The sequence below is a fragment of the Zingiber officinale genome, chromosome 3A, assembly GCF_018446385.1.
Source record: "Zingiber officinale cultivar Zhangliang chromosome 3A, Zo_v1.1, whole genome shotgun sequence".
NCBI lineage: Eukaryota > Viridiplantae > Streptophyta > Magnoliopsida > Zingiberales > Zingiberaceae > Zingiber > Zingiber officinale.
Genome location: NC_055990.1, coordinates 116876217 through 117020395, shown reverse-complemented (window position 1 = coordinate 117020395; position 144179 = coordinate 116876217). Strand labels below are relative to the sequence as shown.

The window sequence follows — 144179 nt, the reverse complement described above, 5'->3', positions numbered from 1 at the left end:
AACTCATGTGTAAATCAATCCTTATATTTGAGTTTAAATTGAAGATAAAATTAACCATCTAAAAAAACAAATAAGGTTCCCTGATTGATAATCTAAAAAAAGGGTGAGATGGATTTAAGTTTAAAGTTAGTTAATTAAATCTTAAATCTAACTTAATCAATGAAAATATAATTCAAATTAATCAAACTTAACCTACAATTTGATTAACCTACACTTAATCAAGGTTAAATAAACCGAATCAAAATCTTAATTAATTTTCAAATTTTAATTAAGTTCAAAATCTTAATAATTTTCAAATTTTCAAATTATAATTATTTTCAAATGTTAATTAATTTTTAAATCATATTTAATTTTCAAAATTTAAATTTCAAAATCTTAATCATTGTTCAAATTTTAATTTTCAAATCTCAACTATTTTCAAATCTGAAGTTTCAAAATTCAAAACTTTAAAATTCAAACTTAAATATTTTTCAATATTTAAACTCAAATATTTTTCAATATTTAAACTCAAATATTTTTAAAATTTAAATATAAATATTTTTCAAAGTTAGAGATAATATTCTCAACTTCAAAATTAACTTAACTCTATCTCACACAAACTCATAAACTTAACATGTTTGACAACTTAAAAAGGGTGAAATGAAAAATTAGGAAAATAAATAATTATTTTAACTATGCTCTTAATTTTTTATGCTTGGACTCTAGGATTCCCAAACTTAAATAAGTTACCTAAATTTTTTTAAGTACTCAAACTAAGTTTTGTCAAAATCTTTTTAAGCTAAGTACTTAAAGTGTTTATAAAAATATTTTAAAGCTAAGTACTTAACTAAAGTTTTTATCAAAATCTTTTGAAAGCTAAGTACTTAACTAAGTTTATATAAGAAATCTTTTTTGAAAGCTGAGTACTTAACTAAGTTTATGTATGAAATTTTTCTAAAACTAAGTACATGACAAAGTGTTTTTCAAATCTAAGAATTTAGCTAAGTTTTTTAAGAAAAAATCAAAAGCCTTTAAGTATACTTTCAAAGATACTAAATCTTTAAAAAGATATCTTTCAAAAATGAAGTATTTTCAAAAGTCAAGTTCCTCTTCAAGACTTTTTACTTTCAAATCATAATCTATTTGAAATTATTTTTACCTCTCCCTTGTCAAAAATTTTCAAAACAAAAATTATACTATCTCAAAAAGAAGTGTTTTGTTCCAAAGTATTTTTTTAAAGATAAAATATTTTTCAAAGTACTTGGAAAGCTAAAATATTAGATTTTGAAATTATATATTTTTTCTCCCTAAATTATTTGATATATGTCAAAGGGGGAGAGAATATTCAAAAGTTAAGGAGGAGAGAAAGTTAAGGGATAAAGGGGGCTAACAAGTTAACTCTTTTCTTTTAATGAATGAATCTCTTAATTTTTTGGTGCACTTTTGCTATATGTTGCTATATGTTTTACTTAATTTTTGAATCAAGTTGCCATAATTAGAAAGGGGGAGATTGATGGTGCAGGAAGTACCAAATGATTGAACCTGAGTTTTGATAATGACAAAGAGTTCAAAAGTTAAGATATCTTGTTGTTTAACAAGTGTGATTGATCTTGCAGGAAAGTCCTAAGTATTTTTAGGCAAAAGTCCTAGTGGATTTTAGACAGGTGGAAAACCCTAGGGGGAAGTAACCCTAAGTCCTGGGGGGAGGTAACCCTAGGTTATGGAAAGTCCTAACTGTGGTTAGGCAATGAAGTCCTAGTCCGAGGGACGGGGGGAAGTTTTGGCGGGTTGAGGATGTTGGGCGAAATCCTAGTGTCGAGGACATTAGGTGAAAATCCTAGGGGTCGCGGGCACCAGGTGGAAGACCGGACAAGTCGGGGGTCAGATGTTTAGCATGAAGTCCTGACGTCTCGGACGCTGAGCAAAAGTCTAGACGGTTTGGAGGACCCGATTTGACAAAAGATAATTTCTCTTGAGAGGAGTAGGTGAGGACGCGTTCCTTGTTGAGGGAACAGTAGGCGTCGGTCTGACATAGAGTTTTAGTGAAACTTAGGAGGTGCTTGGTTGGATGGAATAAGAGTGGGGCATGAGAAAAGGATTAAAAGTTAGTGTTTGGTTTGGGGGATTGGTGGTGGGTTTCATGGATTCAATCCCCCAAATATGGGAATGGGCCGTTACCAAGTAAAATGGGGGGAATGGAAAAAAACACTGTTCGGATTGAAACCCCTCCATTCCCATTCTCCACCTCTATCAATCTCATTCTCATTCCCATTTCCTTCCGTGAACCAAGTGCCTCCTCAAAGTTAGGACCAGACAGTCCAAAGATTGTCAAATCTTATCATTCGTTACCTATTATTTGCTTGAACTAACTTTGTTTTGCAAGAAAATAAGTTAGCAGAAATGGTGGTATGGGCGCCCAGAGGGAGTATGGGCACCCGAAGCTGTTCCAGGCGCCTGAGAAGCATTCGCTTGGGCGAGGTGCCTAGCCAGGCGCCCTCGTGGTCTGGGCTCCCGGAGTTGCTCCAAGCGTTCGGACGGCCGAAAGTCTATCTTTGCAGCGAACTAGAACAAGATGATTGGCGGATCTACATCACGGTCCTACCGTCCGGGGGTGGTTCGGGCACCTTGAATGGGTTATAAAAAGAGGCTTCGACCAGTGGCTTAAAAACATCATTCCAAGCAACTTTTACTTCTTCGTGCTACTGTGAAAATGCCTCGACACTCAAAAGCTGCCCCGACAATGACTACGCTAAAAATTTAAAATTATACTTGTAATCTTTTGTTTGATTAGTGATTGCCCATCGAAAGTACTCTCACGTGCAAGCCTTGGAGTAGGAGTCGTCACAGGCTTCAAACCAAGTAAATCTTGATGTGTTTTCGATTGCTTGTGTTTTTACCTTTCGTTTATCTTTATTTCCGCTGTGTTTTACTCCGATTATTTTTAAACGAACGTGAAAGCCACGAGCGTTATTCACCCCCCTCTAGCCCATATCGATCCTATAGATCATGCCCCGTCTAGCTGCAGCTAAGCACTTATAAACTAGGTTGTGACTCTAGGCATGACCGTTCTTTTCTCCATCGCAAGCAACAGGGTCCAACCATGCCCCTTGGCATGACCGTGCCTTTCCATTCCGCTCCCAACACTCCCCGACAATGTGTTTCATCCCAAAGATGGGCATGGCCTGGTCATGCCCTGTGGTATGGTTGTGTCTAACCCTCGTCTGCACCCCTTGGTGTGACATGGCCCGGCTATGCCTCCCAAGCACGGTCATGGCACGACAATTTGCCTTGACTGTTGGGTTATTTCCAACTATTTTTCATGGTTGAAGGGCTATTTTTGACCCTCCCATGAAGCCAATAGACACATGGAAGAGGGTTTTCCATACCACAAGGAACCCTAGGGCTATCGTCTAAGCACCGTTGAAGTGATCCATCCACCTTTGGAGCTTGGAGAATCCATCCGAAGACATTGACATTAATTGACTAAGCTTACTCTTCTCTCTTCTTTTAGTTTTGAGATTGTAGATGCTTAATTCCATGTCTTTTGGTTATAACTCTATCTCTATAGAGTAGTTCTCTAGATTATACAACAAGGGAGTTAACCAATGCAATTGTTGACATGGTTTTATGAATCTATTTATCTTTTCCTATTGCATGGTATCTTTGTTTCATGATCTGACTTTATTGTGCATACCCATTTGTGGCACTAACTGTGGACCTTCATTTCTCACGAGAGACCAGGAAGGATCGAAAGTTGAATTCAATTCTCTAACTCATAAAGAATCGAGACTTAAAAGGTTGACCATGAAAGTAGGTCAAAAGCTCATAAGGTTACCATTGGCTATCACAGAGCTTAATGGGTTTGCCCCTACTCAGTGTCACAAAGTAGTAGATGACACCTAGGGGACCATGGGGCATTATGACAGGAGTCTCCCTTAGAAATTGGTCACTCTAGTATGGTTACCTTGAAAGTTATAAATGCCGAGTTTAAGTACACACGCTGGTATAATTTCAAAAGTCTATATTAGTATCTTTGGATAAGCACCTACATGCTAACAAACATAGAGATAGGAAAGTAAATAGAACTTAGGGTGTCAACAATCATTATAGCAAAACCAAAATCCGAGAGAACTATGTCTCAATCCAATACGCTTTAATTTTTCATTGTAAATATTGTTATATGCCCCTAATAGTGTAGCCTCACTGTCACAATATATAACAACTAGAGGCATTGTTTTGATCCATAAAGGACTTCCATTAACTGGTTCCTCAATCATTCTACTTCCTTAGCATAAGAAAAAAGACATATAAACTCGGCTTCCATTATGGAGTCAACAATACAATTTTGCATTTTAGAACTCTAAGTTATGGCCCTTCCACCAATACTGAATATCCATCCACTTGTAGATGCATGATCTTCTAAATCAGATAACCAACAAGCATTTGTATATTCTTCTAGAACTTGAGGATATCCAAGATAATGTATACTATAATCCATAGTGTGTCTTAAGACTTCAATACTCGATAAATTACATTTCAATGAAATTGACTAGGATTGCTGGTATACTGACTCAATTTTTCAACTACAAATGCAATATCAAGTCTATTTGAGATCATTGCATATATCAGGGAGCCGATAACCCCTAGCATATTCTAGTTGGTTAACTACCCTTCCTTTTTTAGGATACGGTTGATATTAGAATCGAAAGGTGTTGTAACTATTTTACAATCAAAATGATCAAACTTCCTCAATACTCGTTTAATGTAATGAGATTATGAAAGAACAAGACTCGAGGTCTTTATACCCAAGATAGACCTAACCCCGGGCCAATTCTGGCCCGGACTTGGCTTGGGCCTATAACTGGGTCAACGGATCAGTTTCTCATTGACCCAAGTCACCGAGGTGAACCAGAACTGGCTCAGCATCCTGTCGGGCCGATTCTGGTTTTAGGCCCCCAAAATCGGTAGACCTCCGGTTAACCACCAATTTCATTTTTTTTTTTTTGTTTTGTGGTCGTTAGAACTAGTAGTTCCTACCTATTGAGGGGTGGTGGATGATTTTTTGGTATTTTTTTCAATGGTTGAGATTATTTAACTATTTTTAATCAATGACTATGATTTAGTATTTGTTACTATCCAAACTGTATAAATAGAAAGTTCATTTTATCATTTTCACACACATCTTCTCTACTCTCATTTTTAATTGCACATTCTCTACACGTTTTTAACTCCAAGTCTCCATTTCTACTCACTTTCATTTCTAATTTTCAACTACAATGGAAGGAGGTCGTAAAGGTTCATCATCTCGATCTTAGAGGGGAAAGAAAATAGTGAATCCGCATGAGGACCCAGCATTCAATCCACCGATGATGAGATGAGCACCTTCCAGTTTTGACATCCAAAATATAAGGAAGTACCGATACAATTACTTCTAAGGTTAGGAAAATTCCTCCTCTAAATTTTTCTATTTTTACTAAATATTTTGAGAATGTCACTCTTTCATTGGGAGAATTAAGTGCAAAATGTAAGTACTGCAATCCTTCCTACAAATTCCAAGCCAGTGTCAACTATGGCTCATTGAAACGACATGTAGAAACAAAGCACCCGATGGAATATGGACTTGATCGCTCTCAAACATAATTATCTAGATTTTCTTCAACTAGCGGTAGTATTGATTCTAGTTTATTTTTATATTTTGATAATAAATTAAGAGAATCATTAGCTAAATTTATTTTTATAGAATATCTTTCTTTTAGTTTTTGATCTAAATGCACGTTTGAAAATTTTTGTAAAAAATCTCTTAATCCATATGCTAAACGTGTTCCTAGGACTACACTTACTGGGGCGTGACAAATTTTGGTATCAGAGCTCAGTTTTACGATGCTTGTTATTTTGTATTTTGGATTTTCGAATTAATCTGATACCAATATCTTTTGGTATCAGAGCTAGGCTCCAATTTCGAATTTTTGTGTTCTAGAGTTTGTGAGTGTGTCTGGGTATTTTCGGATTGTACGGATTTCCGTCGATTTTTTGATTCGAAATTCTGAGGTATATTTTGACGAGGTTCTATTTGGGGGATTAAGCAGCGACAGGACATCTCCAGATGGTAAATAGGTAAATTAGGTAATTTTATAGTTCTCATACTTGTAGTGATATCTGGGTAACATTGTTTACAGATATGACACATACACGTGTTCTAGTACCGAGACGTGGTCGACCACGTAAGAGGACGATAGATTCTTCGGAGACAGAGTCTCCAGAGAGATCTGCTGGGGTCGAGCCTGTCCTTCAAGGACATACTCCTCAAGGTATTGTGAGCACGTCGGGTTATCAGATCCCGGCGGTTCCGACTTCAGAGGTACCTACCTCGATAGTACTGTTGGACCCCGTGGAAGTTTTGATGTGATCAACTAAGTTGGTTAGGTCCTGCTGTCTTTGATCCCTGTGTCTGAGTGTGCAGGAGCTTAGGAGCACAGGAAGTCGAGCGGAAGATGCAGCTAGCGAGAAGGACGGCACGGGAAGGAGGCTGATGGGCTCGGTGCGTCCGAAGGACGAGAGAGCTGCGGAAGAGTACTCCGGTGGGCGTGAAGAGCGTGCGCGGTGTTCGAGGGACGTTAAGCTGGGACGGAAGGATGCTCGAGGAGAAGGTCGGGAATTGGGTTCGCGTGAGCCCTATTCCGGTTGGTCGCAATCACCCAAAAGAACGGAGCTTCGGAAGCCAAAGCGAAGAAGAAAAGGAGTCAAAAGAGGCCGGAAATTACTGTAGCAGGAAGTTACTGTAGCAGAAGTTACTGTAGCTTGAAGGCGCCTTAAACAAGCATTGAAGGCGCCTTGAACATTGAAGGCGCCTTCATTGCTTGTTGAAGGCGCCTTGAGCCAGGTCAGAATGATCGTTCGAGCACCGGATAGAATTCTATCCACTCACCGAGCTGGAGGCGCCTTGGACCTTGTTGGAGGCGCCTTGGACCCTCGGGATAGAATTTCTAGGAGCTATAAAAAGGCCCCTGGAGCTAGGAATTCAACAACAACTCAAGCAATCATTGTGTAGCCATTCCTAGCAATAGTTCTGAGCTTCCAAAGTGTAAAAGGCTTCTCCGCCTTCAGAGAAGGAGAATTTTTCTACTGAGCTTTTTATCGCCCTGGATTAACAACCGTCTTGGTTGTAACCAGGTTAAATCCCGGTCTTCTCTGTCTTTCTGTATTTAGTTTTTATTGCTTTACTATTTTATCACTATTGCACTAATTGAGTTGAAAGTACGAGGACGGTAGTTTTATTTTTGATTTCAGCAATTCACCCCCTCTTGCCGGCCTCCGCTGCACCTACAATTGGTATCAGAGCCAGACCGCTCAGAAGGACTAACCGCCGACTGACGTACAACGATCAAAACGATGGCCGGAGACAGTGACTACCCACCTGCATTCGAGGGGGAGTTTGCTTCATGGAAGCAAAAGATGGAGGTATACCTTAACTCTGATTTTTCTATTTATTTAATAATGAAATCTAGTTATGAAGCACCAAAGAAAGCAAACAGAGAAGTGCTTGAGAAATACCTCTAGAACGAGAAGCAACATGACGAGTTTATGGCAAATGCACGGGCTGAATTTCATCTTCTAACCATAATACCAAATGAAGATCTCGACAAAGTCGGAGAGTACAATAGCGCAAAAGAACTTTGGGAAAAGTTCTTAAAACTCCATGAAGAACAAATTGAAGTTGAATCCGACTCCTCGATGGACACTGATCAGACGTCAGAAGAGTCCGAAATTGAGGTAAGTGCCGAGACAGAACCAGTAATCGAACTCCATCTTGAAGACCTAGAATGCTCATCACAAATGAGCATCGATGAAGGGGGAGAAACATCAGAAGACGAAAACAACTCAACAAGGGGAGAATCAACCACCGACAAGGTAAGTCAGGTATGGTCTCCACCTCTTGGCAAACTAATTGTTTCAATTAAAATATTACCGAAAGGTTTTCGTGAATTACAAAGTATTTCGTCGAAAGAATATTTTAAATTAAAAACTAAAAAACTATTAAAGAATATTGAGTTAAAAGATACAATTTGTCAATTAAAAGATTTTGACAAACTAACAATAGAAAATGTATAATTTTTTGCATGCTCAATATTTTTTGCCATAATTCTAAAAAACTGTGAATTAAGAACTTATGAGAAGTTAAAATGGAAATTTAAAAATCATAATATTTTATCTTAGTTGAAATGTTAGACTTAGCGCTTTCAGAGAAGAAAATTAAACAGTAAATTTCTTTATAAAGTTTTGTCAAGGAAGTGGTTGTTGCTCCAATAACCAAGAAGGCCTAGTGCCTCGCCATGACTTGGAAACTGAAATACTGAAATGAAAGGTTTAATTAACTTTCTGAAAAAATATTTAAAAATTAGAATTAAATAATCCTTTGAAAGTTTAATCAAACATTTTTGAAAATTTATTTATAAATTCATTTCTAGAAATATTTTTTCCTGGAAATATTCTAAAGACTTAATTTGCTTTTTGACTTGAATTTTTTTTTAAAATCCTTAGAATTTTTGAAATTTCAAAAAATCTTTTAACTTAGAATTTTATTTTAAAAGTTCCCTCTAATTAGGACTCCATTTTTGCTGTGATCAAAGGGGGAGAGAAAAGTACAAGTTGAGGGGGAGTTAGGAAAATTAAAATTTTTTTGTTACAATTTTATTTTTTTGCAAAACTTATGCTTAACTTGTTAGTTTAGTAATTTTTCTTTAAAATTACTTTTTAATGTTTATTTTAACCCTAACTTGAACTTGGGTTGATGCACATCAAAAAGGGAGAGATTATTGGACCCCATGGTAGTTTTGATGTGATCAACCAAGTTGGTTAGGTCCTGCTGTGTTTGATCCCTGTGTCTGAGTGTGCAGGAGCTTAGGAGCACAGGAAGTCGAGCGGAAGACGCAGCTAGCGAGAAGGACGACACGGGAAGGGAGCCGACGGGCTCGGTGCGTCCGAAGGACGAGAGAGCTGCGGAAGAGTACTCCGGTGGGCGTGAAGAGCGTGCGCGGCGTTCGAGGGACGTTAAGCTGGGACGGAAGGCTGCTCGAGGAGAAGGCCGGGAATTGGATTCGAGTGAGCCCTATTCCGATTGGCCGCAATCACCCAAAAGAACGGAGCTTCTGAAGCCAAAGCGAAGAAGAAAAGGAGTCAAAAGAGGCTGGAAATTACTGTAGCAGGAAGTTACTGTAGCAGAAGTTACTGTAGCTTGAAGGCGCCTTAAACAAGCATTGAAGGCGCCTTGAACATTGAAGGCGCCTTGAGCCAGGTCAGAATGATCGTTCGAGCACCGGATAGAATTCTATCCACTCACCGAGTTGGAGGCGCCTTGGACCTTGTTGGAGGCGCCTTGGACCCTCGGGATAGAATTTCTAGGAGCTATAAAAAGGCCCTTGGAGCTAGGAATTCAACAACAACTCAAGCAATCATTGTGTAGCCATTCCTAGCAATAGTTCTGAGCTTCCAAAGTGTAAAAGGCTTCTCCGCCTTCAGAGAAGGAGAATTTTTCTACTGAGCTTTTCATCGCCCTGGATTAACAACCATCTTGGTTGTAATCAAGTTAAATCCCGGTCTTTTCTGTCTTTCTGTATTTAGTTTTTATTGCTTTACTATTTTATCACTATTGCACTAATTGAGTTGAAAGTACGAGGAGGGTAGTTTTATTTTTGATTTCAGCAATTCACCCCCCTCTTGTCGGCCTCCGCTGCACCTACAAGTACCACCAGTGGTACCACCGTCGGTATATCCGGCGCCTCCCCCATCAGTAGTATCTGCGGCATACCCGACACCCCCTCTAGCCATGTCTGCTACTGCGTACTCGGTACCACAGATACCTGTGTCTGTTACTACATACTCGACACCCGCAGCAGCAGTACCAATTGTTTCTTACCAGGTACCGCCCACTGTACCTACAGTCCCCCCTACTTATGTTTACTCTGTAGTGCCACCAGTGGTACCTACCCCGGTTCATGCGACGACACCAGTGGTATTTCTTCCGACCTATCCAGCAGTACCACCCATAGGATCAGCTCCAGTGGTTCTGCCCAGTTCCGTAGCGATCCCTACTGATATAGTTGCGGCACAAGCATGGATCCCAACCTTGGCAGAGTGGTGAAAAGTCGATTCACATTGTTCCATGGGGAGACTAATCCGAGCATAGCTCAGTCCTGGATAGAGACTATGGAGCGGACATTATTTTATGTGACTTGCTCCGAGGGGGAGAAGGCTGAGCTGGCTGCTTTCCACCTACTAGATGGGGCAGAGATCTGGTGGGACACACAACGCTCGATTATCGACGAGCAGCATATTACATGGGCGAGATTTAGGGAGGCATTCGACAGTCAGTATTTTCCCTGAGCATATCAGATGACAAGTCGGTAGGATTTTCTGAGTCTTCGGCAGAATAACCACTCAGTTATGGAATATAATGCCGAATTTAATCGGTTGGCCAAATTCTGTCCAGAGTTGGTTGCTGAAGACAGATCTCGTATACTCTAGTTTGTCCAGGGACTGAACGGGCATCTTCAGGTGAAGATTGCCGATTTTGGTACTTCATCATACACAGAGGCACTGGACAGAACTCTTATGATTGAGTCTGCTAAGCAGAGAGTGAATGCAGACAAGAAGAGGAAGCAGCCTGATCAGACTTTTAGACAGATTCAGCAGCCACAAACCAAAGGACAGCAGCAGAGTAGTCGTACTCAGTCGGGTTAGGGTACTTCTAGGTCATCTGGCCGACCCCAGAAGTTAGGATGATCTTCATTTGGGCATTCCCAGTTTGCTCAGCAGAACCGGAAACAGTCCACCGATGACTCTCACTGCACCCAATGTGGATCTTGAGATCACATCACCTCTGCATGCACCCTGGGATAGTCAATTTGCTATTATTGCAAACTGCCTGAGCACTTGAGCCGAGACTGTTCGCTGAAGGCTCAGCATGTAGCCTCCGGGGTTTCTGCTTTTGGAGGACAGTTTGGTCAGTCCGGGACTCAGCGAGGAGGGCCAAAAGCCCAATCTTCGCATCGTCAGCAGAGGACAGCTCCCCTTGTAGCGGTTGCATATGACATGCATGGTCAGGAGCATTCCGGTGTCCTTATAGAGTCCCAGAGTTCTATTTCGAGACCTCAGTATCTAACATAGGGGTAGTATCAATTGCAGCCTCAGCCGCTGGTGCAGTATCAGTTGCAGCCTCAGCCATTGGTACAGTATCAGTTGCAGCCTCATCCACCGGTTCAGTACCTACTGCAGCCCACATGCCCATCCCTAGCTCAGTATTCAGTACCGACTTAGTGGCAGGCTCAGGCTCAGATGCAGTAGCCTTTGGCAGTTCTACCACCTTTACCACCGTCAAATACTAGACGAGTTCACGCGGTCACCAGAGAGGAGGCATAGCGGGCCGACGGATCCATCTTCCACGGTACGGTTTTACTTTATACATTTTCTGCTGATATGCTAATTGATACAGGTAGTTCACATTCCTTTATATCTTGTGCATTTATGAGGGAGATTGGTAGACTACCTACTCATACACTGCGGCGACTGACTGTCTACTTATCGTCTGGTGATACTTTGGATGTCACATAGGAGGTCAGAGGTTGCCCGTTAGACTTTGGCAACATTATACTCATAGTAGATTTATTAGTGCTGGAAATGGTCGAGTTCGACATTATCCTTGGCATGGATTGACAATCAACATACCATGCTACGGTTGATTGCCAGACGAGGGTGGCCACCTTCCGACCTCCGAACCAACCCTATGGGATTTCACTGGCATATGAGACGATGGGATATCGACCATTTCTACGATACAGGTTCAAAAATTGTTGTCACATGGATGCCAGGGATTTCTATTATCATTGATTAGTGATGACAACAACAGTAGTCCTTAGCTCTCAGATGTTCGAGTGGTCCGAGAGTATACTGACGTATTCCCAGATGAGCTACCAGGTTTGCCTCCCAGAAGGCAAGTGGAGTTTGCTATCGAGCTAATTCTGGGAACTGCGCCAACATCGAAAGCTCCTTATCGTATGCCACCGAAAGAGTTGGACGAACTAAAGGGTCAACTCCAGGAGTTATTAGATAGGGGATTTATTCGCCCTAGTGTTTCTCCGTAGGATTCTCCGGTATTATTCGTAAAGAAGAAGGATGGTACTCTGAGGTTGTGCATCAATTATAAGCAGCTAAATGCAGTGACTATCAGGAATAAGTACCCATTGCCATGGATTGAGGATTTATTTGATCAGATCAGAGATACATCAGTGTATTCTAAGATTGATCTGCGGATCAAATATCATTAGCTGAGAGTCAAAGATTCTGATATTCAGAAGACAGCATTTCATACTAGATACGGACATTACGAGTTTTTGGTAATGCCATTTGGGCTTACCAATGCTCCCACAGTGTTTATGGATTTGATGAACCGTATTTTTTTGGAGTATCTAAATCAGTTTGTTATTGTGTTTATTGATGACATATTGATCTATTCGCGTTCTGAAGAGGAACATGCATAGCATCTTCGCATAGTCTTGGAGACTCTTTGACGGCATCATCTGTATGTGAAGTTCAGCAAGTGTGCTTTTTGGCTATCCTCAGTTGGTTTTCTGGGACACGTGGTGTCAAGCCGAGGTATTTCGGTAGATCCTCAGAAGATCGAGGCTATCACGAGCTGGGAGCAGCCAAAGTCAGTCCAGGAGATCCGTAGTTTCTTAGGATTGGCTGGATATTACAGACTATTTGTTGAGGGTTTTTCCAGCATTGCTATGCCGTTGACATGTCTGACCAGGAAAGGCGTAAAGTTCACTTGGTCAGATGCCTGCGAGACTAGCTTTCAGGAGCTGAAGCGGAGATTAGTGTCGGCTCTGATTTTGGTTTTACCCTCCGGAGAGGACGGATTTGTGCTCTACACCAACGCATCTCTTCAGGGTTTGGGCGCTATCCTGATGCAGCACGACAGGGTAGTCTCCTATGCTTCTCATCAGTTAAAGGAGCATGAGAAGAACTACCCAGTACATGATTTGGAGCTAGCCGCCATCATCTTTTCTTTGATGATTTGGCGGCATCATCTGTACAACATTACCTTTGAGATTCTTACGGATCATAAGAGTCTCAAATATATTTTCACCCAGAAGGAACTTAATCTCCGACAGAGGAGATGGATGGGGTTTTTGAAGGATTACGATTGTACCATTAGCTACCACCCGGGTAAAGCTAATGTGGTTGCCGATGCACTTAGCAGGAAGTCCAGAGGGACTTTAGTTTGCCACCGAGTTATAGTCACGGACTTGATTCAGGGTTTCTCCGAGTTGGGCCTTGAGGAGCAGGGATGGACAGAGCAGGGTATTCTTTTCACCATGGTTGCTCAGTCGTCGATTAGGATGAGGATTCGAGAGGCCCAGGCCGGAGATCAGTATTTACAGTTCATTGACAACCAGATAGCTTCCGGGCAGCAGACCGAGTTTACACGAGATGACAAGGGTATTGTTTATTTTCGAGGCAGATTATGTGTGCCTCAGTCTCATCCGGTCATGGAGGAGTTATTTCAGGAGGCTCATCGCTCTAGATTTTCTATCCACCTAGGTGGAACCCGTATGTATCGCGATTTGAGGCGTTCCTATTGGTGGAACGCCATGAACAAAGACATCGCGGAGGTTGTAGCTAGATGTCTTGTTTGTCACCAGGTGAAGGGTGAGCACCAGAGACATGCTGGATTACTTCAGGGGATCCCTATTCCAGAGTGGAAATGGGAGCACATTACTATGAATTTTGTAGTAGGATTGCCTAGTACTCACGAGGCCATGACGCGATTTGGATAATCGTTGATTGATTAACCAAATCCGCACACTTTTTAGTGATTCGGAAGACTGATTCTCTAGATTGATTAGCAGAGCTATATTGTCGAGAGGTTATCAGATTGCATGGTCTTTCTTTGAGCATTATATCGGATAGATACCTACGGTTCACGTCCCAATTTTGGCAGAATCTGCAGCAAGCCTTGGGCACACAGCTCCGTTTCAGTACAACATTCTATCCACGGACAGATGGACAGTCAGAGCGGACCATTCAGACTTTGGAGGACTTGCTGAGGTTTTGCGTTATGGATTTCGGAGGCAGTTGGGAGAATCACGTGCCATTGGTGGAGTTCGCCTACAACAATAGCTATCATTCGGCTATCCAGATGACATTGTTTGAGGCGTTGTATGGTATACCTTGTTGGACATCCATCCTCTGGGAGGAGGTTGGGGAGGCCCAGCTGCTAGGACCTCAGAGAGCTCAGCAGGAGGCAGAGTTGGTTCGTACTATCAGACGGAGGATGTCAGAGGCGCAGGACCGTTAGAAGAGTTATGCTGACCGGAGACGGAGACCCCTGGAGTTCTCTATTGGTGATCATGTATTTCTAAGAGTTTCACCCATGAAAGGGGTGAAAAGATTTGGTCTTCGAGGTAAGTTAGCTCCACGATATATTGGGTCATTCCAGATCTTAGAGAGGATTGGAGCAGTAGCTTACCGTCTGGCGCTACTACCATCTCTAGCTGGCATTCACAATGTATTTCATGTATCTATGCTGAGGAGATACGTATCCGACCCATCACATGTTCTGTCAGATATATCAGTTCTTATTTAGCCTGACGTTACTTACCAGGAGGTTTCGATACGGATTCTGGACCACAGAGAGCGTCAATTGCGGAACAAGACTGTTCGACTGGTTAAAGTCGGATGGAAGTATCATTCTAACAAGGAGGCTACTTGGGAGCTGGAGGATACGATTCGAGTTCGATACCCCCATCTTTACTTGAGGTATGTGGATTAGAGTTCCTTTTAGCATTTATACTGTTTGGTTATATTCTAGTGCTTGCTGTTGGTTATAGCAAAATTTGAGGACCAAATTTTTATTAGTAGGGGAGAATGTAAGATATCTAAAAATTTAAATAATAAGGTTATTTGAGAAATAGCCTTATAGAATTTTTCCAAAATTTTTAGAAATTTTTCTAGGAATTTTTTGGAGCTTGTACGACGGGTTTTGAGGGGATGAATCGACGGGTTCGGATAAAATCTGTTTGGGATACCCGTTTAAGTGAGGAAATATTTTATTATTTAAATTCCTTTTTCTTTTCATTTCCTCCCTAAATCACCGTTTCCCCCAAACCACCGCGACCCGAACTCCTTCCCCTCTTCTTCCCCTGACGCTCGCTGCTCTCTCTTTCACGGACGAGGACGCCTACGGGGGCGAGGCTGCAGCTCCAGCGATCCTTCTTGGCCGGCATCGACACCCATTGAGCTCAGATCCGGCCAGCGCTTTTCCTCTCCGGGTCGCAGAACCGACGCCATTAGATCGATCCAGATCCGCTCGATCGCCGGCATAGGTAAGCTAGTTTTAACCGAATCTTCTTCTTCTATGGATTTGTCCAATTCATGCCCTAGCACAGCCGGTGATTCTTCTTCTATTCTTGATTCTCTCCGAACCGTGCCATAGGTCCGTCGCTGGTGCTTTGCCCTTCGGATCGTTGCTTCGTGTGAGCAGATCTTCGATCAAGAAGGGGGATCCTAGCCCTAGCTTCGGGCCTTACCCTTCGATTCTTCCTACTTACATCGCTGGATCAGATCTTGGATTTTTCCTTCCTTGTTGAGATTTAAGTCTCGGTTGAAGGTAAGATTTGGTTTCCGGAATTAGGATGTTAATGGAATTAATGATCTCAATTATTGATCCGATCTATGATCTTCCTGTTGATCTCATCTTGATCCGTTGAGTAGGTAGGATTCCAGTTGTGAGGGTATGCTCTGTAGTTCCTTTTGATTCAGCAACTCATCTTGTTGCTAGCATCAACAATCCCTACTGTGGATCAACAAATCAGGGGGTTGTGAGGTAGAGGTATTCTGTTGCTGTGATGCTGGAATTGTGATCATTGAGGTGGTATCCAGCAGCTTTCCCTAACCGGCAGCAACATCTTTGGTTGTTATCTCCTGGTGATCACCTTGGATTTGGGTAAGTTGTTGGAGGTCAATTGTTACTTTGTTTAATGATATGAATTAGGTTTATGTGTAGATTTAGGTATGATTTGATTACATGATCATGTGTAGATTGGTTAGGTTTATGTATTGAATTGAATGTTGATTTTGTGAAATTTATGTAGATTTGGATTTCTAATCTAATGGATGATTAGGGATTAGGTAACTAATCCTAATTAATCGTTGGATTAGTTTAGGTAGGATAAGGGTGATGTGATTAGGGTTTCACCCTAATTTAGTCTTAGGGATTTTATTTAGCTATTCATATGAATTTAGCCAAATAAAATATATATATGTTGTTTAACGCAGGACTCTGATTCGAGATGGGTGCCTCAACTTCGGATTGGATTGATACTACCTTCTATTTGAGGCGGGTACCCTTTGACTTATCTTTATGATATTGTCTTATGATATGTGTAGTATATACATAACTAGTATTAATCGGTAGATTTAGCACTTCCCTGGTCTTAGCTTATTTGATACCTGATACATGCTTCTTCTGTTATCTGCTTTACATTAGTTTGGTATGTGTTTTGTCTTGCCATGTGTATCTGTGTTCATAGAGATAGATGTATTTATAGTGCTTCTTTATACTAGAATAGTTGCTAGAGATTCTTGTTATGTGTTCTTGGATTTATGTTTCTTATATCATTGTTATATATGTGGATATCTTTCTGGCACATATATCTCGGCGAGGATATGTTCAGATATAACATACCGTAGCATCATGCACCATTCCGCATGATTGCATGCTGGGTGATTGACACCTCCATTATTGTTGAGCTTGTCGTCCGGCTACATGGGCATGTACACAACATGACCACTCTATGGTTAGTGGCACAACACCCAAGGTGTGTATGACAGTTGCTCTGTAATGCTCCGCTGGTTTGCTCATGGGTAGTGTGGCTGCAGCATGGTAGCAGGCAGGGATTCCTCCCCGTCATCACGTACCGAGAGATGAGAGCATTGCGCTCCCTCGCTATGTTTGAGGTATGAGGATAGGTGTACTTCGACAGCATCCCGTCCACTCGGTCACTCTTCAGGGGTAGTGAGGGCAGAGTGCACGGTGTCACAGCCCTACCCACTCGGTCTCACCGTCGCGTGTGAGATGGATGATTGACGTCAGGGGTGACCATGTCATATTGCATCATATGCATAGATTGCATTTTATTATTATTGTTGCATATTGGATTATGCATTTTGGTGACCGCATATGATTGACAAGCATACAGGATACATGCTTATTTGCTCTGACTATTTTTATCTGTGTATGTTCACAATCATTTGCTCAAGCCTAGCAGGTGAGTACAGTTTATTTCAGTATTGCATATCTTACTATTCTTGCAGTAGACTGTATTACATGCCTATTGTTGATTACTATAGTTTATTCAGTTATGCATACTTGTTATATTGTTTAGGAGACTATACTATAGGTTATTGCTGGTAGTTATATGTTACTGTACATATCTATTGGTTACCTGCTGAGTTCTTTGGACTCACACCGTTACATTACTACTTTTCAGGTTGAGGCCATCGGGAGATTCCAGTCGCTAGCCCCCTTGTCGCGAGTATTTTTGGTTCTAAACTTTCGTATTTGATTTTATGTCTTTAGACACTTATGATGTGGGTTCTTGTATTATGGGCTTTATATCGACTATTTGGGTTTGCTACTTTTGTTTTTCCACTCCAGGTGTTTTCATTACTTCATGGATTTCATTTCTTCGTTGTAGTGGAGTAGTATTTACATATATCTGTGATGATTCCTTTATCGTCTTTTCTTTTAGTCATTTCTGTTGTCAGCCGGAGGCTGTATATTAAACTGCGTGGATTGTCTATATAAACTGCATGGATTGGTTATATAATTGTGTGGATTGTTTGTTATTTGTATTGTATTATTCCGGCCATGTGGGCCGAGGAGTGATATATGTATTCTTGGATTCATATTGTCACCCGTATAGAGGAGATACTGTCGAAATTTCTTCTGACAGAGACTACTTGGGGCGTGACAATATCTTTCTTTTAGTTTTTTATCTAAATGCACGTTTTAAAATTTTTGTAAAGAATCTCTTAATCCATGTGCTAAACGTGTTCCTAGGACTACACTTACTCATACAAATAAAAAATTAGTAAAATAAGGAAAAAAAATTAATTGATGAATTTAGTAAATTAAATAATAAAGTTTTTTTATATTTCGATATTTGAAGTGATCATTGGCAAACACATTCGTATATGGGTGTGACTTGCGATTGGATCGATAACTCTTGGAACCTCCAAAAAAAAAATTGTTAGCTTATAGAATTTTTAATAAATCATATACTACTCATAACATCGCACAATTATAATGTCTAATTTTAGAAGCATATGAATTAATTCACAAAATATTTTCAATATCATTAGATAATACAAGTTCCAATATCGCTTGTATAGAAGAACAAAAATTTATTTGTCAACCTATTATTGGTGGTTTATTTCTGTCATATTCATTGTGTATGTCATGTTTTAAATTTATGTGTTTAAGATGGAGTAAAAATTTTAGAAAAAAAAAACACATTAAACCAATTAGAACTGTAATTTCTTATTTATAGTCACATTCATCTATAATGAAACAATGTGGTAAGTTTTGTAAAACTAATGGAATGCGACTTAAAAAATTTTCACATGATGTACCAACATGTTAATTATTACAAAATTCATTTAAATATAAAGAATTATTATGTTTATTTTTTGCACAAAATACTAATACTAATATATATTTATTTTCACAATAATAAAATATTTGTAGTAATATTTGAAAATTTTTAAAAGTATTAAACAATGCAACGGAACAATTTTTCGATGTTTATTATCTCACTACTCATTTAATTTTAGCAAATTTTTCTTACTAGTTTTAAATAAACATATTAATAATGAATTTTTATCTTCTTGTATATTATCTATGAAAACTAAATGAAAAAAATATTTTTATGTTATTCCTGAAATTTATTTAATTGCATTTGCTTTAGATCCTAAATTTAAATTAGAAGTTTTACAAGAAATGTCAACTTTGTATTATGACGTTTAACTCCAATTAAAAATTCTTCTTCTCCTGATTCAATTAATATTACATATAATGTTAGAGTTTATATGATATTTATATTCAATATTATGTAAAATATGAAATACAACCTAATATTTTGAAATACAACAAACTATTAAAAGAATGGACGAAATTTTCACGAGAATTCTTAAGTTCCACACAAGAACTTGAGAATTATTTTATGACTTCTTTTGATTTTAATGAAATAGATAGTAAAAATTTTGATATCGTAAAGTGGTAGTCACAGAAAGCTGAAAGTTTTCCCATACTTTTCGTGATCATCAAAAAAAGTTTAGCTATCCAATGTGAACTATTGCTATAGAGCAGACATTCAATATCGACAGCAACATATTAGATGAACAACAATTAACTTTGTCTCCCAAGTCGACAATTGGATCAGAGCCGAGAAAATAATCTAAAGAATGCAACTCTGTGATGATGAAGTCGAAGATTTTGATATCGAAGGAACGAATACAATGGGAATTCAAGAAATAGAAGTGAGTAACAACGCCACTTCCTAATGTAAAAGTGTACAAATGTAAAATAACTACGTGAACTTTAATTCCCCTATATCCTGAGGGAATATGTAGGCAACTTAAATAAGTACAAGCCTTTTTTTTAATAAATTTTAATTTTTTTAATATAATAATCTTGAACTATGATGAACTATGAACCGAACCATGAACTGACAATTCTGAACCATGAATTGTAACTGTCATGGATGATTAAGGTTAAGGGTCGACCTATCAGGAATTGTCGAACAAGTGGTTTCAAACCGTGGAACTATTGGTTCCGAACCGTGGTCAGGTCCAGCTCAATATCATTTCTTCTTGAGCGCAATCTTTCATATCGAAGCAGAATGCCAACAATGATTTAGTGTCATTTACACTAATTATATTGGTTCCAAAGATCAACATGTCCTCCCGATAAATACAAATAATACCACCTTTATTATTATTAAACTTACTATACACACATTTGTTGCATTCATGGATTTTAAATCCATTAACAACTATCATGTGATCAAAATTTTCATGTTATTGTTTAGGAGATTGTTTAAGTCTAGCTAATAACTTAACCAATTTACATACTTTATGCTTTTGTCTAGGCTTAATGAACCCTTCCGGTTGTTCCATATAGATCTCCTCATCTAGTTTTTCATTAAGAAAAGTTATTTTTACATCCATTTGATGTATCTCAAGATGATAAATTGATGCTAATGCAATCAATGTTCTAATAGTAGCAAATCTAGCAATGGGTGTATAAGTATCAAAATAGTCTAGGCCTTCTTTTTGTTTAAAGACCTTTGCTACTAACCTTGCCTTGAACTTGTCTATAGTTCCATCAACTTTTATCTTCCTTTTAGATATCCATTTACAATCGATTGGTTTTGAGCCATGTGGAAGATCAACCAATCTTCATGTTTTATTACTCATAATAGACTTCATCTATTCATTAATTGTTTCTTTCCAGAATGCAACATCCCTAGACTTCATTACTTCTTCATATGTTTTGGGATCGGATCTCAATGAATCAGATATGGTTATCTGCTTCACATTTGAATCCCTAATTCCCCCTAAAAGATACATGACGAAGTCAAATTCAAAGGATTTCTCCTTTCTATCCCTTTTACTTCTCCTTAATTCAAGAGGATCAATATTAATATTTGAATGAATAGTTACATCATTACTAACTAACGATGCACTAGCCGTAGAATCATAAGGAACTTCAAAATTTAAGGCTTTAGGTATAGTAGGAAATCAATTTTCATAAAATACAACATCACGTGATTCAATATGACATTAACAAAAATAGAATTATTATGTTCAATAATAATGAACCTATACGCTCTGCTTTGCTCAGTATAGCTCATGAAGATGCATTCAATGCCCTACTCTCCTAACTTCATCACTTTTGGTTCAAGTAGTTTAACAATAGCTTGGCATCCCCAAACTCATACGTAAGATAAATTAGGCTTGCATTTCTTCCATAATTCATATGAGATGGCTTTATTTCCTTTAGAAAGAATACAATTTAGAATGTGGCATGCATTTATTATCACTTCACCCCACCTTACTTAGTTGTGAATCAGTCAACATAGTATTCATCATTTTAATAAGAGTTCTATTTTCCCTTTTTGTCATTCTATTTTGTCTTCACAATATTTAGGACAGTGATATTCATCTCCTCTATCACTTCTAATACATTTAATCTTAGAATTACATAAATTTTCTACTTCGACCTTATAAATTTTAAGTTTATCGAGCACTTTATCATTAGTCCTCATTAAATAAATATAATATCTAAAAAAAATTCATCTATGAAGGTAACAAAATAACATTTTCCTCCCCTAATAGGTATAGCATGTAAATCACATACATCACTATTATTGATTCCAATATAGAACTAATTCTTTTTATACTAGGAAATGGAGTTTTAGTTATTTTATTTTGCATGCATACTTTGCATTTTTCTAGCATATCATCCTTATATTTTGGTGTTAAATCCAGATTACTTATGTCATGAATTTTTCTAGAATTAACATGTCTTAGATGAAAATATCACAAATTAAATGAGTCAACTATATAAGTAGAAACAATAGTTTTATTTATATTCATCTTGAACATTCCATCATACACAAATCCTTTGCCAACAAATACACCTCCTTTAAGCATGATTACGAAATTAGATTTAATGATAATTTTGAAGTCGCACTTGCTAAGTATGTTTCTAGAAACAAGGTTCTTGCTAACTTCAAGAATATGATACACATTAGTTAATGTAAGTGTCTTTCCTAAAGTGAACTCCAATTTGACAGTACCAATACCTTTGACAATTGCCGTAGAGTGGTTCCCCATATAGATAATTATCTCTTTTTCTACTGGTGAATAGGTAGAGAATTGGTTTCGATTGATACAAATGTGCTTTGTATCACCAATATCAATCCAACACCAATCACCAGACATGTCTCTATGATCATAGCCACATACACAGACTTCCCCGCTTGATTTTGTTTCTTTAGGATACGACATTCTCTTTTGTAGTGCCCTAGTTTACCACAATGATGGTAGTTACCTTTTCTCTTTTCATTCCTAGAGTTCTATTATTTGTCATCAACTTTTCTCTTTTTATGTTTAGAGGAGCTACCATTATTATTGTTCCTCGGATTTTTGACTTCCTCCACCATAAGCACCTAAGAGGATTGCTCCTTCGAATTGTTAGCACGAAAATTTTTCTCAATACAAAGATGGCTAGCTAATTCTTCTAGAGACAAGTCCTAATTTTTATGCTTGAGATTATTTGTATAATCTTTCCATGAATTAAGAAGTTTGCCAATAATCGAAGACACAACAATAGATTCATCCATACACATTCCATGTTGTGCAAATTGATTATAAAAGTGTATGACTTCATGGAATTGCTCAATAATTTTTTCTAGTGACGTCCATGCGATATTGGAAAATTTTGGAAACTAGAAATTTCTTACTTGTAGCATCTTTAGATTGATACTTAACTTTAAGTGAGTCTCATATTTTCTTTGTTGTTTCCTTGTTGTATTACTGGTCAAACAAAGCATCAGGCGCATTGCAAATATGCCCCTTGCACATATAATTGTCTTGATCTCATTGTTGTCTTTCCTTTGTTTGTGCCACAATTTCATTTTCTTTTTCTATTGATTTTGATGTGGTAAGAACATATACCACATTTAGCGAAGTGAGTAGGAATTGCAATTTTTTTTTCCAATGTCAAAATATTTCTCCATCAAACCTTTCCAACTTGACAAAATCCGTAGCAAAGTTATGAAGAGAATTTCCTTAAGAAGTCAAATAATTTCTTAAGGTTGTTGGTGGGAAATCTTGGTCGAATCTGCTTCTATTAGGGAACTATTAGTGTTGTTGTCTTTTGTTGTAGATTTTGCTTCTTCAATTATGCTCTTATATGGGAATTGCCATCGTCAAGGAACTCCATAAATCCTTCGATAAATTAGAGAAAGAATTCAAGGTGTGTACACTCATTTTCCTTAAAAAATCATTTTTCTCCCATTATGGTGATACACTTGGACTAAGCAAGTGTTCCTCCAAGATATAATAAAATTCTTAATAAAGTTGTTTCCAAAGTGCACATTCGAAAACAACCCCGAATACCTTGAATTTATTCAAGCTCGACAATTAAATATTTGTATTTTGTTACTCTAGAATAACAATATACAAACAAGACTTTAAAAGTAAGTAATTTTGAGAGGAAATTTTTTTGTTATGAAGATGAGAGGGTGTTTGTGTAGAATGGAGTTTTATAGTGTTCAAATCATTCTCTATGATAAGACATGTCTTTTGGATTACAACCTTTTGTTCAAACATCAAAAGACACTAATACATGAAGGGATACAATTGAACAAACACAACTATTCTGGTTACTTATTCCTTCATATATTTCCATTTTATGGAAATCACCAATAGATTATGCTTGAAGGGGTTTGTCTAAAGCTAATTGAATGTGTCCATGGGAAGAAGAAAAGAAAAAAAAATATATCAATGTATCTATCCTAACGCACCACCTACTTTCATGATGTTGAATTAGGATAAACCCTTTAGAATCTATGACAAATCATGTAAGCCTCGAGAGAGTTCAAACCCCTTTCACAAATGAATTCTGAAGTTGGTTCTATAGATCGGAGATTAGAGTTCACTATGAATCCAATTGTATGTTTATATGCTTTGGCTATGGATTAGAGCTCACCCTTTGGTCTATCCCAAAGAGGTTAATATCTAACTTGAATCTACAAACATAGATGGATAGAGAAAGTGAACTAGATCCAATCAAGAATCATACGCATCATAATAGAAAGAGGAACAATGCATATATTTCGTCAAACAAATATCAAGTTACTCACTAATCCTAAAATCAAGGAGACTACTCTATAGATATGGAGTTACAATCCAAAAACATTGATAACTATCATTCTACAACTAGAAATAAGAGTGAAGTATAGAAGGAACTCAATTTTCGACAATCTCGATGTCTCTAGAAGAACTCCACGTGCTGCTTGGTGGTGGAATATCTTGGCTCCCTTGATCTCATTGAAGATTGCTCTCTCTATTAGGGTTTCTATCACAAACCCTTGGATGTTCTAGTTGGTACCCCTTGTTCTTTTTATAGCCTTCAAATATTGTTAGGACTCCAACAGATTCCATAAACTTCCGAGGAAATGGTCACACATGCCACGATCATGTTAGAGAACATGGTCAAACCGTGTGGCTCGCTAGAGTGAATTTGTCCATCCTGCAGTGTCAAACATGACCATGTAAAGTGACACGACCAAACTATGTTCAGTGTTAGACGTCCTGTTTGTGCTCCAATGGGCGCTTTTCCTCCAAAGATGATACACGACCTTGGCAGGATCCATGAGTAGGCAGTGTATGATGCTAAAATAATGCTTTTCGTCTCTAAATGTGTCTAAATACTGAGATCTTCACATATTGTTAACATGAAATGTAGAAGAGTAGTCTCTTGAGTTAAAAAGATGAAGATGAATGAGAATGCTAGAGGTAAATGCAAATATACTCATGTAATGTAGAAAATATATGAAAAATAAGATAAAAAATATATGTATGAATCACACACATCATCATACATCAACTTGCTAAAGCATCCTAGAACTAAATCAAGAATCAAAACATATCATATCTACCCTCGGGGCTACGATACAATGGTAAGCGTTGGGACGGACTCCCTAAGCAACAAGGGTTCAAATCTCACCTAGAACACATTACACCCAAGAAATTCAAATCACTTTTAACATTGGTTGTCCTCCATGACCCATCTACGCTTCCTGTTTACCCTATGGTCAGTGAGAAACTTTTGTGAGGCCAGATCAATCACCTACACTATTAGTCAGATCATAGGAGTTGGATACCTAGATTATATATAAAAAAAGAATAAAACATATCATGGAATAAAAGAGGAATCACAAACTTATCAACTTAACATCGAGTTACTCTCTAATCCTACAATAAAGAAAACTACTCCATTAGGTTAGAGATAGATGTCATTGACGTCATAACTCCTTTGATGTCTTTGATTCAGCCTCCTCCTTGATCCCTTGTCATGTGATCAGAATCATCTGATCACTAAATGTCTCTAAACTGTTGCCCCTTTCCTCCTTTTATAGTTTCAAAATTTTGATAGAGTTTCTTAAAAACTAGGAAAAATCCTTTCATAATTTTCTAATATAAAGGGGTGTCTAATAGAATTTCCTAAAAAAAAGGGAGGCTAATAGAATTTCTAAAAATAAGGGGAGGCTAACAAATTTTTCTAAGAATAAGGGTAGACATCGTTTTGAAGCTCCATGGCCGTGGAACACACTATGGGCAGACTATGGTGAGTTCTAGCTTAATTCTTCATTGTGAATAGTAAGATTCATGATCGTGTATCTTGTTGCTTCCTCTCATAAAAAATCCAAGATGGACTACAACCGTGGAAGGTGCCATGGCCTAGTTGTGGTTCTTCTTGCTGGTTTGAGTGATGCTCCAATGACCAATCTAACTCCCTGGATGATCTGTGGTTGTGGATGTTGTAATGTTGTTTCTTCAGACTTTGCATCTCCAAGTATGTTCCAATGTCAAAATCTCCACTTTGTGTCAATATAAAGTACAAACAGCAGTCCTGTATTGTAGTAAATGTATGCTAAATAAGACCAAAAACATATACATGATTCACACACATCAAATATCCTCAAACTTAAACTTTTACTTGTCCTCAAGCAAAACATACAATTAAAACTAATATGTGTAAATGAGACTCATTATACTTAGCAAATTCATCTAATTCTATCATGCAATATTAATAATGAGTATAGACATACAAATATTTCATTATGGCCTAACTTAAAAGTTCTGTGTGCAGTGCATTGTACATTGACTCTAAAGCATAAGATATCAATCTAAGCTATATCTCCATTCCACTATGTTCTCAAAATTTCTAGTGCAAGAGGCACATTACTTGCAACATGCAAGGTTTGCCCCCCTTAATCTTTGTAGTTTTCACACTTGGTCTCAAAGGAACACTTGATTTCCCACTGGATCTCAAAGGGGTATCTAATCGATATTTCTCTAGTAATCATTGGTCTTAAAGGGGTACCTGATTGCTTTTACTCATTATCAAACATAATTTTTTTCTTTGCATTTTCTTTCAAAACACATTATTTTTTTTATAAGTTCCTCGATTCGAATGTTTCTTCAATAACCAAAATGTAGTGGAAGCCCCCAAGAAAATAAGATACTATTCCAATGTAGTGAATATTAACTCTTCTCAGATACTTCAACCCTTGAAGTCAAGTTTATGTGAATGTGAAAAAAGATCCTTATCAAGAAGTCTTACAACAAAGGTCTCCTACACAACAACACTCAAGTCATATTAATACGATAGAAGAAAATAAATTGCTAAAGATTAGAGCACTTATTCAAACATTGATTTTTTTTTTCTCATGCTAATGTCATGCCACAAACACAAATATAAAACATGATAAGGAGTGAAATAAAAACATGATAACTAATGAAATGTTATAACTAAAACTAATTTCATCCAAACTAAACTCCCCCAAACTTAAATATTTCATAGTCCTTAATGTAAAAAAGGAGTTAACAGTATATAAAAAAACATATTGAGGTGGATAGATATGACCTAGAGATAGATGTTTGCTCTTTAGTGTGCAAAGGGGCCACGATCATGTACCCACCACCAATAGGTTGTGTTTGGTGTTGTTTTTTGTAAAATTTCTAACTTTTCACTTTCTGATGAACCATGACAGTGGTTGTTATCATGGGCAATCCATGGTTCTTGTTGGTTCCTCTGAAAAATTAGGCATTGTACTCTTGAGTATTCTAGACATATTTAAAAAGCATCAAATTGCAAAACAAAAGAAAATTAAAAATTAAAATGAAAAATAAACTTGTCTTGCTTCTCAAGAAGCGCATATTTTAGGTCATAAGCTTGACCTTTGTCATTCTTAATATGGAGGGCATGGTTTGAGGAAGTTGTGCTTTTCTCCTCTCTAAATAGGCTCATTAAGAGAGTATCTCTTAAACCTTACTCATTCAGGAACAAGACACTTCCTAATTTTTCTGTCACTAACACTTGGAACAAATTTCAGGAATCAAAAGAAAAATTCTAAAGATAGGGTTTTGAAGCCTCACTTTGGTGACATTTACACACGTAGACTTGCGAAGTCTTGACAATGATGGACATGCTGCAAAGATCATCGGAGAAATCCTTGGTTGAAATCTTAATTGGGTGTGTTCATCTAAGCAAGAGAAGGTGAACCTTGGTGTCCCTTCAGAAGGTTAGGAATGGGAGGAAATGATGCAAGGGAACCAGATCTAGTATTTTCAAAGCTTACCAAAGGAAGACGGTGATCGAAAAATTCAAGGAGAGGAGCAGGTGATAGTTTTAGGTGTTGAGGGTTTACGAATGAGGAGTCAATTGCTAGGGTTTGACACTTAAAAAGTGTAGCTATTAACCAACTAATATAACTCAACAATCGACTGATCAACAAGAGTCAAATCCCGCAGTCAAGCCCAAAACCTTCTATGCTTGGGGTACAATAACACCAATCAATTGTTCAACTAGAGGAATCGATTAAAACATCCTGATACACTTGCTACCCAATGGAACTTGATTGCCTAGTCGAGTTCCAAGCCTTCTATGATAACCCTAAAATTTCCTTCTACCCAATGGGACTTAACTGCCCAATCGAGTCCTAAACCTTCTATATTGTGGTACATGACCATCTATCGATTGCATGTATATCACAATCAACCCATAAACCCTAATACGCTGACTGTCCCGTGGAACCCAACTGCCTAGTCAAGTTTGAAATCTTCTATACGATGAATTATGTGAAACCGTCGACTGTTATATAAGATAATTAGTGAGTGACTTTCAATTTTGTGTCATATCATGTGTTTGTCACAAGCATACGCATGGGATGAGTTTGTCATCTATCATAACATGGTTATTGATTTGTTTGGGTAGTTTGTGTAATTTTCTTTCGTGACAATTTTCAATCATGATCTTTGAACCAAATACATATGAATTATGTATTGGTCTTCCCCATAATTAATCAAATTAATGATTCATGAAAGTTTTTCAATTTCTTATCCAAAGTAATGCATCATAACAAACATTATGTGCCAGGAGATTATTCCTAACATCTCATAGTCATCTAAGTCTCTCAATACACAACCAAGGTATTCCTTATATTTTGTAAGATGTAGTAAAATGTTAAATCTAGTTGTCTATAGGATTTTAACGTTGCTTTCATATTAATCTTGAAGAAATTATGGAGGCAAATTTATCCTACAATATACATTCCTAACTCCCATTGTAAATGACTAAATTCAACTTCTAGGAGTGTTTTGTGAAAATATCAGCTAGATTAGATTTTGACTAGTTGACTGTTAGGAAGTATACTAAAAGCCTAGCTTTTGTATGAATATTTATTTTAAATAAGAATCGCATTGGCCAAATGTCTGCATTTATATTAAATGTAGTTGTCCATTTAATTTATATTGTAGATAACATGGTGTGTGGTGTCACACAGAAGATCATGTTATTAGTTCCTTATAAATTATAAATAGTAGCTCACAACCAAGATGGATTGAGACAAACCATTGGAATGGTTGTAGTGTAATTTGGTATAAATTTATCTTGACTATAAAATTACACTAGTACACTATGAGTGTATTGAGCAGGATCATTTGAGGTTGTTCTTTTATACTGACTGCATAAAAGAACAGGACCTCTGTTATTATGGAAGTGTGTGCTCTTAATCCCGATATAATAACAAGCACATATACTTAGTATTTATTTCTTTAATTTATCAATGGGTGAGATTTATTCAGTTGGATCAATAAACCCGATAAGTTGAGAAATAATATTATTTATATGGTGTGTTGTTGATTATAGAAGGAAACTATGTCATATTAATCTAGGTTGATGATGTCCCCTTGAAGAGCTCATAAGGATTGTCATATAAACTCTGCAGGTGGACTTAGTCCGGCATGACAATGGAGTTGAGTGTTACTACTCTCGGAGCTAGATGTTAATTAAGTGAGTGTTAGTAACTCATTTGATTAATGGGCATTCGATATCTTAAACACAGGGAGATTAACACACTCATAATAAGAAGGAGCTCATAATGTAATATGGGATTGGTGCGGTAGTTCAATAATAACTCTTTAGTGGTATGAGTTATTATTGATGAACTTGAGTTGGGTGTTCGGTGCGAACACAGGAAGCTCAAGCTTTTCGGAGACCAAAACCAATTCCTCCTCTCGGTCCCTGTTGTAGCCTCTATAAAGCCTTGTATTCACAAAGTCCACTTCTTATCCAAGTAATGGGTCGGACACATCCTTGCTTGGAGCAAGGGGGGCCAGCCAAGCATTGTTTTGAGTCCAAGAGGTGGTCGGCCCAAGCATATCTTGGTGTACAAGATGTGGCCGGCCACTAGTGGAAGAGAAGGAAGTTTTGTTTTTAAAACAATTTTTTTTATTAAAATCTTTCCTTATTTGTAGTTATCTACAATGGTTAAAAGAGAGATTTTATTCTTGTTAAAATCTTTCCTTTTTTTTAGTTATCTACAATGGTTAAAAGAAAAATTTTAATTTTGTTTAAACTTTCCTTTTTAGCATCCACTAAAGGAATAAAAGGAAGATTTTATTTAAAATCTTCCCTTTTATAGCCATTCTCATAGTTTTAAAAGAGAGTTTTAAATTTTAAAAATCTTTCCTTTTATAGCTATCTACAAAGGATTAAAGAGAGATTTTAATTTTGTTAAAATCTTTCCTTATTTGTAGTTATCTAAAAGAGAGATTTTAATTTTTGATAAAGCTTTCCTTTTATGTGACTATGATTTAAAAGAGAAGTTTTAATTTTAATCTTTCCTTTTTTGTAGATGTCTACATGATTTAAAAGAGAGAGATTAATTTTAAAACTTTTCTTTTGTTGTCATGTACAATAGAAAATTTAAAAGAGAGAGATTTTAATTGTTATTAAAATTTCCTTTTTTGTCATGACCAAGGATTATAAAAGAGATGTAGAGAGTACCTTATGGTTAATTGAATTGATCTCTCTTAGCTCCTCTTTGTTCCTTGGTGTGGCCGACCATCCTCTTCTCCCTTCCCTCTTCTTTGTGGTTGGCGGCATTAAGGAGAGAACCTCATCCTTGGTGGTCGGTTGTATAGAGAAGAAAAAGAAGAGAAGGAGGCATTGTATCCTAGCATCCCTTGGTGGTTAGTGGCCGGATTTTCTCTCTTTTCTTCCTTTCTCTTTTGCTTCCTAAGGGTCGGCGGTACATCAAGTTGGTATCTTCTTGTGGTCGGTTGCTTGGAGAGGAAGAAGAAGAGAAGGAAGTTTCCTATTTTGACTTTCCTTGGTGGCTCAATTTTCTTGGAGGAGAAGAAGTGGTTCGGGTGGATTTCGTCTTGGTAGATCGTCGCCCACACGATATCCAAGAGGAGGAGAGGAATACAAAAGAAGATCAAGAGGTTATTAGCTATAAAGAAAGGTATAACTAATTAATGGTTTCCACTTCAAATTAATTAGTTAGTTTTCTTTGCATAGATTCTGAAACACCAACACAAGAGGCTAGCGATTTTATGTTTCAATTTTGTGCTATCGATTTTGTATTTCGATTTTGCGTTTCGATCTTGTGTTTCTATTGTGGTCTCTGTAGTTAAACCTAGGTTTACTGTAAGAAGTTAAATATCCGATTTCTTTGAAAGGCTTTGTCTAGGAAGTGGTGGATGATCTCATACCCAGGAAGGCCTAGTGTCTCGCCATGTTTAACCTGGAAGCCGATCTTTGAAATAGATATTTAATTAACTTCTGTAATATGGTTTAACTTATGAAGAACACATCGGTTAAACTTGGAGTAAAAAGGTTAAGTATCGTTTCCAATCCAAGTTTAACTTCTGAAGGACAATCTGGATTAATAATGTTAAGCATCGTTTGCAATCCAAATTTAACTTCAGTAGAACACATGGGTAGCTAGGATAGTTTTATGCTTGTACAAATTTTTGTACAGGGGAACTAGAATGGTATTTCGAGTAGCAACCAACAACATTGATGATCTAAAAACAAGGAAGTTATTATTTAAGTGAATTCGAGATTTGATCAGTCAACTAATGATGGCCTACTAGTCAACTGACTAAGCAAACGATTTAGCATAAAATCAAAACGAACAAAAAGGCTCTATTCAATTTTGTATGAAGTCGAATTGATTAGGCCAGTCAATCAATTGGGCTAGTTGACTGGTGAAGGGAAAACAACTAGACTAGTCGACTAATGCCTAGCTAGAATGAGTCATTAAAGAAAAGCTGTAGGAAAATGGTTAGATTCTAACATGACTAAGTGAAATAGTCGACTAGAGGTGCTTCAGTAGTTGACTAATCAGTGTTATCTTGCACAAGCAGAAGCTTACAAAGGCTAATTTCGAGAGGCTTTCAAAGAGAGGGATCTTGATCAATTCTAGGGTCAACAATGTTATGTTCTAAAGCCTTCCTCGAGCATAGAAAAGTAAGCAAAAGCAAAATTCATTCTTATAATTGGATTTGTTCATTTATACTTGTATTTACTTTTATTTCTTATATCTTTGTGTATTGTTTGTAAGAACAAATTTGTAAGAGGTTTCTCTAACTCTACAGGGATTTCAAGGAGAAAGATAAAGGTTATTCCGAGAGTGACTTGCCTAACGAGTTATAGATCATAGGGTAGATGTAGGGAGTTTCAAACCATGCAAAAATTTTGTATTATGTTTCGATTCTTATTTGGATTGTATTTTTATCTATTCCATTGCGTAACTAATCATTATAGACGAGAACGATGAAAAAAACTCAAAGGGTTATTCACTCCCTAGTCATTATCTCGGTCGTGACATTTTTGTCTTGATGTATTACTAAAAAACTAGATTTGTAAGAGATTTATTCGCCTCTAGAAGAATTCTATAAACAATAAAATATAGAGCATGTGGGAGTGATCTATTGATGGATCATAGCTATGAACTAGAGGTACAAGCGGGGATGGTTGACTAACATTAAACTCAGTTTGTGTCTATGTTTTGATTGTAGTATTTCATGTGCATGTTTGATTTGTAGATGACTGATCTTAGCTATAAACTAGGGGTACAAGGGAGGATGATTGAACTACATTAAACTTGATTTGTATAGGTGTTTAGATTGTATTAATTTATGTGCATTTTAGATTTTTAAACACGTTGAATTTGAAATAATGAGTATGATAATGTATTCATCTGTGATCTATTCACCTCCCTCTAGCCACATTCACTTATCTAACAATAGTAAATTCTACTTAACAATTAAAGAAAATTTTATTTTGAAAATAAATTTCATGTTTTAAAAATTTTGAAAATGAAAGTGATATATATTAAAACTTTTGGGTAATTTTCATTAAAAAAAATAGCAGATTAGTGCACAAAGCTTCCTCTAATACGAGATCCAAGAAAAAAAATCTATTATATACAGCCTTACCTTATTTACAATAGATTATTTTTGATTTTGGCTACTTTTCATATTTGTATAAATTTTGAAATTTAAAATGTATTTTCTTGAAAGATTATTTTTATGTGGGAAAAATAATTTAGAGAACCTCTATAAACTTTTATGATTTTTTTGAGCTTTGTGTATTCTAGGGTTGTGTAAACCCTTGTAATTACATTCATGTATCCAAGGAAATTCATTTTTTTCCAAATATTTTTGATACAATCATTTTAAAATCTACAACTATAAAGGGTAACTCTCCCCGACATCTTCCTCAATTCTCAGAAAAATATCAAACTCCACCTGTACTCCAAACTCCACTTACATCAAAGCACAATAACAGAATTTCAACTTGTGTGTGTGTTTTTTCACCTAAGATTGTCATCCTCCAAAAATTACATTGTTATGCTTTTGAATTGGTTCTCACCTCGATCCTTGATTTCTCGGACCTTCTGGTCCAATAAACTATCCCAAATAATTCTTCCTCAATGTATTGTCCTTCCCCCCATCTTCCTTAGTATTTCAAATACTTATTGCTTTAACCATCTTATGTCCACCCTACAATTATTTTGTATATGGCTTTGAACTAGTTCTCAAGTGAATCATCATTTGATTGCTCAGCCTTTTGGCCCAAATAAGTTTTCCCTAATCAGTTCCTCAATGTATTGTCGTTGAATAATCGTCTGAATTTGATTAACTTCACTTTGATCTCCTCAACTCTTCAAACAATAGCCACAATCTAAGATTTACCTAATGTCATTCCTCTATGTGAGGGGCACTTTAAATTGTGTCAATATATTTTTTGGCCATGGACATAAACAATTCTCACGTTTACAATTTCATGAATTTTGAAACAAGTCCTAATCTTTTTGTACACTGCCCCCACAGAATCACAACTCTTTGTATTTGTTATAAATCTAACTCGACAATCTTTGCTTGGGAGCACAAAATTGTAAGATAAATAACAGCTAAGAGAACTACTGGCAAAAGTATACTGATATCGCCTTAAAATTGTATTGAGTTACATTTTTAGATAAATAGCAGATAAGGCATCTCATGACACCTCAGCACTAATATCACCTTATAATTGTATCAAACTAATCTAAACAATTATAATTATAAATTACATATATAAGATTGTCTGAGCCTTTCACAAGATTTTCTCTTCGATTTCCTCTAAACTGAGTCCTTTTGTCTCTGGCACGACGAAGAATATAAATAACAGAGAGGCAATGGCAATCACACCAAAGCCGGCAAAAAGTATACCAGTACCAACTAGTTCCTATAATCACAAAAAGGAAAATTGTATCTCAGGGAAAGACATTTAGAATAATTGGAAAATAAAACAGCAAGTACAACAAATGGAGAGGAAGTGAAGTTGTTACATCAGAATTGCATTGCACAAATACCTTTGTAATATGGACAATTAACAGTATCAACTAAATGAAATCTGATCAAATTTAATTTATCCTCGCTACAAGAAAAACAAGGCTCTGCAGTTGTTCGACACTTAGATTTCAGCACCATACTAGAAACCAATTCAAGCAGTTGATCTTATGATCATAATTTGTAAGTGCATAAGATAGCATGTGGCTTGAGCTGAATGTTTTATATGATGAAAAATGCACACCATCAGCCGAGCAGAATCAGGCTTATGAAAACGAAGAGTGTTTCAAATGATGAAAAATGTTTTTTTTTAATTGTAGAAAACATTTCTTGAACGTCAAGTTAGACATAGCTTATTTTTAGTTGGCTGCTAGTAAGATTTAAAATTTTAAGTCATGCCGAAGTTTCTATTTATAACCAGAATGATACAATTTCAATATCATATCATACCCTACCGAGATGATTTAGTAATTTTCAAATATAAAATATATTAATTAAAAAATTATTAATATTTGATTACTATTGATTTAGATTTGCTATTATTTTGTAAAATGTTTGGTGCTTATAGAATAAAAGTCGATTTAGGATTAACTGAAGTTCACCTAGTAAACATGACACAATCAAGTATGTTTAAACTAGACTGGGTTTCGATTATTATGATCAATTTAAAGTTTAACTAAATTTATATATAAAATGATTTAATTCCTTAGTAATAATATACTTTATGAGGTTAGAAATTATATCATGTTGTATTTTTTATCTTTCCTAATAATTTGTATTCTTCATCCTCAAAAGAGACTTTTTTTTTTAATTTGTTTACTCATAAACCAGATTTTTTTTACTTTGTTTACCTCATAAATGGATGAAGGAAAAAAATTAATTATAGACAGATAGAAGTTTTTTTTTCCAATGGACGAATATTGGAAAAAAAACTAGGGGTGGCAATTTTTGACCCGACACGAAAACACGATCCGAACCAAACACGAAAAAATCAGGTTAGGGTTGGGTAATTTCGGGTTCGGGTCGAAATCGGGTCGACCCATTTGACCCAATTAATAAACAGGTCGGGTTCGGGTCAACCTGAAATGACCCAATTACAAGTAGGGTGGCAATTCGGTTCGGGTTCGGGTTGACAGGTTCGGGTTGGCAGGTTGGCGGGTTGGCAAATGACAACCTGAACCCGACTTGATTATTAATTCGAGTCAAAATATTCAACCTGAACTTGATCTGTTTATTTGCACTTGACCCGAACCCGACCCGTTTGACCCATTTAACTCGTTTGACCCGTTTAACTCGTTCGACCCGTTTGACCCGTTTAACCTGTTTGACCCGTTTGACCCGAATATGACCTGAATTCATTAAATAAAATTTGTATATTTAATTAAAAATTAAAAATAACATTTATCTACACAAATTAAAAATTCATATCATAAATGATAAGCCATAGCAATATTGCAATCAATAGCATAACATATCTCTATGTTTAGGGTTTTTAACTTTTTTAAATTTGTAATTTTAGTTTAAATTTATAATTATTTATAAACGGGTTCGCGGGTTGTAATTGGGTCATTTCAGGTTGACCCGAACCCGACCTGTTTATTAATTGGGTCAAATGGGTCGACCCGATTTCGACCCGAACCCAAAATTACCCAACCCTAACCTGATTTTTTCGTGTTCGGTTCGGGTCGTGTTTTCGTGTCGGGTCAAAAATTGCCACCCCTAATTACAACCCGCGAACCCGTTTATAAATAATTATAAATTTAAACTAAAATTACAAATTTAAAAAAGTTAAAAACCCTAAACATAGAGATATGTTATGCTATTGATTGCAATGTTGCTATGGCTTATCATTTATGATATGAATTTTCAATTTGTGTAGATAAATGTTATTTTTAATTTTTAATTAAATATACAAATTTTATTTAATGAATTCAGGTCATATTCGGGTCAAACGGGTCAAACAGGTTAAACGGGTCAAACGGGTCGAACGAGTTAAACGGGTTAAACGGGTTAAATGGGTCAAACGGGTCGGGTTCGGGTCAAGTGCAAATAAACAGATCAGGTTCAGGTTGAATATTTTGACCCGAATTAATAATCAGGTCGGGTTCAGGTTGTCATTTGCCAACCCGCCAACCTGCCAACCCGAACCTGTCAACCCGAACCCGAACCGAATTGTCACCCCTAAAAAAAACGATAGGGGAAAAATAACTTTCAATGGAAAAAATAAAAACGATTTAAAAACAGGAGAAAAAAGGAATAAAAAATAAAAAATAAATAAAAAGGAAATATAGAAAAGGACTTGTTCATTGCTCGTCGCGAGGTCGCTACAACCCTCGAGCCCCGCTATGAGGTCACGACATCTCTATGACCTCACGCCCATGTCAGTTTACTAGTAGGACAGTAAATTTCACTCGTCACGAGGACATTGTAGCCCATTGCATACCAGAATAATAAATATGGGATTGTGGTGCTTCCATATGGTAAATAAATAAAAAATATTATTATATATTTTTAAAATTAAAACAAATATATATATATATATATATTAAAGTTGATTGAAATTATTAATTTAAGTTTAATTATTAACCTAAGTTTAATTAATAACCTAATTTTTTTGTTTGCATCCCATTTGCGCACCCCTGGGCATCCTCGTCGTAACACCACGAAGGCTGCCACAAGATCATGGGGCCTCAACGACTCACGACGTCCCATGGTGTTAGTGCCAAGCAACGGACAGAACAGTAAATTTTGCCTGTTTCACTCGACAATCAATGAAATTTTAAACCATGGTTCTGACAAACTTTAGAAAACAAGAGTACAGTATCAATCATGAACATTGACGAATATCTAGGTAAATTTGATAACTTATGAGTGCATTGTAACCCCAAATTAGACACTAGTGAAACCTTGATTCACTTCTTTAATAGATTGAGATATGAGATTCAAAGGCAGCTAAAATTATTTGGCCCAATCTCAATTGAAGATACTTTCCAAAAGGTTAAAGAGATTGAGCACTTTGTGAAACCCATTACAAGCATTCATTAGACTCCTCAACAAGTGGAGCACCAACACCATCTAGCAAGCCTCTTAGCCTAACTCTTCCTAGATTTGTCATCAAACAAACGACAATAAATAGAAAAGCAACTAGGAAAATAGAGAAGTTTAATATTCAAAATTTTAATTGTCATGACAAAGGTCATAACATCTAAATGCCCACACAAAGTCTTAGCCTTGGGCGTAAGGAACTAGTGTAGACCGTTGTATCCTTTCAACACCTACGTCATGCAACACGTAGAAATGCACTAGTATCTTCAACACACATGAAAATGTGGGAGTAAGTCTTGTAAAATCATAAACAATAGGGGGAGTTGTGTGGACATAGTTTCCACACAGGCCCCTCTAGGATTCAAGTCACCCTGAAACTACACCCAAGTCTATATAAGGTAGCATAGGTAAATCAAATCTCCCTTCCCGTTACACAAAGGTGTTTAGTTCCAATAGACATGAGTTCATATAAAGATAATATATAGTGTGACATTCTTCCTAAGAGTGTGGCCTGTGTCATTCTTGGTTGACCTTGGCTTTACGATCTCTTCGTTACACATGATGGATGAGAAAATACCTACTCTTCCAAATACAATGGAAAAAAAAATTAAAATGTAACAGCCAAGTCTAGCAACAGAGTCCAACCCTAACCTGCAATCTAAAGTAATCCGACCCTTGAGACAACCCCACCATCTTCTCACACAATGCATATTTGAAAATAAAAGGGTCATAATACCATTAGTGACTCATGACATCAAATCAGGCCCTACAAAGCTTAAGAACATAAGTTGCACAAAGTTACCTTACAGGCCCCCATATATGTGCATGACCCATTGCACCAAGAATATGATTCCAAGATCTCAATTGTGTAACCTACAACTTATCATGTTTGCTCACAACAACATGATAAACCAATCTGGGTTATAGTACATTCAAAATCGTGAATTGATCGAAAGCTCATCAACATGTTAATGTGTTTCCCTTACCTACAAATTCTTATTTATCTAAATCAGTAGAGAATTTTACTAAGCACAATAGAGATACAAGTTGATGTCAGAAGAAAGGTTGCACTAAATAATGAGGCTTATAAATTTCAAAGTAGTACACATTGTAAATTTAAGGAATATAATGTAGGAGGCTATGTGCTTGTTTGCATTCCCCAAGTACTTCCATAAAATTTCTCAAAAAATCTTCATGACCCCTCTTTTGGTCTTTTTCAAATTATAAGAAAAATTAGAACTAATGCATATGTTGTTAATTTGCCTATTTTTTAAGCATTAATCTAATTTTCAAGGTTAAGGACTTAATATCATATCGAGGAGCATTCAAGTCTTTGTCTTTGTTTGTTGAATTGTCTCCGGGTCAAATACTGTTAGTTAGCGTTGACTCCTATACTCCCATCAATGACAACTTTCTTAGCCTACTAGTCCAAGTTACCAACGCAACTGTTCCCTACACTCGAACAAGAAGATTCAAGAAGAAAAGCTAATAACTCGTTGGGAGTCGAGTTCTTCTCAATGAAGGAGAATAATTGATCCAGCGGATAACTATCCATTTCGTTGATTTGCGCACGAATACCGGAAGTGATCTTCTAAACTCATTGATTTCGCAGAATGCCGAAGATACGCAACCAAATTCAATGTATGGGAAGAAACGGCACGGCCACGAATTTTTATTAATAAAAAAACTCCATAAAAACAATTAAACAAGTGTTTAAATATTCAAACCCTAAATATGCAAAAGATTAAAATATCCTCAAAAACCTAACTCAACAAAATAATAAAAAAAATACTAAAATTACTCTTCCGTTCCTGCATCATTCTCCCTCGGATGGAGAAAATTCGTTCTCAAATTGCTGGTCATATCATCATCAGACGAATCACCAGGGAAAGATGATTTGTCGACTAGGGAGGCGCAACCTAATGACGAGGATTGTGAATAATGATGATCCACTTGATTTGTCGGCTAGCTAGGTGGAATGAGAACAAAAACCTTTGAAATCATCCTTGTCTCTACAATAGAACCCAATGGTCAATGATGGGTCGATCACATCTAGAGGTAGGTGTTGCATCGCGCTCAGGTCAATTTTTTTTTAACCAAGGACCAAAGGAACCATAAGTAGTATAGGTGGTCAATCTTGTCGCCCCTTGCTAAAATCATGATAAAATCTAGCAACAACCTTAATGTAGACAACTGTTATTTGAAAACGACCTTTAGAAAGGCTAGATACTCCCTCAATATTCTACAACACTTCTATGAGTAAATCCACATCATCCCACTCGACATTAGCTTGTGTGGCATCAAGTTTTCCATCCAAAGAAGTACCATCACCAATAACAATGGATCTGGCATTATATCCCTCAAAGATAAAAAAATTCGTTCCAAGAGAATAATCTAGTTGATGAACTTTTGCTTCCACCATCTGCCCAACTTTATAGTACGAGGATGGATCTAAAGTTGCATCCCATGAAATTTTTGATAGGTGAACAAGGGAAAATACTCCTTGAACCTCCAAATATATCCCCAAGTATGTAATTTTCCTGATCTGACATTTCACATCACCACCAATACTGAATCTAGCCATAAGACTTCTCTTTTTCTCAATGAATTCTTCCTTCTGTTGGCCTCCCATAGAACATTATTTTCCTGGATTTGCTATCAACCAGAATTACTAAACCTCAAAGTCTCTATGTAGTGTTCGAAACCCCTTATTTGATTAAGGGGACTTATTGGATTAAATTATAATTAGAATCCGAATTTATTTAAGGGATTTATTAGATTAATTACAATAAGATTTGGAATTCATTTAATTAAGGATATTTATTTGATTTAATTAAGAATTTATTTACATTTAATTAGTTAAGTTAGCCTGCAATTAGGAAATTTGGATTAGTGAATTATATTAAGAAAATATAAGATACAAATATATCAAGACTTAGTATTTATATAATTTATGTGTATAAATTATCCTTCTAAACAATATGAAAATGAAATATAAATAACATATTATATATATATATATATATAGTATTAAAAAAAATGTAAGATTAAAATAACGTGTAACTAAGAAATATTATATATAATGTATAATATAAATATAGTATAAATAAAGATTCGACGTGTAAGAAACTATAACATTTTAATTATATATACATGATATATATATATGGATATAGATAGGAAAGTTGATGACTTGGTATATAAAAAAAAATATTATAGGACTTAATATTTATAGATGGATAAAACTTAGTGTAAAAAAATAAAGGAGACAAAGCCCAAGAACTACCACCTTCTATAAAACCCTTATCTAAAAACTCCACCTTGCTCCTTTGAGTTCTGCCGGCCCTAAGCCCCCACCCTCACCAAGTTGCACCGGTTCCCTAGCTCCAAGGGAAGACAAGAAAAGAGGGGTAATAGCTAAAGACTCAAAGGCATGTTCTCTAACTTGTAATGCCCTAGTTAGTTTCTATGGTTGGTGAATTTTGGGTACCAAGGATTGATGTATGATGTCCTAGTTTAAGTTCTCTTCTTGAGTTTCTTTTTAAGGGTTTGTACGCTGTCTATAGACTTGTAGTAGGTGTGGAAAATTACTAGATGATACATACGGACAACAATGTCTAATGACCATGCATGTTATAAATTTTTTTTATATATATGATAAATGTTTGATTAATCTATTATAGTATAATTTAATCATGGACTATAGGGATAGGTTCGGTCATGTTTTAATGATAATATGCATGTTTGTTCCTATACTTTAATATGTTAAGGGTAAGTAAGTGCATGTGTGGTTTTGGCTTCTAGGCTTTATACTGTTTATGATGTTTTATGGAAATATATGCATATATGTTTCATGCTTAAGTGTGTTAATAGTGCTTTATAAAAGAATAGATATGCTTGTATGGATTCGGCTTTAATGTTCTGAAGAGGGTTTATAATAGGTACATACCATGTCAAAGTGTAGAGTATGTACAAGTATTTTTTTTAAATCTTAATTTTTCTTCTTTACCTCTATTACTGCGAGATAAATGTGCACAGTTTCATATTTAGAATTATGATTCAATAGATATATATCTTAACATTCATAATTATGATTTCCTATAAATCAACCTTGTCTTAAATTAAATTTTAATGCTTAGCCAACAAGGAGGCGTGGAACTCACCATAAAAAAAAGATTAGTTTAAAATTTGTAAGTCAGGTATGTTTTCATGCATGTCTTTAAAACAAATTGAATAAAGTAATAAGTGAGTAACCCGCCTGCGATTTGCTTCATTAAATGGAATAATTGCTTTCATGTAATATTTTGCCCAGCTTTGATTTACACAATTGTTTGGTCCAGTATCTAGATTTTTTTTATTCCTACTTGCTTTACGTATTTATGTTCTACGAGATGACTATATATGTTATATCTAGGTTTCGGACCTCTAGATTTGGTAAGTTTATGTTGCTCCTTGCTTCTCATTATGATAACCTTAAAATGCTCATGAAATAAGCCCACTTACGAAGATGTACCTATTAATTATGTATGTTTTGGAATTAATGATAATATGCATGTTTGTTTTCTTGCTTTAATGTGTTACGGGTAAGTAAGTGCATGTTCTGAGATGGTGGTATGACCCGAGGACCTACGCCCGGTGAGCGCACCAGAATCAATTAGGTTATGTTTTGGGATGGTGGTATGATCTGGGGACCTACGCCCAGTGAGCACGCTAGAATCAATTAAGTTATGTTCTGGGATGGTGGTATGATCTGGGGACTTACACCCGGTGAGTGCACCAAAATAAAGGGGGACACCGGTCCTAAGTTCGGACCCCTACCAACCTAACGCTAGGGTAGTTGTTTGATCAACAACTTATGTTACGGTACTGCTAAGTGCAACAAGACCATCACAATGATATGTTTATAAGTACGCACACCAATATGTTCAAGTCATGTTCACGTTTATGCTTTTGACTATGTTTATGCTTATGTTTATGCTTGTGCCTAGGCCTATGTACATGCTCATGTTTATGTTAGTATACGATCTTATGCTTATGTAAATCCCAATGCTTGTGTTCCTGTCTAGGACCCGCTCACTTGGCTACCAGGATTCATAAACTCTAGTATTTAATCTAGAGATCTAGAGTTCGAATCCCGGGGAAGGCAAACATCCACTGGCCAGGGCGGGAAGTCCTCGTGAGTAACGGCACGGCAGAGGGTCGTCGGATAACGACATAAGGGGTCGCCAGTTGGGTCGCCATTGTGGCTGCCCAAGGGACCATCAGGGGCCGCCAATTGGGCCGCTAGTGTGGCCGCCCAAGGGGCCGAGAGGTCGTGACGTTACAATAAAAAATAAAAACTCACTTGGCTACTAGGATTCATAAACTCTAGTACTTAGCCTGTAGGTCTAGAGTTCGAATCCTGGGGAAGGCAAAAATCCACTTGCCAGGGGTGGGAAGACCTAGTGAGTAACGGCACGGCCGAGGGTCGTCGGTCGACGACATAAGGGATCGCCAGTTGGGCCGCCCAAGGGACCGCTAAGGGGCCGCCAAATGGGCCGCCAGTTGGGTAGCCCAAGGGACCACCAAATGGGCCGCCAAGGGGTCGCCAAATGGGCCTAAGTCACCTAGCATATGTTTTTTTTCCTTAGTACACTAGGTTATAGGTACTGTTAGAATAAAATATTTATAAGGGTATTTTTGACTTTTTGTTATATATCTTCTTTCCTATATAAAGGCCTAACTCGTGGTTCTCAAGATACGAGATTTTAGGTTTTGCTTTGAACATGGTATCAGAGCCAAGTTAAAACCCTAATTTCTTTCCTCTTCCCCCGCGCTGTCTTTCTGCCACGCTGTCTTTCTCTGTCGCGCCCCCATCCTGCCTCGCGGGTGTCTCCCGCAACGCCTGGCAGCTTCTCGATCGTCGGCGTCTTTATGCAGCAAGAGCTCTTCGGCGGCCGCTTCCTATCCCGGGACACGGACGCTCTCGATCGGCGCCGTCACGTCCCTCGTCGAGCTCGCGCCACGTCGGCCTTTCTCTTCCGCAAGTTCTCCAGCGGCGACGGAGCAAGCCTCTGCCGTTGTTGGTTTTTTTCTTCTTCCCTAGCTTCGGTTTTTTCTTCTGCCCTAGCTTCTGCCGTTGTTCCCTTCTGCCCTTCTTCTGCTCTGTCACCAGCAGCCAACAAGCTCGACGCCAGAAGAAGCAATCTCTTCCAGCAGAAGCAAGCTCAGTTTATCTATTCTGTCACCAGCAACCAACAAGCACGACGCCATAAGAAGCAATCTCTTCCGGCAGAAGCAAGCTCAGTTTATCTATTCTGGCAGTCCGGTTCACAGTTCTATTCATGGCTACATCTGGCGCCCCAAAGCCAGATACCTCAATCTTTACCAACCATATTACTGCACCCCTTTCTTCCGAGCAGTTGGATGGTAAAAATTCTCATGAGCTTTGGCTTGTTGGACAGGGGTATGAGACACATCTCACTCAAACTGAAGAAGATGTTCAAGTCGTTGATCGTCCTCTGTGGAAGAAGGTTGACGCTCAATTGTGTTGTATTATCCGAGCCACCATCTATCCATCTCTTAGGGATGTCTTCCATACTCACAAAACCTGTAAAGCTGTTTGGACACAGGCTTAACAATTCTTTACAAACACCTCTCGGCGACTCTATCAAGTTTGTGAAGATCTCATGACCATCCTCGGGCCCATCGGATTAAGGATTCAATATCAACTTATCCGGGTTCGGTCTCTAGCCTTCTTTGCGACTTCAATGAATTGCTCCCTGCGGCCACTCCTGTTGAAGAGCTTGAAAATCGGAAGAAATTTTTTATGTCTCTGCTTTATATGGTGCCCTGATTATTCTCATGTCCGTGATCGGATCCTGACAGCCCCACGAAGCTACCATGGACAATACAGGCGACTCTCCTCCGTGTCGCCAAAGTCTTGACGATACCTTCTTTCGTTCCTGTGACTCATCGGCTTTAGTCTCTCACCACAAAGGACCTCCACCTCGCAAGGGTGGCAAAGGGCGTTCTTGGTGTGATCATTGCCATCGACCAGGACACATGATTGATAAGTCCTCCTCGTCTTGCTTAGATGGTTCGAGTTACATTGCTTCTTGACTCACTTGACGGTTAACACCGATTCGACTCGACACCCTATATTGACTTTACGAAATGGTTTGAGGATCGTCGGACTTCAGTTCCACTGCTACCATGCGAGGCCAGTACTTCCTTCTTTGGCATATCTCGTTCTTGGTCCTTGGTTCTTGATTACGGGCACCGATCATATCCTTAATAAATCCTTTTCTTCTCATATACGGTAATTTACCAATAGTCACCATGGCGATGGTTCCCAAACTCGATCCGGTATTGGCATTGTTATCCCGTCTCTTTCCATTCATAATGTTCTTTATGTTCCCGGAGCTCCCTTTAATTTATTATCGATAAGTCAACTTACTCGATCTCTCGATTGTGTCATTTCTTTTACTAACACGTCTGTTTCCCTACAGGACCGGAGTACGGGGAGGATGATTGGCTTCGGATGTGAATCTCATGGCTTATATAGGCTTCAACAACCCTCTTTTGTTGGTTCGGCGGCGGCATCTCCACTTCTTATTCATGCTCAGTTGGAACATCCAGGTCTTAATAAGTTGAAATAGTTACATCCCAGTCTTTCTCACTTAGAGTTTTTGTCTTGTAAGTCGTGTCAATTAGGTAAGCATGTTCGTATTTCTTTTTCTCCTTGCATTGAGAGTCGGACTATGTCTCCTTTTGTTTTGGTTCATTCTGATGTTTGGGGTCCGAGTCGTATTTCTTCTACAATGGGGTCTAGGTATTTTGTTACTTTTATAGACAAATTTTCCCGTTGTACATGGTTATATCTAATGAAGGATCGTTCAGAATTGTTTTCTATTTTTGAATCCTTTTTCCAAGAAATAAAAACTCAATTTGGTACTTCCCTTCGAACTTTGCAAAGTGATAATGCACGCGAGTATTTATCTACTCAGTTTCATACCTTCTTGACATCTCATGGTGTGTTGCATCGCACGTCTTGCCCTCATACCCTTCGTCCCTTCTTGTGTTCTTTTCTTCTCCGTGCCCTAAATCCAAACCAATTTGGTTTGAAATGGTTTTTTTGGGTTAAAAATCCAGAAATTATTCACGATCGCATCTCGATCGCGACTCAGTTGAGGTGCAAAGGCGCCCTAGGCGCGCGCCTGACGAACAGCGCCCGTTTCGCGTAGGAAAAAGCATTTTTTTCCAGCACCTTGTGCGCTTGACGCCTCGGGCGTGCCTCAGGCTCGCCTTTAACAACACAGGATACCCTCGGTCTCAGAAAGAGTATAAGTGTTATTCCCCTACTCTTCGTCGGTACTTCATCTCTGCTGATGTCACGTTCTTTAATTTGGTTTCATTTTTTGGGCCTCACGCTTCTCCATCCGAGTTCTCTCCTTCTCCACCTACACTAGTAACTCTTTTGTCCTCCAAGGGCGTCTCTATCACCTCCGGCCTCATCTCCTCCTTTGCAGGTTTATCGGCATCGTCCTCGCTCTGCTTTGCCACCGACCAACACGACACTGCCATGGGCACATCTTTGGAGCCAAGTCCTTCGCCATTTCCTCGGTCTCGTCTCCTGACTCTCGTGTTCCCACAGGCACGTAGCCCATTAGTGTAATCACTTCCCCCTCCTCACTGCTTTCTGGACAGAGTTAAAGTTGTGTTTAAAATGACTTTTCATTGTGCTTTGCTTTGGAGATTATGAGATCTTGATTGGATTTCGGGGCTCTGTGTAGTGTTCTCTCGATGCAGCTGATTCTTTGAACCGAACCGGCTGTTGGGGTTTGGTTGTTTTTGTGCATCCATTTCGAAAAAGGTTAATGGTTGAAGGTTGTTCTAGGATTGGGTTAGATACGGTTTGAGAATTGGTATTAGCTATTTGATTCATATGAAGATGGCTAATTTGTGTGCGCTGGTGCAGGACGTTGATTGAGACGGCTGATGTGACGGGGCATGATATGGTTCAGACTACATATTAAAGGCGGGTACTTCTTACTTTGACTATTTAGTTCTGAACTTAGTGCAAGAGCTATCTTTGGTTAGAAACTGCTTTTACCTTGACTCCACTCTTATTTTTCCTGCGTTTGATACTTCCACTCGATCTTTGAAATATTCGTTTCCATATCTATACAGTCTCTCATTGTTATCCATGATACGTAGCAGATACTAGATATCATGTTTGCATGTTTTGATTGTTGTTTATTTATGTTCCATATTGAGCATGCTGGTTTCATGTAGCATACCTAATTTCTTTTTATATTTGTATGATGATTGTTGCAACTTGCGCATCATATCATTGCATGCATGTCAACGACAAATTCTCCCTTGTGGTCGAGAGAGGCGTTGACCAAGGCCTCACTCTCGACCACTCGAGAGAGTGGTAGCTGGAGCAGATGCCGCTTGTCCTGTCGTGCTTCCACTCGCTCACTCATAGGTAGTAATAGCTGGAGTGGTAGCTGGAGTGGTGTACAGTCTGTCACTGACCCGGCCTCTCGACCATACAGGGGTCATGGTGTAGAGAGGTGGGCAGGAGTGACCATCCGTGCATACGCTGTTATTATACTTGCTTTGGCTGCTGCTGTTTACATATACTGTTATTGCTTACTTATGTTGCCATCGTATACTGTTGTTATTCACGTATGTTGATATGCTTACTTATGTTGAGATATACACTCGTTGTAGGTGTTTAGACACTGGTTTATTTATTGGTAAAATGGATACATCTCACATATTTATCCCTGTAGTTATAGGTAGTACTGTAGCAAGTTTGTGTCACCCCTGACCTTCTATTGTTAGCCTAGGATATGGCTTCAGGTATGAATATTTATTTTGACATCATGGTAGTATCTGCTATCTTTCCTTATGAGACTATATTCCTTTTGACATTCTCTCTTTATTTATTTTGTTCATGCACTATCCGTCTATTACCCGCTGAGTCCCTGTACTCACCACTTCACAAACTGGTTTTCTTTCGTCAGGTAATAGGTAGATGAGTCATGGATGCTTGGAGAGAGGCTGCCTGCCAGTCCTGCGTCATATCCGAGGAATGATTTTGGTTTTTGTTTCTCTTTACTTGCATTTCGTATTCGTTGGATTTGGTGCTGTGAGAACTAATTATGTTTTGACACTGGTTTTGTGGACTTTGTATCTGCGATGTTTTGTGGACTTTGCATTTGTGGGTTTTCTTTCCGTTATTCGCTGTGTTTTCAGTGCAACTGTATGGACTGTTAGTGATATAAACTACGTGGGTGTTGTTGTTTTGTTCCAGCAAAGTAGGTTGTATTATATAAACTGCGTGATTATGTATGTTCCAGCCGTGTGGGCTGATGAATATGTTATTATGCGTTTGTGTATGTATATTGGTCCCAATTGTCACTGTTACAGGGGAGGTGCTGTCCAATTTTCGATTGGATACCCTTACTCTCGGGGCGTGACAATTTTTGGCATCAGAGCAGGTTTACGAGACCTGATATCGTGTTTTGTATTTCGTGATTTGGTTTCTCGACGTGACTTTTCGAGTTTTGGGATCAGGCAACGGCAGGAATCTCCAAGCTATATGAGATTTGTGGTATATTGTTATCATACACTTCTGTTGTTACTTGACTAGTTGTTTATACCATGTATGACTTGTGTGTGTCGGTCAGTAGGAGGCCGACCTACTCTATTTCCTGAAGATTCTGACCTTTGAGTTATTTGTGTTTGGTAGGATAACCTAGAAGATATATTCAGATAAATAACCCTCCACTGATATGGAAAAATATAGAGTTAGCTGCTTAATACTTATGTCGGTTAGCTATTTGTTGATAGTGCTTCTCTACTCTTGTGTGCATTGCTCGTCACTAGAGGTGGAGCAATCATAGTATGATGTAGTGCAAGACAATGGTTAGTCGATTCAACTATCATTGTCTCCATGAGTAGCTCAAGACCTTGATCATATGATCATTTATTAAAGGTCTTGAAGTCTATATCTTAAATCAAAGTGTTCGATATTTTTATCGGCAGTTATCGGAGGACATTTTACGGGTATGATTATGAGATGTGTGGTGATATTCTCTGATGGGTAGACTCTTAGTCAGGATGGTTGAGTGACCCTTTGGACTTTGGATTGTCACTTCTTTATTGTGGATATTTGAGTAACTGAAGAATGAGATTTGACATACTCTTTGGATATTTTTAGATAAGATTAGTAGAGTGTTTATACTCACTCATATCTGATTGATCATATCTCTGCCACTTGGAGAGTTGTTTTCTGATGATCTATTAATAGATGTATGACTTGATGATCTATTGTTTGGTATTTGATGTTGATAGCAACATGAGGAGTAGCATTTATGTGATATTTATGGATTTGGTGATTTGTAGTTGGTGAACCGATCATAGGCTTGTTATTGGGGATCTTACGGTTGAGAATGTCTGTTGTATGGATATTATGAGTCCTTGATATTGTCATTTAGGTTTAGCCCTAGATATTTCCATGGACTTGTTGAATTTGGTATTCTTAGGATATTTGGATCAGTGATGTCGTCTTAAGTGACAATATTGTGATCTATTCCAGATCCGAGGCGGATCACGTACACCATCTTCGCAGAATTTTAGAGTTGTTTCGACGGGAACATCTATATGCGAAGTTCAGTAGTGCGTATTTTGATTGTCTTCTGTGAGATTTCTGGAACACATGGTCACCGGTAGGGGTACACCTATGGATCCACAGAAGATAGAAGTTGTTACCGGAGTAGTTGAAGTCTATATAGGAGACTCGCAGTTTCCTTAGTCTGGCTGGATATTACCGGAGATTGGTTGAGGGTTATTCAGCATTATGCCGTTGACCAGACTGTTTAGGAAAGGAATGGAACTTTCTGGATAGATGCTTATGAGATCAGTTTCAGGAGTTGAAACGAAAAGTTGATAACTGCACTCATCTTAGTTGTACTTTCTAGTATAGATGGATTTGTACTCTGCATAGATGTATCGTATCTGGGAGTCGGTGCAGTTCCGATGTAGCATGAGCGGAGTAGCCTCGTGCCAATAGACAGAATTCTTGTGTAAGGAGAATGAGATTCTTTATTTCCATGGGAGATTATGTGTGTTCCCGATTTGTGATACATCCGGGTGACACCCGATGTATGAAAACTTGAAGCATTCCTATTGTGTACACAACATGAACAAAGACATCGCGGATTAGTAGCTTGATGTCTACTATGTCAGTCAGTGGAGGCTGAACATCGGAGACCAGTAGGATTGTTTCGGTAGACTCGCATATTGGAAAGGAGTTGGGAGTATGATATGATGGATTTCTGTTGCGAGATTACCCAGGACTTATAGAGGATATGTGGCGATATTGCGTAATCGTCGATTGATTGACTAATTTGCTCCTTTTCTATCGAACTGTAGGATGAATTCTTTGGATCGAATAGTAGTGTTATACTATACAGAGATTACCAGACTTTATGGTATACCTCTGAGTATTGTATCAGATTGAGGTCCGTGATTCACCACACGTTTTTGGCAAAGTTTGTAGTTTATGAGTATGGTGCTTGGTTGTTTACCTTTGGATGAGGATCCCTGAGTTGAACAGTAAATTTGGGAACCAAATTTTTATTAGTAGGGGAGAATGTAAAATACGACACTCAAATAATAATAAAATAACAAGGTTATTTGAGGAATAACCTTAACGAATTTTTTAGAAATTTTTTGAGATTTATTCGGAGCTCGTATGACGTATTTTGAGGGGATGCATTTATAAGCTCGAGAAAAGCCTATTTGGGATACCCGGAGGTGGCAGTTGATTGAGAAACTGATCTAGGGTTTAATTTACAAATCCCTAAGCTATAAAGGAAAAATCTTCCCGTGCCCTAACTCCAATTCACCCGCCAATCTCCTCTTCCCAAAGCCTCACCTCGCGACGCCGCCCCCTCTTCTTCGTCGAGCCTCTTCTCCCCAAGCCATTGTCGGTCTCCCTCTCCCTCCCGCTAGTTTCCGCACCTGAGCCGACCTTTCTTCCTCGCTCGAGCACCACACACAGCCGTCGGCCTCTCCTCACGCGAGCGCCACAGCCGACGATCTTCCTCCTCTTCTCCCTCGAGCCATAGCCGCGGCTCCTTTTCCCTCAGGCGAGCACCAGAGCCGCGACCCTTCCCTCTCCTCCCATCTCTCTTAGATCAACCCAAACAGAGCCCTGCCGCCGACACAGCTGTGCCCTAACCCCTGTCCACCGCTTCTCCAGCACTCCTCTCACGAAGCGGAACTTCTCCTCCAAACCGTGAGAAAAGGCAAGTTTGTTTTCCTTGGTAGCTGAGCGTAGGGATTTAGAGGATGGTCCAGATTTTTGTGTCAATGCTCGATTTATTGCTCTGTGTAGAGAGATTTGAATCGACTTGGTTTCTCCTTGTACGGGTTTTAGGATTGTTCTTTTTCTTGATTTCTGATTGGTTTGGTAAGTGAAAGTTCGTGTTTGCTTTGTGTAAATTTTCTACAAGTATAATCCCCTCTCTAAGTATGGGTTTTGGGAAGTAGATTGGGAGTGGGCATGCAAAACAATTCCAATGATGTCTCTGCATCTTCAAGGAGTTTTTTTTTGAATGCTAGAAAGAATTGGGAAGTGGGGGATTTGATCCAATGTTGTTCTTGTTTACTTTGGGAATCGATAGTTTTGGGGGCAAATTCTTATATTTCCAAGATGGTTCTGGCTTTTCCTTGGTGATTTTGAAGTTTCAGATAGATTTGCTTGATTGGGAAGGGCAATTCATCAAGTTTTGTTTTCTAGTATTGGTTGTGTTCTATTTGAAAGGGATTTGGATGCAATAGAGTTTTGTTTTGTTTCCGACCTGGCCGTGATGTAGTGGACAGATTTAATAGGTTGTAGTGAGGTTCTAATGGGTCCTGTTCTTGTGATAGTTTCGGATCTGGACAGAGTTAAAGTTGTGTTTAAAATGGCTTTTCATTGTGCTTTGCTTTGGAGATTTTGAGATCTTGATTGGATTTCGGGGCTCTGTGTAGTGTTCTCTCGATGCAGCTGATTCTTTGAACCGAACCGGCTATTGGGGTTTGGTTGTTTTTGTGCATCCATTTCGAAAAAGGTTGATGGTTGAAGGTTGCTATAGGATTGGGTTAGATACGGTTTGAGAATTGGTATTAGCTATTTGATTCATATGAAGATGGCTAATTTGTGTGCGCTGGTGCAGGATGTTGATTGAGACGGTTGATGTGACGGGGCATGATTTGGTTTAGACTACATATTAAAGGCGGATACTTCTTACTTTGACTCTTTAGTTCTTTGAACTTAGTGCATAAGCTATCTTTGGTTAGAAACTGCTTTTACCTTGACTCCGCTCTTATTTTTCCTGCGTTTGATACTTCCACTCGATCTTTGAGATATTCGTTTTCATATCTATACAGTCTCTCATTGTTATCCATGATACGTAGCTGATACTAGATATCATGTTTGCAAGTTTTGATTGTTGTTTATTTATGTTCCGTATTGAGCATGCTGGCTTCATGTAACATAGCTAATTTCTGCTTATATTTGTATGATGACTGTTGCATCTTGTGCATCATATCATTCCATGCATATCAACGACAAATTCTCCCTTGTGGTCGAGAGAGTCGTTGATCAGGGTCGCACGCTCAGCCACTCGAGAGAGTGGTAGCTGGAGCAGATGTCGCTTGTCCTGTCATGCTAGTTAGCTACTATGCAACTGTCCCCTCGACCACTTGAGAGAGTGGTAGCTGGAGTGGTGTACAGTCTGTCACTAGCCCGACCTCTCGACCATACAGGGGTCATGGTGCAGAGAGGTGAGTGGGAGTAACCATCCGTGCATACGCTATTATTATACTTGCTTTGGCTGCTGCTGCTTACATATACTATTATTGCTTACTTATGTTGACATCGTATATTGTTGTTGTTCACTTATGTTGATATGCTTACTTATGTTGAGATATACACTCGTTGTAGGTGTTTAGGCACTGGTTTATTTATTGGTAAAATGGATACATCTCACATATTTATCCCTGTAGTTATAGGCAGACTGTAGCAAGTTTGTGGCACCCCTGACCTTCTATTGTTAGCCTAAGATATGGCTTCAGGTATGAACATTTATTTTGACATCATGGTAGTATCTGCTATCTTTACTTATGAGACTATATTCCTTTTGACATTCTTTATTTATTTATTTTGTTCATGCATTATCCGTCTATTACCCGTTGAGTCCCTGTACTCACCACCTCGCAAACTGGTTTTCTTTTGCAAGATAACAGGTAGATGAATCATGGATGCTTGGAGGGATGCTGCCTGCCAGTCCTGCGTCATATCCGAGGAATGATTTTGGTTTTTGTTTCTCTTTACTTGCATTTCGTATTCGTTGGATTTGGTGCTGTGAGAACTAACTATGTTTTGACACTGGTTTTGTGGACTTTGTATCTGCGATGTTTTGTGGACTTTGCATTTGTGGATTTTCTTTCCGTTATTTCGCTATGTTTTCAGTGCAACCGTGTGGGCTGTTAGTGATATAAACTGCGTGGGTGTTGTTGTTTTATTCCAGCAGAGTAGGCTGTATTATATAAACTGCGTGGTTATGTATGTTCCAGCCGTGTAAGTTGATGAATATGTTATTATGTCATTTGTATATGTATATTGATCCCAATTGTCACTGTTATAGGGGAGATGCTGTCCGATTTTCGATTGGGCACCCTTACTCTCGGGGCGTGACAATTACAGTCTAACCCATAAAAGATGGTAGGAACTTGGTTTTTTTCAGGTTGTATGCTCTAAGAGGTTCTTCAAATTTTTCCTATGATAGTGACACATCAGTTTTTTATAAGATTCTTGAGATATAGGCTCCAATTCAAGGATTTTATTGCTAACATCAAAACTGCCCACAATGCTCAGATTCTGCCTGTATAAGGAGGGATCACCCCCTTTGTCCTTAACCATGATTCAAAAGCTAAGAATTTCCACTTCGCACCAAAATGTCTGTAAGGTAAGAAACCAAGCAAAGATCCAAATGATACAACAAAACCTCTGCTGTAATCGGGAAGGTGACAATCCTCATCTTCATAAGCAACAAAATTTGCTAAAGCTGAAGCAATGAAATCAAACAGTTCATCTGAACCATCAACCATCAGATTTTGAGGGATTAACACATGCCCCGGGCTTGGCATAGATGGTAAATGCATGATAGTTTGCCTGCAGTGGGCAAGCTTCGAGTCCCAAGGAATGCATCATTTGTGTTTGTCTCACCATGCACTTAACACTTGTGCTCCTAATTAACCTCCTTCCATCAACATGGCATCGTCATGTGGGGGGTCGTTAATGTGACGATTCCATATTTGTTTTAGGGACTAACACCTCCTCACACTGTTGCTTCACAACATGCCCCTTCCATCAACATCTTCTTCCTGAGCCCAAAATGAATGAATGGGGATGCTATCTTGGAGATCTACGTGACCGCCTTGGGCCTGGTGATGACGGACCTGAATCTCCCTCCGATCTCAGTGAGGTGACTCTGAGGTCCTTCGACAAAGGGGAAATCCCAGAACGCTTCGGGGTTCATCGTGTCCAAGTGGGGTAGGAATAAAGGAGGTGGTGGAAGGAGCGAGGAACGACGCCGTGGAACTACCAGGGTAGGGTTTGGGTGAGCTCTAAGAAATCTTTCTTGACACCGCCGTGGACAAGGTCATCTTTTTGGCTGCCATCCCGTCAGGGCCCACCCTCTCCTCAATATCGACTTCGTCCTTCGAAACATGGTCATAAACTGAATCACCGAATATTTCGATCTTGCCGTCCATGTCTTCCTTGTAAATAAAAACTCTTTCCTCCTCATCAAGAACATTCTCTTCATAAACGTCCTTCACATCCGAAGTTGTCTGATGATATAGCTATTGCGTTGAACCAGGTGTCTCTATTCAAGGTTCTCAACATCGCTGCCATTCTTTCAGTAAATTGTTCCACAACCCTGTTGATTTGCACACGAGTACCAGATGCAATCTTCTAAACCTGTTGATTCTGCAGAATGCCAAGAGATAGGCAAGCAAATTCGATGTTTGGGAAAGAACAAAGGGGTCGCAAATTCTTATTAATAAAAAAAATCCCTAAAAACAATTAAACAAATGTTTAAATACTGAAACCCTAAATATGCAAAAGACTAAAATAACCTCACAAACCTAATTTAACAAAATAATACAAAAATACTAAAGTTACTCGTTCATCCCTACATCAATAATACAAACAAGGAAACACATTAGCATCTACTAATCCAAGTTACCAAAGCAATGATTAAAGAAATTAATCAACAAATATTTGATTCGGCTAAAAAGGCACTTCCACTTCATAATTGCTCCACCATCCCAGTTGACAAAGTTAACTTCCCTTCAGTTGAGGAGAATAATACAGTCTAGAATTTAATTTTATTAAAAGTCATTAAGTCATTGATTTGGGCAATTTGTTGAGACTTTAATTTTATTAGGATAATTAGGATTTTGTTATAAAGTTGTCTAAGTCGCTAATTTTTATAATTTGTTAAAACTTTTAAAAATTTATATTATTTTTCTTTAAAGTGTTAGTCAAGTTTTATTAAAATAATTAGCATTTTATTAGAAAAGATCTTTTATTTTATAAAGAATAGGTCATGTTATCAAATTCTAAAATGAGGTCAAGATCCCATGTAATGAACAACTTTTGAATTAACTCTAGGTGAGAATCGGTAATTTTCCTCTGGGTGAGGATTGCATCTTATATTTCTGCTTTTTTATGTCAAAGGGTTTCGGTGTAGAGGAGGTTAGAGTTTGAACATGAAGGAGGGTGGTTCAGCAGATACCAGTTTGAAGCTTCTCACAAAGCAAGGGCCGAGGAGCTCGATGTGACAAACTATTCAGATAAGACAAAACTTCTCATGGAAGATGCCAACAAAGGAAGCATCTCACAATAAAGTTGCAAGGGTAGACATTAAGTTTCGTTCAGCGCACCAAGGATTTCGTAACTTCAACTATACCAGTCAATGAACAAACTAAAAATTTTCACCAAGTTGACTTGCACAGATTGAGATTTTAATATTGCAATAGTCTTTATGATGACAATGACCCTCCTTGGCAGGTCAAGTCTTAGTTGATGGCATTTTTTCTTGATAAGGCAAGTTGCTAAGATCAAGGTTTAAAATTTCGACCCGTGCTAATGATTTGGTCCTACACCAGAATAGTACTGTATCGTGTCGTACCAATATAGTTTCAGTATTTTTAAACATAAAATATTTAACATAAATATTTTAAAAATAAACAATATAAAAAATAATCTTTTAAAACAAGAAAAAAAAATGAAAATAGATAAATAAATAAATAAAAATTTTATTATAATTTTTAATAAAATAAATGAAATATAAAATTAATTAGATAATTTTATCAGGTTTAATAAAGTCTCTTTAAATTATCCCTATCATAGTTAGGAGTTAATTAAAATAACTAACCTAAATTTTAATTAAAAAAAAAAGCCGACACCACTCACGAGCTCTCACAACTTCGGCGCTGTCACTGGGTCGCACGACCCCTCAACAATGGTCGTAGGGTCGCACGACCCCCCTCCGCGACAACCGCACAACGCCTTTGTGGCGACCGCAGTGGAGTTATGCGACCCCTCAGCTGTTGTTGCGGGGTCATGCGACCCCGCCATTACGTCTGCGGGGTCACACAACTCCTCCCAACTCTCGTGGGGCCTGGTGCCGAGGTCGTGCCGATGTCGGTCAGGAACGAGATGTTTCAGCCGTTTTGACCGGCTCGGCACGATGTTTTAAACACGGGCTAAGATATGGAGGTATGTTAGGATGGTAACAAGAAAGCTGAAAAGGTTGCTAAAATTGTATCAAAGAAGAGCAGACTACTTACTCTAGAGGGTCACTTGAACTGGTAGTTTTCTAATTGATTTAATGGAATAATATTGTTAAAAAAACTGATGATTGACAACCATATCAGAGATTTACTGTTATTTTCACTACAATCAATCTAATTAGAAAAAAAAGGATAGCTCGGTGCCTTGAAGCTCCCGCTATGCGTGGTCCCGGGGAAGGGTCCATTGTACGCGACCTTACCATGCTTTTTGCAAGAGGTTGTTTCCAGGATTCGAATCCGTGACCTTTTGGTCACAAAGCAACAACTTTACCGTTGCGCCAAGGCTCCCCTTCAATCAATCTAATTAGAAAAGAAAAAATAATGAAAATATAATAAAAAGTACCTCCAATGGTGAGAAAGCAAAAGTCACTAATGCATTTGAGGCAAAGTTAACGAGCACTGCAATACTTAAACCCCGACCTCTTAATCGCAAGGGAAAAATTTCTGATATCATCAGCCAACCAATTGGACCAAATGATAACTGCAAGGATGAGACAATAATCAGGAAAACAAAACAAACATCTACTATTAGCTCGTTATGAGCAGAGTATTAAACTTAAAGGAGATAAAAAGAAAATAGGACTTTGGACTTGGTTTCTAAAGCTAGTATTATAGTGTTCTTTTTACAGACTTTTAATGTATTCAACATTCAGCATTCACACACACCAAAAAGGTGAAGATTTTCCAGAGCATGAGTGCATGACAAAGTATGTTTCGTACTTTCAGGTCAAAGTGTATCAATGCATCATGCAAAAGAATGAGAAACATAACCAAATAGCACACACCTGATGAAAATATGTTGTCACCAGCTTTTGGGACCACAATTAGGATTAATCATTGTTATCTTAACAGGAGGAATACTTGAGATGTCATTTACTACATAATTAGCACCCTTTATAATGCTGGGAAATTGGTGAAGTTTTTCTTTCATTATTTGTACCATAAGCCTAGTGATGATAGAGCTTCACCTATCAGATTGTTGGCATGATCAAAGAATCCAATGTGGAAGACTAGTTTACTTGATGCCTGGTGGTCTTTTGCTGGTCTAGTGTAGATTGGAAAAGTGTGCATTTACAAATAGGATAGTAGACTAATGGCATGAACTAGTTGAAACTAAAGCAGATTACCAATCATGAAGAAGGATCCAATCCTAAACAAGAATGACTATGAAACTAGTGCCTGATAACCAACAGGTGGATCTTCTGTTTATAACATAGATGCATGCATAAACCACTGAGATGATCAGAAAGAATTTGATATGACTTGTATGCTAACATATTTTACTGTCAATTATAGCAATTTCCAAATATCGATAACATTGAATGTTCTATAAAAATAATGAGAGAAGAAAGATTATCGCAAAGCAATACCTGATAACATCCAACATACACCAGCAATGCAATCACGGCCACAAAGGGTAAATCCTTCAAGAAGGTGTAGTATGAAGAAAGAAGGAATAAGGAGATTGTCTGCAATCACAAGGCAAAATACTTAAATAATAATAATAACAACAATAATGATCATAATAATCTTTACATGCAATATGCTCCAACAACATTGTTAACAAATTTCACCAATAAGAAAGACACATTCCTTCGTCTTATTACCCAAGTGCCAAAACTATTGTGAGAAATGAGTATTTGTTTGTAATAATGTACCCCTATCCTTTATCCAAATAGTGACTAATAATAATATTTCTAGATCAATCTCTTTGCTAACACTGAGTTTTTAGGGAAATAAATAGTCAATTGACTTCAACATCGTCTCAAAGCATGAAGTCTCCCATCTGCCCTCTGCTAGATGCCAAAACCTTTATAAATTCTCAACCAGCAGAACTTAGCCAAGTAAAACACAGGAGAGAAGGTAGACATCTGCTAAGTTGTCACATTCGCCTAGCAGGAATTAATCAAGTAAAACATAGGAGAAGGTAGTCGTATGCTTAGTTGTCACACTTGCCTAACAGGAATTAATCAAGTAAAACACAAGAAAGAAGGTAGTCGTCTGCTTAGTTGTCACATTTTTTTTTCCTTCATGATTGTTTACATTGTTAGCATAGGGCATGATAGCAATACATCTTAAAAGTTGGATTAAGACTAATCTAAAATTAACTTTGTTTTTGTAGAAGCAAATGTCTAACTTCGTTATTCTTCTTTCCTTCAGTTTTCATTAATAGCAGGTTAAGCACATCAATATTTCTATAGATCCATCATGTTTTGATATAAACCTATTTATAAATATACAAGGATTATAGTTGTGAATATACAAGTATCATGGATATGAATGTGAGACCATGGTTTGAAAGCACACATTGGGACTGCCCATGCACCCAAGGAGCGTAAGAAATTCGCCTCCCACTTTTGAACCTCAAGGACTACTCTGCCACTTGTGCTTCCATATCTACCCTAATAGCTGATGAAAAATTCCCATGGGACCTAACTAGACACCTCCAAGATTAGTTGTACGATCCTAGATACCTAAATTACTAAAAAAAAAAAAAAAGAAATATTGTGCCCTGCCACTTGAAACCGACGATATTTACCATTTTGATACAAATCGACACCATGGCCGCAAAGCCTCGCGAGGTCATCGCAAGGTCACCCACGCACCCCTCCATTTCCAAGCTCATTGCAAGCGAGGTCACGAGACATGAAAGGTGTCGAGGCCCTCCTCGGAAGTAATGTGGGTGCCACAACCATGTGGCGGCCTCCACGAGGTCACGACACTTGCTGTCATGATTTTTTAAAGTTATTTTTCTATGTTTCTAAATAGATATTTTTTATTATAAATAAAAAGTTAATTATATATAATAATTATTAATATAATATATTGTTAATAATAGTTATAAAATATAAGAATTATTTTAAAATAATTTTAAATTTTAATAAATATTTTATAAAATAATTTATTTTTTAATAGATATTAAAAATTAAATATAAATTTAAAATAATCTAAAATATAATTCTTAAATTATTTTAATAAATTTTAAAAAATAAAAATTTATAAATGCATTTAAAAAAAATAGAATTTTAAATAATTTTATAATTATCTTTTGGGCCTTTCAAAGAATTTTATAATTTTAGAATGAGTTTTAAATTTTAAGAATTATTTATTTTTTTAATAATTTTTATAAAAATTTAATAGACATTGTATTATAAGAAAATATTGAAATATAAATTCATTACCTCAAAATATAACATATTTAATAATCAAATATTAATAAATTAATATACACATATTTAAAAATTAAAAAACTACCAAAACTGTATCAGCACGACACGATATGGTACTGAAACTCTAGCACAAGTCGAAATTTTAAACCATGCATGAGACAACACTCAATGCATAGATTCCTCACCATATAGTACACTCCATATATTTGTATATAAATAGGATAATAAAAAAGGTGATATAGAGTGGAATACATAATTCATCTAGGCGGCTTCTTAACAAGTACTGGTTTTTATCATGTATTAGTATGTATAGTTGTTATATTATTGAAAATTTCAAAGGACTTTGTTGTGATTTTTGAAAAAATAAATAAATGTGGACTAATGTATAAAATTGCCAATTTAATTAACCCATGTTCCCAACTGGTGCCCTATCCCTTGTTTTGTTTTGCACAACACCTATGTCGCTACACATATCCTTATCACAACATTGCCACCTCTCCTCCATCTTCACATGAAAAGCCTATCACTTATGGCATGTTTCTTATCTTGGTTTTGTTTGATATTCTAAATTCATACTTAATATTTATTTTGATGGATGTTTTATAGAGCAAGTTATAAATGATCATAGAGGGATATCATGTGGATGTGCCAATGTAAAATGGATTTCTTTTGAGGAAATTTACCTTGTGCTCGTACATGATTTAATTATAAAAGTAGATGATATAATTATGCAGTTATTCAAAATAGTTACCTAACAATTTGTTGGTACAATCAGCCTTCACGGTTTTTATATTTGATAATGTACCTGTGTCTTGATCAAGGTTGATGAAAGATTGGTCCAAACAGGACCAGATGTTTGAAAGTAAATTAATAAGTCTAGTCAAATCAAGATTAACTGGATGACTAACAAAGTGAGAAGTCTAGTCAGGTAACAAGAATGATATGATGTCTAGCAAGTGGAAAGTTGAGGTAAGATGACTAGTAAAGGGAAAGTTTAAGAAGGTCAAGGATGACCTGATGTCTGACAAGTGAAAAGTTCAGGCAGGTCAAGGTTGACATAATTCTAGCAAAGGGAAAGTCCAAGCCGGTCAAGGATGATCCGATGTCTAGCAAATGGCAAGTCCTCCAGGTCAAGATGATCAGATGTTTGGTAAAGAAAAAAATCCTAAGAGAGCATACCTTGGGTGGTTAGAAGTAGAAGAAAACTCTGAGCAAGAGGTAAGCCCTAGATCAAGTAGACTAAGGTTTGTTTGTTTGTTTGTGTTTTGTATGATTATTTTATCGGAATCGGAAGATGAAGCAAAACGAAGAGCAGACAAATGCAACCCAACAAAACTAGACCAAGTCCAAAGTGAACCGGACTTGACCCATGTCGAATTGGACTTGAACCAGTCCGGTCGATCAGTGGTGGGTCCGATCAACCGGAAAACCCAATCTAGACTAGATGACTTTGAGTGGCTAGACTCGAGTTTGAGTCTAGTTTTGGTGACTGATCTAGTTCAGTTGATTGGAAAGGTTCCGGTCGACCAATAAACCTGATAACGATGAGATTGCAAGGCTCGTTCTAGATCATAAAGAGCTTGGTGGACCGAACTAAGTTTTAGGTCAACTGAAAAAACTCTATAACATAACATCAAGATCAAAGCTCAAAGGATAACGCAATTCTCAATACTCTTCTTTTGTGCTCCGAAAAGATCTCAAGGCTTTGTTCGTGCGATCGGGACACACTAGGAGTGTGTGACACTTAGGACTTCCAGACCGTATCAACAATATAATTTGTTATTATATTACATGCACTTGCATCATTATCATTTGTGATTGTGAGACAAACTTGTAAGAGCTTTCTCCACCTTTGGAAAAGTTCCAGCAAGGAGATAGGCTTAGTGGAAAAGCGCTTCATGTGCATAGGCCTTATAATACTAACTCTGAGGGTTGGGAACCAAGTAAACCTCATGTTTTCTTTGTCTTTATTGTGTATTGTATTATGATGCAAGTGCTAATCTGATAGAAAGAACAAACTCAACGAATCAAGCGAGAGAGCGAGACTCGTTATTCACCGCCCGCCTCCCTCCTAGCACGTCCAATGTTCTTACAATTGGTATCAGAGCCAAGCAGAATCTTGATTAGACTAATCGCCAAGGGAGCCAAGTTTGCCAGAGATTGAGGGGGAGAGCCCTAACAAGATCACAAAAGGTAAAATTTTAAATACCATATGACCAAAAGGTCACGGATTCGAATCCTGAAAACAGCCTCTTGCAAAAAGCAGGATAAGGCTGCATACAATGGATTCTTCCCCGGGACCCGCATAGCGGAAGCTTCGTGCACCAGGATGTCCTTTTATTATATGTTTCAAGTGTAGGGATAGAGTGCACTATAAAAATAAGTGCCCTACTATTAAGAGTAAGACAACACAACCGACGACAAAGGAGGAACCGATACCATGAGATCGGAAAAACAAAGAGCGTGTTGTGTGCTTCAAGTGCAAGCAATCTAGTCATTACAAGAACTAAGTATCCGGAGAAGAAGAAATCCAAGGATCCAAGGTGAGCGATCTAGGTTAGTAAACTTAAGATTTAAGAAAATGCCCTTGATATAATGATGATATCTTAGCTTCCTCGAACTAATGCAATAAGCGACCTAGCAAGTTAATTAATTCAATTAATTATGATAATTTAAATTTAATTTCTTCAAAATTATTAATTCAATTAATAATACAAATTCAAACAATAAAAAAATAAATAATTTGTATTTAATTAATCTGGATAATAAAAGTAATCAAAAATATGATCAAGTCATCTAGACCTAGATCAGATTAATAATCAAAGTATATTTGATCTATTCAATGATATTGATTGAATCAACTTATATAATTATCTAAACCTAAATGTAACTAATTTTAATTTGAACAATTGAATTCCAATTAAGAACTCAACTAATCAAGAAAATTCTAATTTGAAAATTTTAAATTTAATTAATTCAAATAATTCGAATTTAATAAAAAAAAATAATTAATAATAAAGATAATTCTCAAGACAATTCAAATTTAATTAAATTATATAATTCAAACTTAAATAATAAATTAATTAACAAAGATAATCATAAAAAGAATTTAAATTCAAAAGATAAAAATAAGAATTTAAATTTGATAGATTCAAAAATAAGAATTTAAATTTGATAGATTCAAAAGATAAAGATAAGAATTTAAATTCAAAAATTAAAAATCAGAATTTAAATTTGAAAATTTCAAAAGATAGGTTGTAGGTGTAATCGGCCTCGAGGGTTTTGATGGTTTGGATTGAACAATATGTTTAAAGGAATTTGGTCAAGGGTGACCAAGTAACTTGATCAAGGTTGATCAATTTGAGTATAGAGTCCAAGTAAGTCAAAGTTAACTAAATTCTTAGAAATGAGTGAGAGGACCATATACTTGGCAGTTAGTGGCAAGTCCTAGTTGGGAACTAGGTAGTGTAAGTCCTGATGGGACTATAGTCCTGGTGAGACTAGGCAATATAGTCCTAGTAGTGAAAATTCTACTTGGAACTAGGCAATAGAAAGACCTAGTGGGATTAGGCAACGGAAATCCTGGTTGGGAACCAGGCTACAAAAAGACATAGTAGGACTAGGCCATGAAAGACCTGAGACCCGACAGTGGAAGTCCTAACAAGGCAAGGTGGTGGAAGACCTAATTGGGAACTAGACAAATCTAATTGGGAACTAGGTGAAGTCCAAGAGGGTTAGCTGAGAGTGAACACTTGAAGGAAGTCTCGGTGGGTGAGCTAGAAGAGTTGGTAAAAGAAGCTACTGGTTAGGTAGACCAAGCATTAGGTTTTGCATGTTTGTTTTGTAGGAAACCGCAGTTGGACGAAGGCTCGGACGACCGAAGAGACCTCGGAAGCACATGAGGTCTCTAAAGCGCATGCTTCACTAAGCTTTGTGCAAAAGCACAAGCGTTTGCTTTTGCACGAAGCGCAAAAACTCCCTTTTTTTTAGTTTAAAGTCCTAAACCCTCTTTAAATCGATCATTAAGTTGATTGGTCTGTCACTCATCTGCTTCTCACCGCCAGAAGCATCTACCTCTCAATCATTAGTAAGAAGCATCTTTCTTGTCTTCTTTTTTGTTAAATTTTTGTACTCCTTTGCATTTTTTAGCGTCCCGGAGGCTTCCAGTAACGCTTTCGGCGATCCAGCGCCTGCATAGCCGTAAGGGATCGCGATGCCCACCGATCGAAAACTTAGGACTGCGAATTTAATTAATTCAATCAACTCCCAACTTAAATGGGATAGTTCGAATAGACTATCATAAATTTCAATTAAATTATCTTAATAAAATATATAAAAACTTTTTAAAAAATTAATAAATTTTATTAATTCATATAAATCAGATTTATACTCATAATAGTCCATTTGTTTATTACATTTTTTTCCATAAAATGTGTGCATCGCTTTGCGCTTAAAGCCCCAAGACATTGAGTGCTTTTTTGCACCTCGTGCTTTTGACAATTATGGTTCCAACGGACATGAAGTCACAAAAGTTAGCCAGATCTACAATCGAAGAGGATTGCAGCCGAGTTAGCGGAAGTCCAATCAACTAAAGGAGCTTCCAATCGTCCGGAAGAGTGTCGAGCGAGCTCTATAAAAGGGGAGTCAAGGCATCTGCTTCCAACATCAAGTGCAAACAACTGCAATCAAAGCTCTCACGTTCAAGTGCTCAAAGTCTTGCTCATGTGATCTGGGATGCACCAAGAGGAGTGCCACGGCATTCAGGTTTCAAGCCGAATCATCACGAGTTTGTTTTCTTTTTATGCTTGTGCTTTTAATTCCTACTTTCATACTTGTGATAGTACTTATCAATCTATAAGAGGTTATCTGCCTTTGGAAAGGAGAGATACTAGTGGGCTCACGTTGAGTGCATAGTCTTGGGAGTAACACCGTAGGGGCGTGAACCAAGTAAAATCAAATGTCTCTTTATTGTTTTTATGTTAAATAATTCCGCTGCATTCGTAACACTCTGATAGAAAAGAAAAAAAAAAAGAAAAAAAAAAAGAAGCATATGCTAAACAAAACCTACAATCTATATAATGTGAAACCAAAATCATACCATCCCATCTGGGGATTCAAAACCCAGCACAGAACAATACTTTAAAGGTACCTTTGTTGACACCATATAACAATATTAAAATATTCTGCGCTTATAAGGAAAAAACAGTTTCCAATTAAAGATGATTGACGAGTGTAAACTCAAGTCATAGCACGAAAATAGCATGTAACTTACAATTCCACTGACACCTGAAATAAGTAATGGCCTTCGTCCAAGTCTATCTACCACAAGAACAGCAATACCAGTCATAATTAGCTGCACAAGGAAGCAAAATCCACCATTATTTGCAACCTTACAGAAACTATATTTTCCTGAGAAAGCATGTTGAAATACTAAATGATTATACCATATAAACTAACCTTTAAAAAAAGAGAACTAAAGTGAAAACTATTTATTAAGTAGTTACTATTCACACAAGCAAAAAGCTGGAAATATTCCAACTTGATGATGATAGTGACAGATTGCTGCCATGGATGAAGATGTGCTAAGATTTAAGAGAGAGGGTTAGGTATGGACCGTATGGTTATTTGGAGTACATTGTTGTTTCACAAAAACTGCATGTAGAAGTAGGTATAATCATTTGTGTGGAAGGAAAATGAAATTCAAACAAATATGAATAGGTGCTATTTTTGTGCCCAGCCAGGATACCGAGAAAGCCAGTCTAATTCTTTCAGACTTACTTCGCTTTTGATCAGACATACAAATTTCAAGAATTAAGTATCCTATAATGAGATGAACAATCAACAAAATAGATTTTTACATGTGTGACTATTACAAGACTTTGCTCAATAGCAACACACATATAAGTAAATTCATGAATTTTGAAATGTTAAACAAACCAGAATGTTTCTCAGTAAGGTATTCAAAGTTGACCTTTAGTAAACCAAGAAGAATAGAAACACGTGTAGCATCAGATGCTGCAGAGAATCCTGCACTCTGTTACAAAATATATTTGTTAATAAGAAGAAAAAGATACATAACTGTCGCTAAATACTTTTGTAATGGTCACAAGACTGGTTGGAATACCTGAAGAATGGTTGCAGCATAATACAGCACACTTGGCTGCCCAGTTATCTGATATGGGAGAAAAAAAACAGATAGATAGGTAATATTACACGAATACTAGCACTTAAGCAATAAACCAACTTTTGATTCTGGAAGTAGCATTATTAATTAAGAATATCAATTGGGATATTTTAGCACATTGAAGTCATTCAGTGGCAACCTGCTGGAAAAAAACTAGTCCTGCACCGATTATGAGTGCTTTAAGGCATTTCCCTTGAAAGATCTCCCTGAATGTTGATTGTTTTCCATGATCGGCATGAGACAAATCATTCAGAATCAAGTCAACTTGTTCCGAAGCCGAACTATCAAAAGCTGAACCTCTTAAACGGCACAAACATTTAATGGAAAGTTCTCTTGCATCTTGCACACTTCTTTTTCCCTGTATGGCACACAAAAGCAGCCAACGAGGAGATGGGGGTAAGCACCACATTCCTATGCCCATAACTATACATATTGGGGCACAGGTTGCATACATGTAGCGCCACCCACCAACCAAATCCACATAAATGTTTCCAGTTATGTAACCCAACTACATTTAGAAAATAGAAAACTGACTGTTAGAATATTTGAGGCAAGATATTTTCAGCATAACAGAATAGGACTTACAAGCATCCCAAAGACTATGAAAAACTCTTTCAAAGAAATAAGTGTTCCTCGTATCTGACTTGGTGCCGTTTCTGCAATATACATGGGAGCAGCATGCATAGCCTGATGAAATCAGACTGCCATGAGACAAGTAAAATAGTACTTGTATACCCACTCATATTTCATACAAAGAAAATGTAGGACTAGAAAACAACATCAACGTGATACTCCAAAAAAAAAGGATATTGATGGAAATCTGACATGCAGCATCAAGCTAATCTCATCATGACCATCTAGCAAGGATGTTTATTTCATTCAAAGGAACAATGTTATGTAAAATTTCTAGTAATTCAGCAATCCACTCAAGCGATTTGCATTAGAGCAAAAAATACAACAATAAGATTCATTTGTGTTCTTCGAGTGAGGAAATAGTTAAGATAGATCACATACATATCCACATAAATTTGAATTCAGGAATTTTAGATATTCGGGATCCATCCTCATCCCCATTATGCCAAATATGATATTCAAATTTCAAACAGTTGTGATTCCCATCTCCTTCATTGCACACTATTCCCATAACGCCAAACATGATATTCAAATGTCAAGCCATTGTGATTCTATCTCCCTCATTTGCAGTCTCAAGCCCTCTCTCTCGTCTAGCGCCACACATAAAAAGTCTCAGGCTCTGCATGTGTCTGGTTCAAGGTTTAAAATCTCACGCCATGCCGAAATTTCAGTCTTGATTGGATATATTGTTTTGGAAAAAGAAAAAAAAATCTAAGAGATGCTTGTCAAATGGAAAAGTCCAACAAGAACTTAGCAAATAGGAAAATCCAAGAGGTCTTGGAATATGGATAAGTTCAACGGGTGTCGTTAAATTGAGAAGTTCAACGTGTTGGTAGATTTAGAAGTTCAATGTGTGTAGGTGTTGGCAGATAGAAAAGTCCCATCAGGTCTTGGTAGGCATATGGAGAAGACGACCACGTGTTGGCAGGATGCTCAAAAGGTCAAGGTTGATCAAGAGCACGATACGAACCATTAAGGAAGACACATAGGTGAGACCTCCTAGTAGTTGAAGAAGACCCAAAGGCCTTGGCAAACTGAAGAAGATTTAAAGGTGAAGTCTCTTGGCATGTGAGAAGTGAGAGATTACGAGAAGCTGTAATCTTGGGTGTTTATGTAAATTTCACCTTAAGAATGTGCTCAACTAAGAAACAAGGTTGTTTCGCATCAAAGTCAACTAGTGAACTCAATCTCAAGCAAATACAATCGATTGAAAAAGTTGAGTCAACTAACAATGTTTTGCTTGAGAACAAAATGGTTTTGTTTCTAGTTCAGTCTGCTTTAAGAAAATTCAATCTCAATGTCTCAACATCTCGACTAAAGTAGTTTTAAGTTGGAGTCATTGAATTGTGTTGAGTTGAGTGAAACACATTTGAGTTAACTAATAGACTGTTAGTCAATTGACTATTTAACTGGAAAGAATTTTAGTCAATTGGAACTATTTAAACAATACCCATTGTATCTATATAAGCTTTGGGAGACATCAAGGAGTTGAGGAACTCTAATCGAACCATGCAAGAGATAATCGAGAGAATCATGAAAAGGATTCCAACCCTCCACTGCCAATCCGACAAGATGGAAGGTGTGTTTAAGGGCATGCTCAAGAAGACAATGTCAACAACTCACCATTACTAAGTCAACAAGGTGGGAGGCATGCCCTTGATAATGAAGGGTACACCTCTACAAGACCTACAAGAAGAGGCGAAGAGCAACAAGATGATGAAAGCCACTAAAATTTAGAAGATTGGATTAGACTCTTAAAGGGGCAACATCACCCATATGGCTCCTAAAAGAACTTCCAAAAGGATATCCACCCATATGGCATGTACAACATCGCATTCATTTGATTTACAGGTGTTATTCTACCTAACTTACCTCGCTACTAAATGTCACAGAGGTTGAAGCGTTGCAAGAAGAGTGAACAAGTTGCTTAACCAAAGTTTGATTCGAGAATCCATAAGTCCATATGTCACAGAGGTTGAAGCTTTGCAAGAAAAGTGAACAAGTTTCTTAACAAAAGTTTAATTCGAGAATCCATGAGTCCATGTGTCATATAAACCTTATTCCTAAGAAGGATGGAGCTAGGAGGATGTACATAGACAAATCTGCAATTAACAAGATTATAAGAAATAAAAATTTCTCATTCAGAGGTTAGATAACTTGCTCGATCAACTAGCAAGGGCTCACTTCTTAAAGATTGATGTTAGAAGCACATGTCGCTAAATAGAGTTCAAGAGGGTGAGGAGTGGAAAATAGCTAGAGTTTGGATTGCGTGAATGAGATTGCCATGTTATTCAAGCTTTCGAATGCCCTGTATACATGAGGTTGATAACCAAGCTAAACTTATGGAGAAGTTCATGGTGGTTTATTGTTGATCTAAAATAGGGATCACATACAACATCTCCAGAAAAAATTGCACAAGTGTTTCTAGTTTGCCAACACTAGTTGCATGTGAATTTAAACTCAATTGTCTTTTGTGGTTACATGGAGAGGGTGCATGGAATTCAAATGGATTATTTGAAGGTTGAAGCTATCATAGTGTGGACTACTACCTCAAGCTTCAACAACATTCAAATTTTTCATGGCCTTGCTTCCTCTAACAGTGGTTCATCCAAAATTTAAGTGCTATTATTGCCCCTATGCTGTATGTTTTGAAGAAAAAATTAATTCTCTTAGAATGCAAAAGCCCAACAAAGTTTTGAACACCTTAAGGAAGCACTATGAAAGCTCTCGTTCTAGCGTTGCCTGACTTTCTCCAAAGCTTTTCAAGTGGAACGTGATGCATAGCGATTTGATTTGCCCACAGATAGCCTCGTCTTTAATGTAGCATGCTGAAGGAGACACAAAACTGAGGGAAGAGATTGATGCAGTAGATATTTGTACCATCATTACAAAGAATGAAACCTATCAAGAATATCTAGTCCATTGCAGCCTACTAGTGAAGATACATGGGTTGCCATCCAAGACTTGATTGAACGAAGATTGGCAGGTTTGGAGTGTAGAGTTCTTCACAATCAAGAGAGGATGATGCAACTCAAGTTAGACCCACTTTACTTTGATCGCCCCAATTAAAATCTCACATTGCACGATGAGGACCAAAAGAAAGATGGAGCAGGTGAATGAGGCAAAATCAAAGAAGGAAAGGAAGGACATTTGAAAGCAAGTGTTTTATTCTAACTAGTTAGCTCAGTCCAAATTTACTTCTTTTTGTAAAAGTTTGGTTTTCTTTGTTTCCTTTTCTTCTCTATATATACTGCAAGCTGAGGAGAAGACATTCATTCCTTGACAATAGAAATTCTCTTCTCCTCAATCAAATGTGTCTTGGGTGTGTGGGTGATTCCATATTTTGTGTGTGATTCTGCTACACTGGTAATGATTCTAAGCCATGTACTCTATCTTCTTTTCCTCTTTCCTACCATTTATTTAGCGTGTAACCCACTGCCCTTAATAGTCCAACTCGCAATTAATTTGACCAGCATAACCAGTCGTAAAGCTATCATTATTGTTGTCTACAAGCCATGTTAGAGTTATTTAGCACCAAGTGTGTTATGGGCCTTAATCCACCCAAATGGTTAGGCACATGTGCAGTAAAGAAGCCAATCCAGCTCTCTACCTTAACAATTGGACAGTACAAGCCAAGGCTATGGAACTTAACACCATTAACCAGACTACCATGGATTTAGTTCTAGAAAGATATGTGATATTTCTCCCTAATTATTGATCATGATCAGGAAGGGTAGCTCTATTACCAACATGGAATGGATCCCAATTAACACAATGGCAAGCCACTTGGGGAGACTTCCTCCACATAAGAACATAAATATCTCCAGGACCTGGCCACGTGGGACTAAAGAAGCTGCTCTGCTATAATATAAGCAACAATGGGAAGTCAGGAAAAAAGCTATGAAATTAAACCTGATTGTGTCAACCAGCTGTCATAAGATCTACTTCTATCAAGGTGTGCGACAAAATTACATTTTACACAAAATAAACAACAATCAAGCCTTATCCCACTAAGTGACATCGGTTATATGGATCCTTCTACGCCATTGAGTTTTATCCCCTATTATATCATCATTTATATTTAAATAAATTTTAATGTTTTAATATTTTATCTTATTTTATTATTGTTAACCAAGTCTTTTTTTTTGGTCTTCCTCGTTTGATATGGATATTTGTCATAGTTTCACATCGCCAGTTATTGGTCATCTAAGTACATATTCGTACCATCTTAAATATGTCTCCCAAAGTTTTCCCTCAGTAGGTGCAATCCCAACTTTCTCTTTAATATTTTCATTTCTTATCATGGCCATCATTGCATGTCCGAACATCCACCTTAACATCCTCATCTCTGCAACATTCAACTCCATATAACATAGTTGGTCTAACATCGTTTTGTAAAACTTTTCAATAAGTCTTAGAGATACTTTAAGACTAGAAGGTCATGGAGATGGCAATTACTTACAAGACGACATCACAAGCTGACAAGCATAATGTGAAACATTGTATCTAGTTGGCTATTACCAAGAGTAGACTGATCAAAGGATCATCGGGGAGAAAAATAAGATTAAAAACATCTTATGAAAAGCAAAATAGCAAGCAAATTTTGAATTGGCAATTGTAGTAAAAATAAAAAAAAATGAGATACAAGGTAATGATTGACTAGTAAGTTTAGTCTCACATCAATAGTTTTAGATTCACAGATCTATGAAGAGTTTATATATACTAATGTAATAATTCTCTCGTTATTACTAAGAAATGCAATATTTCTTTCTAAAATTCTTTATGGTCTCAAAGTTATTTTTGAGAATAAGGATTTACTAAAAGAAAGTATTCCTTTTAAAAGGAGATAGAGGCTAGGGCTTGAACTTGGTCAGACAAAGGATGCAAGGACATAACAAATGAGACCACCCCTGTCACCATTATTGCACCAAGGAAGAATCAAACAAGCCGGTACCTTCACCGAGTTCTCTATGGTGGAGTTCCTCTCTACAAGATCTCAAATTGATCTTGACAACTTATTGCTTATTGTAAGCCAACTCTTCGTAAATTGGCACTCCAACTGTCTTCCACTCCTTGTTAATGTCACCATCGGAAATTTGGTTCCTCCTCTATTATTAGAATTAATCAAGAAGTTTGATGTTTGACTAATGCTTTAATTAGGTGTTTATATGTAATGATTTGATTATGAATGTAAGTTCACACTCATAATGTATGTGGAGATTATGGGAGAGGTGATTGAGCTTGATGGGCCATTGGAAAATTGATTCCTCCTTTATTATTAGAATTAATCAAGAAGCTTGATGTTTGACTAATGCTTTAATTAGGTGTTTATATCTAATTATTTGATTATGAGTGTGTGCAAGTTCACACTCATAATGTTTGTAGAGATTATGGTAGAGGTGAGTGAGCTTGATTGATGATCAAGAACAAATGTAGAGTTGTGTGAAGCAAGGTATAAGATTTTGAGCATGTTGGTTGACACAGACATAATTTATGAATTCGCTCACCGACGAGCTCAGCATCGTGACCTCACGGCAGGTCGAGGAGGCCTCACGACCATTGTTTTTTAAATTTTCTTTCCTTTTTGTCTTTTTACCCTATTTCCATGTTCTTTTATTCTTAATCCGTTATCTGTTATCTTTTCTGTCTATGAATTTCTTTTTCATCTGTTATCTTTTCCTCCATCCATCCATGGAACACAAAAAAAATTTCGTCCATTCATTTATGGTTAATTCATCCGTCCAAGAGAGATAATAAGAGAGAACAAAGCCTCTTTAAGGATGAGAAATATATATATTATTAGGAAAGATAAAAAAAATTAATATAATTTCTAACCTTATAAAATATACTATTATTAATTAATTAGATTGTTTTATATAAATTTAGTTTAATTTTAAACCGATCAAAATAAACTCAAATTAAATCTAGCTTAAATCTATTTAATCATGCCATGTTTACTAGCTAAACTTCTGTTGACCCAAAATCAACTATTACTCCATAAGTATTAAACATTTTATGACATAATCTAGCTCAATAATAAGCAATGTTTAAAATTTCGAGCTATATCAAAATTTATAATGATACGATTTCGATACTGTATCATATCATGTCAATACAGTTTTCATTTTTTTAAATATATATATTAATTAAATATTTTATTAATAATCGATTGATATAAATGGTTATGTTTGAAAATTTAAATTATTTTTAATTATTAAAATATATAATTAATTTTTAAAATTAATTAAAAATTGTGAAAGTAATTAATAAAATAAATGTTTTGAAAAATTAAAAAAATATTTTTAGAAAAAAATTTAAACTAAAGAAAAAATATTTTAAAATAACTTTAAAAATTATTTTAAAGTTTGTTTTAATATATTTAAAAAAATAATTTTGAAAATGTAATTGGAATATTTAAAATTATATTTTTGAAATTTTTTATATTATTTTAAATTTAATTAGTTTTTAATATGCATTCAGAATTTTAAATTTAATTTTAATTTTTTTAAAAATTCAAAATAATTTTTTGTATTTTAAATTTAATTTTTAAACTTATAAAAGATTAGAAATTATTCTTTAAATTTAAAATTAATTTTAAGATATATATATATAACAGCTATATTATATTAAAACTATATAACATATAAGTTATATACTGTTATATTATAATTATAATATAACAGTTTATGTTTTTAATAAAAATCGAGGTTTGGTTTTCCCTACTGTCTTCTGTTGATGCAATCGACCTAGGTTTGATCGGTACGATCATGGTTTTGATGTGTGTGTCAAAGAGTTTAAGTTAGGCTTTCATATGTGTTTGATATGCGTGGTTGAGTCTTGCAGGACTTGGTGAAACACACATAAGGAGCTTGGTGTAATTAAACTTGGGAAGCTCATCCTAGGGCTCGGATCCTTGAGTCGGTGAAGGATGGTGTGGAAGGCATCCGAGGGACCGACGGACGAGGAACAACGGAGTGGAGCCAAGGGAAGTGGACTTCAAGGCAACATGAAGGATGGCACGGAGAGGAGCCGCGGGCTCGGGTGCATCTGAGGGACGAAGGCCAAAGAAGAGGACTTCAAGGGCGACTCCGGAGAGGATGAGTGAGAGTGTGTAACAAGGTGCAGTCCAGTCGGTTGCAACTTTTAGCAGTCAACTGCACCAATCGACTGCATGTTTTAGCAGTCGACTGGCAGCGAACAGAAGCATTTTGTTCGCTCAGAAAATAGCTACCAGTCGACTGGCAGGATTTGGCTTTCTAAAGAGAGCCGTTGGCTACCTCCAACGGCACACCAGTCGATGGTGGTTTGTCCAGTCGACTGGTGTCGGGGTTTGAGTTGATTGTTGATCAACTCTCTCCTCTTATTTAAGGGATGCTTTGGGGGCTTGAAGAAGGTTACTGGTGCTAATTATAAACCTTCTTAGTCTTGCCCAAAGCTTCCAAGTTCTCTTCTCTTCCTCCCAATCTAAACTCCATCTTGTAAAGAGGAAGAGATCATTTTGTGAGAGGTTTGCTCCACCGAGAAGGAGAAGCTTTAGCCGGAGATTGCCGGGGACTGATCCACAGAAGGATCAAGGGCTCATCCACCTCAAGGACACGTCGTGGAGTAGGAGCATCATCTCCGAACTACGTTACATCGAGCGTGTTAGCGTTTGTATTTTTCCTTGATTGCTTTCATTGTTTTGTTTAGTGTATTTCGCTGCGTACTAACCTTCCTGTAGAGAAGAAATCGATTTAGGGTGGCTTAACTATCCAACCCCCCTTCTAGCCGACCACCGATCTCCCAACAAGTGGTATCAGAGCGAGGTTGCCCTTCAACGGACTAATCGCCAAGAAGAGCACTCATCAAATGGCCGGCTCAAACATATCCAAATTCGAAGGCGACTTCTCTTGCTGGAAGAAGAGAATGGAGGTATTTTTTAATACCGATTTTGACATTATGCTAATCATGAGAAGTGGTTTTGAAGAGCCCAAGGATGAACACAATGAGACAATCGACATAACAAGATGGACCAAAAGGCAAAAAGAAGAGCATCTAGCAAATGCCAAGGCAATCCATCATCTACACAATGTTCTTCCCCAACAAGAAATAACAAGGGTTGGAACCTACTCAAGCGCCAAGGAGTTATGGGAAAAGCTAGTGGAACTTCATGAAGGGACATCGGAAGCAAAATTGGCATGAAGAGACCTCCTTCGAACTCAACTCAACAATATCGAGCTTGAGAAAGGAGAAAAGGTATCAATTTTACATTCTAGAATTAAGGAAATTATTAATGGACTAACAAGTGTAGGTGAGACACTCTCAAATCGAGACATGATGATGAAAGCCCTAAATGCTTTCCCAAGAACCACAACTTGTAGATTCATACTACATATCAAAGGACCTAGAGAAATCCTCTCTAGATGAACTCTTCTCAAGAATGGAGCTCCACGAAACAAGAGTTGAAGGATTAGATGAAGAAGCACATAGATCAAGAGGAGTAGCCCTTGTGGCAAACAAGGGAAAGGGTAAGAAGAAGAAGTCTTCATCCCCACCATCCTCAGACTAAGAATCAAGCTCCTCGATGGATAGTGATCGAGGCGTATATGAGAAAAATGAGAAGGGGCATTTAAAGGTTTTCTACTAACAAATCTCGTACTAGGAAAAGCTCAAGAAGTAAAAGTAGAACAAGGAGGTAATTTGCTCGCATTGCGAGGAGAGGGACATGAGATGATTGCCTCTCTTGAAAAGAAGGAAGGGAAGAGGGGAGAGAGAAGACAAAGAAAAGGGAAGAAGGAAACCTAAAGGCAACATGGGATGATCCTTCATCATGGAGGAGAAACCATGCAATTTTGCTCTAATGGAATTGATGATGTAGCCTCCACCTCATCCGAAATGAAGAAGGAAAGAGCTCAAGTGAAGAAGAGTGAAGGGGGAGGTCAAACATCGGATTCGGACGTCTCGGTAAGTGAGGTACATAATCTTCCTCCTCATATTTTAATTAAAATTATTTCAAGCACAAATGATGACTTGTTCAAGGTAAAAAGGAAAAACAAGTCTTTGAAACATGATATTAGCATGCTTGAAGAAAAATTAGAATCCATGTCTTTTAAGGACAACGATATGCATGCTTCTTCTTCTTCAAGTTCAAATGAATCATGCTTAGAAGAAGAAAATAGGAAGTTAAGGGAAAAGGTAGAATACCTTACCAATGACCTTAGGAAATTTGAAATTGGCTCTAAAACCCTAAATATGATCATTGGGAGCCAAAGGGCAAGTTTTAAGAAAAATGGGATAGGATACAATGAACCAAATAATGACAAGACCTACCATTGTTTACTTGCTAGGGGGTAATCAAAAACCAAGACCATAGAATGAAAATGGATCCCCAAGGAATATTTGGTTAACCCAATTAGAAAGAATTTCTATTGGGTGCCAAAATCAATCCTCAAGGGTTAGAGGATTTTGGGTTTAGTCAAACAATGAAATCATAGTTCAAATCTTTGAAAAATGGTTGACTTGAGACCTTAAGGGAGAGCACTTAGCCTTGATAGAAATTCATGATCAAGGGGGCTAAGTAGAGGTTACCATTATACCTTATCTCACAATGACTTGTATGATTTTCCAACCATAAATGTGAGATAATGGGATAATACTAATAAGTCACTTATGCTTATGGCATTTTGATGAGTTATGTGATGTATCAATTTTTAGTGATCATAGGCCAACTATGGGTAAAACAAATGTTTAATTAATGGACATCTTGCCCATAAATCATAGTTGGACATTTCAAATGTTCTAAAAAACAATTCTATGTTTCATTTACAGTGCGTAGTTATTTTGAAACATATGAATTCAAAACTAAGGTTTAATTTTATACAAACTTGAGTGTTTTTCAAAGTGTTTGAGTTTTTATCAAAACTTCAAAAATATGATGAATTTTCATGAAAACATATTTTTCCTTGGTAAAGAACATTATAAGAAATGTGTGTTCAAAATTTCATGATTTTTCGAATTTTCTAGAATTTTCTATGCATTTCTGAAGTTGGTTGTAAAATGCTGAAATTCGATTTGTTCATGCGACCGACCGTACAAGAAGAAGTGGTAGCCGCTTTTCCAAAGACTTTCAAGAGCTGGTTTAGGAAATTTAAGTCCATTGATACCTTGATATGTGTACATGTTTGGTATAATTTTGATAGTGTCAAAGGGGAGAAATGGGAAGGTTTAAGTTAGAAACCTAATTATGTGCAAAACTTGAAAATTAAGGTCAAGAGCATATGTTAGGGAGTTTGGGAATTATGCTTCATGTTTACATATTGCTTTTAATTTTATGTTGAAGATATGCCTAACTTAAACATATTGCACACATTAAAAAGGGGAGATTGTTGATGCAATCGACCTAGGTTCGATCAGACGATCGGTTTTGTGTGTCAAAGAGTTTGTTAGGCTTTACATGTGTTTGATATGCGTGGTTGAGTCTTGCGGGACTTAGTGAAACACACAAGGAGCTTGGTGTAATTAAACTTGGGAAGCTCATCCTAGGGCTCGGATCCTTGAGTCGGTGATGTGGAAGGCATCCGAGGGACCGCCGGACGAGGAACAATGGAGTGGAGCCAAGGGAAGTGGACTTCAAGGCAACATGAAGGATGGCAGAGAGGAGCCGGCATGTGTGGTGCATCTCGAGACGGGCCAAAGAAGAGGACTTGAGGCGACTCGGAGAGGATGAGTGAGAGTGTGTAACAAGGTGTAGTTGCAACTTTTAAATCACTAATCGACATCGTGATGTTTTAGCGTGATCGCGTAATGAGCATTTTGTTCGCTCAGAATATTACCAATCGCTAGTTTTAGCAATGACCGTAAACGACTCGTTGGTCAAAAGTAGCTTGGTTACCTATCGGTAACACCATCGATGGTTTTGCCGATCGGTGTCGGGGTTTGAGTTGATTGTTGATCAACTCTCCTCTTATTTAAGGGATGCTTTGGGGGCTTGAAGAAGGTTACTGGTGCTAATTATAAACCTTCTTAGTCTTGCCCAAAGCTTCCAAGTTCTCTTCTCTTCCTCCCAATCTAAACTCCATCTTGTAAAGAGGAAGAGATCATTTTGTGAGAGGTTTGCTCCACCGAGAAGGAGAAGCTTTAGCCGGAGATTGCGGGGACTGATCCACGAAGGATCAAGGGCTCGTCCACCTCAATTTCATTGTTTTGTTTAGTGTATTTCGCTGCGTACTAACCTTCTTGTAGAGAAGAAATCGATTTGGGGTGGCCTAGCTATCCAACCCCCCTTCTACCCGGCCACCGATCTCCCAACAAGTGGTATCAGAGCGTGGTTGTCCTTCAACGGACTAATCGCCAAGAAGAGCACTCATAAAATGGCCGGCTCAAACATTCATCCACCCAAATTCGAAGGCGACTTCTCTTGGCCAATTTCCGTTAGCCAGTTTTGGCTAGTTTTAGCCAAAACTAATTGATAGACCTAAAGAGCTCGTAATGACATGAAAACACGCTCTCTATGTTCGTCTAATTCTCCTGATTATATTCATGCCCTCAAACATCAATGTGATCTACAATATTAATGCAATTTTTTTAATACGAATAAGTTAAAAAAAATTGATTTGGGTTCAAAAAATCACTGCTCTTAATATAGCGTGTCAAATTAATGTTTGAGGGCATGGATATAATCAAGAGAACTAGACGAACACATAGAACCTGATTCCAAATCATTCCAAGCTCTCTAGGTCCATCAATTACCTTTAACTAGTTTCGATCAAAATCGATTGATGGACCTAGAGAGCGGATGATATGGACCAGGTTCTATGTGTTTATCTAGTTCTCTTGATTATATCCATACCCTGAAACGTTAATTTGACACACAATATTGATAGCAACGATTTTTTTAACATGAATGTGTTCAAAAAATCTGATTTGTGTTCAAAAATCAATGCTCTTAATATAGTGTGTCAAATTGATGTTTGAGAGCATGAATATAATCAGGAAAACTAGACGAACACGTAGGAACTTATATGTCATTCCGAACTCTCTATATCTATCAGTTGGTTTTGACCAGTTTCGGCCAAAACTGATTGATGGACCTAGTGAACTCGAAATGATATGGAACCAGGTTCTCCTAATTATATCCAGACCCTCAAATATGAATTTGCTCAATTTTTTTAACACGAATGTGTTCAAAAAATCTGATTTGTGTTCAAAAAATCACGACTCTCACGACTAATGGACCTAGAAAGATCGGAATGACATGGAACCACATCATGTGTGTTCATCTAGTTCTCCTGATTATATTTATGCCCTCAAATATCAATTTGACCCACTGTATTGAGAGCGGTGATTTTTTAACACCAATCAAGTTTTAAGATTTATTTAAGATCAGAGAATCATTCCCAATTAATTAGTAGATACACTATAGCAATTGATTGGTAGATTGTTACATTATAGCAATCGATGGTAATAGTAAGAGGGAAAAATGGGTATGGGGTACATGATTTGGTAATTTTAAAACTTAGATACATGATTTGGGTATTCCGAAATTTCATCTATGTGGTTCGGTAATTTGCCATAAGATTTATCTTAGGTTAACCTAACTAGATAATTTGGCCTGCTATCTTACACAGAATGTAAAATCAACCTAACCTTTCTAGTATATTGGCTAAGATGACCAAGCCTAGATTTCAATGTCAACTTCCAACTATCAGATTCCTTAAAGCTAGGTTAACAGAAGACTCTAGGTAGATCAACCTAAGAGTAAAAATGTATGACCATTTATTAGTAATTTCAATGGTTGTTTCGACACTAGACTTCACAAAAAACACATCTAGCATTTCTCTATCTTTGTTAAAGTGCCAAAGAATCACCAATGGACTTTTGAATGCTTGTTCAAGGTTTCATCTATAGTTTAAAATAGTTTTGCTATCATATCGTGCCGTGTTAATATACTTTCAATATTTTTAAATATAAAATATATTAACCAAAAAATAAAAAAATTAATATAAATATTTATATATATATATATATATATAAATTATATATATATATATATATATATAAATTATATATATATATATATATATATATATATATATATATCAAATTAATGGGATAATTTTATTAAGCTTTAATTAAGTCTATTTAAATTATCTCAATCATAGTTAGGAGTTGATTAAAATTATTAAACTAAGTTATTTAATTAAAGCTCAAGTTAAAAACTATAAAAAAAAACCTTACCTATTCTGTTGCCTCTGCTCCGTGACGACCGCGAGCACATGCGGCCTATGCGATGTGTCTGACTCATTGTCGAGCCTTGGCGACGAGTCCGGACGTGTCGGCGGGCTTGCGCTACAAGTCCGAACGCATCAGGCTCACTCGATGCGTTCAGACACATTGCTGGGCTCCCACAATGCGTTCGAACGCATCACCCATGCCCGGCAACATGTCCGGATGTGTCGTCGGGCCCACACGACACGTCCAAACGCATCGCGGCACGCCGACACAAGAGGCATGCTTGTGCCAGTGTCGGTCCGCATGTAGAAAGAGATGTTTCACCTGGTATTGGACGAAAAAGCTCCAGATTTTAATCCATGGTTTCATCCTTGTTAAAGTAGTAGTGAGATGTATTTTAGGACTTGAATTTAATAATAATGAGAGAGTAGATCACAAATTATTTGTGTTTGGGTTTACCTCTCTTAACAAATGGAAGTCCCATGAGTTAGCTCTCTAACTCGTAGAAGTCCCATTGGTTGGGTCAAGCTCTCTAGCTCAAAGTCCCACTGGTTGGGTTGAGTTTTCTAGCTCACGGAAAACCCATTTCTTTGGGTTAAGATCTATAATTTATAGAAGTTTGTTGGTTGGGTCGAGCTCTCTAGCTCATGGAAGTCCTATTGGCGAGCTTTGAATGGACCAAGATTTGTAGCCCATTGATGTCTCATCCTTATTGAGGTTTCATCTTCTATTATAGAGGTTTGCTTCATTACCTCATGTTAAAGACAAGACAACCAATTCTATTATTAAGGGTGTTGCATCCAAATGACAGGTCATGGAGGATTGGGCATTCTAAAACATGTATATTTTTTTTATTAGTGTGTATTTATTCTAATGTTACTTTCACTATGCATATTAAACTTTGATACTGTCATATACATGCAATTGTTGCTAGAGATTATTTGAATTTATGATTGTGCAAGGATTTTGTGTTGTCTTTTTACACACCCACTTTTCACCCAATTGGGGCATTGCTACCAACAATGACAATTGAACAAACTAATTTATCGAAGCCATTAGGGAAAATAGTTGTGTATGGTTAAAAGTAATGTCAAAACCAAGCATAGTGGAGAATTGTCGCTACTAGCGTCTATGAGGACCAAGGAGACACAAGCACTACCACGAACAAGCTTTGCTCCTAATCTTATAGTCTATCAGCGACTACACCTCACATCAACACAAAGAAGACTACTACTAGCCTTTGCCCTCAACCCGACTGCGTTCATGTACTCAGGTAGCTATTTTTAGAGCTTTGTTAATGAAAGGTCTAAGGGTCTTTAGTTGCATGTTTCATTATCTCTTTAATTTTGTCTACATTTGACTATTATGTTTATTTTCAATTTTATCATCTAGTTTATGGTTGTTGATGAAAATTTCTCAATTTCTCTAATTTAGATAACAAGTTGAAAATAGGTAGTATCTATGCTTTAGTTTGGCCGGTATTGGAGACATTGCATTAGGTTATTAATCTAGTGGATTTAGTCTTACATAAATAGTCCTAGGTTTAGGAGTTTAACATGAGCTATATTTACACATATATATCTCATTATAAGATAAACCATACAATATTTATTTGCTAAATTCTACATATTTTATAATTTAGAATTGTCATGAGAACAAGCAAGAAAAACAATAATACAAATGTTAGAAGATCATTGACATTCAGATACCCAATATGTGCATCTCTGATAAAAGCATAGGAAACAAAGTCATAAGTTAATGTTACAATCAAAAAATAAATAAATGTCAGATAATTTAGTTGACTTACTAATCCAATTCCTATACCAAAAATAAAGCGTCCAGCCACCATAATAGGAAGGTTTGGTGCCAATGCTGTTAACAAAGCTCCAACAAAGTATAGCATAGAAGAGAGGATTAACTCCCTCCGTCTACCTTCATTGAAATACACTGTTGTATAAGTTTCAAGATATATAGTATGCTCAATCTTTGCATCAAAAGTACAAGGAATTGTACAGAAGACCTAAAAAGTCAGCAATGATGTATGCGAGTACTGAGCCAATCAAGGCACCATAAAGAGATCCACTGACCTGTCATAGAAAATTGAATTAACAGCAAATAGTGATTAGAACTAGACAAATATATGCTTTCTGTAATACAGCATGATATTAACTCACCACTAGTCCAACCTCTATGGACGACATACCATACCATGTTGTCCCACTTAAGGTTGCTGACTGCATGAAGAAAAGTTTTTTACTTCTTAGTCAAAATCCAAAAAGCAGCCAGAAAATGATTTTTTTGAGTCAAAATAAATAGTGAGTCAGCTATCTTTGAAATTTCATATTTATACCAGTTTCAAAACCTACGATGAATCAATTATATGCAAAAAAGAAAAAAAAGAAAAAAGAAAAAAAAACAAAGAAAGAAAGAAAGGAAATAGTTTCCGTTATATAAGGATGACAAAAAAAATTATTTGGTTGTACATATACTAATAAGATTAATATATTGGTCAGAAAATCAAGAATTAGAGTAGGTTTATGGTTTTGGCCACACAATCAAGGTTTCAAGTGTCTGATAGCGGTCGATAAAATTGAAACATATCATTCAAGCGTCCGACCAATATGGAAACCATTGCGACACTGATAAATCTCACTGTTCCAACGGTTCCAACACTATTTTAGTGGTTTTAATCAAAGTTCAAAATTTTAAACCACACTGTAATTTCAGTCTTTAATCGAAACAATATCTTTTGGTATTGTATCATGTGGCAAAAGGTGATTTGCTTACCCCAGCGCCTCTGCCAACCCATCCCTAGGTCAACACAGAGGAGATAAATCACGGATGGCTACTAGCCATTAGTGCAGGTGGCCAAGGCATGGGGGAGACATGCTCGGACGCGTCGAGTTTCGACCCCAAGACCTCATGCGGCAACACCTCTTAACCACCGCACCGCCCCAAGGGAACTTTTGGTACTGTATCATGTCATTTGGTATGGTTTTAATATTCGTTCAATTGAATTAAAACTAATATGATTAATTTTAATTTGTATAAGTTGTATCTTTTTAATTACTTTTTTATTGATAATTAGTTATTTATTTAATAATTAATTACATTGCTAATACATATTTGTTTTTCTTGATATTTGTTGATTAATTTGATCATTTCAGTCCTTAAAGTTAAAAATATTTGCAAGTAATTAAATTAAATTTTAATATTTTTTAGTTGCTTGTAAATTATCGCAGGGAATATCAATTATGCAAGAAATGAGGAAACGAGACTTGTTTTATACTTTTCTATAAATTAGGGCATATTTTATTCTTGAATTTATAACATTATAACATACAATTGGAAGGTCCAAAAGGTTTTCATTGTTAAGGTTTTGTTTCAAACTATAATTATTAAAATGAAAGAAAAATAAAAAAGATCTAAGATTTTTTAAATTTTGCGATGTAAAATATTATATTTTAGGCTTAAATTTGATTTTTTAAATTATGTAATTAAATTTATTGAATTTTATAAATATAATTTTAAAAATGAAAATATAAAAAAAAAATCACAAATTTGACTCAAATTTAAAATTTTAAGATTAAGGGGACGTTTGGTTAAATGATGGGAATGACTATGGGTATAGGTTTGATAGTAGGGTGGAATGAGAATGGGAATGGAAATGAAACCTATCAAGTTATATGGGTTTGGCTGATTCCCATAAATTTGGTAATGATTCCCAAAATGTGATTCCCAAACCCACAATCCAAACACTATCTTTTACTATCATTCCATTCCCTCATTCCCAAACTCATCAACCAAACACCCCCTAAAGATTTTTTTAATAAATTTAAATTTGTCAAAAAAAAATATACTTTGAAATTGAACTTTATAGAGCTTTTTTCTTTAAAAATAACTTGACCTATTCAATGCAAGATATTGTAATTATCATGTATCTTAAATGATATTTCAATAAAATAAATGTAAAATAATAAAATAAATAAATTATGTTTATTTAGTTTAATAAATTTTCATTTAATAAAAATGTAATGTCAAACTCTATTTTTTATATTTTAACAAAAGAGAAGATACTAAAAAGTAAAATCTTGATCTCATTGAATCATAATTTTCTCATTATTTGCCCACACGATCCTCTCACATAAAAAAATGTTTGTTGATTGTAAATATCAAATTTTACATTATTAATTTTAGTATATTTTAATTTTTGTTTTGAATACTAATTACACTAAATTTAATTAATATTTTGAGTTTTGGGGGTAAGATAAAACTCAAATTTGGATTAGATGGAGCCTATTAAATAAATATAATGATTAGGATTTAGTGGGTTCAAACTAAGCTCAATATGAATTTACTTTGGTTAGTTTAAGATTGAACCAAATTTATACAAATGGTTCATTTGTATTTATTTTAGTAGTATTTTTAAAAGATTAGGAAATATTATATAACTCCAATTCTTTTTTCCTTTTGTCTTTCCACTAGCCTTCGTCCTACCCACTCAATGCCACCACCCACTCGCTGCCACAACCCACAAATCACTACTCACCGCCACTACCATCATCTGCCATCATGCTCGTGCCACCGTAGTAGCACCTACTTGCTACCCTTCCTGAAACACCAGCATGCAACTTGCTACCAGCCTTAATATGCTCGCCACGGGATCCTCTTCTCATCTTCTTCCCTCTCTTTTATTTCTGGCATGATACATCAAATCATTGTATTGATTAAGCGTCTATATCAACCGGCAAACAAAGATTTTTTGTCATAGCTCATCCTTCAATTTCGTCTATCAAGTCACAGGAAGGAGAAAATACTATAAAAGAAGCAATTAAATAGGGGAAGCAACGTCTAGAGCACCAACAACAATAAAAAAAAAAGGAGTGACATTTGAGTCCATCCAACTTTGTTTCTTAACTAAGATATATTTTAGAACATTAGAGAAATAAGGTATCCTAACTACACAACTTAATAGGGATCTTAAAAAATTATACAAGTCGGTTCTACTAGGATGCTACAATAACCTATGCTTGCGTCTAATGCACAATGGTCATTTTGATTTTAGTAAGGCATAAACATTAGTTGAAGTTTTTTTATAATGCTCTAAATTTTAATTTGAATGTTTCTAATATTTATTTGTCTATATTTAGAGATAATTAACTTGACGTGTGAATTAGTTTTATAATTCACACTTAAATTAATTTGCAAACAATCCACACCAAGACATTGATCGCTAACTTCAAAAATGAAAATGAAGTTGATTTACAAAATCCCAAAATAAATTATATTCTATTTTGACAATTACCTTTTGTTAAACTAGTTGGTTAGTTTGATTATTATACATTTAGCTATTTACCTAGAAAACCATGGCATATCATCATATCATAGTTTATCATCTATCACATTGATAAACTTATTCAAAAGCTATGGTTATCCATCATTAAAATAAAAGGGCAGTCCAATGCACGAAGCTCCTGCCAATGCAAGATCTCGAGGAAAGGTGTATTATATGCAGTCTTATCTTGTTTTGCAAGAGGTTATTTCTGAGACTAGAACTCGTGACCTCCATGTTACACGACAACAACTTAACCGTTGCACTAAGGCTCTCTTATTATCCATCATTAATATAGAAGAAAAAAGATCTTCATATAGGTAGTGGATTATTTAATTTTATAATCATCCATCATTCAAAAATAATAGAAAACATTTTATGTGTTTTGTCTAGTTTATCATGCTACTAGCTCTTTAAGCACCATAACTTATTAATCATCTTAGATCAACATGATTAAAGAAAAAAATCACCACTATTTTGAAAGGTGTGGAAGATAGCAAACGTCTTCTTAAAACCAAAATGCAAGATGAACCTAGATCAAAGAAAATTAACTTAGGCAGCTTAGAATAGATCCTCTCTAGGTGAACCAATGGATGTAGATCAAAATAAATTACAAACATAACATAATAATGTATCTAATCGCATTAGATGACACATGAAAAAACACTAACATTTTTTATACACAGATTATGTAGAGGTACAACATGCAAAATTATTGTTAGAATAAGTAAAAGGGTATTTATGTCTTTTGGTGTATATCTTCTTTTCTATATAAAGGCCTAACTCGTGGGGTTCCTATGACACGAGATTTTAGGTTTTACTTTAAACATGGTATCAGAGCCAAGTTAAAACCCTAATTTCTTTCCTCTACCCGCGCCGTCTCTTTCTGCCGAGCCGTCTCTTTCTGCCGCGCGAGTTCTCCAGCGCCGCGCCTTTCTCTTCCGCAAGCGCCGCGCCTTTCTCTTCCGCAAGCTCTCCAGCATCGAGCAACGGTGCGCCTTTCTCTGCCTCCTCCTTCGGCCGTTTCGGAGAAGAGGGGGGGGAGGGTCGGAGAAGAGGGTTGTTTCGTGGACGCCGAGCTCCGCCTGCTGTTTCGTGGACGCCGAGCTTCGCCTGCTGTTTCGTGGACGCCCGCCTGCTGACGCCGGAATCACTATCCGCGAATCCAGCGGCGACGGACGGCGACGAGTGCTGCGGGCTGAAAGTGACAGCGGCGACGTTCCCTGTTCAAGCTCAACTCTTCGGCGGCAGGGGAAGAATCGGTGGCGACAGTGGCGTTCCAGTTCCTTCCCATCCATCAGCAAGCTTCGAAGAGTTCCTGCTGGAGTAGGGCATCTCCGAAGAAGCTTCTGCATCTCATCCGACCCTGCTGTGAGTTTTCCAGTGGCTGTTCTCGTTCCCGGATTCATCCGATTGGGCAGAAGAAGCAAGCGCAGTCTGGTTCACAGTTCTATTCATGGCTACATCTGGCGCCCCAAAGCCCGATACCTCAATCTTTACCAACCATATTACTGCACCCCTTTCTTCCGAGCAGTTGGATGGTAAAAATTATATCTCCTGGGCATCTCACATTGAACTTTGGCTTGTTGGTATGAGACACATCTCACTCAAACTGAAGAAGATGTTCAAGACGCCGATCGTCCTATGTGGAAGAAGGTTGACGCTCAGTTATGTTGTATTATCCGAGCCACCATCCATTCATCTCTTAGGAATGTCTTCCGTACTCACAAAACCTGCAAAGCTGTTTGGACACAAGCTCAACAACTCTTTACAAACACCTCTCGCCGACTCTATCAAGTTTGTGAAGATCTCATGACTATCCTCAGCGCCAATCAAATTAAGGATTCAATGTCAACTTATCTGGGTTCAGTTTCTAGCCTTCTTTGTGACTTCAATGAACTGCTCCCCCCTGCGGCCGATCCTGTTGAAGAGCTTGAAAATCGGAAGAAATTTTTTATGTCTTTGGCTTTATATGGTCTGCCCACAGATTATTCTCATGTCCGTGACCAGATCCTGGGCAGCCCCACAGAAGCTACCATGGAAAATACCTAGGCGACTCTTCTCCGTGTCCCAGCCAAAGTCTTGACGATGCCTTCTTCTGTTCCTGTTGACTCGTCAGCTTTGGTCTCTCGACACAAAGGACCTCCACCTCGCAAGAGTGGCAAAGGACGCCCTTGGTGTGATCATTGCCACCGACCGGGGCATACGATTGATAAATGCTGGAGTCTACATGGTCGTCCTCCTCGTGCTGCTCAGATTGTTCAGAGTTCTGCTGCTCCTTCAGCTTCCACTTCACAGTTAACACCTGATTCGACTTCAACACCTTCCTATACTGACTTTCTGAAATGGTTTGAGGATCGACAGGCTTCGGGCTCCACTGCAACCATTGCAGACGCTGGTACTTCCTTTGCTGGCATATCTCGTTCTTCGAGTCCTTGGGTTCTTGATTCTGGGGCCACCGATCATATCTGGTATTAAATTCCTTTTTTCCTCTCTCACTACTTCTAGTAATTTACCAATGGTCACCATGGCCAATGGTTCTCAAACTCAATCCCAGGGTATTGGTATTGTTCATCCTTCTTCATCTCTTTCAGTTTATAATGTTCTTTATGTTCCCGGCGCTCCTTTTAATTTATTGTCAAATAAGTCAACTTACTCGATCTCTTGATTGTGTCATTTCTTTTACTAACACGTCCGTTTCCTTACAGGACCGGAGTACGGGGAGGATGATTGGCTTCGGATGTGAATCTCATGGCCTATATCGACTTCACCAACCCTCTTTTGTTGGTTCGGCGGCGGCATCTCCACTTCTTATTCATGCCAACTGAACATCCGTGTCTTAATAAGTCAAACAGCTACATCCTAGTCTTTCTCACTTGTAGTCTTTATCTCACCGATTAGGTAAGCATGTTCAGATTCTTTTTCTCCTCGAAGAGTCGGCCAGCCCTTTTTTTCGTTCATTCGATGTCAGGGTCCGAGTCGTGTTTCTTCTACAACGGGTCAAGATATTTTGTTACTTTTATAGTCGATTTTTCCCGTCAGACGGTTATATCTAATGAAGGATCGCTCGTAATTGTTTTCTATTTTCAATCCTTTTCCAAGAAATAAAACTCAATTGTACTTCCTTCAAACTTTGCAGTGATAATGCACGCAGTATTTATTTACCCGCCAGACCTTCGACATCTCACGGTGTGTCAGATCGCACGCCTCGCCTCATACCCCTCAACAGAACGGGTCAGTAACGCAAGAATCGCCATCTCTTCGAGACCACCGGACTCTACTTCCATTCTCATGTCCTCATCGCTTTAGGGTGATGTCATACTTATCGCTGGTTATCTCATCAATCGCACGCCTCATCCACTCTCCGGGCAAAATATCTCATCGTGCTTTATCCACATCGGCCCCTTCATCCTCTACCACCCTGGTCTGTTGGTATTTGTTTCATTTCACGCCTCGATCCCGATCGACAAACTCTCTCCCTCTCATAAGGTGTCTCCGGTACCCACGGTCCCGTAAAGGGTACAAGTGTTATTCCCCACTCTCGTCAGATTTCATCTCGCTGACGCCACATTCTTCGAGTCGGTTTCTTTTTTTCGTCCTTCCGCCACAAGCCGAGGTTTCTCCTCCACCGCACCAATGACTATCTTTATCCTCCGGAGGCGCCTATCACCTCCCCGCCTGCCTCCTCCTTTACAGTTTATCGGCCGCCTCGCTCGCTTCCGCCAACACCGACACCGCGCAGGCACATCTCGCTGAGCCAAGTCCTTCGCCGTTTCCTCCGGTCCCATCTCCCGACTCGATGTTCCTATCAGACTGAAGGGTATACGCTCCACTCGTAATCCTTCTCCTCACCATGCTTTTAAGCTATCATCGCCTTTCCCCATCCTATTATTCGCCTTCCGCCGCCTCTGCTTTTGCTCCAAAGATCGCAGTGATGCCTTGCCCATCCAAGACGGAAACAAAGCACGCTGATGCAACGAGTGCCCACAGAGCCGACTTGGGACCTCGCCTCTACCTCCGGAAGTCGTTGGTCGTCGTCAGGGTGTTTACGCGAAAGTCAGTAGACGGCTGATCGGCTTAAGACTCGCCTTGTCGCTAAAGGCTATACTCGGTATTTAGATTGATTACGGCGACACCTTTCTCCTGCTGCCAAGATGTCTTCTCGCGCTTTTTCCGCCTATCACGCACCCGCCATCGCCCTTCATCACTGACATCAAAATGCATTCTTATACGGTGACCGCCGAGGAAGTCTACATGAGCAACCTCCGTGTTTTGCTCAGGGAGAGTCTTCTCTGATGTGTCACGAAAATCTTTATACGGTCTCAAGCCACCAGAGTGGTTTAGTAGATTTAGTACCATAATCAGCATAAAACGACTCAAGCGAGGTTGATCATTCTGCTTTTTATCGCCACTCATCTAACCGTCCAGATCTACGTAGGGTTTATGTTGATGATATTCTCATCACAAGTAATGATCATCTTGGAATTTCACAAGTAAAACATCTTTCAAACATTTCCAACAAAAGATCTCGCAAACTCAAATATTTTCTAGGGATAGAAGTGACACAATCTAAAGATCGGATCATTATATCCCAAAGGAAGTATGCAATGGATATTCCGGAAGAAACAGAATGTTAAACTCAAAGATAGCCAATCCCATGGATCCTAATGTCAAGCTCCTACCAAATCGTGGGAGCCTCTTTCGATTATGAACTTACATGCATTGGTAGAGGAAACTAAGCTACCTTACTATCACCGTCCGGATATCTCATGCATGCGGAGTGTAGTAAGTCGTATTATTCGATATAGCACACCAGGAAAGGGTCTTTTATATGAAGACAAAGGACATACTAAAGTCGTAGGATATTCTAATGCAGATTTGGTAGGATCTCCCCCTGATAGAAGGTCCAGTTCTAAGTTTTGTATATTTATCAGAGATAACCTTGTTTCTTGGAAAAGCAAAAAGCAAAATGTTGTGGCAAGATCCAATGAAGAGGCAGAGTATCGAGCTATGGCAATAGCCGGTCAAGAGCTTTTATGGCTAAAACAGTTGCTTCAGGAACTAAGATGTGGAGAGGTTACACAAGTATCACTTATATGTGACAACCAGACCACCATGCATATCGCCTTGAACCCAGTTTTTCATGAGAGGACAAAGCAAATTGAAGTTGACTGTCACTTTGTCAGAGAGAAAGTCATATCTAGAAATATCACTTTGTGAGAAACTCAAATCAGCTAGCAGATATATTCACTAAATCACTTAGAGGTCCCCGGATTGACTACATATGTAACAAGCTTGGTATATATGATCTATATTCTCAAGCTTGAGGGGGAGTGTTAGAATAAGTAAAAGGGTATTTGTGTCTTTTGGTGTATATCTTCTTTTCTATATAAAGGCCTAACTCATAGGGTTCCTATGACACGAGATTTTAGGTTTTACTTTAAACAATTATCATTGAATAGAAGTGGTTCCATAAATGTTATTTATAAAAGGAGGAAAGAATAGCCTCTTGCAAGGACATCGAGCGTTCACTCGAATCTTACCTGAGGTTTTATAGTATGTTGTAAGTGCTCCCAACTTATCAATTTCAATTTCCTTCCGTTTCCGTCTGTGCACCCTTTCTGGTATCAGAGCTTGTCATACTCTTGTTACTTAAGCTTGTTGGTATTATGCAACCTTGAGAAACAAAAGGACAGATCCTAACTTGGTGGAGAAAGGCAAAGAAGGCCTGAGAAATCCAAGGGCACATTTGTATGAGGTTCTCCGGGAAGGAACTGTCCTCGCCCAAAGAACAAGAGTCCTTGTAAGTTCTGATAAGTTTTTATGAGCACTTTCGTTATTTCAAGAAATACAATTTCATATCGAGAAGCTCTTTCTGCTACTGATCCTATAGAAAATCCCTCTATTGGTTTTGCTAAGCCAAGCGATTATCAAGGTAATACGCCTGGAATCGCTACAATCATCAAACAAAATAATACGCAAATCCATTTGCTTATTCAAATATCTGAAACCTTGAGAGAGATTCAGCAAGAACTTCGAAAGCAAAACACCCCTCCTTTTCCACAAGACCTAGTTTCCAAACTGCAAAACCTATCTCTTGGTCCATCCAAACCTAAAGAACAATCTGGAAAGTTAAGGGTATTTAAAGACCCATATAAAATCCTAAAGCAAGAACAAGAAAAACTAAAGGGAGTATGGCCGCCACCATAACAAAGCAACAACAAGTAACTACAACGCCGTTATTTGAAGATCAAATAAGGAGCTACAGAAGAAATCAACGACATTTTTACAATACTCAGCAAGCTGCAAGGAGGCTTGGACGCCAACTTATTGGTGGAACATCATCAAGGTATACCCTTGAACAACAACTGGAGCCAGAAGCCCAGCTGCAGCTATCCATCCAAGAACGAGCCTCTATAGTACCGGCAGAGGTTCTTTATCACTCTAGATGGGATGACGCCCATCATAGAGTTTATGTTCATAGATCCGAAGAAGCCATACTAGTGACTGACAATCACCAAGTCGATAGGAAGTTCATTCAAGAAGAAAGCCCCCAATATTTACACCAAGATATTCCAAGGGAACACAGGCCAAGCCAGATCAGCCCAGGCTCAAAGCATGCAGCGGGATACAGCCCACCGACCAGCCCACGGGAACCCGCCAGGCCTCACGATGTCGACAACTTTGTCGATCACATCCGATACGTCTCATTACAGCCAGAACTGAACCAATACGACCGACCGGCGCAACGATCAATGCCGGTGACGCAGTGAAATACTATCGGTTCAATCCCGAACAGCAGAATTTACTGACCATCGCCGCCAACGCTGAACGAGCACCACAGCACACCACCACCCAGCAGCCCGCCAGCCGCCATCGCATCATCTCATGAGTCGCCCCACAACGGTCACCGGGTACCCCGCCAGGCTGGCCCACCACCAGCACCGCCCATCCCATACATCAACCAAGACTCGGAGTGAACGGACCCTCCGCCGGCACAACGACGATCCCGGAATATTCGAAGTTCAACGACGCCCTTCCGCGACGGGACCCATAAGCCGCGATCATTCTTCGTTAACTGCGAAAGGTATGATGAATCAATCGAGATGACTTACGCCGGGCGAGCCTCATAATAATTGCGAGGACTTCATTATCGCCCCAACGCAGACGCATCCGCCCGTCAGTTCAACTGCTGTGGATTCGAAGCGATAACGCCGGGTTAACATATCCAAGATATTAACGATTATAGGGTTGCGCTGACCGGAAGAGGGACCGAGTTACCGAAATTACCAAACGCCAGTACCGAACGATCAGCAACCTGAAGCAAAGCATCCCCACCACGGAGATTCCCCGTATTTCACAATTTGAACAAGAACGCCATCTGTGCGCTCACCACGACCGTTTCAGTCAGTCTTGTCCCCGCCATCATCGAAAGATCGAACTGGGGCGGGCAAGATGTCAAGACCAGCAGAACCCTCAGCCCCACGCAGCACCGAAAGAAAACACCCTCATCAAAACCAGCAATACCACGCAGCAGGCCTTGCTGTCGTCTCAATGAAAATCCAAATGTGCACACTGGAGCTGTCTGACCTGGCCTCGATGACCGGTGACACCCCTCACACAGGAGGCCCAGTTTATTTATTCAACATAATGTCAAGAATCCCCACCAAACCTATGTCGCTTAAGACAGATACCGACAACAACCTGTTAACAGATGCGCCCACTGGAACACCAGCGACATTTTCCTCATCCCATAGCATGACTGCGTCACAAACGCAGGCAAGCATCCACACCGACCGCTCATCCCCGCTGACCCACATTAATCCCACCACCCCACACAGAGCAACAGGTGAAGAACAAGAAGACTGCAGCCAGCAGGCCGCCACACCGGCATGTCCATCTCCACACCAGAAGACGAAACGCCCAGCGCTGATCGCCCATCCACCCCAGCCCTGTGCTGGCAAACAGCGCTGAATTCACCCGCCTGTCCACTTCCTGTTCAACCAGCAACAGCTGACAGCAGGCCCATTCCAAAGACCATCGAACACATCTGGTGCACAGCTGGAGATCAGCGTTAGCCCAAAATTTAAACCAGCCAAGCAGATGACGATTGAGACACCTCACACCCACACCACGACTGGGAGAACCAATTTATCATCGATCACCTTGAGAAGAACATGCACGGAGGATTACAATATTCCCCACAGCACCCACCACACAACGCCCATTAACGCAACATCGCGAACCGAACAGTGAAGAAGCCATTCGCATAGCGAATTGTTCATATCGCTGAAGAATTTATCTACCAGCGAGCAGCGAACACCCGGCAAAATCAATAGATGTCACCGACAGAAGAATCCGTGCACCATAGACAGGCCCCGGCAGCCCCGCCTTCAGCACCCAGAAGTCTCCTCGAAGCCCCACGTAAGCCTTCGACACACGACCCCAGAACCCACGGGAGCGGGTCACAAACAGCAGTGAACCCGCACGCCAACGACAGCATCAATAAGCGCCAAACATCAGCTCAGCTTTAAGATTCGGCTCCAAAAGGTCGTTGAGTATCGCCAGCACGCTGATTCTATTAAATAGACGAGGACGGATGACCAGACATCGATGGATCCGCCCAGCGTACCGCCGCCATCTCAGTCTTCATGCAGCAGCCATCAAGTGGCCATGCCGAAAGATTAAAGATTACAGTGATATCTTGAGGTATTCTCTCGATGACATCATAAGATAGCAACACCGTTAATACTAAAGCGGTTAAAAATATGCTCAATCGGCTCGGCCAGCCTTCAGGTCCGCATTCAATCTAACTACTGACCATAGACACCCAACTGCAGATTTTAATGACAACCGAGTCGTATGCCGGATTACGCAAAAACATTCCTTCGGGATACGATTCTGAAAATCCTCCTAAGCCAGAAAATTCTGAATTTAATCAAGTAAAGCCAGTCAAGAAGAACCGCAAGAGCACTAGTCGCCAGCTTCAATATGACCGCAACAGTCAACTGACGCGCACTCTCATCGAAAGCGTCCCACTACGGATACTAGCTTATTCTGCCATCATGGTACCACCGACCATCACGAGACTGTCACACGGTCACAACGGCTTGCGAATTTTTGCACGGGGAATAATCGAGCCTCCTCAGCCCGACATATCTCGGAAAATCATACACCGTTAGAATTTATTAACCGAGTTCACCGCATCTACGTAGACGAACATGACACCATCGGATAGTGACGACGACCCGCGCTCACTCGCACATGGCGGTCACAGTTAGTGCTCGTAGCGACGCTTATCACATTAATCACCGTCACGGTTCGAGCGACGGGATCTCTTGAGAATAAACATTGAACAATACAACGAATGCCCATCAGACCATCAGCTCGATGAGCACCACGCATATCTATTGAAAGAGTCAGCCATTCGCATCTGTAACGCTTTACCGAAACGTCATTCAACAGATTACCAGAGGAGCAGAACTTGTGGGCAATACGTGCACCAATCGGATCGCAGGCTATCACATGCCGCGTGCATATTTTAATTACATATTGCTTCACGCGCGAATCTTCTTTATCTTTGGGTCCATCACGCTTGTTGTCCTTTAGACCTTAAAGTTTCACATTCTTGTCATACAATCTTGAAGAAGATACGCGGCATGTGATAGTTGTCTGTCGCACTGTTCTACTGCTGGGTACCAGTCGTTCCACAAGTTGTCCTTCCCTCGACACGGGTTACACTCTTGTCGTTTAAGGGAGTGGATAAGCCTGAGCTGCAGTAGAGCGTTGACAGCTCGGATTGTTGCTCTTTGTTCAATAGTGTGTAAAACTTCTGATATCTGGTGGTACTCATCGAGTGGGACTGGTCTCTCGTGTCTTGAATTGATCTTTCATTGGTATTGTTCAACAATTTCAAAAGGGCATGAATCATCTTGTTCAGTAGATCCTGTGCTTGCGGGTGTGGCTGGTTCGTGACCTCCGTGATGGCTGGTGCTAGCAGCGCCAACTGGCCTAAATGTTATTCCGGCCGTATATGTGTTCAAATTGTACTGTTGGGCCAACTCCGGTAATATAATCCGTGAAGGAGATCCATCTAACTCGGGAAGGTTTATGGTTAGCTGTTTTTCCGAAGAAGCTAATAATAGCTTGGCAGTCTGTTCTAATGAGGAGCTCAGATTTGTCTAAAAAATAGATTTTTAAAGCTTCCATTGTATTCATGACTGCATAGATCTCTGCATCGATGTTGACTTTGGTGGATTAAATTTACCACTTGAATAAGCGCAAATCTTTTCAGAAGATATGGGATTAAATTTCTTTCTTTTCCACTTGCAAATTCTGCCCCGTCCGTCCATACATCCGTTTACTTCAAGGATCATATAACATTCTGGTGGGGGTAGCTCAAGGTCTGGTAATTGCTTTACCTTGGCTTTAATTTGCCGGATTAAATTCCAGTCTTGCTGATTTAATCTTCTTTCTCCATAAGGAGATGTTTTAGCATATAGAGGTCCAAGCAATTTTCCCTAAGTTAGGGATATAGTTTCTGGCATAATTCAGCAGCTCTAGCCAAGATCTCATTCTTTGGTAGTTTTCAGCTCGTTGTCATTAAAATCTGCAATTTTTGTAATCACATGAGGTTGTAGTTTGATTCTACAGTTGCCGATGATAGCACCTAGAAATTCAATTTCTGGTACAGCTATTTTCATTTTTGTTGGGCTTAGTATTAACCCATTGTCTTGGCAAATACTGAGCATCTTATGAAGATGTTGCTCATGACTCTTTTCATCTGGGGAGAATACCAGAATATCATCTATGTACACAACAATGAAATCTTTCGTCCCTTTGAAACATAAGTCCATTTTTCTTTGAAAAACTGCTGGTGCATTTTTAAGACCGAATGACATGACTAGCCACTCGTATAATCCATCAAGGACCAGAATGCCGTCCATTTAATAGAATCAGGATGCATAGCAACCTGATGAAAGCCACTTTTTAAATCAAATTTTGAAAAGATACAACTATTACTGACCTTTTTGAGGATGATATTAATACCCGGTAGACTGTACTGGTCTTTATGTGTGATATCATTTAGACGCTTATAGTTAAATACCAGTTTTTCCTTTCCTTTCTTTTCTTCTTTTGTGATAGGGTCAATAGTAGTCCCAGAGTTTACAATAATCACCATGGTTCGGTGTCGGCTTTTACTTGGACGAATAATCTTCAAATCCAATAAGGCCTTAACATGTTTTGAGAAGGCTTCTTTCTAGGTGGGAGTCGGATGCTTCAGGGGCCTGTCTTCTATAATGAATTCTGGATTCTTTATATCCAGCTGGCATACAATTTGGTTTTTCTGCCAGTGTTGCAGGGGGGTTTCCCCAATTATTCCTTGCTCCTTTAGCTTTTGTAAGAGGGGTCCAAATTTTTGTTCAAAAGATAAATTTCTTCTTCTTACTGATATATGAACAATTTCCTTTATCTGAATATATTCTTCTTCCTCCAGCTCGAGTTCCTCAATGGCTACATTAACAGAAGGCAGTGTATTAATAGTAGTCAGGTTCTTGTAGAATGTTACCGTATTGCCTTCAATTCTTAATCCTCCGTGCATGGCTCTTATAAAATTGCATCCAATGATAAATTGGATGTTGTCTCCCAGAGTCATAGGAAAGTTGTAGGTGTAAGGAATTCTGAAGATATTATCACCAATCATCATCCTGCTATTCTTTAGTTTCATTTTTGCGGTCTGCTGCGAATTCACCCCGCTGAAACATACTGTGAATGTATTCTGTTCCAATGAATCTTTTGGAACCGACCTTTGATCAACGCAGCAGGTAGTTGCCCCCGTGTCAAGTATTGCCTTTAGTTTGAACTTAGGAATTCCTGGAATATCTATTTCAACTGTTAGATTGTACAGCATATTTTTTACCAACCTGGGGCTAGAATTGGATGCAGCTATTTCTTCAATCAACATATGAGCGGCTTCCTCATCTTCTTCTCCTAAGTCTTGGAGATCCTTTTGTAACTCCTTTTCTAGTTGTAATGCCTCGTACTGGGTCTTGAAGTATTTCACTTCTTCCTGCAATCTTCTTATTTCTTCTTCACACCATATAGTATAATTTCGCTGCTCCTGTATTAAATTGTTAGGATTAAATATTGTTGCAGGGGCAGGGGTAACAGGTACCTCCTTGTTGAAGTAATAAGGTCCACAAAGATTGCAGATCGTGAGGAAGCATTCGGGGCAGTGGATTCTTGCCCTCTGTACGGTTGCCCTTTTGCAGCAGGTGCATATATGGGATTGAGGGGAAAATATCCTTTCATTATGTTTCCACTGGTGCAGGCAATTAGACTGCGCATCTGTTAACTTAATTTGTTGTCGGTATCCTCCGTCTTCTAAGCCAAGCATATATATAGAGTTTAATTGGAGAGTTTACAGAGATTGTTGTACCTCATATATACCATCTTCCCCTTCGGAAGGGCTGAATATGGCATGCTTTGGGCTTCTCCCTCTTGTACTGAAAGTATGTCACAGTCGTCAGGTAGGTCCAGTTGCTCAAATATAGCAACTCTTTTTACATTTCGTTTTTCATTAGGACAAACTTTAGCAAAATGCCCTTCTTGCCCACATAAATAACACTTATATTTCTTGTTTTTGAGTAAGTGTTTTCTCTTTTCGATTCTTGCATGGGAATTGTGGGGTTTACCTTTGTAGGTCTTTGATTATCTTACCCCCATCCTTTTGGTTCCATTCTTTTGATAGTAGCCCGGGATTGGGATTTGGCTACAAAAAAGACAAGTCCTTGAGCGACCTTTTGAATGCCGCATCTTTACATTCTTGTTCTAAGAATTTGTGGGCAAAAATAATTCTGGGGAATACACCCACTGTTAGATCAGGATGCTTTGCTTCAAAGGCTGCTTTAATTCGATTCCCAAGGTTCCCTGGCATTTTAAGCCAGAATTTTTTTGATAACTCTGGTCCCGCATATAATCTTCCAGTCTTGGCTGCTAGCCACATATAATCATTAATATACTAGATTATATTCTTGACATTGTCACATAATAACTTCTCAAGATCCCTATAAGCAGAGTTCTGGATTTCAATAGACCCTTGGGTAGGATCTTCTGCAGAGAATACCCTTCTCATTTGAGACAATATATTCTACAGCATAAGTCATCCTCCATTGTACCTAGGTTATTTTTTCAATTTCTCCTAAAAGATTTTCAATAAACTCTACCTTTTCCTTGGTGCCTGAGAATGATTGTGCGGCTACAAAATTCTTCGTAATAGATTCCCATCTTGAAAAGGCATCATCAAAAAGATTCAATTATTCCGGGATTACGAATATCGCCCCACTTTGTTGTTGTGCAGATGGGAGAGTCCATAACTCATTTTTCATACCTCCTCGAAATCTTGTTCTTGGTGGTTGTTGTTCGTATATGGGTTAAAAAGCAGGGGAATTTGTAGTGGTGTTGTCTGCTGGGGAATACCCAGGTGGTCCCATTGTCGTGTCTGTGGGAGGGCGATATGGAGATATTACGGTACTGGTGGAGTAAATTTGCTCAGTAGTTGGTGTCACTTCTTCTACCAGCCTTCTTAAACAAGGGTACTCCATTTCAGCATTGGCAGCAATTAATTCAATAAATTCTGCACAATTTTCTGGGATTAATTCAATAAATGTTTCCTTTCTCCCATCACCTTCGCTCGCAAAGGGGTTAGTCCATTTAGAATTCGAGTCAGGATAAGTGTCCCATAATGGTTTAGTTTCTGTACTTAATTGGGACAAATATTGGATGTAGTCCAGATAGGAGTTGTCAATATCCTCATAATTTTGAGCAGTTTCCATGAACCGAGGTCCAGATAGGGCTTGTATCCACTGCATAGGCTTTTTCAAAATTTTTTGGGACTGAGTCTTCCTGAACGAGGACTGTCGTTGTTTCCCTTGGAATTAATAGGGAAAATATATCCTGAGTTGTAAAATATTGGGGGCTTTGTGAAGTAGAGGCTTGATTTTGGGTTAGTGTATGTTGATTCTCAGTTGACCCAAATCCTTTAGTTCCCCTTTATGTGTAGCTAAGATGAGGTACTTCATAAACCTCTGGAATAGCTATTTTTTCAAGTATCAGCTGCGCAATCTTTTGCTGCTGTGGGAGGTTAGTTCTATTAAACAAAAGTACTTGAACTTCACCTCTGTAATCGGAGTCGATTACATCCGCTCCGACTTCTATCCCTGTCTTCCATGCTAGTCCTGATCGTGAGGCTAGCCTTCCATAATATCCATACAGAATTTCAATTCGTAGACCTGTATGAATTAGATCTCGGTCATATGGTTCTATAACTGCTGCGTGACTTGCCGATATCTAGGCCAGCAGATCCCTCAATATGCCTTGTTGGTGTAACTGCATTTGGAGAGATTTTATTTATGAGAATATGTGGTTCAGTTATTGAAGAATACCTTTCACTTGAGGTTTCCCTTGCTTGCTTTCCTTCTGGACTACTTGGTTTGTTGAATTCATTTATTTCTTCATCGCCCCAACCGGATGGGGGTGGGAGTTCTGAATCAAGATAAGTTTCTGGGATATCATAGCTGACGTAATAATCAAACTTTCCACTTGGTTGCCAAAATCCAACTCACTATAACCTCACTTGAATACTTGTAAAGTTGCATAGCTAGATCAAACATTCTTTTCTCCCTTAGAGAAGTGTCTTAGGTTCTATCCATATGAGATCCTATATAGATGAGATATAGTGTAACATTTTTCCCTTAAATTGCCCATGGTTAACCCTTCCAAATCTAAACCAAAGCCACACATAACAAAGAAAAAAACCTCAAACCCTCATTATGAAAACCCAACACAACAACAAAAAGGCTGCTATAGTAGCAATGTCAACCTTAGAAATGTAGAAGTCGTCCCTCCCTGGGTGAACAATCTATTAAGATACAGTCAAAAGATCCAATCTATGGAAAGTCATTTAATGACTTACCTCAACCACAACTTTAGTAGAAAATTAGCGACCTAGAGGCAAGTCCGATCTTAGCACAACAAATAGTTCCTAGCAGACCTGAGTCTTCACTTGAGATCATTGACCCTTAAACTAATGCACTAGTGCTTAACCTTAAATGAACCTCCTAGTAAACTACTTCCTCTAGAAACGATCCAATATAATGCTACAACTCTTACCGTATTAAGTGACACATCTCTTTAGATCGACAATACTTTAATCAAGTGGCCTAAGGTAACCCTTTATTACTAATCACCTTTAGGAGCAATATACCGATATTCATGATTTAAACTCTTAATTATTGTACTACCTTAGTATCATCAAATTACAAACCAATTTAAATGAGAAAAAAAGACAAATTAGTAATGTGAAATTCTCTTTACCAAACTGATAAAAATTGTCCTAGTTATCTTCTAACTTCTGTTCCTTAGTAACTCTATTGATTAACTGCCTTTTAGTAAGTTCATATACAGCACATAGAAGAGGACCACCCTCCATGTAATGCTTCCTTCTAGGGAGCAAGCTAAGAAGGCTAAGTGAGCATGGGAAAACCTCTATGGTGATTGTAAACAAGCTCAATATGATTAAGCAGAAGTACTGGTTGCCCAAGTCTTTCCTTCTCCATACCCCCCCTAAACTAATAGGGATTCTATACTTCAATGGGATGCATTACATTTCTAACAAGAATCTTTATAAGATCCCCCAATCTTTCCTTCTCCATGCCCCCACTTGAACTAACGGGGATTATAACCCTCCATGGAAACATTACTTTTCTTCTAAGATCTTTTTATATCTAGTCGACCACACCTAATGGGATAAAGTTTGGTTGTTATTGTTAGTTTTTTATATCTGGCATTTATTAGGATCATCACAACATTCAAAAGCACAATGGCATGGTGGAAGCAACTTATTTTAATTTTTTTGCTAACTTTCCCAACAATGTTAAATACAGCATATGAAAACAAAGCTTTAAAAAAAAAAAACTTTATCATACCATCATTTGTAAGAGATGCACAAAGTTACACTTCCTCTAGGTTATCCACACGATGCAAACTCTCATCATACCATAAAGGTGCTAATGCTTATTGCCAAGAGAGGGATGAGGACGTCTTGTCAAGCTCATTGAAGTGGCATTGGTGGCAAGTAGTCGGTATCAGCGTGGATGAGAGGAGAGAGAGGTTTAGGGGTGTCAAAAATAAACCCGACCCGACGACCCAACCCGAGTCAAATAATCAGGTTCGGGTTGGGCATTTTCGGGTTCGAGTCGGGTTCGGGTTGGAGGGTTAAAGGGCTAAAAAGTTTTGGGTTGGGTCGGGTCGGGTTCAAGTTTGGGTTGACCCGGATTGACCTAAATATAGGGTTTAGTGGGGTTTTTTTGTTAAATCAAATTTTATTTTGAAAATTAAGATGTTTTTATGTATATTAATATCATGTTTGTATGATAATGATGGAGTATTGAGATAAAAATGAAAAATTATAGAGAAAATAGTCAAAACAAAAAAAAAGTCATTTTGAATCGGATTTTTGGGTTATCCGGGTCGAGTTCGGGTTAGTCGGGTTCGGGTTTAGGGGTTTTGGGTTGAACTCGGGTTCGGGTTGAGTTAAAAAAAAAAACTCAACCTGACCCGACCCGACCCAACCCGATCCAACCCAACCCGACCCACCCAAATTGACACCCTTAGAGAGGTTAGACAACTAGGTCCTATTGGAGGAGCATTGATTGTCACAACATAAGTCATATACTTATAGATACGAGATCTAAACTTGAACTTTTGATCTAAACTAATTATAAGAGATTAATTAAGATTTAATTCTAATTACTCTTAATTAATTAATTAATTCAGATAATAAACTCTTAATTATCCAGTAGTCCTCTCTCAAGCTACATGCATCTCATGTCATGGATTGAGCCTTGTGTTTGTGGGTCTATACTCCTAGAAATAGTGATAGTGCACTTAGGCTATTAAATCTTTGATACCACATGAAGACCCTCTTCATCAATTTAGGTATATTGATCTCTAGTAGGGTGTTAAGACTACCCATTATTCTAAAATTGATGATTTCCACAAAAGCCTCTCTATCATACAGTTTCCGTGCAATATAAATCCTTTTATCATCTTTTATAGCAATGTTCTCTTAGTATTTCAATTAGTCTTTGTACATCGAGTAATCATAAAATACAACCATAAACTAGTGGAACATTAGCTTGAGAACTTTAAGTGGTCATCAATCAAACTGATTGTGCAATGTGCTCTATCTTTTACCAAGAGTTAAAAGTCCTCTATTGATTACTCATTCATCTCCATAAGACTAGCAACAATGTCCAACAAGTATATATGTAACAATTTTAAAGGTCCAACATCATCTGATTATGTTACTTTTCTTATGAGATGAAACTAACTTCAAATCTTAAGACCAATTGGAGTCATCTGCATAAGACCCTCATAAAAACTGAGCAGCATACCAAATGTGTTCTCATAACTGTTCATGACCATTAGGATATTCTTCAACAATATCACCTACGTGTTTGTTTAGACATTAATATGTCCATCTTGGTATAGTAGTGAAATAGATATCCTATCTCAAAATCACTAGTATGATCAAGGCCCTTTCAATAACATCATTATGATTGTCACACATCTATCTTGATATATCACTAAAGCAGTGATGCTATTAGAACATCTAACAAATAGTAAATAAAAAAATAATTTCGTTCATATAACATGTAATTACATTGTAACTTTTACGATGAATTCTCTTTAAAATCCAATTGTCTCTAAGCACTATCACTAACAACATTGTCTCCCTTTCCCTATCTTCCTTGTCTAACTTCTGAATTATTAGGACCTTACAATTAGGCAGTTTTCCCCCAACTCTTCAAGTCCTTAATAGTATTTTTATCTGAGGCTAATAAATTAAGAATACAACCAACAAACAGTATTTTCCCCAGGGACTCTACATGCAAAAAGGTTGTTATCCAATCTCTCCACAAATTGGCCGGTAATCTCACATTTAGCAAAAAGTGGAAGAAGTTCTCTTACGTCCTACCCTTCCTGGAATATCCCAGTTGAGAGGACCTATTCCTACCCCTGTTCAATATTCACTTGAACTCACATTATATGAAGATTGGGACTGCAAGTGGCATTATGTGCACATTTGTGAAAAGGATTTTCTTCAGAACTAACGGAGATGAGCCACCGGGCTAAGAGTATTTGAGGCTTGCAATTTGGTTCATATTTTCTTTGTTTGAATTCCTTTGTTTTTTGATTGATATTCTATTCTTTCTTCCTAAATAGGGACTTCAATCTATTAGGGTTCCTTGTTGTTGTAGGAATTTATAGTATTGCAGGTGTATTTTCATGCTATTGGTGTTACCTATTGTGAATTTGTTTCTATATTGTTGTTTCAACACTTTGAGGTACCTCTGTAGTGATTTACGATGCAGTTTCATCCAATGAGTGTTAATGTTAATGCTTCTACAATGTGGTTTCATATTGTTAAAGTTCCTTCATAGTATCTTCTTGTGTTGTTTTATAACATTACCATTACCTTGTCATTTTTCCATTTTAGATTGTGGTTATATATTAGTGGTATGCTCTTATAATGTTTTCAGGTTAAGACAACTAAATGTGCAAGTGAAATGGTGGCATGTATTACATACGTCTTTGAATTTAAGCACAAATCAAATTGTGATTATACTTTTTAAATATAATTTTTATACCTACAAATTTCTCAAGGAGTTCTTTAGCGTTATGCTAACCTAAGCTGGTGCAATTAAGTACTGGTGTTTTGACAAGAGATGTTTCTGTAAGTTATTTGAGATTGGTTTATCATTTATCTGTAGAGCTGAGATCCTATGATAAAAAACAAAATGTTATCAATTATAAATGAGCTCTTCCTATCCTTCCTTTGGCTTATGAAAACATTATTCAAAATGATTAACCAAATCATGTAACCATGGGTACTTGAAACAATCTTCTACTTCCATGCATAGCTATATCCCTTTTGATATTGATATACTAGGCTAGCATTAACCTGTATAAAGCACCATACTATTTGGTACCTACCCTATACAGACAGATGGTATAACATATTGGATTCACAAGGATACAACACTGAAATCAGCAAGCTCACCTATCTATCTGCACGTACTAACTATTCTGGCAAGTTTTGTATGGTTTAAAACTATGAAATCTACTATTAGTAATATGCATTGCAGGCAAAGACAAATAACTTAATAAATTGAGATCTATAAATCATTGTACGAAAGTAAACTATAAACAATGTCACGAATATAAGTTATAAACTTTGATCAAAAAAAATACCTGAAGAGAAATTTTAGCACCAGATGTTGCACCAATATCATAACCATAGAGTAGCCCTCCTATAGCTGGGAATAAGAACCTAAAATACATTGAGTTACTCAAGCATGCCACCATACTGTACAGATATCTTCATTATTTTAAAAGACCTACGATCATGCTGATCCAAGGCCAAGCACTAGATAAGTTTAGAATGAAATTTAGAGACAGGATGGAGAAGGATTCACTGCTTCAAAAACCTTCACTTGATAAATTATTATATCCATAGGCCTATTCTTGAAACAAGTACGCTTAAGATAAAGAAATGGTGTCTCGTATAAAAATCTCCTTTCATGTATGTGTAAGATAAAGAAATAGATAAAGAAGTTCAGAGTATCCTCGTATCCACATATCAAAGTAAGCATGCGAGGAAAGAGAGCTTCATGCGAAAGTTTCAGAAAGTACTCGGAAGCTCACCTTGGGTTTGGCATGGAAAGAGATGGAAAACCAAGAAAAAGACTGACAAGAGATGAAGAACTGGAAGGCACATGATAAGTTTCATCTGCGGTTAGGTACATACTTCAAACTAACAAAAGCTGGTAGTTGTATACACGGCAGCTAAAAGATAGATTAGAGTCTCAAACGCATACTCAACTGTAATTCCTATTGCTGCTCTTGTTGCTCTTGTCCAAAGAGTCTTACCTTCTGTTTGGATGGGGGTGAGGGGAGGTTCATTAATGGAAAGGGAAGGGAAGGAAAGGAAGGGGAAGGGAGGGGAACTTCCTTACACCCCGATTTGGGGTGTAAGAAATAGTTCATTTGAGGGGTAAGGGAGGGTAAAATTTCCCCCTCCCTCCCCCTTACCTCCTTCCCAAACAAGGGTAAATGTCACCTTCCCTTTACTTACCCTTCCCTCACCTCCTCCCAAACAGACCATTAGGGATTGCAGTTTAGCTGAGCAAGCGTAGCACCTATTTCAAGAGATGGAAAGGTTGTGTTTGTATGTCTGTGTGTTTAATCCCAAGTTAAATATTAATTTTGATCACTCACGCAATTCTTTCTCTTCCTCTAGGTCCATTCTCACCGTAAAAGCTAATGAAAACTAGGGCTTTGAAAGCCCGATTTCCAGACAGTGCATTTTCAGACAGTGCATTTTCAGTCAAGCACTTTGAATAGGTCCTTTATCATTGTGTGACAACTAGGGCTTTTGAAAGCCCGGTTTTCAGACCGTGCATTTTCATGCTTACAATAAATCTCTCATGAAGAATCTCCAGAACATTAAAAAAACATAAATGTAAGTAGATTTAAATATGTGAAAAAGGTCTTGGCAATTACACTAATAGAAGCAAAATGGAAGCATGTTAAATATGACGGCAATTAGACGGAGAAGCAAAAAAGGAAACATCCTAAAGATGTTCTTCAGTGTTCCCTACCATTTAAAACTTCAAAAGAAATACCATTGAGCAACAACAGGCTTCAGTCATATTTATCGTCCCTCATAGAAGGTTTATGAAGGTCATGTTTGAGAAAAATATTCTTACTAATAGTGAAATGGTGATCTTGATTGTATGAACTTTCACAAAATGCAGATTCTCTATGATTTATCATCCATAGTTTCATGTGATAAACTAGATTTAAAGGGAATTATATTGATAGCCATATGGTAGTCATAGAGCATGAAACTCCCATCAAGAAAGGATTTAGGCAGGGTAGATGTAGATGATTAAAATTAATGATACTAATTGATGAGTTGGAAAAGGTCAAGGTAAAAATTACCATGTCTCCTTTAGTTGTTTATGGTCCATAGATCAGTACTTTGTGATCCCAAATGCTTAACTGAAATCAGCACGATGTTGTACTATCTATTTGCAATGGAGCACACTAGACCTTGACAAGCGAATAATCTATTCATTTCATTACATTTCTTCTGCGAAATCTATGTAATTGCTTTTGCTCAATTTTTCTCCATATTTTATACAGAAATGACAAAGACGAATTTGATAGTCGTTATAGTTTCTTGAGACACCAATCTACTTCTCTGTAACCTTCCTTACTATGGTAACATAAAATTCATAGATTATAGATTGACGAATCATTGAGGAAAATTGCTTCTTTTCACAAGAAGTTAAATAGACTCACGGGAGGATCGCTGCGGCCACAGAATAACTATCACCAGATCCATCGCCGTGGATCAGAGGTTCCCTCGGGTCTTCTATTTCACCAGCCGCAGCCTAATTCAAGAAATAAATACTAATGCACAACCCAAGTGTAGAAGATTCAATTGAAAATTATGACGAAATCAAATTAAGAATTTAAAAAAAAATGGAAAAGTGAGATGAAAAGAAGATCGATGACTGACGTCTCTTGCGGGAAACCAAGCGGAGAAGGTCCACGACTTGGGCTGCTTAGAATTGGAATCCGGTTCCATGGACGCCATCTTTCAGGAACAGATTAAGAGAAGGGAGAAAGAATCTGTTACAGACGCCAATTAAATAGAGCGCGTTTAGTTGGAGATAATGAGAAGAAAGGGACTAAAAGCCTGAGAGAGGGAGATGTGGTAGGTAAGTTGCAGAGTGGAGACGAAGATGGACCGGCGGCTCCATAACACGCGGTCGTCAGTCTTCCAGGACGCCCCTTCCCAAAACAAGAGTTTAAAGTTTTTTTTTGGTAAAAATTTAAATGGCATTCCAAATTTAAAAAAATACCATATTGACATCTCTTTTTTTAAAAAAAAAAATAAATGTATGTCTCTTTTATAATTTTATCTGAAAATATTTTAAATTCAACGTTATCTGTATGGTAGAAACTATTAAGCAATTTCTATAAAAGTGTAAAAATTATGGGCACCCGATCAGGAAATATAGTTCATGGAGTTGATTGGATGATGGAGGATTGAGTTTTCCATAATGTTTTATGAGATTTTTTTGTAAATATCACAATGGGTGGATTGTAGTCCTGTGATATATGATGATGTTATAATTTGATGATTTTGTAAAAGTACTGAACGGTGATCAAAAATTCTACCTCAACTGTAGAGGATAAACTCCTAGCTATCTTATATGGTTTGACATTCGATTTGAAAGATTTTATCTCCCAAATCAGATTTTATTATATGTACCTATTTTCATAAAAGTTATGGGTCGGTGATAAACTTTCATAGTACTAGGCCATCGTAGGTTTAATGTTACCTAGTTTAATATTTTTTTGATCGATCTCTCCAGATTCAGTATTATCTGATTCATTATATTTTTAGTAGATAGTTATTACACGTAGAAATTATATGTTAGTTTCTACACGTTCTATCATAATTAGATTATATTCATTTAAAATATAATAAGTATCCTAGAGTCTACATCTTTGTTTTATTTGGTAAAATATTATTTTAACTAAGTTATCACAAGAAACGAAATCAAAATGATAGAAAGTCATAGTTATATAAACTAATTGCTAGCTTTTATATTATGTAGAAGTTACATAATAATTTCTACACGATCTATCATAATCAAATAATATTCATTTAAAATACAGTGTGAGTGTTATGGAGTCTCTATCATTTGTTTTCTTTGTTTAAATATTGTTTTAATCATATTCTCATTCAGAGAAGTAAAATAAAAAAAATATTATTATAGAAGCTAGTAATTAGCTTATATAATATAAAAATATTTTAGATAGATCATGTTAATTAGGATACTTATGTGACTTTAATTGGATGATTTTGTAAATGATGAGGGTTGTTTTTTATTTTTGTCCAAGTATTTTTCACATTCCTGCTACGGTCGTATTTTGACAAAAATACTCTACTTACAGCGGTACCCCTTGTTAGCTTCGGATAAATTATAACAGCGATACCCTTTAGCTTCAGTCGCTTCGGATAAATTCCGTTGTAATGCTTCGATTTCAAAATTGAAACTCCACCTCTCCCGATTTTACATTTTCTTTCCTTTTATTAAAATAGCATCGGATATTTAATAATTGATAAAAATAAAATAAAATGGTGCCTTTATACCTATAATTTTCTAGAATATTCCATTCGCAACTGATGTATTTATAAAAATATAAATCTTCAACCTGATCATCTTAAGGCAGATTTAGTCAAAGCAACTTTAAAGTTGGCGCATTTTTTACTAAAGCAATTTCAAGATCGAGTAATAAATTACTCAAAGTAGCTCTAAGATGAAATTATTTTAATTAAACAATTCGAAACTCTAATAGTTTTAATCAAAATAATGCTCCCACAAATATAATATAATGGTTAAATATTCAGAAAAAAGATAAAATTTGAATCTATGTGATAAAAAGGTGTTTCACTCATCTCCGGCGTTCCATCAATTTTTTTTTTAAAAAAAATATTTTTTTAAATATATATAAATTGTACTCTAAATTTATACATATAAATCAGAAGGAAGATCATTTAGCACGAGAGTTAATTAGATGGAACTTAGACATTTGAATAATTAAATAAAAACTTTAATTAAAATAATTCCAAAATAGTATAATATTAATAAGTTATTTGAAAGTAGAGTACTTTTTGGAAAGAAAATTATAAATAAAGATGTTATTATAATAATTTGTTTTTAAAAAAAGGGGGTAAAACAATCTTAATTTTGGCACAAAATTTTAAAACGGACGTCCCAAATGTACAATATATTTAGTGACAAAAACAAAATTCATTAATTGATAATAAAATTGGCAACAAAATGAAATCATCTTAAAATAGCAACAAATAATATTTTATTATAGATTTCATTACTAATCAACGTCAAAATTTGAAATTCGTTATAATATTGCAAACTCTATGCAGTCAATGCTGTGACAAAACCCTATATTAATCATAAATTGACTATGAATCAACAAATTCATCGTAAATTGATGACAAATCAATAGATTCATATCAGATTGACACATAAATTAAAAATGAAAATAAATATGTCTGAAATCAGGCATATGAACCTATAGAGTTCGGAATAACATGAAACTAGTTTTTCTGTCTTTGTATTGATCTCCTGATGATATAAATGACCTCAAATATCAATTTCACCCAATATATTGAAATCTGTAATTTTTTTAACAAGAATTAGATTTTTCAAACTCATTCATGTTAAAAAAAATTACGAAATTCAATATATTTGGTGGAATTTATATTTAAGGTGATTTATCTCATCAGGAGATCATATGAACACATGGAAACTTGTTTCATGTTATTATGAGATCTCCAGATCTATCTACAATATTTCATAGGTATTTATTTGTATTTTTTAAAAAAATTAAACTTTTGCGATGAATCCCTGGATTTGTTGTAGATTGGTAATTTTAAAAACTACAAATAAATGCATCTTAAATCTAGGAGATAAACCTAGAGATATCGGAATAATATGAAACCAGTTTATATCAATCTCTTACATAAATGACCTCAAACATGAATTTCACCCAATATATTTAGATTGATGATTGTTTAATATCAAAATAACTTTAACATTTTCAAACAATAGCTTTTTTCACTAAGTTATTAGATTTATAATGTCCATCTAATTGATTTAACTATAAAAAAAATATATTAGATGAAATTGATATTTGAGGTAATTTATATTATCTGGAGATCGATACGAATACATAAAAACTTATTTCATGTCATTCCAAGGTCTCTAGGTCTATCTCTCGGATTTAAGACACATTTATTTCTATTTTTAAAAATTACCAACTTGTGATGAATCTAGGGATTCATCGCAAATTGGCGACAAATACATAGATTAGTTGTAAAATTGGTAATTTTTAAAAATACAAATAAAATCATATGAAATCTAGATAGATATAGAGATCTCATAATAACATAAAATAAGTTCCTATATATTTTTGTATTGATCTCCTGATGACATAAATGATCTTAAATATCAATTTCACCTAATATATTGAGATCCATATTTTTTTTTAACAAGAATTAGATTTTTCAAATTCATTCGTGTTAAAAAAAAAGTATGAATCTCTATATATTGTGTGGAATTGATATTTAAGGCAATTTATCTCATTAGGAGATTGATATGGATACATAGGAATTTATTTCATGTCATTCTGAGACCTCTAGATTTATTTACCAAATTTTGTACGTATTTATTTGTATTTTTTTAAAATAAACTTTTGTAATGAATCTATATATTCATCGTCAATTGGTGGTGAATTTATAGATTCGTCGCAAATTGGTAAATTTTTAAAAATAACAATAAATGTGTCTAAATTCAGGAGATAGAACTAGAGATCCTAGGATGACATGAAATCAGTTCCTATATATTTATATCGATCTTTTGATGACATAAATGACTTCAAACATAAATTTCACCCAATATTTTGGCATCAATGATTGTTTATTATCAAAATGACTTTAATATTTTAAAACAATAGCTTTTTTCACTAAGTCATTAGATTTATAAAGTTCATCTAATTGATTTAACTATGAAAAAAATATACATTAGGTGGAAGTAATTTTTGAGGTGATTTATATCATTAGAAAATCGATACAAATACATAGGAACTTGTTTCATATCATTCTGAGATCTCTAGGTCTATATCCCATATTTAAGACACATTTATTTGTATTTTTAAAAAATTACTAATTTGTGACCAATCCAAAGATTCATCGTAAATTGGCGATGAATCTAATTGGCGACGAAAATAGAGGTTTGTTGTAAAATTGGTAATTTTTTAAAAATATAAATAAAATGCATATAAAATTTAATATATAAAAATAGAGATTTTGAAATAGTATGAAACCAATTTCTATATGTTTGTATTGATCTCCTGATGTCATAAATGACCTCAAATATCAATTCCACCTAATATGTTGAGATTCGTAATTTTCTTAACAAGAGTTAGATTTTTTAAACTCATTCATGTTAAAAAAAATTATGGATCTCAATATATTGGATGGAATTAATATTTGAGGCAATTTATTTCATCAAGAAATTGATACAAATATATAGGAACTTGTTTCATGTTATTCTAAGATCTCTAAGTATATCTATAAGATTTTGTATGTATTTATTTGTATATTTTTAAAAAATAAACTTTTGCAACTAATCTATAGATAAATTTATAAATTAGTCACAAATTGGTAATTTTTTAAAAATAAAATAAAATCATAAATCTGGTAGATGGACCTAGAGAGCTCAAAATAACATAAAATAAGTTCATATGTGTTCCAATCGATCTCTCGATAACATAAATGATCTTAAATATCGATTCTACCCAATATATTGAGATCCATAATTTTTTTTACAAGAATGAGTGTAACAAAATTTATTTTTTGTTCTAAAAATTATTGATCTCAATATATTAAATGAAATTGATATTTGAGGTCATTTGTGTCATCAAGAGATTGATAAAAACATATATAAACTGGTTTCATATAATTCTGAGCTCTCTAGGTCTATCTATTGAATTTCATACGCATTTAATTTTAGTTTTAAAAAAGTATCATTCTTCCATGCATTCCTAGATTCGTCATAGATTGAAGATTAATTTTGTGATGAAAATAGTTTAATCGTTGAAAACCCTAAATAACCTAAAGCCACCCAATTCCCCCATTGGCCTAGCTCTCTCTTTTCTCCTCAATGGCAGTATCAGTAATAAATCTTCTCCAGCGACGATCTCTTTTTAGTAAGTTCCCTCTCTTTCCACTTACCCTTTTTATTCTCTTTGACGGTGAGGTGAGGCCACGGGCTAGCCTTGTCCTGCCATAAATGGCCCTATCCGATTGCAGCCAGCCCTTGCAAGCCATGACCAGCAATAAATGGCCTTGGCTGGTCTTGGCCGTCCGTGGGCAGTCGCGGCCAACCATTGGTTGGCCTTGACTTGCCATAAATAACTACTACCAGGGGTTGTCCATGGCCATATGTGGTCGGCCTGGCTAACCGCTACTAGCCCGACTGACCGTTACCAGCCCAGCTGACCACTGTTGGCCGAGCTAACCATGGGCGGCCTAGCTAACCGTGGTCGGTCCGACTATTCATGGCTAGCCGTGCCTTTCTGGGGTATGGACGCGAGTGTTTCTATTTATTATTGCAATATTATTTGTGTAGATCTATATTTGACGTGTTTGGAGACACACTCGTTTTTGTTAACATTTGTTAAGTTTACCTACACATGTTATTTTAATAATGATAGCATTAGTATATTATCTCATGTTTTATTTTATTTGTTATATTTTCTGACCAATTATTTGTATGTGAATTTAATACATATTGACCATTAGTGTACCATATTGGAAACAGACAAAAATGTAAAATGAAAGAAGTTCTATGTATAATAAGAATTTACCTTACCATCGGGGTTTAACTAATAAGTTTATTACTGGGTTAACCCAATTTTTAAATTTCATATCTAGTAATATTGAGTATATAGATGATAATAAGATAAGGTGTCTGTGTAGAAACTGCCACAATAGTAAATTTTTACACTATAATAAAGTTGAAGAACATCTTTGTAGATTTGATTTTACATTGAATTATTATAATTGGACATGTTATGATGAACCATTCATATATAATGAGAATTATGGACAAAACATACATGTCTTAGTTTGTAAGAATCAGAGTTATTATAATCAATTAAATCCATATCAGAGGATGGTAATTGATGTTGCAGGTCAAAATTTCATTCTTGAACCACATGGTAGAAATTGTAATTGTCCTCCAACAGTTGTGATCCGGCGGTAAGGACAGGGGACCCCCTTTGAGGGGAGTCAACGCCACGTGGAGGTCAAAAGTCAAACGACCGACCGGAGAAGGGGATGCCGACCGGACGAACGGGGTCCAAGCGGAATCAAAGACAACCCGACAGGGACTCGGGTTTCCGACGCTCATGGTGGACAGGGTCGCCGGGTCGAGCGGGTAGCCCGCTCGGCCGAGGCATAACGCAATATTGCTGTAAAGGAACAGTTTCAGCCGAGCACGCGACCGGGAATCTTCTCGGTCGGACCTATACCTACGTCTGGTCGGACGTGATGCTCCTGCCGAGCGGCTGGATGCTCGGCGCGGGAAGAGAAGAGACAAAAGGACAAGGGGACATTAGGGAACATCTTCTGACAATAGGCATGTTTAGCGACCAAGCCATACGCAGAATATTACGGCAGAAGGTTCTGTTGTCCCATCAGAAAAGTGCTCACACTATAGCAGTATGGTGTCAGACATGCTTCTCTGGCAAGCCCATACTACGGTATGGGAAAGGACACGTGTATACCTCGGTAAGTGTGCACAAGCCTCCCCACAGCTCTATATAAGGGCCCTCAGACTTCGCTGGAGGTACGCGATCTCGCATCTTTGGAGCCACTTCATAGTTTCCTCTTGCCTGACTTGAGCGTCGGAGGGTCATCGCCGGGAACCCTTTCCTGGCCCGACTTCTTTGCAGGTTCGCCGGAGATCCATACGGCCAGTCAAAGATCCACATCATCAGTTCGGAGAGCGCCACGTGCCCAGCGTCCATTGATTCAGCATTCGGACAGAATCAAATTAGCGCCGTCTGTGGGAACGCACCTGCATCCGAGCGGAAGCAATGGACGAAGCTGGACGACCGCACATTGTGATGCTCTCCAAGGAGGAGTTCAACACTCTAATCGAGGCAAGAGCAGCTAAGCTCGTGGAGCAACAGAAACAGAAGGCGCACGCCGAGCGGCTGGAGCAACAAGCGACGTCAGCATCAGGAGGCCGAGCGGAAGCACCACCTGCCACGGTTCCATTTCATCGGGCTCTATTCCGTACGCCTCTAGAAGTCGCAACAGTTAACCGTGATCGAGGATCTTCATCCGACGAGGCACCCATACGAGACAACAGAAAAGGCAAGGCTCCCCGAACGGACGCCTCCCCCGAGAGGATCAACCGACAGCTTTCAGAGGCCATCCTGCGAGACCCTCTGTCGAAACATTATGTGCCCCCGGCGATCGGAGAATACAACGGAACCACCGACCCGGATGACCATCTGGGTAAGTTCGACAACACAGCTACACTACATCAATACACAGATGGAGTGAAATGTCGGATGTTCCTTACTACCCTCTCGGGATCGGCACAACGGTGGTTCCGGAGGCTGCCGGACGGATCCATCACCAGCTTTAAAGAGTTCCGCATCGCCTTTCTCCATCATTTTGCGAGCAGTCGCCGTTATCAGAAGACAAGTGTCAGTCTATTTGCCATCAAGCAAGAGCCCAGGGAGCCGCTCAGGGCTTACATCCAACGATTCAACCGGGTGGCCATGGATATTCCAACGGCCACCTCAGAAACGATGATGAATGCATTCACGCAAGGCCTCGTGGATGATGATTTCTTCCGTTCACTTATTCGGAAGCCGCTCCGAGACTACGATCATATATTACACCGGGCCAATGAGTACATTAATGTGGAGGAAGCCCAGGCGGCCCGAAGAAAAGAAGTTTCAATTGAGCGGCTAGCCCATGCCGAGCAGAAGCCTGTCACTCGCCAGGAGCCGCCCGGAGGACCGCGGGCCGAAGCAGTCGGCTCTCACCATGCGAGGTCCCATGCTGTTCAAGAGGTAGCTGCCGAGTGGCCCAAACCAAAGAAGAAGGTATGAACCCCCATGTTTTGCTTATTCCACCGAACTGACACGCATAACACGCGAGATTGCCGAAACCTTCCCCTGATCGCCCACCCCCGCTCCCCGGAGTGGCCGTCATCGATCGCCATCGGCCGACAGGCGACAACGATAGCATGAAGCCGGTCGGCGTATATCCAGAGAGTCTCCCGAGCGGTATCATCCTCAGGGGTGCGAGGACAATTCCCGGGTGTCTAAGGAGCGGCCTAGGTCGTCCGCACGGGAAGAAGAAAATAGAAGCAATAAGTCCCGGGGCGAAATCAACATCATTGCCGGGGGCCCGACCGGCGGAGATTCCAATAGAGCAGAAAGGCACACGCAAGGCAGTTGAGGATCAACGTGGTCGGCTGCAGCCAGGAAAGGGCGAGAGGACCCGAGATCAACTTCAGGCCCGGGGACCTCCAAGAAGTTGAAGTCCCTCACGATGACGCCCTGATCATTCGAGCGGTAATAGCCAATTATACTATTCACCACATTTTCATTGACACAGGCAGCTCGGTCAACATTATATTCAAAAAGGCCTTCGACCAACTGTAAATTGATCGAGCTGAGCTGCTGCCCATGACAACCCCCCTCTACGGGTTTACGGACAATGAAGTTCTGCCGGTCGGACAGGCCCGACTGGCTATTTCGCTGGGAAAAGAGCCGCTCAAAAGGACGCGGACGGTAAACTTCGTTGTGGTCGACTCTCCCTCAGCATACAACATTATCTTGGGCCGACCAGCGCTCAGTGAGTTCCGAGCGGCCATCTCCACTTTCTACCAGAAAATTAAGTTCCCGGTTGAAGATAAAGTTGGAGAAGTGCGAGGAGACCAGCTGGCGGCTCGGCGATGCTACGTCGAAATGGTCCGAGCCGAAGCTAAGTCCGCTCGAAAAGTGCCGCGAGTCGAGATTGACTCTTCTCGACCGGAGTCCACCAAAGCCTACTAGGAGGATGAGGATCGACGGAGGTTGGATAGGCCCTGGAATACAAATCATCTCCAACCGTACCGAGCTAGGTGAGAGGTGCGTCAATGTAATTCATTTTTGTCTTGGTCGCCTATGTCCTTTTAATGCATGAAGCAAAGTGATAAAATGCATTTGGCATTATTCGCCGAACGGACGACTGCACGAAGACCCCATACCATTCGGCAGGGCATATGTTATCCGAGCCAAATGCTCGATGGCGAAGACCCCGTGCCGTTCGGCCGGGAGTATATTATCCGAGATATAAGCTCATTATTGAAGATCGTCGAGCGGCGACGTTAAACGCTAGAGTCAGACCGGCGACTATAAATCCCCCGGCTTGAAGACCGTCAAGCGGCGACGTTAAACGTTATAGTCGGACCGGCGACTATAAACCCCCCATCTTGAAGACCGTCGAGCGGCGACGTTAAACGTTAGAGTCGGACCGGCGACTATAAACCCCCCGGCTTGAAGACCGTCGAGCGGCGACGTTAAACGCTAGAGTCGGGCCGACGACTATAAACCCCCAGGCTTGAAGACCGTCGAGCGGCAACGTTAAACGCTAGAGTCGGACCGGCGACTATAAACCCCCTGACTTGAAGACCGTCGAGCGGCGACGTTAAACGCTAGAGTCGGACCGGCGACTATAAACCCCCCGGCTTGAAGACCGTCGAGTGGCGACGTTAAACGCTAGAGTCGGACAGGCGACTATAAACCCTCCGGGCGGAAGACCGTCGAGCTCCGACGTTAAATATTGAAAGTCGAACCGGCGACTATAAACCCTCCGGCCGGACAAAGACAATAAAGAGGTCGACTCATGAGTTGATTGGCTGATCGGCCAATTAACCAAAAGTACTTCGTGAACATCTGGCGAAAATCCCGTTTGCAAGACAGGATATATTCAGACGAGCGAACTAGCTATGCAAAATACTTCGTAAAAAATCCCTTTTAAACACAAGGAAGGTGGGATGAGAGGCGAATAACGAGGAGAAGTGAGGGAACATGAACAACGGTAGTTGGTGAGTCAAGCGGAAAGCACGCGTATTGATTAGCAAAAGAAAAAGCAAGCCAAAGGATAGCATATCATTAGAGGAATTAAGGCCGAGCAGCCGAATTACAAAAAAGAATAGTTTTAGGCCGAGCGGCCGAATTACATAAAAACTTCTACTCAAGGAAATCATAAATGTCCTTTGGGATGGTGCCGAGGAGCGTCGCTTGGTCTTGGGCTGGGATGAGGACGGAGTCGGGAAGATGACCCTTGGACTTCAAATAAGTTGTGGTGGCAGTCATAGCGAGCTCGAAAGCAGTATACATCCGCTGACATACTTTTTCGGAGAATTCGATCGAACGGATGTAATTTAGCCTCAAGGCGACGACCCGGCCTGGCTCAGCCTCTTGGTATTCTTTGAGGGCCTCTCGGGAGGCATCGGCGGCGGCCTGATGTTCTTGCAAGGCAGCCTCAAGCTTCGTCACCTCGTCCGATCGGGCCGCCTTCTCGCAGGCCAGCTGATCCATCAGCTCTTTAACTCGTTGCTCCAGGCCCCGAGCCTCCACGTTCTTCTTCTCCAGATCGGCGATGGTGGTGTTCTTCCGAGTGGTGGCCAGCTCAATCTTGCGGTCATAGGATTTGCCCTTCTTGTCTAGCTGGTCCAAAGTATAAGCCTGGTCGGCCGTCTTCTTCCGTTCGGCCTCCAACAGGTCCTTGGTTTTGTCGAGCTCCTTCTGCAGCTCGGCATAAGATAGGCCTCGGGAAGATGACGGGCCGCCCTGACTCTTCAGTCTCTTCAACTCGTCCTCCACCATCGCCAAGCAGTTGGATACAGCGATCTCTTCCACCCACTGCTGATGAACAATAAAATGTAAAGGAGGCCGATTGGGAAAACTACATTAAAAAGTAAACCTTACTCCGGTGGCCTGTTGCATGTGGCTATCAGCCAGCTTGTCGAGTGGTATCATGGCCACACGGGCCCGAGCGTCCGCCCACATTTCAGCGAGGGGCCCCTTCATAGTGATCATATGCTCGGGGGCCGTAGGCCGATCGGACTCAGCCATGAAGGCCTCAGTAGGGAGATGCAGAATTGCCCTAATTGTGTGTTGTTGGCTCGGAGTCGTCTAAGCGGACGCCAAAGGATCGGAGGCCGGGCTGGAGAAGGTAGATAAAATGCCCGAGCGGAGGACTCGGTATGATGCAGGAGGAAGGGAGGCAACTGGAGCCACTCCGATGGGAGCCGCAGGCATCTCCAACTGCGAGGGAGTCCGGTCGGAGGATATAGCCTCGACAGATGGTGCTTGGTCCCGTGGGGGGGCGGTGCCCGTCCGCTCGGTCGCTTGCACGGCGGAAGTTGCCGAACGGAGGGGCTTCTCAACTCTCTGTCTTTTCCTATTGAGGGGAAGCTCGTCCTCTGGATCGAAACTTCCCTCTCGAACGGCCGGTTCTTTGCCAGAAGTTGCACCGAGGGCTGCATCCATGGGCGAAGCCTGAGCAGCCGATTCGCCCGCTTGCTCTTCGCTCTTGTCCTCATGAGAGCCGACCGGAGCAATGCCCAGTTGCTCCATCTCTTTGGCAGCTGTGGCCTCGAGCGCCGCCGCTTTCCTCTTCAAAATTTCGACCATCACGGACTCCATGACAATGTCCGCTGCAAAAGAAAAAGGAGAAAATCAGTTAGCAATCAAGGCGAATGCATAAGTAAAATTCTTACCGAAGCTGCTCGGGAGGGGAGTCCGGCTCGGACTCAGACCAAATATGTACATCACTCCTTCAGGCAGGAGCTTATTGATGTCGAGCTTCAGGCCGGCTAGCAGGTTTGCTGCTTGAAGATAGTCTGGTCGGGTCTTGTATTTCTTCAGCTCGGGAGATATGGGCGGTCCGACCTGCCACTTCTTGCGAAAGGAGAGCCGCCCGGGAACACGAAGATAGAAAAAATTCTCCTTCCGGTGTTTATTGGAAGAAGGCAACTTATCAAAAAAGACTAGGCCGGGCCGAGCTTGAAAGAGATAAGTGCCCGGCTCGGATTGTTTGGGATAATAAAAGTAATAGAATATCTCCGGGCGGAGGGGAATATTGTGTATCTTAAATAAGACCACAACCCCGCACAGGAGGCGGAAGGTGTTAGGGACTAACTGGGCGAGCGAAATACCAAAAAAGTTACAAACTTCAACAATGAAGGGGTGGAGAGGAAACCGCAGACCGGCTACGAATTGGTCGCGGAAGAGACAAAAGGCTCCGCTCGGCGGTCTGTGTGGCCGATCGGAGGGTGAAGGTAATATTAACTCGAAGTCAGAAGGGATATCATAGGCGTTTAACAGGCTCTCGGCATCGCGCCGATCAAATCGCGACTCCATGGTGGTATACCATGGGTCGAGAGCCGGGTCCATAGGCTGGGAGGAGCTCGCCTTCGCCAGAAGAACGGAAGAAGCAAAAATCGGAAAAGAAAGCAAAGGCGCGAGCAAAGAAAGGAGCAAAACAGAAACCAAAGGAACACGGCCGAGAACGCGGACAAAACACAAGGATGAAAGGAAGAAAGGAGGAAGAACCTTACAAAGGATTTGAGGATCGAAGGAAGACGGCGGAGAATCGTCGGAGAAGAGAACTGGAATCGCCGGAACGCTGAAGCACCGAAGAGAAGGACACACGAAGGCAAGGGTGCGACGGAGGGAGAAGGTGAAGACTTTATAAGGCCGAGTCCGATCGGCCTCCACCGTCGGATGCAGGTCACAAGAACCGAAGCACGCATCGGGCCGTCCATTTCAAACTGCCTCGATCTCGTCGCCCACGACGCCGCTGCCGAACGATGACGACAGCAGCGCCACGTGGCATTCGACCACTAGAGTGCATTTAATGAGCGCCTTAACAAGGCACAGAGCGCATGCCCGGCCTTAATGACGGAGATTGGCACAAATTCCGAGGAGATCCGAGTAATGTTGGCGTTGACTGACGCCATAGCTACCCCCATGGGGGTCGAGCAGAGGATAGTTTCACAGAGATGCCGCTCGGCGTAACTGGCAGTCTAATCAGTCGGACTAATCGCCTCCTTCAACTAGACTTGAAGGGGAGGTAAGTTATCCGGCGGTAAGGATAGGAGACCCCCTTTGAGGGGAGTCAATGCCACGTGGAGGTCAAAAGTCAAATGGCCGACCGGAGAAGGGGATGCCGACCTGACGAACGGGGTCTAAACGGAATCAAAGACAACCTAACGGGGACTCGGGTTTCCAATACTCATGGTGGACAGGGTCGCCGGGCCGAGCGGATAGTCCGCTCGGCCGAGGCATAAAGCAACAGTGATGTAAAGGAATAGTTTCAGCCGAGCACGCGACCGAGAATCTTCCCGATCGGACCTACACCAACGTCCGGTCGGACGTGATACGCCTGCCGAGCGGCTGGACGCTCGGCGCGGGAATAGAAGAGACAAAAGGACAAGGGGACATTGGGGAACATCTTCTTACAACAAGCATGTTCGACGACTAAGCCATACGCAGAAGCCTATGACGGAAGGTTCTACTGTCCCATCAGAGAGGTGCTCGGACTGTAGCAGTATGGTGTCAGACATGCTTCTCTGGCAAGCCCATACTACGGTATGGGAAAGGACACGTGTACACCTTGGTAAGTGTGCACAAGCCTCCCCACAGCTCTATATAAGGGCCCTCAGACTTCGCCGGAGGTACACGATCTCACATCTTTGAAGCCGCTTCCTCATTTTCCTCGTGCCTGACTTGAGCGTCGGAGGGTCGTTGCCGGGAACCCCTTCCCGGCCCGACTTCCTTGCAGGTTCGCCGGAGATCCATACAGCCGGTCAGAGATCCACGTCATCAGTTCGGAGAGCGCCACGTGCCCAGCGTTCGTTGATTCAGCGTTCGGACAGGATCAAGTTGAATAAATGTTTACTACTTATACATCACCCTTGGAGGAGCTAGAAGTACCATGTGTTGATGAAACATATCATCAATTTCAGGAAGTGTTGAGTGCTGCAGATGAACCATTATGGGTTGGTTGTAACAGTCACACTAAGTTATCTTTCACTACAAGACTATTGAATGTCTAGGCAGAGTATAATGTGTTGCAAAATTATTTTAATGATTTTTTAAAGTTATTGGAGAGGCATTACTGCGTGATTATATATTGCCCAATGATTTTTATAGTATGAGAAAACTTGTGAAAGACTTAAGTCTTCTAATGGAAAGAATTGATGTTTGTAGAGATAGTTATATGTTATATTGGGGAGATGATGTAGATGTACATATTTGTAAATTCTGTAATCAAGCTAGGTATACGAGCACTAAGAGGAGTAAATAATGATGTAAAACATATAGTTAGTTGTTTTATTTACCTTCTCCTAGGTTACAAAGGCTTTATGCATCAAAGGCAACAGCTGAACATATGACTTGACATGCAAAACATCAAACCGAAGAGGGGCTAATGTGTCATCCATCAGATGCAAAGACGTGGAAAGAATTTGATAGAACATATCTGAAATTTGCAAAGGAGACTCAAAATATTAGATTAGGTCTCTATGCTGATAGATTTGCTTCATTTGGTAAATCAGGAAGAAATTATTCATGTTAGCCAATTACTTTAACTCCGTATAATCTTCAACCTAGAATGTGCATGAAAACACCTTATATATTTTTAATATTAGTTGTACTTGGCCCACAAAATCTGAAGAAGTTATGTTTATATGCAACCACTAATTGCAGAACTGGAACAATTATTATATGAAAGTTTTTCTACATATGATGTTCATATTAATCAGATATTTGTAATGAAGGTTACTCCCATAAATGACTTTCTAATTAATGGCATGCTATTGGATTTGAGTACTGCTAGGATCTTAGGATGCCCAATATGCATAGAGAGATCAAAGTCAATTAGATTGAAATATGGGAAGAAGTCGAGTTATTTTGATTGCCATAAATAATTTTTACCACCAAATCATAATTTCAGAAAAATAAAGATTAATTCACAAAAAATAGAATAGAAAGAACACCTCCATCATTGAGATTAACAAGTGAATAGATTTGGTTTAGAGTGTTTAACTTTTATCTGTTATTGAAGATTCACATGGTACAACATATGAATATGGAAGTACACATAAATAGACGAAACAGAATATATTTTGGGATTTACCGTATTAGTTTAGTCATTTGATTCATCATAATATTAATGTAATGCATATTGAAAAGAATATTTTTGATAATCTAATAAATATAATGATGGATATCAATGGAAAAAAAACAAAGATAATCTTAATGCAAGAAAACATATGTGATTCATTTGTAAAAGATTCACTCTTGATATCGATGAAAATAGTAGGGGACCAAAGTCAAAGACAATTTATACATTAAATAAGGATCAGAGACGTATTATTTATGAATGATTGAAATCATTGAAATGTTCAAATGGTTATGTCTCTAATCTTAGAAGATGTGTTGACATGAAAGAATGCAAATTGATTAGGTTAAAAAGTCATGTTTGTCATATGTTTATGTAAAAGCTCATTCATATTGCTTTTAAGGAACTATTACCAAATTTTATATGGGGTACAATTAAAGAGTTAAATATTTTCCTACATGATATTTGCTCAACAATTTTGAAATATTCACACATGGAGACGTTAAAGAGAGACATTTAAATCATTTTGTGTAATTTAGAAAGGATATATCCACCCTCATTTTTTAATTCCATGGAACATCTTTTGGTTCACTTGTCATTTAAGGTCAAAGTTGAAGGACCAATCCATTTTCAATGGATGTATCCATTTGAAAGATAAATTTTTCATCTTTTATATTTTGACAATCTAAATGCATAAAAATTTGCTAATTTTATTATATATTAATATATAATAAAATTTATTTTATTACCATCAGATTCCTATATCATTTGAAGAAAAAAGTGAAAAATAAGACATGAATTGAAGTCTCTATTATTAATGCATACATTATAGAGGAAATAACAACTTTTATATCATATCATTTTGAGCCTCACGTTCAGAGAAAAAGGCGAAGACTAAGAAAAAATGATGAGGGTCCTATTGATCTCAATTTAAACTTATTCTCAATTTTTTAACTACCTTAGTCGACCAAGTGAACCATGTAAGCAGAGATACTTAACTGATTAAGAATGTCGGATAGTCCATACACATATTTTACTAAACTATCCAGAAGTATTATCATATTACGAGTTACTATATATTTTTTATTTTTTATATATCTTATCTTGTAATTTTAGTGTTATAATTTATTTTTTTATGGTAGGATTTTCAAAAAATTATATTCTGAATTGTCGACACAAGAATTTGATCACTTATGCCAAAAAGAATGTGTACCATGGTTCAAATCATATGTAAGTAGACAATTAAATTTAGTTCACATATGAAGGTTCATAGCAATTACCGTATTTGAATTTAGGTTCATGATAATCAAGCCCACCTAGAACATGACTTGTTAACCCATTTGTCATGGGGTTCAAAAATATTGGTACTCACTTGACCAACATATTTCATAAATAGATATAATTTTCATAGTAAGGAATATGGGTTGGAAAGACTACAATGAATAGTGGAGTTTGAGTTAAGTCATCCAATGATGGAGATGCAAACATGATTTGTATAGTTTGTTAGATGAAATTATAGAGGTAGAATGTCATGGCCTAGAAATACAAGTTATTCTATTCATGTGCTACTGGTTTGACCCTATGATATAATTTGTTGAAATAAATCACAAGAGATTGTATAAGAGATATGAACTATTTATGTTAGTACAACAAGCAATTCAAGTATTCTATATTTCATATCCTAGTTTAAAATGTGAAAAAATTAATTGGTGGATTCTTTATAAAATGAAAGCACAGAAAAAAAATTGAGGAATGTTAGGAAGATATTGCATATCAACAAGAAAAAGTTGTGAATACATTTCCTACCGAGAAATATATTACTACATCATTATGAGATCCCAGTGGAGTAGTGATGAACGTGGATGCAAGTGAAATTCATGATAATGATGATGATAAGGAGGAGGAGGAAGAAGAGGATGACGATGATGAGGATGAGAATGACAATGACAATGACAATGACCATGAGAACTTTGATTTTTGATGATAGATAAGTTATATTATCTTAATATAACAAAATTTATGATATTTTATTTTTATATATAACACTACTTTTTTATGAGTAAATTTAGTTTTAATCTGCAAATTTACAAAACTCATAGTTCAATTAGTTTATCTATCTCAATTAGATACAAAACTGTCTATATAGTATCTCATTATTAAATTTATATATTTTATCTGTTAATGCACTGTATTTTTTTATATAAGTCATTAGAGGTGACATCTTGTCATCCCAGGGTTCGCACACTCTCTTATTTCTTAGTAAATATGGTAAGTTTTTTTTTTTTTCATATTATTCATTATGCATCAAATTTGTATTTACTTTATCCTATTTTTAAATTTTCAAGATATCTTTCTATGAGGTGGCCATAGATGGAGGTCTCATGGCCAGTCTGATACAACACCAGACACTATACCTACGCCTCCCTATTAGGTAGGACCATTGCATACACCTTCGCCAGTACCTTCCCATGCACCATCGTTAGTACCTTCCCATTCACCTTCGCCAGTACCTTTGCCGCTCGAGTGGCCAGTACCCACTCAAGTTCCTTTAGACACTTGGTTGTTGAGATGTTAGACACTTGAGAATCCATAGTCTCTTATGGAGATTCATAAGTAAAATCAAAATATTTTATTTTATTTTTAATTATCTTAATTATTTAACATTTTTTATCTTTAACTTTATGATAGGTTTGATAATTCTATATGTGTTATTCACGAGATTAATAGAATCATGAATAACCATTGGAGAGGGGACTCAATGACTTATACAAGCACTCTAGTACCGACAAGAGAACTCTAGTGGAGCAAGTTTATGGTATATCTCATTTATTTTATATATATCTTAAATAAAAGTGAATATATAAATAATTATTTTTTTCCATTACAGCAGTCATTCACTTGGGACCCTAGTGATGAGTTGGAAATAAAGAGAATTTTCAAGAAAAAAATATTGTGATCACATTTGGCATGTACTGAATCATGCTAAGTCTAGGGAAAAAATCACCACTTATCACCGAGGAAAATTGGACTAAGATCTCTCATTTTTAGGCAACTAAGGAGTGTAAACAAAGGAGTCACTAAAATAAAACAAATCAATCTTTTAATTTTGGAGACATGTTTGCGACATATGTGGGAGACTCTATTAATATTAATGAGAATAGATGCAAATTGGTATTTTTTTAACTCTCCCACTATTTTTTAAAATTTATTTCATTATTTCTAATCATCTTTTTTAGACCAAGTAAATGAGAAAGGAGCTTGCATTAATAAATGCTTTCACCCACACATTTCAGAAAAAAAAAAAGAATTGGAGAGGGGAGAGTGTTAAAGCAATCAAGGTTTGGATAAATTTTAGATCTTAATTTATAAATTTTTTATTACAATATAGGAAAAATATAATAAGCTAGAGGTAGCATAGAGAAGTTCAGGTGCTAGTGATGAAATTGAGGGATCTGAGACGTCTGTTGGTACTAATTTGGATTTATGGCTAGAGATGAGTGTTGGGGGGGGGGGCGCAAAAGGAAGAGAAAGAATATTGGGAATGAGTTCTTTGAGCATAACCCATAGAGTTGCTCGTACATCTTCCTCCTCCTCGTTAGCAGTAAGGACACAAATCCATAACTTAACTGAAGAGGTTACCCATTTAAAGGGTATATACATCGACAATAGAACATTATTATGTGACATCTTTAGTTCGGTTATGCTCTAAGTCAAATTCGTTCCGATTTTGGTGATGATGGTGATGGTAGTGATGGTTCTTTGTGTTTTTCTTTTGTATGTACATTTTTTATTTGATTGAATTTGTTTATATATATTTTAATACTATTAATTTGCTTCGAATAAGATTTGTAAGAAGGAATATAAAGTAAGTCTTTACATATTAAGTTTTATGTTAGGATTTTTTTGCATGTCATGCTATTATTGCTTCTATTTTTTAATTTTACCTTGATACTTTACATTCTTTGCATATTTTGACTTATCTACTACTAATCCATGCAAAGTTAGCTATATAGGTTTCGATACTTATGTCATGGAACATTTGATACATGTATTTTTTATTACATAACCTATACATTTTTTTGTTACGCTTAATTACAAGTTTCATGTATGTATATTGATGTGTGCATTTCATATATGTTTTTTTTATCATAGTTTAACACATATCTTATCCCATTTCATGTGTATATACATCATGTTTTCATTTATTTATGTTTCATTTTGTTCCTTTTACTCTTTTAGTCTATAGAACTACTCTTTACATATTTTCATTGACAGAACACGAATTTGGAGCTAAAATAGAACATTGAATGTGGAGCTGGAGCAAGGAGCATACTCTGGTCATGTCCCATGACATGGGCATGCTCCTATAGCCAAGAAAGACAAAGAATGGAGTGGAAAAAGGGTCAACATGGGCTAATCATGCATCATCATTAAGCCTTATTAACAAGCTAAACACATGAAACATTCACGAAGAAAAAGGATTCAAAAGATCATCAAAATGAAGTTTTAATCAAGGAACACACTTCGACAATATCCCATGACACAAACGTGTTCATATGGAAGAAATTGGGTGCAAAACAACGGTAAAACATCCCCCAACAGAGGCCACCATAGACACCCATGTTACCGATCATGGGCATGTCCAAAATAGCCCATTTCCAGAGCTAAACATGGGTGCCTGTGCTAGTGAGCATGGGTCATGTTTGGTTTGGCTTACACTATAGACCAAAAGTAAAATGGTCATAACTTTTTGTTGGTATAGTTAGCAGTAACAGTCTTACTCAGGTTTTGATGAATGATAAAGTAAGTTAAGTTAGGTTTGTTGTAATCTAATGATCTAACTGAGTGGGTAGGAGAAGTCTAGATACGTCGACGGGCCAATCAGATATCTGGCAAGAAATCCAACTAGGTTGATGGGCTGACCGGATAGCTGGTACGAAGTCTAGATAGGTCGAGCACTGACCAGATATATATCACGAAGTCCAGCTAGGTCAACAGGTTGACCGGATAGCTGGCACGAAGTCCAAATAGGTCGACAGGCTGACTGGATGTCTAGCAAAAGGTAAGTAAAGTTACTGGAGGGGAGTGACTTGGTGAGGGCTCGTTCCCCGTTTGAGGGAACTATAGGGGTCGATTCAACTTAGATCCATTTTGAAAATATAGGTTGAGATCGTGACTAGATTCTGGTCTCGAGAAGACAGAATCTAATTACTACTCTGTTTATATATATATATATATTTATGCTAACTTTTATTTTGCAAGGTAGTATAATATTTATTGCCTCGAACTAATCTTTTTCTTGCAGAAAAAAACTTTTGCTGGAAAAAGGGGTTTGGGCACTCAAAAGGGATTAGGCGCCCGGAATGTAAAAGTTTATCTCGTCGTAACGTGGAGCGCGCTGATTGGCTGGGCTGACATCATGCTCAATGTGCCCAAAAGGGATCTAGGGGCCCAGAGCTTCCTATATAAGGAGGCCTCCACCTGGAGCAAAGGATAACAACTTCTTTCTACGATTACTCTATTGCGCATTGTTCCTGCGACGTTGTGAAGCTCCTCTGACAACCTGTGACTACGTTTTAATTTTCTTATTATCGGCAATTCAGTTTTATAGTTCTTGTACTAATCTTGTAATTCTTTTTATGAACTATTAGTGGATTGCCCAACGAAAGCACTCGACGAGTGCGGGCGTTGGAGTAGGAGTCGACAAAGGCTCTGAACCAAGTAAAAAACTTGGTGTGTTAGTATTGTTCTTATTTTTCTGTTTCCACTGCTTACTCAACTCAATTTACAATTTTCAATGATCGCTATTCACCCCCCCCCCCCTCTAGCGAACTTTACAATCCAATAAGTAGTATCAGAGCGGGTACCACTCTAATTTGGTGCAACCACTAATCAGGCAAAGGGGTGTGAAAGTTTTTTTTTTTTTTCTGTTTTCTCATTTTTTGGTTTTAAGTTTTTCGAAATAATCCAAATTGGCATCATTATCTCTTTAGAATTTTTTTTCGTATAAATTCAAACTGAATTGGTGCAACACTAATTCAGTCTTAAATTTTTACTTTTTCTCCCACACTTCTAAATCCAAGACCAAGTCTTGGGATCCTCTTCTTTACTTTTTTGTATGCAAGAATTATGGCCCAAATTGAGGGATTCAGAACCGTCCTTCCTCTCCTGTTCAACGGTGATGACTTCCCGTACTGGAAGAAGGGAATGGAGGTCTATCTAAGCCAACTTCGACCAGTGGTTCAGTGTCACCAGAGGCTACAAGGCTCCAGTCGACAACTCCGGAAATCCAATGGACCTAGAACATTGTAATCCGGAGATGAAGTAGAAAGCTTAGACGGACTCTAAAGCTCTCAACACACTACAATGCGAGCTAACGAAGGAAGAGCTGAACCGAGTGGGCCCACATGAAAATGAAAAGGAACTGTGGGACAAGCTCATCGAACTTCATAAAGGAACCAACGATGCTAAGGTAACTAAACGAGATCTTTATGTAAATAAGTTATTTAATATAAAAATGCAGGAAGGAGAATCGGCGAGTCAACTCCACGTAAGGATAAAGGATATTCTCAACGGGCTTCACACCATCGACCACCAAATGGAGAACCGCGATCTAATAAGGTATGCCTTAAACACATTTCCTCGGAATGCATTATGGGCATCCATTGTGGATGCCTACAAAATTTCGAAGAATCTTTCAAAATTAAAGTTAGATGAACTATTTTGTGAACTTGAGCTACACGAACAAACTAACACCAAAACCAAGAAAGGTGTTGCTCTTTTTGCAAGTTCCTCCAAGAAAAAGTCAAGAACCAAGCCTGAATATGAAGGTGAGTCTGACCAACACTTAGAAGACGAAGAACACCTGGTGAACTTGGCAAGAAAAATGTTCACCAGGAGAAAGAAGAACTTCAGCAAAAATGACCTGCAGAAGATCAGCTCCATTACCAAATCAAAGAATGTGACCTGCTTCGGATGCAATAAGAAGGGTCACTACAAGAACAAGTGTTCAAAGCTGAAGACTGACAAAACTACGACAACCAAAAAGAAGGTACTCAAAACAAAATGGGATGACTCATCTTCAGAGGAATCGGAAGTTGAAGAGCAGAAGCATCGAAGCTACTTTGCACTGATGGCCCGCGAATCAAAATTGGAGGATGAATCGGAAATGAGTCCAAACTCGGATTGAGCAACGAGTTCATACTCGTTTTCGAAGGATCTGATGAGGTATGCTTTAATTTAAGCAAAAAGTTTTTTAAAGTCATTTCATGGTTAAATAGAAAATTAACTGAACAAGAAAATCAAAATAAGATGCTCCTTGAGGAAAATCAATGCCTCAAGGAACAAATTGAAAAATCTAATCCAAATCAAGTCGTAAAACTTGAGGAGGAAAATTCAACACTAAAAATTAAAATTAACAAACTTAAAGGGTTGTTAGAAAATTTCGCAACTAGATCAAAAAATTTGGATCTAATATTAAATAATCAAAAAGCAATATACTACAAATCTGGGCTTGGATACAAGTTTAGTTCAACAAATAAATCATTTATGTCACTTGTAATTCAAAACAAAACACAAACTAAAGCTTGGGTTCCAAAAGCATGCCTAACCACGCAAGTAAGATTGAACCAATACTACATACCTAAAAATAAAATATACCATGTAAAATCAAATAACCAGCCAAAACATAAAATTAAATCAACTAAACTAAAATCAAATAATAGAAATAACTACAAGACCAAATCAAACCCACACTATCATCAAGTTCATTACAATTATAAAAGTAATCGACATAAACCTAGAACTAAAATTTAATCTAGATCAATAATTTAGAGGGAGGCTCCAAACTAGTTGGCACCTCCAAAAATAATCTACCCGGCAAGGTAATTAGGATTAGCTTAAAAAGGGATAAAAGTTTAACTTGACCTACGGTACTGGTAAAGTTTTAGATGATAGTAGGTTAGGGAAGCTCTATCTATACATGTCTAGGAAGATATGGCTTCGACCTGGTGCATTTGATTTAGTGAAACTAACTGAAGCTACCCCTTACAGATCCTAACTAGTTAGACCAAGATTTTGTACTAAGTTCAGTGGATAGAACTATTTGAAAAATCTCAAAGACATAATTACTCTAATAATATCCAGGTGACTCACCATAGCCTAGAAGTTTGCCCAAAGAATACCTATTTATTGAGCCCAAAGCTAAATCTGAATCTAACACAAAGTTAAACTAAACCCTGAAATTGAACTTAACTCATCTCACAAAAATTGTAGGATTCTATGATTGAAAACATAGATCGGGTGGGATGACTAAGGACTTAAATTGAATTGAATTAAATTAAATTAAATTAAATTAAATTAAAATTAAATTCAAATTTTAATTTCAAATTATTTTAACTTAAAAATTATTTTAACTAAAAAATTATTGTAACTTAAAAATCATCTTAAAAATTATTTTAAATTAAAAGAATCAGAAGTGACAACAGAGAAGAATTTAAAAAATCACAACTTTAATCAATTTTGTCTTGAAAACGGTTACCATCATGAATTTTTATGCTCTAAAACACCTCAACAAAATAGAATAGTAGGAAAAAAATAGAACTCTACTTGAAGCTTCTAGGACAATGCTAAATGAATATAACTTACGAAAATACTTTTAGGCAAAAGCTGTTAGTACAACTTATTATGTACAAAACCAAACTATGATAAATAAAACTCACAATAAAACCTTATTTGAATTATAATAAACAACCTAATATTAAATATTTTAAAGTATTTGGATGCCCAGTCTATATACTAAATACAAGAGAACACTTAGAAAAATTTACCTCAAAAATAGAAAATAAAATATTTGTAGGATATTTGTTAAACAATAGAGGTTATAGAATATATAAAAAAGTCACACTGAAAATTGAAGAAACCTCAAATGTGAAATTTAAAGAGACCAACCAAAACTTAGAACAAACCCAAATTCAACTAATTAACTTTATTCAAGGTAAGACTAGTCAAGGGGGAGCAAATGAAACCCTAATTCACAAAGAAGAATATCAACTTCAAGTGAATGAACCTCCCATAACCCTAAGAGTCAACTTAGATCATCCAATTGACCAAATATGTAACAACCCAAATTTACTCATTTCGAGTCCTAATAGTACTTAAAAATATTTAGAAATGCTTTAGAAAAATTCTAGAGATTTTTAGAAATTTTTAGAGTATTTTTATATAATTTTTGGAGTTTGTTTGGTATTTTTACCAAAAGAAACAAGTTGCAAAAAATAAAAAAAATTAACCGAGATTCGAACCTGCAACCTTCGGCCGAACCAAGCCTTAAGCAAATCCGGCTAATCAAGTGGTCAAGCAAGCAGTTCTGTTTAGAAAAGGTAGTAAAATTTATTTAAGATAGTTAACAGAATATTGGATTATAAAAGAGATAAGTTGATGTTGGATTTGTCTGTTTAGAAAAGGTAGCGAATTTATTTAAGATAGTTAACAGAATATTGGATTATAAAAGGGATAAGTTGATGTTGGATTTGTCTATTTAGAAAAGGTAGTGAATTTATTTAATATAGTTAACAGAATATTGGATTATAAAAGGGATAAGTTGATGTTGGATTTGTCTGTTTAGAAAAGGTAACGAATTTATTTAAGATAGTTAACAGAAATATTAAGTTATAAAAAGGGAGAACTTAGGAATTATTTTCCAAAACCTAAACCTCTCCTCTCCTTTTCTCTCCCGACGACACAACGTCTCCTATTTGGGCGAAGGAAAAAGGGGGGGATCTAGGGTTCCTCTCCGGCGGCCGGCCAAGGGAGATTTCCGGGAGATCTTCACATGGTTGTGATCCTCTCGTCAAGGGGAAACCGTAAGCACGAAGGAGGAGTCGAAGCTTGCAATTCCCGCAAACCCTAGAAGTTTTCTTTCCGGTTGTAAGCCCAAGAACGCAAAGGTAAGTGCTTCTCACCTGCAGTAGGAGTAGTTTCGGACCTTTGTTCTTCTTGAATTCGAAACATGAGAAGCGCTTATAGTGCAGATTTTTAATTAAGCCTATAGTGCATATTTTAATTAAGCTTATAGTGTAGATTTTTAATTAAGCCTATAGTGCAGATTTTAATTAAGCTTATAGTGCAGATTTTTAATTAAGCCTATAGTGTAGATTTTAATTAAGCTTATAGTGCATATTTTTATGTAGGATTATAGTGCAGATTTTAATTAAGCTTGTAGTGCAGATTTTTAATTAAGCCTATAGTGCAGATTTTAATTAACCTTATAGTGCAGATTTTTATGTAGGCTTATAGTGCAGATTTTAATTAAGCTTAAAATGTAGATTTTTATGAAAGCTTATAGTGCAGATTTTAATTAAGCTTATAGTGCAAATTTTAATTAAGCTTATAGTGCAGATTTTTAATTAAGCTTATAGTGCAGATTTTTATTTAAGCTTATAGTGCAGATTTTAATTAAGCCTATAGTGCAGATTTTAATTAAGCTTATAGTGCAGATTTTTATGTAAGCTTATAGTGCAGATTTTAATTAAGCTTGTAGTGCAGATTTCTTAGAGCTTAAAATGCAGATTTCTTTAGAGCTTGTAGTGCAGATTTCTTAAAGAGCTTATGGTGCAGATTTCTTTAAAGTTTATAGTGCAGATTTTTGGTGGAACTTGTAGTGCAGATTTTTTGTAGAATTTTTAGTGCAGTTTGGTTAAGTATTATAGTGCAGAATTTATATTTACATAGTATGCAGAAATAGTGTAGCATAGAATGCAGAATCTTGATTAGTATAGTATGCAGAATTTTGATTAGCATATTATGCAGATTTTTGTTTAAGCGTTTCAAAGTTAGAATTTACTTAAATATTTCAGTTTCTTTTTAAAGAAGCATTCTTTTAGAAGTATTAACAAGTATAAGAAAGATAAAGAAAAGAAAGAAAAATGCCAAGGCCTTAAGTAGATCCCAAAGTCAAGACTTTAGGGATTTTGACACACAAGGTGCTTGTTAAAATGCTGAGGCATTATATATTAGAAGTATTAAAAGATAACAAGGATTTTGCTTTTATCAGTGGCATTGTGCTGGACTCTCAGTTGTCCTTGGGTTGGGCTCCCGTAGTCGTCCCTAGGTTTAGATAATCTAGTAGTAACGGCACAGCCGACGGTCGATGGTCGACGACCCGAGGGTCGCCAAATAGGTCGCCAAATGGGTCGGGTCATTACAATAGTAAACCCTACTAGATTCGGGACCAACTATCTCGGGTCTAGTTAGGGATGCGCGCATAGCAAGTACAGTTGCCAGACCCAAGAAGAAAGTTGATTATTATTTTGAAGTATTATAAGTATAAGTTTTTGAACAAGTAAAGTAAGTTTTACATCAGTATAAAAGTATTAAAGAAGAAGTTTTTAAACAAGTGAAATAAAAAAAATAAATTTAGAACAAATGAAATAAGTTTCATTTTGTTTTAAAAGCAACAAATTGAGTTTTCTTTTATGCTAGCATGTCATTTAGATTAGCTTACTGTTCTTTGCTATTTTCTGAGCATGAGTAGCTTTACATGTTTAACATTTCAGCCTGTTTGATTCCTTTATTATTAGATGAGCATGAGTAGTCTTCAGTAAGTAATCAGTTAGATCATGCTATAGATATATGCACATGCATATCGAGATTTTGTGAGTTAGATAGCGCTTACTAAGCATTTTGCTTATAGTTTGCATTTCCTCTTACTGCAGATACAGGAAAAGAAAAGTTATAGCAAAGGAAGGCGACAAGGAGGTGCAGATGGATGTGTGATGCCTGGACTATAGAAACCTTGGGATTTAGCATAAGAATTTATTAAGATCGCCATTTATTAAGAATGTATTAGATGAGTCATTTAGGCTTCCGCTGCTAGTTAATTGTATGTTTTGAGTTCTCTGAGAGTTTTAGGAATTTCTATCAACATGTGAACAAGGATAGTTAAGTAAAGTTAGTAGTCTAGTAGCGCCCCGCCCTCACAGTCTAGTAGCGAGGAGGGTGGGGTGTTACAAAATAATTGGTAACCCAGACCTAAGGGTTCAGACTAGGTCATCCTTCAGGAACTTAAGTCAAATATCCCTAATTTCAAAGATTGATCCCAAAACAATAGCTGAATCCTTACTTGACCCAGATTGGATTATAGCCATGCAAGAAGAGCTAGCCTAATTTGAGAGAAACACAGTCTGAGACTTAGTACCACCACCCAAGAATAAAAAAATAATAGAAACAAAATGAGTATTCAGAAAAAAACTAAGTAAAACTGGGGAAATTATTAGAAACAAGGCTAGACTAGTTGCTAAGGGATTTAGTCAAGTAGAGGGACTTGAGTATGATGAAACATATGTCCCAATAGCTAGACTTGAGTCCATTAGAATGTTACTTAGCTATGCAACCCATAAAGGATCTAAACTTTATCAAATGGATGTTAAATCTACATTCTTAAATGAGCTAATCAAAGAAGAAGTTTGTGTAGGTCAGCCACCTGAGTTTGAGAGTTTAGATCATCCTGATACTTAAATGGGCCCTATATGGACTTAAACCCTATTTGTTAAGTTAATTAAACAAGATATTTTTATAGCCCAAGTTTATGTAGATGACATAATCTTTGGGTCAACTAATTCAGAATTTTTACAAAAATTTATAACCCTAATGGAACAAGAATTTGAAATGAGCCTAGTAGGTAAACTAACTTACTTTTTAGGACTATAAATTAAATAAACAAATAAGGGCAATTACATTTATCAACAAAAATAAATTACAAATTATTTAAAAAATTTGGAATGGAAAACACTAAGGAAATAAAACCACCTATGGCAACTAACACAATCTTAGATAATGACCCAAATGGAAAACCAGTTGACTTAAAATACTATAGGAGTGTCATAGGTAGCCTACTATACTTAATTGCAAGTTGACCTGATATTTTATTTGCAGTTAGTGTGTGTGCTAGATACCAAACCTGTACTAAAGAATCACATTTGACTCAAGTCAAAAGAATTTTTAGATATCTCAAAGGAACATCAAATGTAGGAATTTGGTATCCTAGAACAACCAATTCGAACTAATAAGCTATTCTGACTCAGATTACGCTGGCTGTAAATTAGACCATAAAAGTACAAGTGGTGGATGTTAGTTACTAGGCCCATCGCTTATCAGCTGGTTTAGTAGAAAGCAACACTGTGTTGTCTTATCTACAACTGAGTCAGAATATATAGCTATAGGAGAATGTGTCGCACAAGTTATTATGGATGATGCAAACCTTAAAAGATTTTAATTTAAACTTTACAAATATAAAAGTACTAATTGATAATGTTAATTCAATTAATTTAACAAAAAATCCTGTGCATCATTCAAGAACTAAACACATTGGAATTAGACACCACTTTATTAGGGATCATGTCACTAAAGGTGATATTGAACTCAAATACATTGAGTCCAAGTCTAACTTTAGTTGACATATTCACTAAACCCCTCCCTGAATGTGAATTTAGTACCTTACGTTGAAAGTTAGGAATGTGCTTAATAGACTAGGATTCTTAATTACAAAATTGTTTTCAAATTTTTTCTTTAAAATTCTAGGATAAAACTTTTATTTATATTTCTCAAAATTCCCTATTTTTAGAAATTTCAAACCAATTTTAGCTTTAGTCTAGATCAAATCCTTAGAATGCATGCTCCTATAGATCTAGGACTTGAGCATCTCACTAATACAATAGGGCTACCTTGTTTGTGTATTGCTGAACTTAGAAAGGGGTGAGATGCATAGACAGATTGTTTGGACTTAAGATGCTTATATCAATGCGTCAATATAAGTCTGGGCGTTAAAAACCAAACTAACAGTAATCAGGTTAAGTTTTTCAGCTTAGTCAAATACTAATTGGATAAATTAACATAACATGACTAATCAAGTGAAAACTGCTATCTTCTGATAGTTAGTAAGTAACAAATGGTTAGACAGTTAAGGACATTTTTTAGTTGTTTATTTTGAATTGATGTCAGATTCAGGGGGAGGATTAATAACTTTAAGTAGTTAAAATATTTTCAAAAACTACTTCGTTTTTTTTTGGCATTGAAAATTTTTAATTATCTTCAAAAGTGTTTTAAAAAATAACTTGTAAAAATCAGTTTTACAACTATTTAAGTTTTGAAAATATTACTTTACACAGTTTTCAAAGAATTTCAAAATCTTAATTTAGTTTTACATTCCTTATATCTTTTTCAAAATTCTATTTCTTGAAAAAGGTTTTTCAAAATTTTCAAAAGTTATCTATTTTTGAAATATTTTTTTTAACCTTAAAGCTATTTTTGCAAAAAAATTTCTTTTGAAAACCTTATTAAAGAATTAGTAATTTTTGAAAAAATAATTTCAAATCTTTTAAGTTATGTTTGCAAAATTTTTTTACTTATCATATTTTTTTTAAAAAAACTAAGTAGATCTTGAAAACAATCATTTTATTAACTTAGTTTCTTCAAATTAATTAACATTTTATCTTTGAAAGATACTTTACTTATTTTCTAGGTTAAAGCTCCCCAAGTAATCCTGACTATTTTCTACTGTCAAATTTTTTTGGTTACTTTACTTAGTCAATTTTTCCTAACTTGTTTATGTTTATTTTTTGATGAATGTCAAAGGGGGAGGGTTAGGTGGATTAAGTTAGCAAAACTCTGTGGATTAAGTTAGCAAAATCTAGAACCAAAAACACCAAAAATAGTCTAAAACCATATCATTTGTCTAGTTATTTTTGCATATCTTTTCACTAACTTAACCCAGGTTGTCATTGCATCAAAATGGAGGAAATTGTTGGTGGTTAGCACTAACAGTCTAACTCAGGTTTTGATGAATAATAAAGTAAGTTAAGTTAGGTCTGTTGTGATCTAACAATCTAACTTAGTGTGTAGGAGAAATCCAGATAGGTTGACGGGCCGACCGGATATCAGGTAAGAAATCCAACTAGGTCGATGAGCTGACCGGATAGCTGGTACAAAGTCCAAATAAGTTGATGGGCTGACCAGATATTTGGCACAAAGTCCAGCTAGGTCAATGGGTCGATTGGATAGCTGGCACGAAGAGGAGATAGGTCGACGAGCTGACCAGATGTATGACAAAAGGTAAGTAAAGTCATTGAAGGGGAGTGACTTAGTGAGGACGTGCTCCCTGTTTGAGGGAACTATAAGCGTCAATCCAACTTAGATCCATTTTGAAAATCTAAGTTGAGGTCGTGATTAGATTCTGGTCTCGAGGAGATAGAATCTTATTACTACTCTTTTTATATATATATTTGTGCTAACTTTTATTTTCTATGGTAGTATAATATTTATTGCCTCGGACTAATCTTTTTCTTGCAAAAAAAAACTTTTGCTAGAAAAAAGGGGGCGGGCACCTGGAATGCAAAAGTTTATCTCGTCGCAACGTGGAGCACGCTGATTGGCTGGGCTGATGTCACGCTCCAGGCGCCCGGAAGGGATCCGGGCGCCTGAAGCTTCCTATATAAAGCGACCTCCACTGGAGCAAAGAATAACAACTTTCTTCTATGATTGCTCTGTTGCCAACTATTCCTGCAATGCTGGGAAGATCCTTCGACAACCTGTGACTACGTTTTAATTTTCTTGTTGTCGGTAATTTAATTTTATAGTTCTTGTACTAATCTTGTAATTCTTTTTATGAACTATTAGTGGATTACCCAACGAAAGCACTCGACGAGTGCGGCCCTTGGAGTAGGAGTCGATAAAGGCTCCAAGCCAAGTAAAAAACTTGGTGTGTTAGCATTTTTCTTATTTTTTTGTTTCCACTGCTTACTCAACTCAACTTATGATTTTCAACAATCGCTATTCATCCCCCTTCTAGCGAATTTTACGATCCAACACTTTTGACTTGGTTAGAGTTACAGGTCATGACGCCTATAGAAATGTAGATAATTTTAAGATCTATAACTTTGATTTAGGGTCTAACCTAAGAAAATAGGGTCTAAGGGTCAAAAAATCTATTATGGTGGAGCCATATAAACCTATAGATCTGGACAGCTTGAGAGGAGGTATAAAAGGGTCAAGCAAACCCTTGTTTGACATCTTGGACCATAGGGGCTTCATTCCCTTCCTTGGAGAGAGTTTCCCCCTCTAGGGGAAACCCTAGAGAAGCCATCTTCTTCCATCAAGATGATTTGTCCACCTCCGGAGCAAGGAATGATACCCAAGACATTGGGAATCTTCTCCCTAATCATTTCATCATCTCTATTCTTTGTTTTGGATTGTATTAATGCTTTTATTAGTGTCTTTTATTTGTAATCCCTTTGTTATAAAGTAGTTTTTTTTTATTCTAGGATATAGGGAGTAATCCTTTTGATATGTGAACATCTTTTCATTTAATCTATTAAGTTTGCATATTTCTTATTCGATGAAATGTATGTTTATGGTCTGGATCTACCATATTAACATGACCTTGATGCCAAAATCATGAGATTCATATCCCATGAGGATTTGGGGATAAACCAAAAGAAGAACTCAACTGAAGGATCGAAAGATGCATAGAGGAGGTGGGGGTCAAATATCGTACGTTAAAAACTTTTTTTTTGAGGCGTTGAAACAAGAGTAGTGCAACGGAAAAATAAAGAACTCGTTTCGGTTACTTGGTTCAGAGCTTAGGTCGACTCTTACTCCAAGACCTGTTAGGACCCTTAGCGGTCGGCTAGAGGGAGGGGTGAATAGCCCCTGCATAAATTAAACAAAATAAATATCTTTCTCGGACTTATAACTTAGAATCACTACAAGAAAATTGAGATTTTACAACACTTAAAAGACAATATTTTTTTTTAAAAGCATTGTCTTTTTCTTTTTAACAACGCTTTTAGTGAAAAGCGTTGTCTATTTCTTTATTTTCTTACTAATAGACAACGTTTTTTTTAAAATCATTGTCTATTAGTGATTTTTATGGGTCAAAAACAACGCTTTTTGAAAAGCATTGTTTATTAACATTTTTTTAGTGTCTATGATAATGATTTTTAAAAATCATTGTCTATTGTCAAGCCCTCGTTTAAATTTGGGACGATCTGAACCGTTGGATGCAACTAAGGAATAGAAATGACCTTAGGTTTCACTTTGACACCCACCTTTCTCCCAAATCAATCCTACCGACTCACGCATAGTCTTCTCCTCCCGAATCCCTCTCATGCTAATGTACTTGTCGGCTGCGAGTGGGAGATGAACGTGACGGTTTGAGTGAAGGGCTTCGGGAGAGCTTCAAGCGGAGGAGGAGGGGGGATTGTGCGCGTGATTCCCGTGAAGGAGAGGCAAGTATTCTTCCATGGTAGTTACAGAGTAGAGTTCTCTAGGGTTCTGATCGTGATCTTCATGGGATCTGCAAGATTTCTTCGGTTTTAAACGATTGTGTGTTTTTCTGCGGTTAGATCGTGTGTTGAACGCAAGCTTTAAGCAAGCTTTCTTCCATTGTAGATATGGGTAGAACTTCTAGGTATGTTGATCCTGGATTTGTGTGTGTCGATAATGTTCTTGTTTCCGTGTTGCAGATCTAATGCAAGTGAATGATTTTCGGTGTTCCGTTGAGTTACACTGATGATTTTTGCTCGATGAGCACGGATGTTTTCTGGGTGTTGATTTACGTTGTCTGTTTCTTCTCGATTGAAAGCCCTTGGGTCTGCAAATTGTTCTTTTCCTGTGAGATCGATGAAGCTTTTCGTTTGGTTTTCAATTATTGGAGCTACAAATTTGGTAATGCTCAGGACTGCCATCCGATTTCTTGCAGTGAGATTTGTGGTATTCCATCTAGGGATGTGTGTTTTCTCTTGTTGATCAGGGCTCTTGTATCTTTTTTGTGGTTTTTCGATGGATTGTTCGTTGGATCTAGATAAGTCGTTATGGATGTCTTCTGTCAAGTTTTGTACGCACTTGGAATATCTTTTTGAATAGTGGTAGATTAGAATGATTGAAATGTGCAAACTTGCATTTGGAATTTTAGAATCTGTTCATATGATTTGGGCATGTATTCTTTTGTATTCTTTAAATGTTTGATTGGTGCATACTCTACTTGAAATCTTGTACATGCTCTAATTAAATTCCAGATCCTATTCATGTGTTTAGTTGAGCAAGTATTTTAGTTGTTCTCTTGGATTACTTAAAAGATGCAGACAATATGGAAATTTTTGGATGAAACAAGTGCATGATGTACATGTGTAACTAGCCTATAAGATAATACCCAGATCATTATGTTCCTTTTGTATTTGTACACATGAAGCAATAGGTTATCTTTTGTTCCAATATCTATTTAGTTTCAAGATATGGATTACTACAATATGTGTTATCTCTAGATTATTAGTTACATTTGCCTTGTACATGGTAGCATAAGTTTGAGTTGCTCCAATGACTATTAGCTTTAAGTCTCGGTTTTCTTCAGTAAGAGCTTAGTGATTTAGTTGAGAATTCCTATTGTTGTTCCATATAATTAAAAGATGTTGTGATCTGAAATATTATGGGTACTGCTGTAATTTCTTTTAGTGTAAATGCCTTATCTGGATTTGTAGTGGGGTGTTAGTAATTATGTGGCAAAAGATGATTCGTTCGCCCCTAGCACCCCCGTCAACCCGTCCCTAGGCCAACACGGAGAAGGTAAATCACGGGTGGCTACTAGCCATTAGTGCAAATGGCCAACACATGGGGGAGGTTATGCTCGGTCACACCGAGTTTCGACCCCAAGACCTCATGTGGCAACACCCCATGTCTTAACCATCGCACCGCCCCGAGGGGATGGGGTGTTAGTACTTATGAACAAGGTAAAGGTGTGAATGCTGTAATTGGATGATAAATGTTCTCATGAAGCTCTAAATGTCCTAGTTCAAGTGTAGATGTAAATTGAAATGGTTATTGCCTTAGCTTTGGATTGATTGATAAGGTTAATTGCTCCAGATTATTGTTTCATGTTGTTTGTTGACTAGGAATGTATCCGTATAACTCATGTTTCATGTATGGATTGACATTAGTTAGGAGAAGCTTAGTGTGTGAGGTGCTTCGGAAACAAGTTCACCACACCTGAGTGTCTGTCTAGATAAAGGTTGGGTAGTATTTCCATATGATGTTGTAGAAATGGGTGGAACCGCGTGTTTCTGTAGTAATTAATTGTTAACTATGCTTAGAGTAATCTTTCCATTCTTGATGCTTGAATGCTGGATTAGGAATAAAGGTGCTTTCACCTAAATTATTTCAACTAGTATCGATGTTTTATATCAAATCTTAAACTCATGATTTTACAATCAGCTTGTAATCCAAGCACACAAGTTATTGTCCAAGTCTATGTATATTGGTTATGACCAACTGATTTAATAGTTCTAATTATTTTCAAACTTGTTGTATCACATTTGTCACATTACATTAATTGTACCCACATGATCTAGTGTGAAAGATATTGTTGATGGGTAATTAAGTATCTTATGTTTTTATTGGCCTTATTTAAAAGTGAATGAATCATGCTGATTTACAATTTGGTTGGCAATGTTTTGCTTTGTCTTATTGATAATTGTATTTTATCTTTCAGATTTTGAAGATACCAAAAGTATGAGACAATCGAATGTAGACAATTGACAATTAGGCTCAATCTATCAAACGTTGCCAACCCATGGCGATTATGATAAATTGTTCTTCATGAGTTATGCTATCATTTATTTTTTTTTTCCAATCTTACTGATATGTTTGTTCTGCAATCTTACATTAGTAGCAACTACATGCTATGTTGCACTGCATCCGAACTTCAGAGGTGTTACTGGGAAGTACTTCGATGAAGAACTATCAATAAGACTTTGGGATTTAAGCAAGAAGATGTTAAAGCTAATGAGTAAAAAACATTTAAGTCAAAAGGATAAATAACATCTATCAAGATCCTTTAAGTTCATGCAATAAGATGTAGTCATTAAGAGTAGTTTTGAGTATCTCCTAATTAAAATTTCTTTGTATGTGAGTAATTATGTTTGTTATGGAAGTGTAAGGATGATAATTTGTATATTTATCTTGATTATTTATTTAATAATACGTTATTGATTAAAGTAGATTTATTTTTATTTATGTTTTATTTGTCTTTGGTATTAAAAGATAATAATTTAAAACCTCTTGTCTTTTGCTAAAAAAGACAACGCTTTTTTATGTGTTATGAAACTGTTGTCTTTGCTAAAAAAGACAACGCTTTTTATGCGTTATCTTTTAAAAAAAGACAACGTTTTTAAAATATTGCAAAAGCATTGTCTTTGTTACAAATGACAACGCTTTTAAAGCGTTGTCTTTGATCAGACTTTTAACAACAGTGCTTTTAACAACGCCTTTTCAGTCACATAGACAACGCTTTTAAAGCGTTGTCTATCATCTTTTTTTCTTGTAGTGAATAAAACACTTGCATAGATAAAATAAAAAATAAATTGAAAAGGCAGAGACACAAAGAATTTTACTTGGTTACAACCGGGGAAGTTGTTAATCCAAAGAGTAAAGTCACGCTAATTTCTCCTTCAGGCGGAGAAGCTTCTTTACAGCGATGAAGCATAAAAAGATGAAGCTAAAATAGACAAAGAAGCGTGTACAAGTGTTGCTTGAATAATTCTTGTTCTATTTAGCTTATGGGAGCAGGGCTGCTTATATAGCCCTGCTCGGGGCACCTGGAAAGGTTCCAGGCGTTTGGAGGGGGATAAAACTTTATCTCCTTCACAACAAATCACGGTCAAATGCGATTCGGATAAAATCCTGTTCTGAGCGCTCAGACTGAGTCCGAACCTTTCGCTCCAGTTTTGCTCACCTTAGTCTGGGTCTTCCGCTCCGATTCTTCTTGTTTGGGTGATCTCATCCATCCAGAATAGGGCTCACCTGAACCCAACTTCCCCCCTTCTCGAGCAAGCTTATGCTCCGGGCTTCTCGTCCCTCAAAAATACCGCGCACCTCCTTCTCGTCTGCCCGTGTACTCTTCCGCAGCACCTAACCTAGCTGCATCTTTTGCTCGACATCCTGTGCTCGTAAGTTTCTGCACACTTAGACGCAGGATTAAATACAACAGGACCTAACCTAACTTGTTTGATTACATCAAAACAACCTTAGGGTACCAACAAGACCAACAATCCTTGATCACACCTTTGGACAATTCACTATAATTCTTCTTTCTGAAACCTTCAAAAAGAAGCAATTTGTACAATAAAGTTATAAGATAATAACAACCTACTATCTTATATGAGATTAAGTATAGTGCAAGCTAAATATAAATATACCGAAAAGAATAGTGATGAAGATTGTCGACACTTGGTTGGAGCAGTAGCTTGCTTGATGATGAGTAGTAGAGCAGTAGCACGAACAGAAACTTAGCATAGAGATGAACCAAAAGCTAATTCCTACCTTGGACCTCGAACTTCCCTTTTATAAGCATGGTTCAATCGACTGATAAACTCATCGGTCGACTCATCCGTTCGATCGACCAAACCTCCTATCAGTCGATTGAACCTTGTACTTTCCTTCTTTACTAAAATCTGATCCTTGCACATTTATGAGCTTTAATGGTTTGGTCAACCAATCACCTTGTTTGGTTGATCGAACAGTGAACTTTCCCTGTTCACCGAGATTTGCACTTAATTCATCATTAATGAGGTGATCGTTCAGTCGACCGATCCCTGGATTTGGTCGACCGATCATCCTGGCTTCCTTCTTTGCTTCAGCTTGATCTGATCTTTGTTCTATATTAACCTGGTTTGATTAACCAATCCATGAGTTTGGTCGATCGATCAAACTGGTTCCTACAAAACAGAATTAAACAAAATATGTCCCTATAAAACAAAGGTTACTATAGTTGATGCATGAGTAGTAATTGACAGTAACACTGTGTTGATCTCAATTTGGCAATCTTCCTGATTTCTTTAGTTGGATTAGCGACCTTAGGTTGTTCCTTTCAGGAACACGATTTCACTGTCGCTTCTCTATAGTTGTTTACCTCCACTTACCTGCTAAACATTGATCCTCCAGATCTGTTTGGACTTTCTTTGCTCAGTGTCTAATCCATGATCCACTAAAGCTTTTTTCTGCAATACTACATTAGCCAACAACAATAATAGTAATACAGAATAATATGGTAAAACTAAACTTAGATTTACCAAGATCCACTGGTTCGGTTGACCGATCAACTTTGCTTGGAGTTTACTCCTCTAAGACTTCCCGTTACCTAAGGTTACCTCCCCCTAGGATTTTCTCCATCTAGCTTCACTCACCAGAACCTAGATTTACCTATCTCTAAGGTTTCTCCACCTGGCTTCACTCATAGAGACCTAAGGTTACCTTCTCCTAGGGTTTTTTTTACTTGGCTCCACTCACCAAGACTCAACATTGGATCGACCCACCAAGGATTCGATATTGGGTCCTCCGGATCTATCGAATCCTTCTACCTGACTTCCACGATCTACTGAGATTTTCCTTGCCTAACCACAACTAGGACCTCCCTTACCTAACCACAGTTAGGACTAGTCACTTGGTTGACTTCTCACCCTTGACTAGCTATGACTAGGACTTCCCTTGATCAAGCTTTATTAAATATATTTGTCTAACATTAAAACCTTGGAGGTCGATTGCACCAACACCAACCCTAATCCATAAAAAATCAAGATACGGAGAGTTGGATACGTAAGTGCAACCTAGTATGCCATGAGGAATCCTAGGCCATCATAGAGTTTAATAGATCAAACCTAATTCATTGTCACACAGTAGAAAAAGTGGTTAATTAAA

At 37.7% G+C, this 144179-nt stretch overlaps 1 protein-coding gene and 1 long non-coding RNA gene across 2 annotated transcripts; one reads left to right on the top strand and one right to left on the bottom strand.

Moving 5' to 3' along the window:
* Positions 1 to 15135: 15135 nt before the first annotated feature.
* On the top strand, positions 15136 to 16380 carry LOC122052332. Its single transcript, XR_006131963.1, has 4 exons — positions 15136 to 15362; positions 15473 to 15646; positions 15751 to 15982; positions 16315 to 16380. It is a non-coding gene; the product is annotated as an uncharacterized LOC122052332 (long non-coding RNA).
* Positions 16381 to 33622: 17242 nt separating this feature from the next.
* LOC122052331 (D-xylose-proton symporter-like 2) lies at positions 33623 to 106435 on the bottom strand. Its single transcript, XM_042613808.1, has 14 exons — positions 106155 to 106435; positions 105935 to 106026; positions 103820 to 103898; positions 81345 to 81404; positions 81191 to 81257; positions 80978 to 81102; positions 65914 to 66015; positions 65468 to 65836; positions 65269 to 65316; positions 65116 to 65178; positions 64417 to 64497; positions 57345 to 57443; positions 56318 to 56455; positions 33623 to 33916 (listed from the first exon to the last, which is right to left on the bottom strand). Exons 1-14 carry the CDS (start codon positions 106230 to 106232, stop codon positions 33785 to 33787), a joined length of 1533 nt encoding a protein of 510 aa, XP_042469742.1. The 5' UTR covers positions 106233 to 106435; the 3' UTR covers positions 33623 to 33784.
* Positions 106436 to 144179: the final 37744 nt, after the last annotated feature.

Bases quoted from the DNA above. Each gene is read 5' to 3' on its own strand.
- LOC122052331 (XM_042613808.1), bottom strand. From the start codon at position 106,232: ATGGCGTCCATGGAACCGGATTCCAATTCTAAGCAGCCCAAGTCGTGG. The intron at 81,258-81,344 runs GTGAGTTAATAT...TTTCTATGACAG, and splicing joins CCATAGAGGTTGGACTAGTG to GTCAGTGGATCTCTTTATGG. The intron at 65,179-65,268 runs GTATTCCAACCA...ATTTTGTAACAG, and splicing joins ATGCTGCAACCATTCTTCAG to AGTGCAGGATTCTCTGCAGC.